This window comes from Monodelphis domestica, chromosome 5 (assembly GCF_027887165.1).
Source record: "Monodelphis domestica isolate mMonDom1 chromosome 5, mMonDom1.pri, whole genome shotgun sequence".
Lineage (NCBI taxonomy): Eukaryota > Metazoa > Chordata > Mammalia > Didelphimorphia > Didelphidae > Monodelphis > Monodelphis domestica.
In genome coordinates this window covers 313,289,783-313,427,282 of record NC_077231.1, presented here as the reverse complement: position 1 = coordinate 313,427,282, position 137,500 = coordinate 313,289,783, and the positions used below count along the sequence as shown (strand labels likewise).

Sequence of the window (137,500 nt, the reverse complement as noted above, 5' to 3'; positions counted from 1 at the left end):
GTCGTGTTTGTCTTTTCTAAAAGCTCGAGCTGCCAAGTGCGCAGGCTTTAACGTGTACAAATCCTTTCTATACATGGTCTCTCCCCTTGCATGCGGTAGCTAGGACAGGTGCTATGTGGGTAACAGCTACCCATGTTACAGAGGAGCAAACTGAGGTTCCGAAACAGCAGTCAAGGATTCCAGGATAAAAAGGCCCCCCGACTCCCTAAGAAGGGGAATGGCAGCAGCCTGACTTCACGCCAGCCGCATCCTGCAGACATAAATAATACATCAGAGATGCTGCCATTTCTGTGGCATCTTGACGTTACGTCGGTGTGTGCTGTGGGGCTGCCAAAGCCAAAGCCTGATTTCTTGGGGCTCTAAGACTTGTGGTCAGGAGAGGGGCAGAGCTCTGCCTCTGTGTCTCCCTCCTCCTCTGGCATCCTCCCTTCTTCTCTCTCTGTGTCTCTCTTTTCCCTCCTGTCTCTTTCTCAGTGTGTGTGTGGCTGGCTCTCTCTTCTCTCTGCCTCTTTTTCTCTCTCTCCTGTCTGTCTGTCTGTCTCTTCTCTCTACACCCCCCACCCCCGCCTCTCTTCTCTCCCCATCCCTCCTCCTTCCTCTTCTCTCTCCCGCTCCCCCACCAACTCTTTGTACAAGGCTGCATTGTGATCAGATGGTCGCCATGGTTGCGAGGCAGCAGGAGCTGCTTGACTAAATTAGGAAAGATCTGAGTGATTCTTCCACGACCCGACCCGGAAGCCCTTCTGAGGAACTTGGGCCGATTCAGCCTCACAGGTTTCTCCAATGGGTCTTGCTTGGCCTTCTCCATGGCCGCTGGACAGGGCGATAAAGCCTTCTTGCCCTGGTTGTACACGCATGTGGGTAGAGCGCAGGGAGGCTCTGTGCACAGCCTCTCTTTAATCCAAGCCCTCCTCACCTCACACCGCTCAGAGGTTGGGCTCGCTGCCTCTCATACCTTCCCTCTAGAATCAATTCTCCACTCCTCAAGCATAGTGGTCCTCCTAAGCACCTTTGAACCCATCCTGTTCCCCCCACCCCCTTTACCTAACCCAAGGGGTCCTTGCTGTTTCAAAGCTGCTGCCTCGCTTTCCCTTAACACACCCCAGTCCAGTCCAACTAGCCTGGCAGCTCTTCCTGTCCACAACGTCCTCTCCCTTGTCCTCGTCTCTGCATGTTACCTCTGCCCGGAAGGCACCTCCACCTCCTGGGACACTCGAAGTCCTTCAAATGCAACTGAGGGGCCACCTCCTTCCTACAGGGGGCCTCTCCTGATCCCCCCAAGCATCACCTCTCCCGGAGCCATTTTGGATTTGTTCGTGTTGACGTACAGAGCACGTGCCTTGGACTTACCCTCTGAATTCTCATTGGTGCTCACAGTAGTTGTGGAAGTAAGAAGCAGGTTCCCTCAGGGTTTCAGAGGTAGCCCCGAGATGGCGGGGTTCAAAGTGCTTTTCCTGTTGTTATAATTCACAAGCCCCCATCAGTGGGCTCCCTCCACCACGATCAGTTGGTGTTAGTCAGGCAGCTTAAAGAGCTGTTAGAAAAGGGACACTTACTTCTGGAGTAGAGTAAGAACAGCTGGCACCGGGGCAGCTAGGTGGCTCAGTGGGTGGAGAACCAGGCCAAAAGACAGGAGGACTCGGGCTCAGATCTGGCCTCAGACCCTTCCTAGCTGGGCAGTGTGGCCCTGGGCAAGCCACTTCACCCCATTGCTTAGCCCTTACCACTCTTCTGCCTTGGAACTGATATTTAGTATGGCTTCTCAAAAGAGAATAAGAGTTCAAAAAGAGGGGCTGGCATGACACCTCTCCCCAAAAGTCTCTGATCTGTTCTCCTGCCAAGGCAGAGTCCAGGGGAAACGGGCTTAAGCTTAGAGAGCTTTCTGGGGTGAAGGGGCAGTGAATGGACTCCCAGCTCCTGCATGTCCTTTTCCTAGAGTGCTCGGGTTCCCCTTAAGAGTGATGCAGCTTTTCTGTTTAGCTCCTTACAGAGACTTAACTATGCCTTTAGTCACCATGTCCAGATGATCCTCACCACCTTGACACCGATTATCCTTCCACCAGCTATGGCTACCCAAAGGGCGCTGGCTAGGACGCCAAGGAAACAGTCCAAATTCTCCATTCCTCTGGAATTTAGCAGATCCTCCTCCAGTCAAGGGCAGGGAGGAGTCTGAGCCCAGTGCCAAGGCCAAATCTCTTTTCCTCTCCCCCAGCCCCAGAGCAATCTGGGCCTGGCTGGAAGGTTTTTAACTAGCTCACCATTCATTGCTTGGATTCAAAGCGGGTCTTGCTATTTTACAGATAATTCATAGGACATGAGCAAGTTTCCCCAATCAGCTAGAACATGTTTCCTGTGCAGCATTCATCCATCCATTGACTCTCTGGACATCTAAACAGATCATGGACTAAACCTAAAGTCTCTGAAGTGTGTTCTCACTTGGTCATGGCATTAAGGAATAGCACCTTATTGCTCCCTTAAGTGGGGTGGAGTAACTGACTCCATGGACATGTCCTGACACTTGCTGGGGGACGCCTTGTGTCCTCCCAAAGAAAGGAAGCTCCGAGAGCAGTGGGACTGTTTCTTTTTGTCTTTATATCCCCCCCCTCCCAAGTGGCACAGAGTAGCTGTTTATAAAATGCTGGTTTTATTGACGCTTCCAAAGGGAAGTCATTTTCTGTGGTTTGGAGGGTGTCTCTCCAGTCCGAAGCTCTACAAGGTCTGCAGGATCCTTCCCTGGAAGCAGCCCATTTCTTTCAGGGGCCTCATTTCTCTCATGTAGGAACATGCCTCCGCTGATTCATGCCAGTGAACAAACAGCATTTTTCATTTGTGATCCGGAGAGCCTGACTTTCAAGGCATTTTTCAATTTGAAAGGCCCAGGTGGTAGTGGCCCAGCAGAGCCAAATTTACATGAAGTGAGGACAAAGCTCTGAAGTCACTAGAATGGGGGGAGGGAGGCAGCAAGAGAAATCGGGAGGGGTGGGCAGCTCTGCTCCCTTTTCATGCCGTTCCATTCCCCAAAGCCCCCTTCCAGAATGAAGTGGGGCTGCTCCCATCCAATGAATCACTGGCCATAGATGGTCAAAGACTGCCTCGTTATCGGGGCTGATGACAAAAAAAATCATTGAGGCCAGCGATAATGCCTGGGAGTGAACAGGGGGCTTTTGCGTTGGAATCTGGCCACATCTTCCTTCTGGGTCCTACTCGTTTTTCTGCAGTCCTGTTGGGCACAACATGAATCTGATCCAGGACGAAAAGGTCAGTTTCAAGGAGCCCACCGGCCCCTTCCCTGGCGATGGACCCCACGTTTTCAGTGTGGAGGCACCATCTTTTTCACCTTCAGTCCTTCCACTGAAACACTGGTGTGCTGAAGGCGAGAAAAGAGGACTTAATAAAAAGAAAAAAGGAAAATGCAGAGGCTGGTTTTCTATTGGGACAGTTTAATGGACTTAAAACCCTGTCAGAGAGCCTGAAAATCTCCCCCGGCCAATTGTGCTCTTTAGGGGAACCAGCTCCATTGGGTATGAACTCCCTTTTGCAAATTCTGTTTTTCAGTAGATTGGAATCCGCCATCTATTCTTCCTTTCTAGGGGTCCATAATCTGATATTAATAGAAATTATGTGTGCACGTCAAGGGAAAAGTTGCCCGAGCAACGCACTTATCCTGAGGAAGAAAAAGCCCCACACAATGGAAGGCAAAGGGCAGGTTTGTCATTTTTCTCCATTATGGCGGGCTGAGCCCCATCCCAGGGCTACCTGGATGGGTGCCTGCTTTTTACTACTCTCATGACATCTACTGGCGGAGCCAGGAATAAACACCTGGAGCCGCCTTTGGAGGCTGGCATTGTCATAAACAGCCCCCCAACACCCCACCCCCCAGCCCTCCACCCCATCCTGGGACATTTGCCCAGGATCTCTACCTTCCACGAAGGGCACTGAATCCATATTGAAGAAAGAAAGACTATCAGAATTCTTGGAGGCAACGAAACGTCGTCCCCAGCAAACACTGGACAAAAGAATAAATCAAAAGCCTGCCTTTGTGCACACCGAGGCAAAAGGCAGACGGTCAAGGAATGTTAAACAGGGACGGGATGCACATGTAGACAGAGCGGATCAGGAGCGGCGAGCGACCAGCCCTGCCCCCTTGAGCCTAGGCAGAAGAGGGGGAGCTGCCCAAAGCCCCAAAGCCCCAAAGCCACTCACTCTCCTGCCCTTTAGTCCATCTCACCCTCCTTTCCCAGGAGACCAGGTCCAGCGCAGGTTGAGAGAATGGCCAGAAATAGTGCCTTACCTAACGGAGGGCCAGCACTCAGCCAGGGAGACTGGATGCAGGCAGTCAAGAATAATGCCCAGGTCCAATAAAAGAAGGGGGCGAATGGACCAGCAAAGAGGACGCTGACTCTTGAATCAGAGGCTTCTGCTACTGGCCACCTGTGTGAACTTCAATCAGGAAGTCACTGAGTCTCCCTGGGACTCAGTTTCCTCATCTGTAAAATGAGGGGTGAGATGCCCATTAGATGACCTCTAAAGCCCCAGCACACCCCCCAATCTAGCCTCCTTTTGTGTACTATCTCCTCCTTTTAGATCATAAGCTCCCTGAAGGCAGAGACTTTCTTTTTCTTATTTGCATCCTCAATGCTTAGCACTGTGCCTGGCACAGGATGAATGTTGATTAAATTGAGTTGAATCTTAATATAGGCTTATCTATATAGCTCAAAACAAAATGAACACTTGCCTGACTAAGTCAGGAAAAGATTCCCATTTTCTGTTATGAGTTTACCAGAGGGAGAATCTATTAGGTGCCAAATTAATTAATTGTCAACTCTCCATTTCATTCCATTTCTGGTACGTAGCCAGAGCAGAAAATACCAACCCCAGCACTGTCAAGGAAGATTATATCTGTCTGGTCCTAGTTTTCTGGGTAATTTAGACCCCTAAATAGTCTTGTTCCTGCCTGAAATGGGCACCATTTGTCAAATGATCAAAATGAAGACAAATGTAATTGTCATTTGTTGCTCCGTGACCAATTGCTTCCTAGCTTTCCATTCTGCTTTATCCCTTCCTTGTTGAATATACTTAAAGAAAGTCACATATGTAGCACTCGTGGATTTTCATAAATAAACAGGTTGAGCAGACAGTCTCAAAGGCTCTGCTCCAAAATCCTCTTCTTATTGAACCTCTTTTGTGCCCCCAATTCCACCACTATTCATCCATAACTTTTAAACTACAAATCACCCTGGTGAGGATTGACAATTAAAGTTGGACTCTCTTCGTAGCACCTATAGTTATTAATTAATAATGATTCATTTCTCTCTGGCCCTCAATTGTCCTTAGCAATGAGCAAGTTTGCACAAGATAATCTCTAAGGTCCCTTTCAGCTCTGAAATTCTCTGACTCTCTAATTCTGTCCCAGAGGGAGAACCAATTCCCTAACATCCAACCTCATCTAATCCAATCCAAGTATCAATTGTGTATCTACTGTGTGGGAGACTCTGTACCAAGTGCTCAAGATACAAAAAAGAAAACAAAGCAAAATATAAACAAACAAACAAAAACCAGCTCCTGCCCTGGGAGAGTTTACAATCTGCCAGAATAGAACCTGTGAGCAGAAAAAAATCTATCCCAGGTAATTTAAAGAGAACAGGGCACTAAGAACTGAAGAATGAGGAAGAGTCTTTTATAGGGAAAAACACATGGCTTGAACTTTGAAGGAAACTCAAAGATTCTATGAGGAAAGGAGAGCAGGGAGGACATTCCAGACCTGGCAGGGAAGGGAGAGGTGGCATGTTCAAACACAACAGCAAGGAGGACAGTTTGGCTAGAATATCAGGTGAGCAGAGGACAGTATACATTAAGCCTGGAAAGGTAACAAGGATGTGAAAGGCTTTAAGAGGAGTTGATACAGGACCCTATAGGCCATAGGATACCAGCATCACCTCTCCAGTAGGAAAGCAACACAGTCAAACTGGTGCTTCAGGAAGATTTTTGTGGCAGTGTTGTGGAATAAGAACTAGTGAGAGATGGGGCAGCTGGGTAGCTCAGTGGTTTGAGAGCCAGGCCTAGAGACAGGAGGTCCTGAGTTCAAATCTGGTCTCAGACACTTCCCAGCTGGGTGACCCCATTGCCTAGCCCTGACCACTCTTCTGCCTTAAAGCCGATACACAGTATTGACTCCAAGACAGAAGGTGAGGGTTAAAAAAAAAAAGAAAAGAAAGAACTAGTGAGAGAGCAGCCAGGTGGATAGTCAGGCTGGGAGTTAAGAGGTCCTGGGTTCAAATCTGGACTCCTTGATGTGTGACCCTGAACACATCACTTAGCCCTAATTGCCTAGCCCTTACTGCTCTTAGGATCAGTTCTAAGACAGAAGGGAAGGGTTTAAAAAAAGAAGAATAAAAAGAATTGGTGAGAGAATGAAAGCCAGGAGCTCAGGTAGGAATTTTTGTGTTGAACTAGTGTGTTAGCTGTGGTAGTAGAGAAAGGGGCATGGATATAAGAAACCATCCAATTTGCCAGGCAGTCGCCAAAGCACCCTGCCCCATCTTAAGGAACAAAGAAAGAGCAGAAACCCAAGCAACCTCTCCTCTCTGCAGGGAATCAGCTTGATGCCTACTCCCGTGCCTACCTTGCCTCGTGGCAGTGAACAGGCATGGGCTCAGATAGCCAGATGCCTCAGAAATAAAGTCTTCAGGAAGATGGGATGAAGTAATACAGTGAATATTGCTCTGGGCTCAGAGTCCAGAAGACCTGGGTTCAAACCCTGCCACCTACTAACCATGGGATCCTGGTCTAGACGTGGAGCCCTTTCTAAGACTCTAAGGTGCAGAGAAAGTGTCACCCCCACCCCAATTCTTCACGGATTCAGTGGATGTCACAGAAAGTGGTGGAGGGGACAGAGGGAGGCAGGGAGAATGGCTTGTTTAACTGAGCTCCAGTGCCAAGGCAGGAGCCCTTGACATTTTTCCTTTCTTTTTCATGGGCTCCTTCCAAAGGGAGGCGCCAAGTGTCCAGACTTGGGGATGTGACTCACCATCCCTCTCCTTAAAGATGCTGCAATGTAATTAGGGAGTAGAACAGGAAAATGGCTCATCTTAAAATGCCAAGCACTAATGAATAGCAATCTTCGCAAACAGCTCTAAAAGGCTGGGAAATGATGGAGTCCAGCTTCACCTCCGCCCCCTCAAAGAGTGGGAAGCAGGCTTTCTGCAGGCAGGAGGCGGCTCTGCCCCCCCTTTCCCCCCCCAAGTGGAGTGACTCAGCACACACTACTGGCTCTCTCTCCGTGTGACCCCTGGCAGCAGCTCCACTTCGGAGATAGGCTGGCACCCAGAATGGGAGCTCAGCTGTCCGCTTCCAGTGACCCCGCAGCGAGTGCTCTCTGGCTTCTCCCAGATCCGTGCCCCCAGGCAGGCCACACAGCATGCCTGATATCCGCATGTGCCATTCCTAATGCCTCCTTCTACCTTTAATACAGGTTCCCCCCAAGGCTGCCAGGCAGAAGCTGGCTTTCTCCCTTGGCTCAGAACCCGGCCGTGCCTACGGGGAGGTACACACAGTTAAGACATCTCTGCCAGCGACAGGATGCAAACGCACAGAACTCAAGGGGGCAGTCAGCACCTGCTTTGGATCGGGCTCAGCTGTCTCAGGGAAAAAGGCTTTGTGGGTGGTTATGGGGAGCTCGATTAAGACAAAGACAAGAAAGTCGCCCGAACACCAGCACATCTTCTGAGTGCCGTATCTAGACATAGTGACTGTCCAGCCATGGGGGGGAAGCCAGAAGCTGCTGCGGCCCGTGATCGAATATTGTTGTGCCGCAGAAATGAATATGAGCGATTCAGACAAAGGATGTGTTTGTGGGCATCGATAGGCATCCAAGGAAGCAGAGGCAGAGGGCCAGGATGCATGGCTACAGCCATGCAAGTGACAACAACATTAAGAGGCAGCTGAACTCACATTAATTGCAAGGACCGATCTTGGCTCCAGAGAACAGATGGGGGAAAGACTTCCCTCCTCGAGCTAGAGAAATGGGGGGCTGTGGGGTGGGGAAGGAATCCTCCATATGCTGTCACACCTGATGGTTTTGTCCATCAGTTTTGCTTAATTAACTGTTGTCAGGCAGTTTTGCTTAATTAACTGTTATCAGTCAGTGTTGTTGTTTAACTGTTTTTCTTTGTTATAAGAGAAGTTGGGGGGTGGGGGGGGGAGGCGATGGCCCATATTTGAAGAGCCAATGGCATCAGGCAAAACTGTTTTCAAGCATAGCTCGGATTCCATAAGCGGAGGGAATCCCCAGCGAAGAAACCACTGAGTCTGCAGCCCACAGTCTTAGAGTGCCTTGGGGAGCTGATGTTGAGTGGCTGGCTCAGGGTCACAGAGCCCAGATCCTGGCTCTGAATCCAGCCTCCTGTTCACTGCACCACACACACGGCCTCTCCTGGGAGGCAACTGGCCCAGGCAGAAAGACTTCCCATCCCTGCTATCAGGTAGAACCAGGCTACCTGAGTGCCAATAGCTTCATCACCACGTTGGCCATGGACAAGGTGCCTTTGCTCACAATAGCTCTTAAAGGCCAGCTCCAGTGTGGTAGAGGTACCACCTTGTAGTTTTATCCACATAGGGAACTCCCAGGGGAGGAAATGCCTTCTGCTGACACAGGTAGTGCTTTCCTTGAAATGTGTAGTCTTAAGGAGTCATCTGGAAATACTGAGAGTTTAATGACTTGTCCAGTAGCATCCAGCCAGTATGGGTCAGGGGCAAAACTTCAATACTATCCCATCGCTCTCCCTGTCATCCCCTTGCAGATGACTCCTGCATCTAAAACTCCAGCTCCAGTCTCTCCTCGGGTGGACACCTCAGACTGGATGTCCCGGGGAAGTCTGGAAGTCAACATATCCCAAACTAGCCTCATTATTGTTCCTCCCCAATTTTCCCTCCTTCCAAACATGGGAGATTTCTGCCCAAGGCATCCTCCCCCTTCCAAACAGCCTGGCTCAGAATCTTGCCATGATCCTCTCCTTCTCACTCTCACTCAGGTCACACAGCCAAACCTCATCGTTTCTTTCACCACAGCTTTCGCCTTCGAACCCTTGCCTGTCCTCACCCAGCTACCACCTCAGTCCAGGAGCTCAGCACCTTTTGCATTTGGACTCCCTGCTCCTGTCTAGTCTACACATGGCTGCCAGTGGGATCTTCCTAAAACATACATCTGACCATGTTGTTCCTCCAGATCTCACCGTGTTCCTCAATCAACTCCAGGGGCTTCCCATTGGCCCTTGGATGAAATTGAAAGGCTTCCATTCAGCATTGAGAGCCCTAAACAATTTTGCTCCTTCCAGCTTATCTTTCCAGACTCTTTGGATGTCATCCCTCTCCTGAACCCTGTGATTCATTTTGTGCTCTTCCCCTCTGCTCCTCAGACTCCATCTTCCCCTTCTCCATATCTTTGGACTGTCCCAGTTGATACAGCTGCCTGGAATGCATTCTGCTCTTCCCCCTGATGCCTCACCTTCTCCAGGAAGCCTTTCCCCATCCCACCAAGTTCTTGAGCCCTTCTTCCCTCACAAGCTGCCATGCATCGAACGGCTCTGTATAGACTAGATGGTTACAAAGTCTTCATACAACCTTAATCGTCTTAGATGTCCACACACTCTAAAGAACTGATAAAAACAGTAATCACCAAGTTTGAAAGCAAGGCAGCCGTTTAAAAATCATCAGCAGAACCATCAACCTTTGTGACACCTCATTAAACTGATTTTCCAGGCTGATCAGTAGTTCTAAGAACTGCATTTGTGAAGAGAAACAAAATTAAAGTCATCCAAAATTGACAATAGCAAATCATGAAGTTAAGAATGCCCCTTTAGTGTTGTTCTGCTAAGTGTGCTGCCACCCCACCAACATCTAAAATGCCTAAAGCTTAAAGTAACTCAGGGACTTTGGAGCCACCCCAGCTTTGTCTTTATTTCCTTCGATTTGCCTTCCCCCTCTGAAAGGGAGTTTTAGATGCTTCCGTGGAATTGGGAATCCTGGAGCTTACATCCAGCCTCAGCTACTTATTAGCATCAGGGACCTCAGTTTCCTCATCTGTAAAATGGAGATAATATTAGCAGCTACCCCCCAGCCTGGGTTGGGGCACACTGTGGGCACTGCAGAAATGCCAGCTATTTTTATTGGCAGATGGTTTTGTTTATTTTCTGTATCCTCCAGAGCCTCCTTAGCACAGCACTCAACACACATGGGCACATAGGTGCTTAATAAATACTTGTGGAACGACTGACCGATCAACGGATCCACTGCATTTCGCTGTCCCTGGTAGGACAAGATCAAAAACAGAGCAGATCCTCCCCTCCCGGAAGGCTCCATGGCCACAAGCATAGCACAAGGGAAACTGCGGAGGGAGAGCACAGCCAGCATCCCTCCCAGATGTACCTTCTGGAGTTTGGGTTCTCACGAATGGTAGATGGATCCAGCAGTTGGCAAACTTAAGGCCACAAGCCGCATTTTGTTTTGTTTTGTTTTTTTTCAAACTGTGAAAACCGTTCTTAGTTTGAATAAAACAGGCAGTGTATAGACACGGCTAAAAATGGGCAATCGGCTGGCCAGCCCCTGACCCACTCCCTTGTTTGTTCTTCCTCGTCCCTACCAGAATGCATTTGGGAGGCAATCTGTGAGCCGGGACATCAGACCTTCGGTGGCGTGAGAACGGCTTGGGACAAAGACAAAGACAACTGAGATAAAACTTTAAACTTTGAACATCTTAATAAAACTTTTAGTATGTCGTGAGCCCTCCTTCTTGCTCCGACCCCCGTCGTGTAAGAAGTATAAAAATCCCTTCTTGAAAAGCACAGTATTAAAAATCTAATAAAAGCGAGCAATAAAGCACGTGGACAGCCCAACATCTTGAACTCCACTGACAGAAAACTCGCTCTAGGTGGGGAAGGCAGCTCGATTCGGTTTCATCTGGTCACAGTCAGACTTCTGAGTCAGCCTAATGTCAGTCGAAGTACAAACACAAGAGAACTGCTGTCACAGAAAGAAATCAGATCAAAAATTATTGCTTGTCCCAAGTAATTGGCAACCCACTGTGGCTGGGGAACTGAGCCAGTGGCCTTTGTTAGCCTCATCAGCCACAGGCTCCTCCAGCCAGCTCAGGCTGATGAGGAGAGGGCCACACGACACGGTTCCTGCCTTTGCCCAGAACCCTTTCTAGCCCTGGGGAATCCGTGGAAGGGCCTCCTTGTAAGATAAAGCAAACCATCAGGCATCAGAGCTGGCCACTCTTCTAGGGACGATTTTCATTGTGGAGCTCTGTCTGCCCGGTCGGGGTATCTGGGCTCCCTGAGCGTCTTGGTTATCTAGTTATCTGTTGGCCTCAAGTGTCAGCGTCTGGGGAGCCCCAAGAGGGGGGATGGCATCTCCCTCTGATTTGAGGAGCAAACTCAGTTCCCTAATGAGTCCAGGAACTGGTTTAAATTCTCAGCTGGAAGAGAGGGCAGAAATCACCCAGACCAACCCACTGATTTTACAAGGAAATTGCTCTGGGTTACACAGGTGGTATGTGGTAGAAGCAGCGTTCAAGCCCATCTCTGAACGGAGGAGGCTTCTTCTCCTACCCAGATAGCAAGTCTTGTTGCTGTATTGGGATTTGGGCTGCTCGAGATAGCCACATCTCCTGTGAGCTTCCTACTCCCAAGGGAGATATTGGATCCAGATGCATCTCAGGAAATGATGCTCCAGGCTTCCACCTGCTCTGGCTGTCCCAGGCTGTGAGGAGGCTGACAGCCTGGGGCTTCCCCAGGGGGGCCCTAGTGGAGTAGGTCAGACACAATTTGTTTTCTTTTGACAACAAAAATTGGGCATCATTTGGATTTGAAGGGCTTTCTTCTCTTGGCCGAGTTACAGCATATCAGTGTGAAGTCACAGCCTGTCCCACCCGCAGATCTTTGAGGCAAATGGCTGATACAAGAGGAGAGAAGTTGAACCTTTCTCTAGTGAAAGTCAAGTGCAGTTACAATTAGGAAACAAAGGAATCCCCATAATATCTTTGGGAACCAGGCGAGAGAGAGAGACAGAGAGAGACAGAGAGACAGAGAGACAGAGACAGAGAGACAGAGAGAGAGAGAGAGACAGACAGACAGACAGACAGACAGAGACAGAGAGAGAGAGAGACAGAGAGAGAGGCAGAGACAGAGGGGGGAGAGAGGGAGAGAGGAAAAAAGGAAGAGAGGGAGAGGGAGACACAGAGAGAGAGACAGAGAGGGGGGAGAGAGGGTGAGAGGAAGAAAGGGAGAGATGGAGAGAGGGAGGGAGGGAGGGAGGGAGGGAGAGAGAGAGAGAGAGAGAGAGAGAGAGAGAGAGAGAGAGAGAGAGAGAGAGAGAGAGGAAGAGAGAGAGAGAGAGGAAGAGAGACACAGAGAGAGAGACAGAGAGAGAGAGACAGAGACAGAGGGGGGAGAGAGGGAGAGAGGAAGAAAGGGAGAGAGGGAGAGGGAGACACAGAGAGAGAGAGAGACAGAGAGGGGGGAGAAAGGGAGAGAGGAAGAAAGGGAGAGATGGAGAGAGGGAGGGAGGGAGGGAGAGAGAGAGAGGAAGAAAGGGAGAGATGGAGAGAGGGAGGGAGGGAGAGAGAGAGAGAGAGGTGGGGGGAGAGAGAGAGAGAGAGAGAGAGAGAGAGAGAGAGAGAGAGAGAGAGAGACCTTGGATTTGGAGACACAAAACCTCACACTAGCTGTCAGAAATGAAAATTGTGACCTTGGACAAGTCACTTGATCCAGAGAGCCATCTCCATCACACGGTTCTAGTGAGACCCAAATAGAATCATATAGGTAGCTTTAGGGGGAAAAAATAGCTATTGTTATCTGTAAAAATGAGGGACTAAGACACAATGTAGTTTTGGAGACAGAGGGCTGATAGGGAGGAACAAAGCTGCCTCTGACTCCAAGTCCCATCTTCTTTTCATCAGAGAATCCTTTTGCTGTGGAAGGGATCCCCAGGGCCATCCGCTCCAAGTATATTTGAACAAGAATGCTTTTCCCTACAACTTTGACAAGTGATTAGAAAGCTTTTCCCCAAAGAACTCCAGGGAGGGAGAACCAGTTCCCTCTCCCTCCCTTCCTACCAAGGCTTCCCAGTCCGGTGTGCATAGGTTTCATTTTTGGTTACTCAAATAGCTCTGGGATATCAGTGACATGGGCACCCCTTCCATTGTTCAACTGGGCACCCTGTGTCTTCCCAGCCCATATGATTTGTAGCCAATCCAATGAAATCGAATCAACCTGTTTAATGCACCCCAGAAGGTTCTGGAGTTCCAAAGACAAAACAAAGTAGTCTCTGCCCTTAAGGAGTCTTCATTCTACTGGGACAGCAGTGATGGGAATGAGCTTTAATAGCTGTGGGTGAGCTAGATTTGGGGTAGCAGAAAGCCCATCAGCTGAACCTAGAAGAAAAAAAGAGTTGCTAAAGCATTAGGTGGGAAATTGCCTGTCGGCTATGGGGGAGGGAGGGGAGGGAAAGAACATGAATCATGTAACCATGGGAAAATATTCTAACTTAATTAAATAAAAATTTTCAATTAAAAAAAAAAGAATTAGTTGAGAAATGCATCCCAGACATGGAGCACAGCCTGGACAAAGGCACCAAGGCAGAGTCTGGGGATCAAGAAGACCATGTTGCCTGGAAAATATGTGTGAAGATGAGTTAATTGTATGTAGTAGGCCCAGAAAGGCAGGCTAAAGGCAGACAAGGAAGAGCTTTAAATGCCAAGGTAAAGAGTTTGTATTTTATTTAAATGGTACTAGGGAGCCACTGAAGATTTTTGAACAGAAGCCTGACAAACTCAGACCTGTGCTTTATAAAAAGATGATTGTAGCAGCGGTGTGGAGCATGGGTTGGGAAGAGAGGAAACTGGAAACTGGGAATCCAACTGGTGATTATTGTAACAGTCCAGGAGAAAGGAAAAGAGGCTCTTTGTGGTAATGGTGGCCATGTAAGTGGAGAGGGCACACAGATTGGAGAGATACTGTGGAGGTAGATGTCAATTCTTGGGAGATCCCTGAGTCTCATCAATCCATCTATATCCTACCGCTGAGGACAGGTCACTTCTCTGAGAATCAAATCTGGTTGTCTGGGCAGATTCTATGCCCAGTTTTATTTTGCGGTGGTGGGGAGGGGGCAACTTTATGTCCTAACCTCATTTCCAGAAGCTCTTACTCAAAGACAACATGGTACAATCACAGGAAGTCAGTGTCAAATCACCATGTAACTTCCTCAGTGAAACCTGCCTAGTTTATCTTCAGCCACAGGCAGGTGAGTCGATCACATTAAAATTAGGATGAAACCTGCTGTGAAGCTCTTTCTTTCAATACTTAGCTTGGTTGTATTATGTATAACACAAGTTCCTTTTGCCCAAAGTCATTTCTTTGATCACAATTCCCATTTCTTTTGGACATTCACATGAAATTGAGTGGAATGCAAACCCCTTGAGGGACCATTTGGTTGTTGTCTTGGTAACTTGGAGGTCCTGTACAGTGAGAGTGCTCACAGTTAGAGTCCTACCCAGTTAGTTAGCTCAATAAATCCTGAGCTGAATTCAGAAAATAGGCTGCCTCTGCAAAGTGGTGGAATCCCCTTCCTTGGAGTCTTCACGCAGATGGAGGATCAGGGATGGTACCGTGAGGCTTTCCTGGCAGTTAGGGATTAACCGAGAGTCCACTGAGATCCCTGCCAACTCTCACATTCTGTGATTCTGGGAATCAAATTGGCCTGCTCTTATATCTATGGAAGCCTAGCTCTTTCTGCCCAAGAACTAAAGCAGCGGTTCTTTCCTTGGGGTCCTCAGATAGATTTCAAGGGGTCCATGGACTTAGATGGGAAAAGGCACATTTTCTTTTCACTGACCCCTAACTGAAATTTAGTATAAAAGCTAACACATATCAAGCTTCGGGTTTTCAAAGCACTTTATATATTTTCTCATCTGATTCTCAGAAAGACCTTTAAGAGATGGGTTCCATTATCATCCCCATATTAAAGGTGAAGGAACTGAAATTTTTTAAAAGGTTAAGAAAAAAGTTAACTGACTTATCCAGGATCACACAGCTAGTAAGTGTCTGAGGGATCATTTGAACTCGAGTATTCTTCATTCTAAGTCCAACACGGTCCTCAAGCCACCGAGATGCTTTGAAGGATCACCACCCCAAGAGCACTGGGCACTATGGACCCAGAAAGAGGAAAGAGAACTATCCTGGCATCCAAGCCCTGGTTAAACAGCCAGTATCGCTGTATCACCTTAAGACTTGCAAAGTGCTTTCTATATGTTAGTTAACTCATTTGATAATTATGGATGGAGCCACAAACCATTGCTCTGGGAAGGGATCCATAGGCTTCCCCGAAGTGCCAGAGAGCTCTGTGACGGCACAAGAGCCATCTTTGTATCCACAGCACCCAGCACAACGCTGTACAACAGCTACATGCTTCAGAGATGCCTGCTGAGCACAAAACAATGGAAAGTGAATGTTCTGAAATGGCCATTATCAAGCCTGGCCCCAAAGAAAAGATCTGAAGTGTCTCCCTCCGCTTCTTTTCAGGAGTGGGTGAGTGCGTGAGCGTACCGAACCCTGCACAGTACTCTCAGATGTTTCCCAAGCAGAGGTTAGTTTTTCTAAACTGCTTTCCCCCTTTCATTCTTTTTTACAAGAGATTTCTCGGGGGGGGGGGTCAAGGGAGAAGAATAAACTGGGCAGGTGGAGGTGACGTCAAAGCAAAAGACATGAGGACCAATGCATTTCCAAAGAAACGCTTGTTGAGCTAAGACAAAGAAGCACTGGGGCACAGAATGTTCCTTTCTCGCCCAAAGCAGAACATTCCATTCATCTTTTATTCCCTCCAACCTAGCACTAGGCTGCCTCACATCCCTTAGACCATGAGAGACTGGCGGATGGACCATCCTTCCCAATCCCACTCCTTTGGATGAGCTTCTTGTTTCTCTTTGCTCCATTCTGCTCCCCTGGAGCATCCTCACCCCTTTCTGGGGCGCCATCGTCCCCAGCTGTCAGAAAACTATTTTGATACAGGACAAAAGGAGTTGGATGTAACACAAGAGTAACTTGAATGGAAGTTAAATGTTTTTCCATAAATATCCCGGGTGCTCAGTGATTTCACTTTCGGGAGTAAAGCCATTTACATGAATCATCTGGGCCTGCTAATGGAAACCAGCGGCACCGTTTGTTCGGCTTTTCCATTTCAGTATCATTTAGGCTGATGGTTAAATAGCTGTCAACATTCCCATTAGACCATTTGTCTTGAAGGAAGCTGCCTGCTCCTTGAAATGATTCCGGAGACTCCTCCGCTTTCCTATCAAGCGCAATTGTATTACTGACGAGCCGAGAGTGGCCACGACTAGGGGTGGAGTCCCACACCTGTATATGGTGTCCTAGGCAATGGCCTCCACGGAGCAGAATGACATGCAAATGACATGCATGTGAAGGGGTCTAAGCAGATTACTGATTTCTCAAGTAGCTCCATCTTATTCCATCCAATGCTTCCAATCAAAAGCCTTAATTAGAAGACAATGGAGATAATGGAGAATCACCATCCAAAGACAGTACTGACGGCACTCATAATTGGGCTTGCAAGTATAATTAAGATGAAGAGATACATTAGGAAAATGTGGGATATGAGATGTTTACGATTTTACACACGGTTTTACTCCTTATTTTGTACATTGGGTTTTTTTTTATTTGTCTTTGTCCTCAGTTAAGTTGATCACAAAGTTGTTGGTTTTTTAAAATAAAAATGCCTTTTAGCATTTTCAGATTTCCTATTTCTCCCTCATGTCTACTCTGAAAAAGAATAAAAAGATGTTAAGATAAAATCCAGTGGAAAGACAGGAAGGATCCTTTAGACAAAGGGGTTCCTCATCTCTTGTGAGTCTGGGACACCTTGGGGAGTCTGTTTGGGGAAGCTCGTGGCTCCCTTTTCCAAGGAAGGTGTTTAAATGCATAAAACAAAACCCATTAAACGGCAAAGGAACTCAGCTATTTGAAATGTGAGTATCCAAATATCCTTGTCAGAATTCTTTGTCGGCTGTTATATTTGTGGACCCCAAGTGAAGAACTCCTTTTCTAAGCACCATTTTCTAGTCCAAACCATCCTCTTCTAGATGAAGAGGGAGAGCCCCAAAGTCATCCAGATAGTCAGTGACTACAATAGGACAAGAATGAGGATCTCAAAGCCCAGTCAGGAACTCTCTTCCCTGACCCCTCTGCCTTCCTTTACAGCTCCATCCCTCCATTTACCAGACAGTCAGTGAATACTAAATGAACTCCTAGTATGGACCAGCCCTGTGTCCAGTCCTAGGGAATAGAAAGCAAGAGATGGTCAAGGAGCTCAGAGGACCAGTGCTTTATACGATGTCAGAGCTGAGGCACGGGTTCAATTCCTAGTGCTTATGGGTGCATTTTGAGATCCTTTTCTCTTGTATATAAAAGTATAGTGTGGTAAGCTGGGAATTCATGTAAATGGCAACCAAAAAGTGGATTGCTCCAAGGCACTTTCCAAAAGGAGTCCGCAGAGACTGGCAGATACAGCCTTGAAACATACTGCATGAGATTTCCAGGAACAAGAAAGGGTTTTGAGGAAGTGGTGATACGGATTGCTGAGATGTCCCATCCAGGTACAAAACGAACATTCGAGTATCTCCTGGCACTGTCTAATGGGATCGAGATACTATGTCAGACCCTGTGCGAGATACCAAGAAGTTTAAAGCTTGGTCCTAGCCTTCAGGGAGTTCTTAATGTTTTACCACTGACTAACTAACTCTACAAAGGAATGCCCCAATAGAGGCAAATGCTAGAAACTATTGTCTAAAATATGTTTGCCTTGTTTACTGCTCTTGAAATGTCAGGAAGAATTATGATCTGATCCTTCTTTCAGAAGACAGGGGGCAAAATGAAGGCATCTGGGAATGAGAAGACCTAGAATTAGGATTCTAGGCAATTCGCTTCTCTCTATTTGTCTCAGTTTCCTCCTCTGTCAAAATGAGCTAGAAAAGGAAATGGCAAACCACTCTGGTATCTCTGCCAAGAAAACTCCAAATGGGGTCACAAAGAGTAAATACGACCAAAACACTTCAACAGCAACAAAGATGGAAGGTCATTTCAGAAGGAAGGTGCTGGCAGCCAAAAAAGAATTAGGAAAGCCTCCTTCAGAAGGTGATCTTTGACTTGGGTCTTGAAGGAAATCATGGATTCCTGACAGAGCTAGAGCTGAGGAGGAAGGTGGGATAAGAACTGAGTCGAGGACAGTCCCAAAGGACTAATGGTGAAAGATGCTCTTCACTCCCAGAGAGGGCTGATGAACTTCAGTGCAGACTGAAGCAGACTTTTTTTACTTTCTTTTTTAAATTTTTTTCTGCCTTTTTTTTTTAACAAAATGGCTAATATGGAAATATGTTTTACATGATTTCATACATATAATTGATATCATATTGCTTGCCCTCTCAATAGGTAGAAGAGGAGCTGGAGAGAGGGAGGAAATTTAGAACTCATATATTTAGAAAATGAATACTAAAAAGAACTAAATTTTTTAAAAAAGAATTGAATGTGGGCAGCTAGATGGCTCAGTGGATTGAGAGCCAGGCCTAAAGATGGAAGTGCTGTGTTCAAATCCGGCTTCAAACATTTCCTAGCTGTGTGACCCTGGACAAGTCATTTAACCCCCACGGCCTAGCCCTTCTTCTACCTTGGAACCAATGCACAGTAGTGGTTCTAAGAAGTAAGGTAAGGAAGAAAAGGAAAGCAAAGCAGAGAGGAGAGAGGAGAGAGGAGAGGAGAGGAGAGGAGAGGAGAGGAGAGGAGAGGAGAGGAGAGGAGAGGAGAGGAGAGGAGAGGAGAGGAGAGGAAGAATGAATTGAGTCAGAGACACCAAATAAAAAGCTGTTTTATCTGTTGAGGTGAGAAGTGATGAGGGCTTGAACTAGGCTTGTGGTGTGGAATAGACAAGGTTCCCAATATGAGAGATCTGTAGAATGAAACCAGAAGATTTTGCAACTGATCAAATATGTGACATGAGTGAGAATCAGGAGTGGAGGATGCCATGGAGGCTGCAGAACCCTCTCCTTCCTCACCACCAGATCCAATGGTCTTGTTTTTAGACCTCCTCTCTAATCATTTCTTTGAGATAATTTCCCATTTACCCAGTCCATATCCTGTATGTACAAAGTTATTTGCATGTCATCTCCCCCATAAAACTGAGCTCCCTGAAGGCAAGGACTGAGTCTTTATCTCTGTATCCTCTGCACTTTGCCCAGTGCCTGGCATACGGTAAGGACTTAATAAATGCCTGTTGAGTTACTGACTCTGTAGCAGTTGACTATCCCTAAGTTTTGGACAATCTCTTCTCTTGACTTTTCGGAGAATTCTCTCTTGTTTCTTTCCCAGATATCCCAGGAAAGAGACTTTACTCTGTCCCTCTTCTCTGGGTGTATAGGTTCTCATAGCTCCTTTGTGCCTTTTGTTTCACATTATAGACATTCTGGAAATATTCCCCCCTTCCCTATTGGGATTCCACTCTCGCTACAGAAAAAAAAAATAAGATGAATAAAAATACCAAATACAGTTAATATGTTGGCAATGGATACAACACCCTGTCGGATCAGTCCCCTTCCTGTCTACTGAGTTGAGAGGCATACTTCATTACTGGTGACCTCTGATGACTTTTCAACCACCCAGATTTGGAATTCCATTCAATGTTCTTCCCATTTACTTGTTGGACTTGGCTTCCAGATTGCTCTCCTGATATTGCTAATTTCCCCCTGCATTCGTTCTTATAGATCTTCTCATACTTCTCTGAATTCTCAATCTCTGTGATTCCTTGGCCCAATGGTATTTTATTGCCTCCTTTTGCCATGGTTTTGTAGTCCATTTTCCAATCATTAAGCACTCACTTCATATTTAGTTACATAGCATTTCTTGAACTGGAAACAAAGTAAATGTGCATTGTTTGGGAAAAGAGGAAATAGCTGTAATCCGTGAAGCTAATGGAAGACTTGTGTGCTGTAAGAAAAGGATCCCTACTCAAAATAAAGAGAAACATGGAAAGATTTCCCATGAATAGATGCAGAGTAAACAAGCAGAACCAAGAAAACAATACCTATGATGACTTCAACAATGGAAATGAGAAAACCAAACCAACACCATGAAATCATCTTGGCTGAGCTTAGCTCTAAAGAAGAGATCCAGAAAGGTACCTCCATAGGAGAGGGAGGGATGCTGCCCTAAAACATCAATCTTTTTGGATGTGATGGTTACTTTTCCTGAGCACATTTTCCCCCTTATTTTGTTTTTTTTACTCTTACTTTTTGTCTTAATAATGACTCTTAAGATAGAAGAACAAGGGCTAGGCAAATGGGGTTAATTGACTTGCTCAGGGTCATACAGCTAGGAAGTGTCTGAGGCTAGATTTGAACCCAGGACCTCCCAACTTCAGGCCTGATTGTCTATCCACTGAGTCACCTGGCTGCCTATTTCCCCTTTTGTTTTTGTTCTTTCTTATGAGGGATGTTTCCCTGGGAAGGGGAGAAAGGAAGGATGCACTGGGAAATATGAGGGATGGGGAAACAAAAGAGATCAATAAAAAATTGTTAAGTTCTGCTATGACTATTTTGATACTTATGGTTCCTTTGCTTCTTTCTATCTTTGGCATTTGTGAGACGTGGCAACAGTGGGATGACTGGATCAAAGAGAAGAAATAGGTTAGTGACTTTTCTAGTTTCCCCTAATGAGGTGGCCACATTTCTGCCTCTGCTAACAGAGGGTAACCATGCCCATCTTCTCAAATCCCACCTCCAACCTTTCCAGTGACTTTTGGTTCCAATCCAAGAAAGAAGGTCTTTTGTAGGTGTCAGCCACCTTTCAGGGGTTCAGTGCCAGCTCTCTAATCCCTATCCTTTGGCATGCCAGGGGGTGCCAACCCTCCATTGACTCTCGCATCAGGCTCTTTGATGAGGATACACTGCCTCAAGAAGAGGAATGAAAAACTTTGTGCCAGCCACTAACTCTCCTGGCAGGTGGTAGTAGCAATTCTCCCGAGCAGCCCAGGGAGAAGTGATGACAACAAGCAACCCACAGACAGTCTCGATCCCACAGGCCGCCCGCTGCCAAACCCTCGAGTCCCATTAACTTTTTTGGCCGGATGTAAAATGCCAAACCAAATCACATAGAATAATATGAGGACTCCCCAAACCAACCGAACCCCCCAAATCAAGACAGAAAAAAATTGGTGTTGAATTCCCAGCCTAAATTGAGAAGATGCGGGTCCTACTAGAGCTGTATTGAAGACATCAGATAAGGAAAGCAGCAAAGATAGCCTGCAGACATCGCCTAGGGGCCTGGAACATGCTGTTCATACAAAAGGAACATGGGACTTGTTTGTTCTTCAAGGAGGTTCATAAATATCATGTAATTGGTTAATTGACTGCTTTGCCTACAGGTCAGGAACTAATTTATGGTTGCTATTGCTTTGCCATTGAAATTCAAAGAGTGAAAATGCATTCTGGGAAAGGAGGACTTGATGCTGACAGAGTAACGAATTAGGGAGTCAAGCCCCAGCTGAGCGCTCAAGTCTGGTCTCCCCTCTCTTTTTAGGGCAGAGTTTGGCCACTGCAGCTCACTTGCTTCTATATCCCGAGTTTGCTTCTACAACAGAGGGTGGCCCTGCAGGTGATCTTGAGCACAGGCTCTGTCTGTCTCTGTCTTTCTGTCTCTCTGCCTCTCTTATGGAATAAACCATTTTAATCCCACGCAGAAAAGGGAATGCGAACCAATGAGGAATCCCATTGTGATGAGGACTGAGTCCAGGCATCACTACAGTTGACCGAGAGGCTAATAGTCAAACCTCGTTGGGACGATGGCAGTTTCCTCTTGAGAGCTGTCAATTAGCCATTTGCCATTTTACTCTTGTCAGCCACAGAGCCCAGTCTGGTCGACACCAAGAGGACTTCTGCTCTCCAGAGCTCTCTCCATGTGTCCATGATTCTCTCCCTTTAGGTCCATCTGCTTCTGCTGCATCTGCTCTCTCCATCACTCTAGTATAGACAGACTAGTCTGCTGTTTGGGGCAGTCGGGCAGTAAACATTTATTAAACTCCTACTGTGTGCCAGGCATTGGGCTGAATGCTGCAGATACAAAGAAAAGGAAACCACAGGTCTGGCCTTGGAGGAGCTCCTCACAGTCTAACAGGGGAGACGCGAAGCAAACTACTCTGCAAACGAGCTATAATCCAGATAGATATATTGGAGAGAATGAACAAAGAGATGGTCCTAACAATAAGTGGGGTGGGGAGAGGATTCCTATAGAAGACAGGGTTTTAGCTGGGGCTTGAAGGAAACCAGGGAAGCTGGGAGGCAGAGATGGGGGGGGGGGACAGCCAATGAAAAGTTCCAGACCTGGGGGATGGAGGGTCTTCTTTGAGGAACAGCCAGTATCAATAGGGGGAGACAGTGTAAAAAGCCTGGAAAGGCAGGGAGAATATTAGGAAGAGCCATTTTGGTCCTGGAGATGATAGGGAGCCACTGGAGTTTATGGAATAAGAGGTGACGTGGTCGGACCTAATCAATAGGGATGGACTGGAATGAGGAGAGACTTGGGGCAGAAAGAACAATGATAAGGCTACTGCGATAGGACAGGTGTGAGGTGATGAGGCCCTGCTCCAGGGTGGTGGCAGTGTCACAGGAGAGAAGAAGGGCTACAGGAGAAACATCACAAAGGTAAAACCGATGGGTCATGGAAACCAGATGGAATATGGAAAGGCGTAGGGATGAGGAAGTCAAGAGTCAAGGATGGCACTAGGGCTGGGAGCCTGGGCCACTGGAAGGATGGGGCTACCATCTTTCTAGCACAATAAAAGTAGAGAAGGTTTGAAGAGAGAATTAGGGGGGCAGGAATGAGTTCAGTTTGGGGCATGTCAAGTTTAAAAGGTCTACAAGATATTCCTGCTGAGACGTCTAAGATACTGCTGAAGATACCAAACTGGAGGTCATTACAGAGGTTAGAGTTGCATAAGTGGACTTGAGAATCATCATCATAGAGACCGAATCCTTAGAAGTTGATAAGATCACCAAAGTGAAATGAGATTGGGGGGGGGGGGAGGGCCCAAGACAGAACCCTGTGGAACACCCATGGGTGATGATCATGTCCTGGGTGAAGATCCAACAAAGAAGATGGAGGAGGAGCGATCAGATAGTTAGGAGGACAGCCAGGAGGGACTAGTGCCATCAAACCCTAGAGAGAAGAGACTGTCAAGGAGAAGGTGATCAACAGTGCCAAAGGCTATGGAATGGTGCAAAAGAATGAGGACTGAGAAAGAGGTCACTCAATTTGGTAATTAAGAAAGTGTTAGTGACTCTTTGAGAGTGGTTTCAGTTGAAAGTTGAGATCAAGGAGGCAGCTGGGTAGCTCAGTAGACTGAGAGCCAGGCCTAGAGATGGGAGATCCTGGGTTCAAATCTAGTCTCAGACACTTCCTAGCAGTGTGACCCTGGGCAAGTCACTTAACTTCCATTGCCTAGCCCTTATTGCTCTTCTTCCTTGGAACCAATATACAGTATTGATTCCAAGATGGAAGATAAGGATTTTAAAAAAGAAAGAATTGAGATCAGAAGTCAAACTAGAGACATAAGAAGAGTTTGGAGGAAGGAAGTGGAGGCACCTGTGGTGGATGGCCTGCTCAAGGAGTTTAGGCCCAAAAGGGAGGAGAGATATGGAACAACAGCTTGGGTAACTGGCCTAGACAGAAGCTTCTAAGACACACCAAAGCAGGCCTATGGTAAAGGAGGAGGCCCCAAACCAGAGGTGGCCATCTCCCAGACAGAAGCCGTGAGCTCTACACTTGTGGTGGGGAGTCCTTGGACTCCCTAAGGTGCCATCCCCAGAGAGCAAGCTTGGCAGCCCAAGTTCTTCCAAGGTTTGAAGCAGGAGCCTAGAGACAAGCTGTGTCAGCTGTGGGAGAGCTAGCCTAGCTGAGCATGGAGAGAGGTTCACTACCAGAAGCGGGCCCCTAGGGGATGATTTTTTAGCTAAAATGGCCCATTAAGCAGTGGCATGGGGACAGGGTATATCTTAACGGGAATCAAATTCTGTCAGATTTGGCTTGGATCTGGCTTGGGTTTTTAAATAGTTTTTTGTCCTTAGGGGAAAAAAGTTAATTCTGTTGCTTTCAACAAATCAACTAATTAATTCATCAAAGCACCTACTAGGTGCCAAGCAGTGTGATTAGAGAGCTCGCCTCAGAGCCAGGAAGATATAAATTCTAGTCCCTCCTCTAAAGGACTGACTGCGTGATCCTGGGCAAGTCTCTTAACCCTTCCGAATGCCAGGCAACTTTCCAAGATAGACGTTGCAGAGAACGTATTGAGCAGCCTCCATGGAGGGAGCCTTCTCACCTGGATGTTCCCAAGATCAGTGAGATCCAAAAGCCATTCCCCGTGGAGATGCCAAACATGATGCTAGGCACGAGGGGCACAGGGACTTAAGGAGCAACAAACCAAACCCGAACCCAGGCCCTCCCTCCATTTTATCAGGCAGAAAGCCTTGTGCAGACATAGCTCTGGCAGCAAAGAAAGCGACAGATCAGAGGGGAGAAGCAGAAGGCAAAAGGCCTGGTACAGAGGAATGATGTTGGCAGAGGGATAAGTAACACGGATCTGTCCTAGGTGGTAGCCATGGCGAAAGAGAGGAGGAGATGGGTGTAAGAGGCACAACAGGAGAATAAATGGACCCCGCAATGGATTGGCTGGGAGCAGTGGAAGGAGAGAGGGATTCAAGAGAAGCCCAGTTCCAACTAACTGGGGCAGAAGGCCAGAACCAGGGAGGCAGAAGAATGGGGGGATTCAGGCCATGGGGAGGGTTATTCTGAGAGATTGCATTTAAGGGCGGGGGAGGCACATCCAGGGATGTCCAGGGGAGAGCCCCGAAGCAGTGGGGGATGAGAACTGAAGCTAAACGTGAGGAGAGGAGCCTCTTCCTTGACATTCATCCATCAAGTCAGTGAGATCACCAACACTCAGGAAGCACTGACTGCTCGGGACCAAGGGCTTCACTGCATGCAAATACATACCAGCTACACACAGAGTTTCTGAAGGTATCTGAAAGGCTGAGAGATGTTACAACAGGCAGAGCCAAGAAAGGCATTCTGCTGCGGGGGAAATTTGAGCAAAGTTTCAAGAGGGGTTAGGGAAACTGAGGCAGAGATCAGTGTGCAGGGGATCAGACATAGGGCGAAGCCAGTGCAAAAGCGGGTGGGAACTGGAATATTTTCATGGGGCACCTGGATTTCTCATTGGACACATAGGAGGAAGGCGCAAGAAAGCTGCAAAGGCAGGAAGAGGACAAGAGAAGAACTGCTTCCCAGGCTAAACAGAGGAGTGGAGATAAGAGGATGCTAATGAGGTCATCAACTGAGAAAAGGGGCCAGGACAGAGCCTGGGGGTTGCTTCATGGCCCCAGTTCTATTAAGAGACACTCTGTGTACAGCTAGAAAAAGCAACACCAGACTCACCTCATCTCTCTCTTTTTTAAACAGGATTACTAACCTGGGAGGTTGGGAAAACGCTAGAGCGCCCATTGCCTTTGATTTGAGTGAGGCCTTTGACAGTATCTCATGCTAATCTTGTGGAAGATGTAGAGATGTGGGCTGGATGAGAGTGTAATTAGATTTGGGACTGGCTGAATGGCTGGACCAAAGAGAAATCATTAATGGGTTATTGTCAGCTTAGAAGGCACTCTCCGGTGGGGTGCCCCGGGGAACGGGGTTTTCTATCAATAACTTGGAGAAAGGCATTGATGGCATGCTTATCGTCCCCTCGGGGACCAAGGAGAACACATCTAATCTCCCCTCCACATGACAGCCCTTGACACGTGTGGGGACATTTTTATTACTAGCTTAGTTATTAGAAGGAAACACCAGTAAGTTTGACTAGCGCTATTACGTGGCATGGAGATACAGAACCAACACGACTGCCTCCGAACAGATGAACACGAGCATCATGGCGGCCATGAGTAGGCTACAAGGTGGACCAGGGTGAGAAACGTCATCAAGCCACTGCCTGACAGGAAGAGCACATGGGTTGGCCATGCAGCACCCATGAGAGAATAAAGTGGGCAATCGGAGAGCTCCACTAGTATTCCTGTGAGGTCAGGAGAAACCAGCATGTTGGGGTGACTCCTGTGACAAGCTTGGGAGACACAGACAGCAGCCCCCACGGAATGGAATGAGCAGGTCTGATCTTGAGCAGCCAGTCCAGAATGCATGAGATCATAGAGCCGTCCAAGTCTTTGACTGGGTGAAGGAAAGGTGCATCTATTCAAATGAATCATCCTTTTCTTTGCATTGAGAAGGAGATGATTTCAGGTTTGTCCTTTCTTATTCAGGAATGAATACATGGATTCACTTATACTCTGTCTAACAAAATGTCACCATCGCTGCATCAAAATCACCAAAAGAGCTATTTAGCTCACTACAAGAAGCAGCATCACATGGAAGACAGAGACTTGCTCTCGGAGTCCTGCCCTTGAAACCTACTTGGCTAGGAGAGAGATCCTGGACAAGTCACTGTCTCGAGCAATTCTTAAAGATGATATATTATAGAATGGTTGTAGAGAAAGTTTCCTAATGAGGAAATCTCTAGGCTGATGAAATCACAGGTCCTAACTAAGTGTGGCATTTATACATACTTCTAAAGAAAGCAATAATGTCAAACAAGTCCCTTGAACTATTCTGGTTTCCTTCTGGCCAATAATAGGCACTAAAGAATAAGGAGGGGGTAGCTGGGTAGCTTAGTGGATGGAGAGCCAGGCCTAGAGATGGGAGGTCCTGGGTTCAAATCTGACCTCAGACACGTCCCAGCTTTGGGAGCCTGGACAAGTCACTTGACCCCCATTGCCTAGCCCTTACTCCTCTTCTGCCTTGGAACCCAATACACAATATTGATTCCAAGATGGAAGGTGAGGGTTTAAAAAAAAAACAACAACATTTATTAACCACTTACTATATGCAGAGTGCTGTACTAGGGACCGCTTGAATACACAGATAAAAAAGAAAACAGTACCTCACCTCAGGAAGTTTATATCCTACTAGAGAAGCATGGCAGATACCTAAAGAATTATAGCCCAACTCCAATCAATGCCCAGCTGGAATGGGGAAGGAGCGGGCAGAGAAGAATCAGGGAAGGAGTCTTGGGATTTTGGTGGCAACTAAGTTGAATTTTGAAGGAAGCCAAAGATACTGAGACACAGAATTGAAGAATGGTTACATTCCATCCAAGGAGAATGACTTAAATAAATGCCAGAGAAGCTAGAAATGGAATACTGATTTCAGAGAATAGCTGATAATCAGGTTTCTTCACTACAGGGAACTTAACTCAGTTTTACTTTGTCTGAATTTAGTTTTTTAAAATTCTGAACTTGTGAAACACCAACAAGAGGACAATTTCCATATTCAACACAAAAAGAGAACTGCTATGAAACTGAATCTACTCCCTGCCATTTGCTTGTTCAAAAAGCTACATAATAAAGCCAGCTCATTACTTTCAAAACTATCATACCTGCTAGTACTTCCTTCTGAATATCTTTTCTTCCTCTCTGTGTATTTTTCCTCTTTTTCCCTTTTTGGCAACAGCACTACCCCAACTCTCCTTCTTACTTTCTCCAATTAAAAACAGGAGAGAAAACTGCTTGTATCTAAATAAGCATAGTCAAGCAAAAGAAATACATATGGTAGCCATGTCAAAAATATGTGTCTCTCTCCTCTTCTTTAACTCTCTCCAGCAGGAGGTGAGTAACATGCCTCATCACAGGTCCTCAAGAGACCAGGTTAGTCATTGCTTTGATTGGAGCTCTTAAGTGACTAAAAGACGATATTTTGTACAAGACTGTTGTCATTATATGAATTATTCTCCTGGTTTTACTCCTGCATCAGTTTATATGTCCCAGGATCCTCTGAAATAATCTTTCTTCATTTCTAAGGGGTAATAATATTCCATTATACTTATATGCTGCAATTTTTTTCAGCCACTCTAATTTATGGGCACATCTTTAGTTTCAAGATCTTTTGTTTTCCAATTCACATTTTTTGAAGGAATTTATAGTAGATGGAAATAAGGGTAGCTCCCTGGAGATTTGCACAAGAGTTGCACCATCCTGTAAGTGTTAAAGCCCAGAACAAGCTGAGGCTGGTGAGAAATGCTAAAAAGAAAAGAAAGGGATTTTGTTATGCTGGTTGGGACAAGAAGAACAAAGAGAAACAATACTGAAGTGTGAGTTTGATAAGATGATGATAAGGAATCCCATTAAGAAGGCAGAACTATTCAACTCCCATCAAGTACAATGATTTTCAGAGCTATAAATCTAGCACAAAAAATGGTTAATAAGCCAAAACCCAAGATAAGTGTAGAAGAGATAAGCATGTTGGCCTGGAATAATTCGAGTTACCAGTCACAAATGAATAGCATCCTAGAGTACTCAAAGAACATACAGAAATGAGAGTTACAAAGCTATTGATGATCCTGGAGAAACCATGGAGAAGAGTTTGAAATAGCTATAGGGCTGTGAAAGGGTTTTTTGGGTGGGTTGTTTTGGTTTTTTGTTGTTGTTGTTTTGAGTCAGGTCCACAGCCACACCCAGTCAGCATATCAAAAGCCTTTAGATCAAATCTGTCTTTTGGACCCCTTTGCTATGGACTAAAAGAGCTGTTATCACTTGGGAGGCTGCATAATAACTGGAATTCTGAGGAAAATCTGCAGATAACACTGGTAGCTTCTAACTCAGGGAAGAAGGTAGCCCACTTAATGGTATCATCAGACCAAGAGATGATGCCAGCAGCCTGTGGGAAAGTAGCAAATAATTTCTGGAGACAAAGAAATGTTTCACCTCGGAAACACTGTAGGAACCTGAGTTGTCCAGGCTACACTTGTTTCTCTCCCATGATCCCTGACTATATGTGCTCCCTATTTTCTCTGGTCACTCGTGGCATGGGAACCTGTGGGAGAGTGTGCTCCCTGTATGTCTAGGGTGATTTTTCTTTTTCTTTCCTTTGCCAGACTATTCAAGTTCGGTGTGTTTTGCTTTGAATTAATGAACCTTAGGGTTTGATCTGGCAAAAACAAAATTTTTGGTCACTCATGGATAGTGATTTTAGGTAGAGGCTACCTCAAACAGGGCTTGAATCTTGCTTTCAGAGGTCTACATGGGTAGGGTACCCACTTACAAGTTGGAATGGGAATATTGGGTTCCATCCAATTTGGCTGCAACACTGAGCAAAAGAACAGAGTAATTAAAAGCCCTTAAATGGTGGCTAAGGAGCTAATTGTCTTGACAAGAGGGTAAATAAACCTATTGCAGAGAATGAGTTTATTTATCAATCTCAGCAGGGTTTAAGCATTTTATAACCTGCTCTTCCTTTTAACAGAGATTGCTTCTTAAAGGGATAATTTTTAAAGTGAAATTTTAAAAGCACATTTAAACAGCAGGATCCCTTTTAAAACAAAGGAAACTGTGGAATAGTGTCCTCCTATTGTTCCTAATTGGACTCATGCGTAAGGAAGGCCAAGGATGTGGGCAGATGTTAGGTATGAGGGCTGGGGAAGGGGTGGTACCTAAAAATACTCAGACACTTCCTGGCTGTGTGACCCTGGCAAAGTCATTTACCCCTAACTGGCTAGCCTTTACAGCTCTATCTTAGAATTAATAATAAGACAGAAGGTAAGAGTTTGTTGGGGTTTTTTTTTAATAAAAAATAAAAATAGATACACCAGCCAGGGGTCATGAATCCAAAGACTAGACATGCAAGCATGTAAAGCTACAAAGAGGATCTAAGTCTGAGAGTTGAGTACAAGAGGCAAGGCAAGTAGGACCCAAGGAGTAGAAGCAAGAGTGTTCTGGTAAACATTTAGCACTCAGATGGATTGTGGGGATGGGGGGAGGCCAGACATAGGTTATCACACACTTTTGAGTTCAGTGTGCAGTGTTAACATTTTCTCCATCACTTTCTGGAGTCGAGATAATCACTGCAACAATAAATCAGACTCCAGGAGGTAGGAAGCATTTTGCTGGCTTCCGTAATGTAATGATCACCCTGAAAATGCCAGCATTAGCCCTCATAGGCCAGTTGGAGCTGGCCAAAGCCCACTCTGGCAGAAGCCAGTAATATTCAATGAGGAGAGCCAACTTTGCCCTAGGAGGGATTATTCTTCCCACTTCATAGAGGAGGAAGATGAAGCTCAGGGAAGTTCATCATTTGCTCAAAGTGTCAGAGGGAGAATCTGAAACCAAATCTCCTCTGCTTCTAAACCCAAGCCTCTTCTCACTAATCAAGGCAGGAGTCAGGAGAGGTCACTGGTAGAGTTCTAAAAACACAGGCAATGGGGGGAGGTCTGGCAGCAAGTACCAGGGATCCAACCTCGAGGGAGGGGGGCAACAGGAGATCAGAGCAGAGGCATTGTTGGTTCCAACAGTCACTGGGGCCACTAAAGTCAAGGAGCAGCAGCGAGACAGGCTAGAGAATTGCTGGATTAGTCCTGGAACATGCCACAAAGAGGAATACGGACAGGTGGCACAACCAGAGGACCCCAGGAGGGAGTGTACCGTGTTCTCTGAGAGGGAGTGTTGGGAGGTGATGGGGGGAGGGGGCTTTGTTGTGAGGCAAGTGGGAAAAGCTGGCAAGAACTTCCAGATATGCTCACAAAGCTTCCCTAGGAGGCATTTCATGGGGCTAGAGTACTTGGCAGGGAATTAGGAAGAACTGAGTTAAAATCTTCCCCTAAACACTTACTGGTTGTGTGGTCTGGGGCAAATCATTTCATATGTCTGAGGCTCAGTTTCCCCTTCTGTAAAATGGAGATAACAGTGGTGAAGCTCAAAGGAGATACCGAGATACTGTATACAAAGGTATTGGCTAACCTTGAAGTGCTTTGCACCCACTATGTGGGTTATTTCTGAGGTTATACTCACTTATGCCTATTTGGCTAAGGCAGGGGCCTTTGCTGCTCTGTGTGCCTCCTCCCATGAGTTTGCCATTGGCAGTGACCCTATGAAACAAAGAACTATAACAAAAGTTGCAATAGTAACCCATATTTCCATTGTACTCCAAGGTTTGCAGACCTCAGAACCACCCTGTGAGTTAGATAATACAGAACAAATATTGTCCCCATTTTACAGATGAGGTGACTGAGGCTCTGAGAGGTATCTTGATCATGGGGTTATCAATGGCTTGCTGGGAGACCTTTAGTCTAGAGGCCACCCAGTCCTAAACTTGATTTCTGCTATTGGTGGAGAATTCAGGAGGAGGAGAAGAAGTGAGTGGGGAAAGGTCCTACTTCCTTCTCCACCCTAGTGGTACAAGATGTCATGATAATGGAGCATCCAACGGTTCTCAGATTCTCAGTGCTGTAAGCATTTCCAAAGCCATCTAGTTCAGTGTGTGTGTGTGTGTGTGTGTGTGTGTGTGTGTGTGTGTGTGTGTGTGTGTGTAATCCCAGTGAATGTGTTGTCCCAACCTCCCTCTGCTTTTAGTTACTCCCCAAGAGGGTCCAGCCCTCTGGCTCAAATTGTTTGGACGTTTGTCCTTATGTCAAAGCTTCACGTGATTACGTGTAACAATTATCAGACAATTATCAGACAAGTTACTAGATGTGTAAAGTGCTTGGTGAACCCATTTCTGAGGACTACTGAGGATAAAATGCGATGATCTTTGGAAACTGTAAAAAATAAGAATATAAAAGATGGCTACTGTTACTGCCCCTATTACTATTCTTATTCCACCTGGCCAGAGGGCTGACTTTAGAATTTGGAGGTTGTGAGTGCAAGTCCTCCCTCTGAAATACCTTGGCTACCGAACCCTGGACAAGTGACCGAACCCCTCCATACCCTAAGAAATGTTCCAAAACTAGAATTACAGCCAGGTGGCTGTTCTAAATTAGTGGAGGGACTTCTTCACAGGACTGAAGTCCCAAATTCCCCTCCGCTAAAAGGAATCAAAGTACCCTCTCCCCCAGCTCCGTTCTGGCCTCTGGAGACCTGGAAAACAAATCTAAGGAGAAGTCCGCTGAATAAAAGAAATACTTGATAAAAGTAATACTAATGAGAGGCAGTGGAGAGAAGGTTAGGCGTGGTGTCAAGAAGACCTCATTGCGGGGCCCTCCTTGTCCAGAAGTATGCCCACTGGGAAGTCCTATGACCTCTCCGTTGCCCCGTCAAGGAGAGGAATTATTGATCCATCCCAATTAATGGTTCTATAATAAGCATTTCCTATGCTGTTGAAATCCCAGGTCCAGCCCTTAGACAAACAGCAATGATATTCAACTCCACCAGTGTGTCGGGGATCTTGTCAATCCAAACATTTCTTAGGATGATGAACATCACTGCGCAGCCAGCCCCACCTGTTCTTTTCCCCTGTTTGCTACAGGGGGCCCCATGGAAGAAGAATGATGATAAAAATAGCAATGCTAACTCCTATCTCCATCATGCTCCAACGTTTATAAACCTCACAGCTACCCTGTGAGTTAGGTAATATAGTACAAATATTGTCTCCATTTTACAGATGAGGAGACTGAGGCTCATGCTCATGGTCACAGGCCAGAGGGTATCACGGGAGATCAATGGCTTGATTTTTAGCCACTTGAGCCAAAGAAAAAAACATTTAAAATTCAATTCTCCTGAGCAAATCTAGGTTGAGCAAGCCGATGTCCAATCCCTGGCTTTTGTGATTAAAAAGCAAAGGAGCCAAGGAAGGTGACCTCATCCCTCCTGCCCGGAAGGCTGAGGTCAACAGATCTCTGGAGTCCGGAGCTCTGAGCTCCACTGGGCTACATCAATCCAGTATTTGCACGAAGAAGGTTGGTGGTAGTGAGGATGGAGGAGGAAGGGAATACCTGTGTACCCAGGTGTGAAAGAGAGGCTCTGCGGATCGCTGGGGGGCAGCCCAGGCCAGGGAAGGTGAATCAGTCTGAAAAGTGGAGGAAAGGCAATAACCGGACTCTGTCCACTGGGAGGACACAGCAGCAGTGGCTACTGCTCCGAGGGAAGAGGGTAGAGACAAAAGATCATTCTACCTGGCTGGGCTCCAGCCAGTCACTGAAGCTCGAGCCCTCTCATCCGCACCACAGAGATGGTTCAGCCAAGACAATTAGACAAAGCATTTTGCAAATGTTAGCATGAGACGGAATCGTTAGTTTGGATCATTATTTTTCTAAGGTCAAACTTAATTAGGCAAACGAGAGCATGTGTGTGGATGCTGCCAGTGCATCAAAGTCAATATCCGCATCTCTGGAGGCTTAGGAACCGATCGGCAAGTTACAGGAACATGGGCGGCTGTCGGCGGCGTGTCGTTCGTGTTCTGTTGGCTTCAGTTGGCATGTGCTCATTTTGCCTTTCTAATGCTCCTGTTCATAGATTTGAAACGCTGTGCTTATCACTGAAGTCAAAATACGGAATGTACAAGCAAGGAGAAGACATTTAAACAGTGTTTGCTGATTGACTGATTGGTAATTCCCTGTAATATACACACAATGCCAAAGTGCCATTTGCAACCCGGCTGCGTTTCCCTGGCTGTTCATCCCAACAAGGGTGGGGAATCAGGCTGTTTAGGCAAAAGGTAAGGTTGGTTTCTGCTCGATTACCAAATGGGATTGGAAGTCAAGCTTCAAGGGCCCGGGACACAAATGGCTAGCCCTAGCCGCTGTTGCTGTGAGAGATAAACCGACCCTTCCTTTCTTGTGCTTTCAATATCATTAGCAAGAAGAAATCCTAACAGGCTCAACAGACAAACAAACACTTGGAGTTCTGTTCCACCTGTACAGCCTCCGAGGGAATTTTCATATCAAATGCCCAAACGTGCAGAGATGGCGGGTCCTGGATACTGACACCACAAGCTCTCTGGTCCAACCCGAGCCCAGCTGGGTCTTTCCAAGGACCTTTCCCCAGCAGGATGCTTAGAAGCGCTTTAGTGACAGCTGTCTCCACTGGGGATCTACAGGCCACCTCGAACAAGAAAACAGCATCGTTGCAGCCCAGAAAGTCGTTGCTGAAGCTACTCCCCACGTTCCCTTATGACACAGGAAATCAAAGGAGGCTGTCACTAAGTAAGAGGAAAACAGGCAAGGGTGCCAATTCCAGCGTCCCCCACTCCCAATCACAGTCCATTAGAGCGCCATAAAATGACAGAGAGGTGGGAGAGGTTTTTATGGACGCATCCCGCCAGGAATAATCTAATGTCCTACATTTAAACTTTCCCAAGATAAAAATAATTTGTCAGTCAAGTCAATTGCCTCTCAAATCAAAGTTGAAGCTCCCCATCACGGTCTAACTGTCAGACCCTCTTCTCCTCCTGGAGTCAATTTATCCTTAAGAGGATTGATCTATACTTTATCCATTTTACTTCTCCGTAAATGGCAGCTAAAGTAAGCTGGGGAGAGATTATTGTCATCTTCAAAACAAATTTAAATTAATTTTAGACAAAAAAGTTCCTATGCTAAAGCCAAGATGCTCTCCCCATCACTGGGACAATCAGTGGGAAATTACAGTCACTTGCAAAGGCTCAGAAAGTGTTCATGCTTGACACGACTACAGGGAAACTTCACGTAACCGGAACCCAACTCCTTTGGAGCTTCAATTAATTGGGTCTTTGAGTCCCTTGGGAGGCCAAGGACAATAAAACATTATCCGTGGTTGAGGGCAGGGCTCTCCTGCCCCCTCCCCACAAGGAACACTCTCTTCTCCCTTTCAAAATGACTTTCTATGGCTTTGCATGCATTTGTATTTACTTACCTGGGAAGCAGGTATAACTTCTGAGAAGAGTGGAAACTCCTGGAGGGAAAGAACTTGATTTTTGTCCCTGTAGTCCGTGGTGCCTAGCACGTAGCAGGCTTTGGAGGAAGATGGAATTGAACTCAAAAAGGCTCCTTCATTTCCATGGGGAGATGCGACCTTCCCAGGAAGGTGCAATAAGAAACCATTTTCCCACTTCAATCGGCTATTTAGCATTCCTAGACAAATGGAAGCCTGATGTCAGGGAAACCGCCTAGCACCAAGAACTGTCCCAGAGTGGGACGGGCTCCCCGAAGATCCAGGGCAGCCGGTGGTCAGATATATTAGAGTCGAAGGCCTTTGGGGTATTAGCTCACTGCAGAGTTCCCATTCAACCCTCCACTTCTGTGATTTAAGACCTTCCCCAGCTGGCTGCTGTTACCCCAACTTCAATCTCATACACTCCCTCCGCCTGTTTTATGTTCCTACCTAGCAGGGAAAGATTGCCCTGATTTTCTCTGTCCCAGACTCAGTCTCTGCCTCTTCCCTTACCCCTGCCCCTGCCCCAAGCCTTTCCCTAGGGAAAATAACATTTGAATTGAATTTTAAAGCAAGAAAAGCCCAAAGGAGGGAACCTTCTAGCTCCTTGGAATCTAAGTGCTCCCTTTGGCTAAAAAGGATCTTTCTGGGAGCTCCCAGAAAGGATCTATTGTTTGCTAATGCAGCAGCCCCATTACCAACCCCTTTAGGGCCGGCATCCTTAGCTCTTCACATCACCAAGCTGGGGGGAGGGGGGCCCTGAGGGGGGGAATAGGGCAAACACCAAACTCTAACCTAGCTCAGACTCAGCTCTGGCCTTTTGAAAATTCAATAACTAGTATTTTTTGCATTTGTCGACTTGAAAAAACACAGAACTACTAAAGTAGTCAGCAAAAGCAAGTCTTTAATCAGGAGACAAGTCCTTGCTTAATAATTGGCTGCCTCACAGAGCCAAGCCCTAAATAGAGTCTAAACTCGGGAGCTCTGGGGATAGTGTCTCTGGGAGAATCACCCCGCTAGATGATTCTCCAGGGAACAACAGAACTTGGGGACTCCTATACCTCTTGAGGAACTAAGGATAGGGAAGTAGGACTGATTGGCATTACCATGGCTACAAGGAAATGAGAAGTTCCAGGCAGGATTATATCTACTAGTCCCACCTACACTGGGATCAGTAAGTACTTTAAGGTCTATTATTCAGTCTAAAACAGTCAGTCTGGGTCTCCCCAAGGGAAAGTGTAAAAAATTAAAAGTAAAAGGGGTATTTTGTAAAAAAACAAAACAAAAAAAACCGGATTACTGCTACAGAAAAGACTTGCAAGCAAGTGCAAGCCATGGAACTTTGAAGATCTGTCAATCGGAAAAATTGCAGAGAAGAATGTGGCCAGGGAGAAGGCAGTTTGAATAAGCTGGCACACAAACTGATTTTACTCACCCCTTCTTCCTTGAGACTCTGAGGAAGAAAGCTGACAGAGAGATTTTCTCTAGTTTCTGGCTATTGGTGTCAACTTGAAGACTTGGGCTTAGTTCTGAAGATCTTTTCAAATTATTAACAATATTCTCTTAAAGACAATTCAACTCTACTTTCTTGATATTAAATTTATAATAGATTAGGGAAACCCAAAATTCCCTCTACCCTTATTCCCCACTCCCTACCCTTTCTTCCTTTAAAATAAATCCTTTTCCAGAAATTAGTCTGTTGAAACCTGCTATAATTTACCAGCTCTGAATAGACCTAGGGATCAAGGGAAGGAAGCAGGAAGTGGGTGGGGGAGGAGAATTGAGAATTCAGTTTCTCCTTGATCTTGTTTCTTAGAGTCATTGTTCCAGATTTTCTCTTTACCTTAAATACCCTAGTAACTGAGCCTCCAATACAATAGGGGCAAACTTGGGGTTTCCAGATATTGAGCTGACACATGAGAGACAAGGACCACGAAGCACCCCTGAGGCAAAGAGCAGGATGCCTGCCCCAAGTTGACTTGCTCTCAGGAATAAGCCAGAAGTGTTTCACAGCCCTGTAGTTTGAAGCCAGGTCTTCTCTCTCATTTAATTCAGCAAGCTACACATAGTAGGGGGATTCATTTTGTAATCAGGAAATCTGGGTTCTGGGACCAGCATCCTTGGACATTTATTATCATGTGATCTTAGAGTTCACTAAGACTTAAAGCACAAAAGAAAAAAAAAATCCAGAGAGTCCCACTGGTGTCCAGGAATGAGACTGGCAGGGAGCATCACCTGACTTTATAAAGGTGCCTAGACTGGAAGGCAAGCAAGTGATATAATCCAGTTGATGTGGGAGAAGTGATTAGGAAAAACCTGGGCCTGAAGGAACACCTTCTACAAGAATGACAAGACTCCAGTAATTGGCTTAAAAATAGAAAAACATTAATAGGTTTAATGCAAGTGAATTATTGGGTTGAATGACCGGGAAGGCAGGAGGCAGTAGAGTACAGCCTTCCAGAGGAGATGGGGTTTGGGATCCTTGTACCCTCTTGAACAACAGGGCCTACATGACTAGAGATGAGATGATGGTGGAGTGATGGAAGGATGTTTTGGGGGCTCTGGGGCTCGAGATGGGTCGTGTGCTTATGTCCTATGTCTCAAAGTCAAAAGGCGGTGAGCTTGTCCAGTTTAGGGGATGGTTAGATATCTGAGCTTAAAATAGATGCTTCACAGAAGCAAACTGGAAGGTGTCTATCTGTGTTCATCAAGAATGAGGGGAGAGGTCAGAGGGGATCCTCCTCTCAGCTCTGTCACCTTCCCTTAGCACTGCAGGAATTCAAGGGAAAATGAATTCTTTATGTACTCTCTGACCTGGGACACCTTTGAGGTTTCAGGGTGTCTGGGGGACACCCGTACTCCCATATCACAGTGGTTGGTATTAATGGCAAGTCTTCATTGTTCTTCCATTTTCTTCTGGCCTCCAGGCTCATGTGTTTCAGTGCCCAACAGTGTCACAAGGAGGTAGCTGACACAGGCCTGATCTCTCCCCTAGATTGGTTCCTTGGGTCTGGTTTTTCTTCTTCAGTCAATGGCACCAAAGTTCAAGTTTTCAGCCTTCTCTGGCTTTTCTCTGGAAATTCCCAAGTTATCGACAAATTCCACCAACTCTACTTTTTAAAAGAATTATCCTCAGTCTAACAATCCTAACAATCTCAACAGAACAAACTAAATACGAAGAAGAAACACGCCCCAATATGCCCATATCATCAGAACTATTGACCTCAAAAACACACTCCACTGGGGGTGTGGGCAGCGTTCAGGAAAGACTAGCACGTCTGCTGGGAGGGCTTGCTGAGCCCTTCTCAGAGCTGCTCCTCCACTTTTGATGCCCACCTGCTACCCAACACTCATGTAAAAATGGAGACTTGAATCTAGGACTTCAATCCCCAGAAGTCCTTGCTCCACTTCCCCAGAATGCTTTGTAATATCACTGAATTCTCTCACCTGGGCTGAGATCAGATGGGGTATTTAACCTGATTGGAAAGGCTTTTGGCTCTTCTCTTCCTGTCTCCACTGGCAAACAGACACGTCTCATGATGTGAGTGAAATTGAATTGGGCCTTTCTGCCCACCTAGCACGTGCCTTTCTTACTTGTATTTTCTTTAAATTCTCCACCTTAAATAAACCTCTAAAAATATAATACTCCTTGCAGAGGGAAACTAATTTCTACCATGCCTCAGTTTCCCTAAATTTTAATCTTTACACTCACCTGTGACTTTGAGAAACCCCATCCTGGTAAAGCCATCTTGGCAAACTGTCAAAACCAAAAGGGAGTTGGAGGGAGTGTCGACTTCAAGCATGTGAAGACTTCTCCAGCAGAACAGGCAGATGGGAACAATCTGTTCCAAGAGGCCAGGAAGGGGGCTGAAGCAGGTGCTGTGGGTGCTCAGAGCTTGAAGATGCCTTGGGGAACGGCTGAACAAGTTGTGATATCTAGTTGTAGTAGAACACTGTGAGGTAATGAGAAATGATGAATAGGACACTCACAAAAACGACCTGGGAAGATGAATATGAAGTGATCAAGGTGAGCAAGACCAGGAGAAAGCTGTCCATAGAGACAGCAATAGTGTATGATGATTAGGCAATGCGAGCATCCAAGATGACTCCAAAGGACTCAAGATGAAAAAGGCTACTCATTATTCTAGAAGGAAGGAAGACTGACAAAGTTGGAATGCAGATGTCATTCTTCACTTTATTTCCTTCATGAGTATTTTTTCTAGTATAAGCGATGTGTCTTCTTTCACAACATAATGAACATAGAAATACATATTACATGATAGCATGTGTATAACATAAATTGATTGCCATCTTGGGGAGGAAGGAAGAGGTGGAAGGGAAGGAGGGAAAATGCACTGTAAAATGTTAGAAAAGGATTATTAAAAATTGTACCTACATATAATCTGGGGGAAAAATGTTTTAAAAGTCACTGAAGGGAGACAGCTGGGTGGCTCAGTGGATTGAGAGTCAGACCTAGAGACAGGAGGTCCTGGGTTCAAATGTGGCTTCAGACACTTCCCAGCTGTGTGACCCTGGGCAAGTCACTTAACCCCCATTGCCTAGCCCTTACCACTCTTCTGCCTTGTAGCCAATACACAGTATTGACACCAAGACGAAAGGTAAGGGTTTAAAAAAAAAAGTCACTGAAGATGGGGATGGACCTGATTGTACAAAAATATTTATAGCTGCACTTTGTGTGGTGGCAAAAAATTGGAAAATGTTGGGGTATCCCTTGATTGGAAGATGGCTGAACAAATCATGGTATATGATGGTTATGGGATGCTATTGTGCTGTAAGGAATGATGAACTGGAGGAATTCCATGGGAACTGGAAAGATCTCCATGAACTGATGTGGAGTGAAGTGAGCAAAACTAGAACATTGAACCCAGAAACTGAAATAATGTGGTACGATCAAATGTAATAGACTTTGCTACTAATAGCAATGCAATGATCCAGGACAATTCTGAGGTATTTATGAGAAAGAAGGCTCTCTACATTCAGAGAAAGAACTGTGAGAGCAGAAACACAGAAGAAAGCATTTGATTTATCACTTCTTTATATGAATATATGATTTGGAGTTTTGATTCTAAAAGATTATTCTATTACAAAAATGAATAATATGAAAGTAGGTTTTGAGTGATAGTACATGTATAACCCAGAGGAATTACACGTCAGCTCTAAGAGAGGGAAGGGAAGAGAGGAGAGTGAGAACCTGAATCATGTAACCATGGAAAAAATAGTTAAAAAATAAAATTACACATATATGGTTTTTTCTTTATTTTATTTTAATAACATATTTCTACATAAGTTTTCCAAAGCTATATGACTCATGTTGTCTCTCTCCCTTCTTCCCCCCCCCCCAGAGTTGACAAGCAATTCAGTCTGGGTTATACATGCATTATCAAGCAAGACAAATTAAAAAATAAAATTATGTTAAAAAATAAAATAAATGTCACTGAAGATGCCAAGTTCATCCACTATATCCTGAACCATCACTAAGCATTTTGACTTTTATCTTGTAGATGGAAATCTTCTGGGTTACATGGCAAGAGGAGGATAGCCCCCAGGAGATCAAAGATGCCTCCATCTTCCATCTCGGGAAAAGGAAATAGGTTGTCCTAGACAAGCATGGGGTGGGGAAAGGAGGGGTATCTCTCTTAGTCATTGCTGGCAAGATTTCTGCTGTAATCCTTCCTGTTTTGTTTTGTGTTTTTGTTTGTTTGTTTTTGTAAACACTTAACTTCCACCTTGGAACCAATACTGTATATTGGTTCCAAGGCAGAAGAGTGGTAAGGGCTAGGCAATGGGGGTCAAGTGACTTACCCAGGGTCACACAGCTAGGAAGTGTCTGAGGCCAAATTTGAACCTAGAACCTCCCGTCTCTGGGCCTGGCTCTCAATCCACTGAACCACCCAACTGCCCCCTATCATCCTTCCTAATAGGCTAATCCTTCATCCAGAAGATGATCACCTACCCAAAAGCCAGTGTGGCTTCTTAAAGGGAAAAGGAATGGTTGACAGTGTTTGCTGCCCAACAATTTCAGGAGAAATGCTTGACAATTAACACTAAGAAAACAAAGGTTCTCCACCAGCCGGCAAAGTACCACCCATACACGGAACCATCAGTTACAGCAAATGGAGAAATTTTGAATGCTGTGGTTGAGTTCACTTACCTTGGCAGTATGCTTTCCAGAGATGTCCACATAGATGATGAAGCTGACACACACATTCCCTAAGCTAGTTCAGTGTTTAGGAGGCTCAGATGGAAAATGGGAAAAATCAGAGGTATTAGGCTGCCTTCCAAACTGGAGGTATACAGAGCTGTTGTGCTGACCTCATTGTTAGATGCCTATAACAGCACCAGGCCAGGAAACTGAATTATTTCCATTTGAATTGTCTTAGGAAGATTCTGAACATCACCTAACAGGATAAGGTATTAGAGGGGCAGCTAGGTGACTCAACAGATAGAGCACAAGATCTAGAATCAAGAGGATCTGGGTTCAAATCTGGACTCTGACATTTCCTGGGCAAGTCACAACATATCTAAGACAGAAGGTAGACATTTAAAAAGAATAAGAAGAGACTTCCAGGTCAAGATGGCTACTGAGTAGAAGCAGAGCTCTTCTCTACACCTATGGAGACAGAGTGTCTCAAAATGACAAAACCAAAGTCAAACGAGTGAAGGAGTTCCACAGTAGGGCACAGCACAGAAGGTAGGCAAAATTAGGGCACTTCCACGCTAAAAGAGGGCAAAATTTCCCCCACCAAGGGACAAGCTCATCCACCTACCCCCCAATTCACCTACTTTTCCAGAATCTGAGCGAGCACATAACAAACTTCTAAGTTCTAGAAGGGAGACGGGCTGAGGCCAACACAGACTTACCCCTAAGAGAAACTAGACTGGGAACACTGGGAGGCTGAGGAAACCATAGGCTGCAGAGCTTGGGGAGAGGGGGTGGCTCATAGCAAAACTCCACAGAGAAGCAAAAAAAGCCCTGGGGCTAAAACCTCTCCAGTGCTCAATACAGAGACTTGCCTATACTTCACACCCAGACCTCTTCCCAGGCAACTTTTAAGTTCTCAGGGGCTGCACCTGCCTGTAAGAACAGCAAGACTAGGGACTCCAGGAGGCTGGGGTGTGGGGTTTTCCTTAATGGACTTCCCTGACCAGCAGGGTCCCCCAAGGGAAGGGGCTCACCTTTGTGATGGGACCCGAGGAGAGATAGGAACCGAGAACCAGGGTGGAGAATGAAAGACAGGGACAAGTCAGTGGTTGGATAGGGCAGGCAACCCCTATGATACTCCCCTTGATAGGAAAGTCTGAGTACAAAGGAACACGAGGTGGATGAGGAGATTAAGATAGGGAATGCAGGCCGAGATGGTTACAGCCTCGGGGAAGGAGAAGGTTAGGAGGAGAGAGAGACAGAGTCATTGCTAGAGAAGATTGAAGATCCAAGAGGAGATATTCAAGGTCGCCACCTCTATATTTATTGCCTTCCTCTGATTAGAGAAGTATTCTCAAGCACATAGTACCCACATCACAAAGTATAGACAATTAAGATTGGGTGGCAAGGTAGAGGGAACACCTTTGGGTGTGTAGATTGCAAACCACACTTTCCCGGGGAAGTGAGTCCGAGCATGTTAATGAGTTTGTCTTAGCCAAGGGCCACATGGCCAGTTCAAGGTTACATTCACAAGCCTCATTAGTATAACCTTATGCTTGGAGACACAGTAATCATACAGTCATTTATATTTCATAAATGTGAATATGCTTGGAATGCTACATGGGGAAACATGGAGATAGGCTTTGGAGCTTGGGGAAAGGGGAGGCTCACAGCAAAACACCATAGAGAACCAAAAAAAAAGCCCATGGGAACTCTCCAGTGCTCAATACAGAGACTTGCCTACACTCCACACCTAGACCTCTTCCCAGGCAATCTGTAAGTTCTTAGGGTCTGGACTTGCCACTAAAAGCAGCTGGACACTGCTGAGGACTGGGAAAAATATCCTCAGGGCAAAAACCTCTCCAGAGCCCAATACAAAGTTCACTCACATTCCTCACTTAGATATCTGAACAGGAAGAAATATGGTACCACCAACTCCCAGGAACTAAAATCCACAAATACCAAAATATCAAAAAAAAAAAAAAGAAAATGTTGACCCTTGATAATTTTTATGCAGAAAAAACCCAAATTAAAGAAGAGAAAGCAGAATATGACAAACAACTAAACACACTCAAACCTTAAAAAAAGTAAATTGGTCACAAGTTCTTGAAGTCTTTAAATCTGAGATTGTCAGAAAAAATGGAAGAGATGTGGCAAGAAAAGTGGGACATAGTTCAAAAATAAAAAGAAAATAACAGTTTAAAAGACAGGATCTCCCACTTGGAAATTGAAGTTCAGAAATCAAATGAAATAATAAGCAAATTGAAGACCACAAATGACTTGCTGGAAGCAATGAAAAGCAGTATAGATCAAACCAAAAAAGGAAAATCAAAAGATCTTAGCTGAAAACCAGTCATTAAAAACTAGAATTGGGCAAGTAGAAGCCAATGATCTCACAAGATAGCAAGTCAAAAGAATGACAGATTAGAAGGCAACACAAAATATCTCATTGAGAGGATGGTTGACCTTGAAAATAGATCTTGGAGAGACAAATTGAGAATCATAGGCCAACCTGAAAATCTGGAAAAAAACAAAAACCTTGACACCATACTACAAGAAATTATCCAAGAAAACTGCCCTGATGTTCTGCAACAAGAGGGCAAATAGACATTGAAAGATTCTGTAGATTACCCGCTACACTAAGTTCTCAAAAGACAACCCCCAGGAATGTAATTGCCAAATTCAAGAGCTTCCAAGCTAAAGGTAAAATATTACAAGAAACCAGAAAGAGACAATTCAGATATCAAGGAGCACCAATCAGGATTACACAGGATCTGGCAGGCTTCACACTAAAAGACCACAAGGCTTGGAATACAATATTCAGAAAGGCAAGAGAATTGGGTCTACAACAAAGGATCACATGCCCATCAAAATTGACTATATACTTCCAGTGGAAAGTATGGTCATTCAACAAAATAGAAGATTTCCAAATATTTGTAAAGAAAAGAACAGAACTAAACAGAAATTTTGACATCAAAATACAAAAACAAAGAGAAACATAAAAAGGTAAATAAGAAAGAGAAGGTTCTTATTTTCTTCTTGTTGTCTTCTTCTTCTTCTTCTTCTTCTTCTTCTTCTTCTTCTTCTTCTTCTTCTTCTTCTTCTTCTTCTTCTTCTTCTTCTTCTTCTTCAAGGGCCCCAATAAGACCAAATTGTTTATATTCTCATATGGAAAAATATCATTTGTAACTGTCAAAAATTGTGTTCACTATTATAGTAGTTAGAAGAATTATCCATAGGTAGAGTTTGGGGTACTAAGTGATTTAAAATCATATATAAAAAAAGAAGAAAGAAAAGGGGAGGGAGAGAAAATGGCACCAAGAGAAACATGAAGGAATAAGAAAATTAGGATAATCTACATTACACAAAAAGACACATAGGGAAGAAAGGGAGAGTGAGGAGGGAAGCAACACAAGTGGAGGGGAGTGTGGGGGTAGCTTAAAAAGACCCCAAAAGAAAAATAAAAGAGGAATAAGAAGGGGTGGGGAGAAATTAAAGTAAAATAAGGTTGGGGATTAGGGGGACTGATTAAAAACAGAACGCTGATGTAGAAGGAAAAAATGAAAGATAAAAGGGCAGGACAAGGAGAGAAAATCAAAATGTTGGGGAATACACAAGTAATAATCATAAGTTTGAATGTGAATGGGATGAACTCACCTGTAAAGTGGAAGCAAATAGCAGAGTGGATTAGAAACCAAAATCCTATCATATGTTGTCTACAAGAAACACACATGAGGAAGGCAAATACAAATAGGGAAAATGTAAGCAGATGGAGCAAAATTTATTGGGCATCAACTGAGAAAAAAAAAGGCAAGAGTCACAGACATGATATGTCACAAAGCCAAAGTAAAAATAGGTCTAGTTAAAAGAGATAGGGAAGATAATTACATCATGATAAAAGCCACTATAGACAATGAGGAAATAGCAGTACTTAACATATATGCACCAAATAGCATAGCATCCAAATTTCTAAAGGAGAAACTAGTGGAGCTCAAGGATGAAATAGATAGAAAGACTATACTACTGGGAGACCTGAACCTTCCTCTATCAGAACTAGATAAGTCGAACAAAAAATAAATAAGAAAGAGGTAAGAGAAGTGAATGAAATCTTAGAAAAATTAGAGTTGGTAGATATATGGAGAAAAATAAAGGGACAAAAAGGAATACACCTTTTTTTCAGCAGCACATGGTACATTCACAAAGACTGACCATGTATTAGGGCATAAAAACATGGCAAACAAGTGCAAAAGAGCAGAAATAATAAATGCAACCTTTTCTGATCACAATGCAATAAAAATAATAAATAATAAAGGTACATGGAGAGGCAAATAAAAAAATTAATAGGAAATTAAATAATACGATTCTCCAAAATTGGTTTGTTAAAGAACAAATCATAGAAACAATTAATAATTTCATTGAAGAAAATGACAATGAAGAGACATCCTTTCAAAATGTATGGGATGCAGCCAAAGCAGTACTTGGGGGTGAAATTAATATCCTTGAGTTCATATATTAACAAATCAGAGAGGGCAGAGGTCAATGAATTGGGCATGCAAATTAAAAAACTAGAAAATGAACATATTAAAAATCCCCAGATGAAAACTAAATTAGAGATCCTAAAAATTAAAGAAGAAATTAATAAAATTGAAAGTAAAAGAACTATTGAATTAATAAATAAGACTAGATGTTGGTACTTTGAAAAAAACAAATAAAATAGACAAAGTACTGTTCAATCTAATAAAAAAAGAAAGAAGAAAACCAAATTGGCAGTATCCAAGATGAAAAGAGAACCCTCACCTCTAATGAAGAGGTAATTAAGGCAATCATTAAAAACTATTTTGCCCAATTATATGGCAACAAATATGGCGATCTAGGTGATATGGATGAATATTTACAAAAACATAAATTGCCTAGATTAACAGAAGAAGAAATAAAATACTTAACCCCGTTTCAGAAAAAGAAATTTAACAAGCCATCAAAGAACTCCCTAAGAAAAAATTCCCAGGGCCTGATGGATTCACAGGTGAATTCTATCAAACATTCAAAGAACAACTAATCCCAATATTATACAAACTATTTGACATAATAAGCAAAGAATTCCTTTTATGATACAAATATGGTGCTGATTCCAAAGACAGGTAGATCAAAAACAGAGAAATAAAACTACAGAACAATCTTAATGAACTAGATACAAAAATCTTAAATAGAATACTAGCAAAAAGACTCCAGCAAGTGATCATGAGGGTTATTCATTATGATCAGGTAGGATTTATACTAGGAATTTAAGGATGATTCAATATCAGGAAAACCATCCACATAATTGACCATATCAACAAGCAAACCAACAAAAATCGCATGATTATCTCAATAGATGCAGGAAAAGCCTTTGTCAAAATACAATACTCATTCCTATTGAAAACATCTAGAAAGCATGGGAATGGATGAACCTTTTCTAAAAATAATAAACAGTATATATTTAAATCCATCAGCAAGCATCATCTGCAATGGGGATAAAATAGAAGCCTTCTCAATAAGATCAGGAGTGAAACAAGGATGCCCATTATCACCTTTATTATTTAACATTGTACTAGAAGCACTGGCAGTAGCAATTAGAGAAGAAAAAGAAATTGAAGGTATTAAAACAGGCAACGAGGAGACTAAGCTATCACTCTTTGCAGATGATATGATGGTCTGCTTAAAGAATCCTAGAGAATCAACTAAAAAGCTTATGGAAATAATCAACAACTTCAGTAAAGTTGCAGGATACAAAATAAATGCACATAAATCATCAGCATTTCTATATACTTCCAACTCATCCCAGTAGCAAGAGTTAGAAAGAGAAATTTCCTTTAAAATAACCATAGACAATATAAAATAGTTAGGAATCTATCTGCCAAGACAAACACAGGAACTATATGAACTCAACTACAAAACCCTCTCCACACAATTAAAACTAGATCTAAATAATTGGAAAAACATTAAGTGGGTAGGATGAGCTAACATAATAAAAATGACAATCCTACCCAAACTAATTTACTTATTTGGTGCCATACCCATTGAACTACCAAAAAACTTTTTTACAGAATTAGAAAAAACAACAAAGTTTATTTGGAAGAACAAAAGATCAATAATATCAAGGGAAATAATGAAAAAAATTCGAAGGAAGGTGGCCTAGCAGTACTAAATCTTAAACTGTAGTATAAAGCAGTGATCATCAAAACCATATAGTACTGGCTAAGAGACAGAAGGGAAGATCTGTGGAATAGACTTGGGGTAAGTGATCTTAGTAAGACAGTCTATGATAAACCCAAAGATCCCAGATTTGGGGACAAAAATCCACTATTTGACAAAAACTGCTGGGAAAATTGGAGAACAGTATGGGATAGATTAGGTTTAGATCAACATCTCACACCCTAAACCAAGATAAACTCAGAGTAGGTGAATGCCCTGAATATAAAGAAGGAAACAATATGTAAACTAGGTGAACACAGAATAGTATATATGTCAGATCTTTGGGAAAGGAAAGATTTTAAGACCAAGCAAGAGTTAGAAAAAATTACAAAATGCAAAATAAATAATTTTGATTACATTAAATTAAAAAGGTTTTGTACAAACAAAACCAATGCAATCAAAATTAGAAGGGAAGCAACAAATTGGGGGGGAAATCTTTATAACAAAAACCTCTGAAAAAGGTCTAATCACTAAAATTTATGAGGAACTAAATCAATTGTACAAAAAATGAAGCCATTCCCCAATGGATAAATGGGCAAGAGACATGAATAAGCAATTTTCAGATAAAGAAATCAAAACTATTAATAAGTACATGAAAAAGTGTTCTAAATCTCTTAAAATCAGAGAGATGCAAATCAAAACAACTCTGAAGTATCACCTCACACCTAGCAGATTGGCTAACATGACAGCAAATGAAAGTAATGAATGCTGGTGGGGATGTGGCATAATTGGGACCTAATACACAGCTGGTGGAGTTGTGGATTTGATCCAATCAGTCTGGAGGGCAATTTGGAACTATGACCAAAGGGCACTAAAAGAATGTCTGCCCTTTGATCCAGCCATAGCATGGCTGGGTTTGAACCTCAAAGAGATCATAAGGAAAAAGACTTGTACAAGAATATTCATAGCTGCGCTCTTTGTGGTGGCAAAATCTGGGAAATGAGGGGATGCCCTTCAATTGGGGAATGGCTGAACAAATTGTGGTATATGCTGGTGATGGAATACTATTGTGCTGAAAGGAATAATGAACTGGAGGGATTCCATGTGAGCTGGAACAACCTTCAGGAAGTGATGCAGAGCGAAAGCAGCAGAACCAGGAGAACATTGTACACAAAGACTGAAAACCTATGGTAAAATCGAATGTAATAGACTTCTCTACTAGCAGTAATGCAATAATCCAGAACTATGCAGAGGGACATATGAGAAAGAATGGTATCCTTATTCAGAGGAAGAACTGTGGGAAAAGAAACACAGAAGAAAACAACTGCTTGATCACATGGTTCAATGGAGATATGATTGGGGATGTAGACTCTAAATGATCACCCTAGTGCAAATATTAATAATGTGGAAATAGGTCTTGATCAATGACACATCTTAAACCCAGTGGAATTGTGCATCAGATATGGGAAAAGGGTAGAGAGGGGAGGGAAAACATGAATCTTGTAACCATGGAAAAATATTCTAAATCACCTAATTAAAGAAAATTAAAAAATAAAAATAAAAAATAAATCCAATCTAAAAAAAAAAAAGAGGCACTAGACACTGAAGTCCTTTCTTGGGCTAAACTGTCAATCATTCAAACTCTACTGCAGAAGAGAGCAATTCCACTGAGCTGGCCACATTGCTTAAGTGCCAAGTGAAATGAGGACACTTTAAAGGTCTTTCTGGAGAATTTTGGTATTGATGGTGAGTCTTGGGAGAGAGACATTGGTACAAGACCATCTAGCATGACATGCTCACATCAAAGAAGGCCACAGCAGAATTATGGTAGTTCAAAAGAAACATGAGGTGCCTAAATTTAGACAAATCTCCAATTCAAATGTTCATATGGGGTATTTGAGCCCAACTGTGTTACAGCCTTCTGAGCTCCTATTGGTCTGATCAACCATAGTGAACACATGGTACACTGACCTAGACCTCATGATGCCATTTTGGTCAATAGCCAACCAATACTTCACCGATATCAAAATGTAGTCATCCCATCTCCTTCTGATGTTTCTCTCTGTCTATTTACATGTAATTTTTGTTATTGTTCATGCGTTTCAGTCATGCCTAACTCTTTGTGACCCCATTCAGAGTTTTCTTGACAAAAATACTGGACTGGTTTGCCATTTCCTTCTCCAGCTCATTTTTGCTATACAAATGCTATTGTTTTTTCCCTATCATCTTCCTAGTCCTCATTTTTGATGGTGTAGTAACATTCCATCCCATCCTTATGTGACAGTTTGTTCTCCCATTCATCAGTCAATTCAATGAAACAAATATTTATTAAGCATTTACTCTGTGCAGAACCCTGTGCTAATCATTAGTAATCTTAAATCAAAAATGATCCCCTGACTTCAACGAGTTTACCATCTACTGAGTGTATACAATGTGTACACAGATAATGCAAGATATGGAAAATCTAAATGTAAAGTAATAAAAATTCATCAACCAATAAATGAGCATCTATTATGTTCCTCCTGAATGTCAGACACTCTTCTAGAGACACAAGACCAAAGAATGAAATCATCCCTCCTCTGGAAGAGCTTTCATCATCTCAAACATCTGAGAATGCTACAAACTGGGAAGGGCAGGTGAGATCTCTCAGAAGAAGCACCCAAGCTGTGCTTTGAAAGAATAACTGAATGAAAAAAAAATTAGTAAATACATGCTATGTGGAAAGTACCAGGGATACAAATAGCAAAGTCAAACAATCCATGCTCTCAAGGATCTGACGTGTCAGAGGCTTTGGCTTCAAGTCCACTGGAAATGTCCAATGATTGCTATGGTTCAGTGGCAAAGCAAGGAGTAACGTATCTCCTTCAACCATATTTCCATTGACAAAACCATATGCATTTCTTTTTTAAAATTTATTTATTTTATTTAGAATATTTTCCCATGGTTCCATGATTCATGTTCTTTCCCTTCCCCCTTCTATCCCCTCCCATAGCCAATGAGCAATTCCACTGGGTTTTATATGTATTATTGATTAAGACCCATTTCCATGTTATTCATATTTGCAATAGAGTGATCATTTAGAGTCTACATCCCCAATCATATCCCCATCAAACCATATGATCAAATAAATGTTTTACTTCCATGTTTCTATTCCCACAATTCTTTCTTTGGATTTGTTTAGGGTTCTTTCTCATAAGCCCCTCAGAATTGTCCTGGATCATTACATTGCTGCTAGTGGAGAAGTCCATTACATTCAATTGTACCACAGTGTTGTAACAGTTAAAATTTAGGCATATGGGGAGACTGAGGCAGGTAGAAATTAATTTCTCTCTGCAAGGAGTATTATATTTTTTAGAGGTTTATTAAGGATTAAGGATTAAAGAATATACAAGTAAGAAAAAACACGTGCCTAGGCCAGAGGCCTAGACAAGACCTCACCTACATTATGGAAAGAGCCACGTCTTCCCCAAAATGGAAGTCCAAAAGAGAGAGCTCAAAAGCCCTTGCAAATCAGCTTAAATACCTTCTGGATCTCGCCCACTTCAGAATTCCGTGAGATTACAAAGCATTTTGGGGAAGTGGAGCAAGGACTTGTGGGGATTGAAGTCCAGAGTTCAAATCTCAATTTTACAGTGTATCCATCTCTGTGTACAATGTTCTCCTGGTTCTGCTCCTCTCACTCTGCATCAATTCCTGGAGGTCATTCCAGTTCACATGGAATCCCTCCAGTTCATTACTCCTTTCAGCACAATAGTATTCCATCACCAACATATACCACAATTTGTCCAGTTTTTTGCCACCACAAAGAGTGCAGCTATGAATATTCTGATACAAGTCTTTTTCCTTATGATCTCTTTGGGGTACAAACCTAGCAGTGCTATGGCTGGGTCAAAGGGCAGACAGTCTTTTAGCGCCCTTTGGGCATAGTTCCAAATTGCCTTCCAGAATGGTTGGATCAAATTCACAGCTCCACCAGCTGTGTATTAGGTCCCAATTCCGCCACATTCCCTCCAACATTTATAACTGTCCTTTGCTGTCATATTAGACAACCTGCTAGGTGTGAGGTGGCACCTCAGAGTTGTTTTGATTTGCATTTCTCTGGTTATAAGAGATTTAGAACACTTTTTTCATGTGCTTATTAATAGTTTTGATTTCTTTATCTGAAAATTGTCTATTCATGTCCCTTGCCCATTTATCAATTGGAGAATGGCTTGATTTTTTTTTTTTTTGGTACAATTGACTTAGCTACTTATAAAGTTGAGTAATTAGACCTTTGTCAGAGGTGTTTGTTGTATTTCCCCTCCCAATTTGTTGCTTCCCTTCTAATTTTGGTTGCATTGGTTTTGTTTGTACAAAAAACTCCTTTTTAATTTAATGTAATCAAAATCATTCATTTTACAACTTGTAATATTCTCTATCTCTTGCTTGGTCTCAAATCCCTTCCTTTCCCATACATCTGACAGATATACTAGTCTATGTTCACTTACTTTACTTATAGTCCTTCTTTATATTTACATCATTTACTGTTTCTTTTTTTTAGCATGAGTATTTTTATAGCTCTAACCATTGCACACATTATAGATACAATGTAATACATATATACATGTATAGATAATATTAGATACATCCACATACATTTTTTAATTGAAACATTTTATTTAATTATTAAGAATAGTTTTCCATGGTTACATGAATCATGTTCTTTCCCGCCCCTTCCCCCAATCCTCTCCCATAGCCAATGTGCAATTCCACTGGGTTTTACTTGTGTCATGGATCTAGACCTATTTTCATATTATTGATATTTGCACCAGGGTGATCATTTAGAGTCTATGTCCCCAATCATATCCCCATTGACCCATGTGATCAAGCAGTTGTTTTTCTTCTGTGTTTCTGCTCCCACGGTTCTTTCTCTGACATCCACATCCATTTTTTGAGATTGAACCATTCCATGGTGTCAAGGATTCTTGTTGCAAGATTGGACAGAGAAACAGCAATAAGGAGGTAGGGCATTCCAGACAGGATGGCACGCCATACCTCCATTTGTCTGAACTCATGGTTTGGTTTGGTTTGGTTTGCTTTTCTGGGTTCACAGGGGGGAACTTGGCAGGGAAAAATAACCAGCTAACCCTGCTAATTAGGAGTAAATCCTTCTCTACCTGGGCAATTATTTTATTTTGGAGGGATGGTGGGAGCAAGTCAGCAGCCAGGCTAAGAAAGAAAAAGCCCAAATACAAAACCTGTGTACCCTAATGAGATTTACTAAAGGATTCTTTTGACCTGATTGAGATGTCAGGAGAGCTGTAGTACTCCATGATGCAAACTCTTCATAGCTGGCTCTTAAGCTGGTCCTCCACTATAAAACTGGCTCCTGGGATAGCTAGATGGTACGATGGATAGAGTGCTGGGTCTGGAGGCAGGAAGATTTGAGTTCAAATATGGACTCAGAAACTTACTGGTTGTATGACCCTGACCAAGTCACCTAACCCTGTTTGCCTCTATTCCCTTATCTGTCAAATGAGCTGGAAAAGGAAATGGCAAATCATTTCTGGATCTGCCAGGAAAACTTCAAATGGGGTCACAAAGAGTCAGACATCACTGAAGTAACTGAGAACTGTATTGAGTGGACAAGACTGGGGGGAGGGGGGGGGGCTGAATACTAGCCATGATAAATTCAGGCCAGTTCTGCCCTGATTTGGCTACACTGCCATAAACTGATTGCAAAAATGCCCCCAAAGCACTTCTACTAATGTCATAAGGATAGCATTTGGGAGTAGATAGGTGGCCCACTGGACAGAACCCCAGGCCTAGTCTGTATGTCCTGGGTTCAAATCCTAGCTGTGTGACCCTGGACAAGTCACTTAACCCTATTGCCTCTCTGGCCTAGAGATGTCACTAGCCCAGAAAGTAAGGACTCTAAAAAATAAAAAAGGGAGAGAGCGGAGATCCCAGATCCTCAGAGTATCTCAATGGAAGTTTTCTAGTATCTCCTCTAGTGAACCCGAAGGGCTCCACACCCCCTCCAGGTCACTTGTATCCCTGCATTGTTAGTGTATACACTGTAGCAGTGAAGCAATGTAGCACTGGCTTCCATTTCAGCAAAGGAGAGGTTTCCTCACAGTACTGGTAAGAGGGAGGGCTCTGCTCTGTGGAATCTGCCGCCTGCGCCTCTGGGCGCTTCCCCAGGAAGCCCTCCACCAGCCCATTCCCGATGGCTCTTCCCTGTCTTCCCCCAGTTCCTCCCAGTCCTGCCCTCAGAGGCCAAGCCCATAGGACATCCTCAGCAACCTTTAAGCCAGCCTTGGGGGCCTCCAAACCTCAGAACCCGAAGGGCCCTCAGGGGCCTCCTCCCCGGCCAACCTGGACTGATCCCCGCTATTCTGTCCCCAGCAAGTGGTTCTCCAACTCCCGGAGTCAACTTCCTTCAAGGCAGTCCGTTCTGCTTTGGGAAAGTTGGGGTTGTTGGAGATGAATCAGGAGCCAGAAAAGCCCTCCAAGACCCCCTCCCCCCTCCATTTTGCAGAAGAGTATATTAAGACTGGGGAGGTGGGGCACAAGGATCAGAAACAGTATTTGAACCCAGATCCTCCATTCCAAACCAGTGCTCCTGGCCCTCCCTTTACTTGCCCCCGACATTGTACAAGTCATTCACACCAACATTCACAAGGGCTGGGAATGCTACTCCTGGTTCCAACCAGACTAGCTCAGTGATTGATAGTCTACTGGCAAGTTGTTAGTTCTAGGGAAAAGCGCCCCGGGCAGATGTGGTTCTGGTCCCACCTCCACCAGGTTTCCCTAAATTTGAGTGGCTGCCATTAGAAGCCGGGGCCGGCCCGCCTGCCTTGGCCCGGCCCAGTAATTCCGAATTCTTCCAACTAGAAGCTGCCGTTTCCCTGAGATGGAAACGCCCTGGATTTGTCTTCAGCTCAGAGGATTTATATTCCCCTTCCTGGGTGTCTACTCTGACTCTCCATTCAGAACCTTGGGCAAATCCCTTCTCCTTTGGGGGTCAGTTTCCCCCATCTATAAACGAGGGGTGGGTCGGCGGGGATGCCATTCCCGGGCCCTTTCAACTCTGTGTGAGTGTTCCGGAGTAGGTTCCTGGCCCTCGGCCTCAGTTTCCCCGCAAAGTGGGCCTGCAGGTCCCCGGGGATGGCCCAGGTGTGGGGCGCGGCCCGGGCAGCAGGCGCGGAGCCTGCGCTCGGCGGTGACGTGGGCTGGCGGCGGGCCCCGCGGGAGCCCCTGTGCGCAGGCTCGGCGGCCGGGCTAGCGTTCCGCGGGCCCAGGCCTAGACCCAGGCTCAGGGCCGGCCCAGTCTCGACAGAGCGGGGCGGCGGCGTTCCAAGGGGCGGGGGCAGGGTAGGGGCGGGGCGGGGGCGGGAAGGGGGCCCGGGACGTTCCATCCGCGGCTCTTGGGGAGGTGAGGGTGAGTGTGTGCGTGCGTGTGCGCGTGCGCGCGGGGTCGTGCCGCGCGTGTGCCCGGGAGGATGGCAGCGTCCGGCGCGGAAAAAAGCAATAAGAAGAAAACCGAGAAGAAGCTCGCGGCCCGGGAGGAGGCCAAGCTTCTGGCGAGCTTCATGGGCGTCATGAATAACATGCGGAAGCAGGTACCGCCCCCGGGGGGGAGGGGGAAGGGATGGGGAGGGGGCCCCGCGGCCCTGCCTGCGGCGCCCGCCCCTTAACTCTCTCGGCGCTGCGCCCCCTTCTTCTCCTGCCTTGAGCACCCCAAGGTGTTCGGCGTGGCCGCCCCTCTTTAGGGAGAGAAGGGACCTTGACTTGCCCAAGGTCACCCCGGGAGCGAGAGCCCCGACTAGAATTCGAACCCAGGCCTTGCGACTCCAGTCTAGCCCTCCGTTTCAAACACTTTTCTGGTGGTTAAAAAAGACCCTCTGAGTGGAGACCGAAGGGAAACAGATTCGGCCCTGGGGGGCTTACCTTCCCCTGGGGGAGGGGAGAGGGAGCACTTGGTCTGGAGCTGTTGCCCCGGGGGCTGGCCTGGGATTCGTGCTCTTCCCCTCCCCACACATCCCAAAGGGGCCTGGAAAAGTCATCAGAAGACCCGAATGTGAATCCTCCCTCCACCTCTCTCCTAGTTGGGTGACCCTAGACCAGTCACTTCAGGGCTACGTTGTTTGGGGCCCCATTGTCCAGCCGTGGGTCCGGCCACCCGTACACACCCTCAGCCCGGGAGGGAGCAATGTGAACAGGGGCCAAAGACCAACCCTTCTGTTTCTGTTTATTCAGAAAGGAAACGGGCCTCCTGGATTCAGGCTTGTTTCCCAGGTAGCCTTTGTACTATCTTTTCTCCCTGGGACGGTGGAGAAAGGAGATAAGTTCTGGTGATGGCATGACTTAGGGCACTACAGATCCTGTCAGGCTTGACCCTGGCATTCAAGGCCCTTCCTTTAACTGCCTGGCTGTCCCGACAGAGACCTCAAGCAGCTTTCCAGGACAGAAGCTGCCCCCAGCCACACTGGACTGTCACAGGCCTGGAAGGGGTCACTCCTTCCGACTCTTTCCCAAACCTAGAAGCTGTAACCTTTCTCCTCAAGGACCACCTCCTCCCAGAAGCCTTCCCTGAACCCCAGAGCAGAAATCAGGCGGCTTCCCCAGCTCCCTCAGCATGTGGCCTGTATAAGCCACTTGCTTGGATAGGAGAGTTCAGAAGTATGAAGTCTAAGCCCTGTGGGGAGAGCAGTTTGAGGAGTTTATGGTCTTTGCTGCCCCGCACAGAGGGATTGGAGGGGGAAGAGAATGGAGGTTCTGTGGACCCTGTCCAGCCCTTTGGGTGGGGGCCTTTGGTTGGCTGGTTGGCCCTGTGGGACTCGCTGATGTCTTCTGCTTAGACCCCTTCCAGCCCTGCTCAGGAGAGGGCACCTATGGGGGGAAGGAGGGAATCCCGGGGGTGGGGGTGGCATCCCTCCTGTGGCTGAAGGGCCTTCACGTGGAAGGGTAACTTGATTTGCTTGGTTGGATCCCAAGAACAATGGGGAGAAGCGTGCTGGGGGTCAGGAAAAGTGGCCTGGCCTCTGAGCTTCCTGGGTGGGGGCTGGACTCCAGCTCTCCATCCCTTGGCCTTGCAGGTGGCCCACTGAGTAGGGTGGAGGGTCTGGATGCTGAGGCTCCTGGGACTTGTCTTGTCTGGTGCTGTGCGTGGCCTGTGCGGGGGCCATATCTCATGTGACTACCAAGGCGGACTGACTGCCCTCCCGCTTTATGCCATGTACAGGGAAATCAGTTGCTGCTCCCAAGGAGGCTGTTGGGGAAATGGGGGACTGGCCCTTTAGCAGCCCTAGAAAGCAGGGAGGTGCCTCGGGGCTCCTGGCAGAGTTGGGGGCTGGCAGGGCAGGGTCCCAGGGAGAATCTTGACCCACAGAAGATGCCGGTGCCATTGGCCCTGGGCATAGGCACAGAACCTTGCTGTGGCACAACTAACTCCAGCTTGGCCATCGCTTTGGAATTTGAACAGAGTTCACGATTTTTACCCAGTAGCGACACCAAGCACAGGAAGGAACAAAATCCCCCATAACCGCCCAGTCCCAGGTTTACAGCTGAATAAAGGACAGACGCTGGACCACAACCTTGTTTGTTCTTCCTTCTCTTATTGGCCGAGGCTGCTTTCTAGGACGTCTGGGGGGGGTTCTCTGTGAGGTCAGAGCCGGCCCCATGCAGGGCAGCCCCAGAGCTGCCTGGGTGCCCGCATCTCCCTTCCCTCGCTCGTAGAGGGAATTCCAGTTTTACACCATTACACACGGAACCAGTCCAGAACTTTGGGTACAGTTTGGCCGGCTTCTTGGCAGCCTCCTGGGTTCCAGGGGGCTTGGTAGCCAGTGGGGAGGGGGTAGCGTTCCATCCCCAACAAGAGATGGCTGAGCTGGAGAGCACAGGCTTAGAGGATGGACCATTTCCAAACTGTATCTGGAGGTTTTCGGACTTGGAGAAACAAGGCTGAGATGAGGCGGCATGCTCCCAGTTAGGGCAGAGGAGAGAAGGACCCCCTTGGCTGGCTTTCCCCCGTTCTTGTTGCTTTGGCTTTATTTTGGAGGCATAAAGAAATAGAAACACTGTTGTTTCTGTCTGCCCTGGCCCACTGTGGTCCGCTCAGGATCTCTGGAGGGGTCTCTTGTGTGCCTCGAGAGGAATCCTGGTCTCTGCTTCCCTGCTTCCAGACCCTGTGTGTCCTTGAGCAAGTCGCCTCCCCTCCTCTACCTCCTCTGAAATAAGCCTCCAGCCCCCACCCTGGACCCTCTCCGCCCCCGTCCACTCTGAGGGCTTCTTAGCCGTCTGGGGCCCTGGCCCCCCGGGGGCAAGCTTCCCCAAATCATATAAAGTGATCGAAGGAAGGAAATGCTGCATTTCTGTTTGAGATCAGGGAAATAAAGATGGAGCCCCTGGAAGGACCTCGCACAGGTGGAGAACAGATGAAAGATTCAGAGGCCGGGGATGAGCCCAGGAGCCCAAAGGGACAAAAGCAGGAAGGGAGGGGGGTAAGTAAGCCTCCAGCGAGCGCTGCTTTCCAGAGGCTCTCGCTGGGTAGTCCCCCGGATCTTGGTCCTGCGCAGGTTGTGCCGTGGGTGCCAGCAGAGTCTGGGGTGGACGGGGCCCAGGGCGTCACCCACCTGCCCCCCACCACACACACTGTGTGTCTCTCTAGCAATGCTACCCACACACTAGAGAGTGATCCCCTATTCCTCCACGTTTGGGTCAGTTTCCTCCGTAGCTGCTCTCCAGGAGCCTCGTCTTTGAGGCTTTTCACGAAGCGGGCAGGGAAGGCCACCTTGATGCTCCCTTCCTTCTGCCACCTCCCACAGGTCAAGAATACCTTCCTGGAGGGAAACATCCAGGGTAGGGGGGGGGCATTATTTCCTGCTTTCTCATAAGAGGCAAAAGTTTGATTTCTTGGACTGTTCGGGAAGAAATGGGCGCCCCCTTACTTGACTGGAAGCCCAGTAGTTTGAGGCTCATGGAGTGGCCGTCATGGTCAGAGCCCCTGCCTGGTGCTGCCCGCTAGCAGGGTGACCTCGAGGTCAAGAGAGCCTAACTGGCATCTTGGGCGCTTTCCTCAGCTACAAACAAGGGATTCAGACTGGAAACGCCAAGGTCCGAGGGATTTTGTGGTGGTTAGTGGGTCCTCTTGGCCAAGCCCCTTGTTTCTTGGGTGACGAGTCAGACGCACCCAGCCTTGACCTCAGGAAGGGGCATCCACAACGCCTTGCAGAACTTGCCCTCTGAGGCATCAGACTTCAAAGTGGACTATTGAAATGCAGGAACTGGAGCTAACCAAGCCCTCCGGGGTCCTCTCCAGGAGCCCCAGCCAGGGGGCGGACTTGAAGGCTGCTTTTCCAAGCCTGGGCTCATCCTGAGTTAGCAGCATGGCTCTGGGCCATCCAGAGGTTTGGCCCTTGTTGGCATCCGAGGCCTGAGGGGCAAGAATATGGCCCGGTGAGGACCTGCGTTGTTTAAAGAAGAAGATGCTCTGCTGACGTTCTATTCAGGTGGCCCTTTGTCGTCTTCCTGTTCAGGCAGCCAGGAGCTGAGGGAGATTTCCCATTGATGATGATGATAATGATGATGATGATGATGATGATGATGATGATGTCGATGTCGTCGTCATCATCATCATCATATTCATCGTCGTCGTTGTCGTCGTCGTCGTCGTCGTCATCGTCGTCGCCATCTTCTAAAAAATAGCCTCTACCTTCCGTCTTAGAATAATACTGTGTATTGGTTCCAAGGCAGAGGAGCAATAAGGATGACGTGACTTGCCCAGGATCGCACAGCTAGGAAGTGCCAGAGGCCAGATTTGAACTCTCCACTTTGCTGCCCTCCTGCCCCCCAAGTCATCCTCTTTTCCCTTCTGTTGGCAGAGTGGCGAGACGGAGGAATGTTGTGAAGTTCAAACCAGCCACAGAGAGCTGAATTCAGAAAGGAGCTTCTCAATGATGGATGGTTGTGGAGAAAGTCCCATTAGCTCTTCCCAGAGGGAGGGGTTTGTGCATGATCTTTTATTGATATTCTTTATTTTTAAGCATCCTCCCTAGAAGAGGACCGCAAAGGGCCTTTAAACAGAACAGACCGGCACATCGACCCGAGCCAGAGGGGCCTCTGGGCACTCCCAGGTGGCCCGCCCTGGGGAGTCACATTGAGCTGCCGTGAGCTCCGCTGCTCAGCCGACTCATCGATGGGAGAGCGCAGGCTTCGCTGCTTTCCCCTGCGTGGTGATCTTGTCTGAACTGTTCTCCAGGCTCTTGTTGCACCGGTGTTGGCCCTGGGGCAGGCAGGGTGGCTCACACAGGTGTCGGCAGGCTGAGGCTGGCCCGCTGGCCTCCCCTCTAAACCCCCAAAGCCCGTCAAGTGCCTGCTGGGTACGAAGACTGTGGTCAGCATCAGGGATACAAAGTGGATTCCTCAGTGACTTTTCTTGGACTGTTTCCATCGGGACTTCACAGCAGCCACTGACGGGGCATTGACTCCCCTTCTGTGGGCTGCTGAGATACTAAGTTACCCTCCCCTGTGCTGGGCCTGGTGTTTCCTGTGCTGCTAGTTCCAGCCCTCTTTCCTCCTGCATCTCCCCTGACACTGTCTTGCATTTAGACCTGCCCCTTCAGTGTACTTCTCATGGTATTCAAATTCTATGGGATAAAACAGATTTCCTCAGATTTCTATGATCATCTGATGCCAACCGATCTCTCTTTTTCTATTTCCTCTCTCTCTCTCTCTCTGTCTCTCTGTCTCTCTCTCTCCCCCTCTCTCCCCTCTTTGTCTCTCTCCTCTCTCTCTGTCTCTGTCTCTCTCTCTTTCTCTGTCTCTCTCTCTCCCCCCTCTCCCCTCTGTCTGTCTCTGTCCTCTCTCTCCCCCCTCTCCCCTCTGTCTGTCTCTGTCCTCTCTCTCTCTCCCCCTCTCTCCCCTCTGTGTCTGTCTCTCTCCTCTCTCTCTCTCTCTCTCTCCCCTCTTTGTCTCTCTCCTCTCTCTCTCTCTCTCTCTCTCTCTCTCTCTCTCCTCTCTCTCTCTCTCTCTCTCTCTCTCTCTCTCTCTCCCCCTCTCTCCCCTCTGTCTGTCTCTCTCCTCTCTCTCTCTTTCTCCCCCCTCTCTTTCTCTGTCTCTCTCTCCCCCTCTTTCCCCTCTGTCTCTCTCCTCTCTCTCTTTCTCCTCCCCCTCTCTCTTTCTCTCTCTCTCCCCTCTGTGTCTGTCTGTCTGTCTCTTTCTCCTTCTCCCCCCCTCTCTCTCCCCCTCTCTTTCTCTCTGTCTCTGTCTCTCTCCCCCCCTCTCCTCTGTGTCTGTCTATCTCTCCCTCTCTCTCTCTTTCTCTCTCCCCCTCTCTTTCTCTCTGTCTCTCTCTTTCTCTCTCTCTCCCCTCTGTCTGTTTCTCCTCTCTCTCTCTCTCTCTCTCTCTCTCTCTCTCTCTCTCTCTCTCTCTCTCTCTCTCTCTTTCTTTGTCTTTCTCTCCCCCTCTCTCCCCTCTGTCTGTCTCTCTCCTCTCTCTCTCTCTTTCTCCCCCTCTCTCCCCTCTGTCTGTCCTCTCTCTCTCTCCCCCTCTCTCCCCTCTCTGTCTGTCTGTCTGTCTGTCTGTCTGTCTCTCTTTCTCTGTCTCTCTCTCCCCCTCTCCCCTCTGTCTCTCTCCTCTCTCTCTCTCTTTCTCCCCCCCCTCTTTCTCCCCCTCTCTCTCTCCCCTCTGTGTCTGTCTGTCTGTCTGTCTCTCTCCTTCTCCCCCCTCTCTCTCCCTCTCTCTTTCTCTCTGTCTCTGTCTCTCTCCCCCCTCTCTCCCCTCTGTGTCTGTCTGTCTCTCCCTCTCTCTCTCTCCCCCTCTCTTTCTCTCTGTCTCTGTCTCTCTCTCTCCCCTCTGTGTCTGTTTCTCTCCTCTCTCTCTGTCTCTCTTTCTCTCTCTCTGTCTCTCTTTCTCTCTCTCTCCCTCCCCCCTCTCTCTCCCTCCTTCCCTCCTCCTCCTTTCTCTCCCCCTCTCTCCTTCTTTCTCCTCTCTTTCTCCTCTTATTTCCTAGCTCTTTCCTGATTTTCTCTCCTTTTGGGAATATTTTAAATGATTATTATTTCTGTTTTTTTGCATAGCACCTTCATTTTCAATTTTATTTTTGCTTTTTCCCTACTCATCTTTTGCATCTAAGATGGAGAGAAAGAGAGGGGGGGGGGAAGGATTAAAAAAAAAAGTGTTTGCTATGTGCCAGGCCCTATTAAATGATTGACAAATATTTCATTTGATCCCCACAACCACCTTATAAAGTAGTTGTTATTATTATTATCTTCATTTTACAGTTGAGGAAACTTAGGCATGCAGAAGTTAAGGGACTTGTCCAGGGTCACACATCTAATATGTATCAAGGACTGGGTTTGAACTAGGGTCTTCCTGATGCCAAGCCCACTGTCCACTATGCCACCTAGCTGCCTTTTATTTATTCATCTATTTTGCTCACTTGATTCTGCTTTGCTTCATATAAATTCTCCCAGGTTTCTGTAAAATCATCTCCTCCATCCTTTTTTATGGCATAGTAGTTATTATTTTGTCACATTCATAGACCATAACTTGTCTATCCCTTCCCCAATTGATGCCAGCCCTCTGCAACCCTCTCCCTCCCCACCAGTTTCCAATTCTTTGCCACTACACAAAGAACTGCTAGAAATATTTTTGTACCTGCTGGCCCCTTTCCTCTTTTTTTTCTATCTTCTTGGGCTATAGACGTAATACCAATATTTGGGGGTCATAGGCTGTGCACAGTTTTATAACTTTTGAGGCATGTTCCATGTTGCTTTCCCAAATGGGAAAACCCATTCACAGCTCCACCAACAGTTCATTAATCTACCTGTTTTCCCACAGCCTCTCCAGCATTTGTCATTTTCCTTTTTTTTTTTGGCCAGGCACCACCCAGTCTCCCTTTCTTGAAGCTAGAGACAAAAACCTACCCAGTGACAGTTCTGGAATCTTTGGCTCCTCTCCTCTCTCCACCCCTAATTCTCACCTGAGACTGGGTCCTTATTTATTACCTTTTACCTTCTTGGAATGTACAGTTGTCTCCTAACTTATCTCCCTGCCAGCGGTTTGACAGCCCCCACCCCAGTCTCATGAATTTAGAGCCAGATCCGGAGACGGGAGGTCTTGGGTTAAAATATGGCTTCAGACACTTCCTAGCTGTTTGTTTGACCCTGGACAAGTCACTTAGCCCTCATTGCCTGGCCCTTACCACTCTTCTGCCTTGGAATCAAAGTATAGTATTAATTCTAAGGCAGAAAGTATATTTTTAAAAAATAAAAATTGTGAAGAAATAGAGAGCATTTACTAAATGCTTCTTATGTGCAAGGCACTATTATTTGTATTGAGGCAATAAAGCCAAAAGGCTGGCTCTGCTCTCTGGGAGCCCCCATTCTGCTGAGGGAACCCAAACTCCTCCCTGAGGCCCCGGCCACATCCAGACCTTTGTATTAGATCCAGCCAGTCAGTCAGCAACAAGCCCTGGGGATAGAAAGACAAGTGAAGTCGACCTCCAGGAGCTTATATTTGAATGAGGGAAAAGCCACACTAGAAATGGAACATGCCCCCATGCAGGTGGATGGGGGTGGCACAAGCAGTTGGGGATGAGGCAAGAGAGGTAGAGGAAGAGTATTCAGTCTGCTTTGATCTGCATCTGACTCCCACAGTTCTGTCTCTGGGGGCAGAAAGCATTCTTAGTCCTAAGTCCTCAGAATTGTCCTGGATCATTGCATTGCTGCTATTAGGAGCAGAGTCTATCACACTGGATCATCCCACGATGTTTCACTTTCTGTGTATAGCTTTCTCCTGGTTCTGCTTATTTCACTCTGCCTCAGTTCATGGGGATCTTGCCAGCTCTTTCTCATAGCATCCTGTTCATCATTCTCACACCATAGTATTCCATTACCATCACATAACACAATTTAGCCAGACATTTCCCAATAGATGAAGACCCCTCAATTTCCAATTTTTTGCCACCACAAAAAGAGCAGCTAGAAATATTTTTGTACAAGTAGGTTCTTTCCCCTGTAGGGATACAGACCTAGTGTTATAGATCAAAGGATAGGCACAGTTTATAGCTCTTTGGGCATAATTCCAAACTGACCTCCAGAATGGTTGGATCAGTTGACAACTCCACCAACAATGTACTAGTGTCCCAATTTTCCTACATCTTCAAAATTTATCACTTTCCTTTATTGTCATATTGGCCAATCTACTAGGCATAAGGTGGTACTTCAGAATTGTTTTAATTTGCATTTCTCTAATCAGGAGGGATTTTTTCATATGATTTGATTTATAGCTTTGATTTCTTCTAAAAACAGCTTATTCATATCCTTTGAGTATTTGTTAATTGGGGAATGACTTGAATTCTTATAAATTTGATTTAGTTCTCTATGTATTTGAGAAATGAGACTTTCGTCAGAGAAATTTGCTACACAAAATTTTTCCCAGTTGTTTCCCTTCCAGTTTTGGTTACATTGCTTTTGTTTGTACAAAACCTTTCTAATTTAACATGATCAAAATGATTCATTCTACAATGGTGACCTTAGAGAGAGCAACTGATTCCCTTAAATGATAAGGTCAGAAGCCAATTGCAGTTAGTTTAGAAGAGATTGTAGACAGCTTTTCCAAGGAGTTTAACCAAGAAAGGGAGGAGAGATTTAAGATGGTAGCAGGTGAACCTAGTGAAATCTAGTGAGGTTTTTTTTTTCCCCTTAATGATGGAAGAGGCTTAGAAATTTTTGTGAGCAACAGGGAAGGAATTAATAGAAAGGAGACTGAATGACAGAGGAAGGAAGGAATGATTGTAGTGATGATATGGGATGGGATGGGAGCAAGGGCATGTGTAGGGTCTTTGGCTTTAGCAAACAGAATGACTTCATCATCAGAGCCTGGAGTGGGCCTAATAGAGAATGATGGCCCAAACAGGGCTACAGTGGGAAAAGGAGAGAACTGACCACTCTTAGTATTCATCTCAGTTTTTTTATTGAAGCTTGAGCTGATGTCTTCCGCCAAGAGGTTGGGGAAGAGAGTGGAATGGAAAGGTTGTCTGTCTTTCTGCCTATATGTGTATTCCCAACACTTTTAGCACAATGCCTGGCAAATAGTAGACTTAATAAATAGATTCTTGTTGGCTATTGAGAAAGGATAAGGTTTCAAAGAAGGTTTGCTGCGGTGGGGAAGGGGAACATAGATAATTAATCTGGAAAGAGGCATAGGGATGCCTTGCTGCTCTATTGAGATGAACATTTATTCATAGTAGACTGTTGGCTGTTGTTCAGGCATATATATCATGTCTGACTCTTTGTGACCTCATTTGAGGTTTTCTTGGCCAAGATACTGGGCTGGTTTGCCATTTCCTTCTTCAGCTCTTTTTCAGATGAGGAAATTGAGGCAAACTGGGTGAAATGACTTGCCAAGGGTTACAAGGAGTAAGTGTCTGAGGTCAGATTTCAACTCAGGAAAATGAGTCTTCTTGACTCTAGATCCAAATACTCTTCACCACCTAGCTGCCCCAAGGAGTGCAATATTGTTATTCCTCGGCTTCTGTTCAGCATCATGTGATCAGGAGTGAAGGGGCTGGATAGCAGGAGAAATCCAGGATTGGGACTTAGTAAGAGATGATCAGTGATGTGACAAGAGAACAAGAAATTCAGCATGCTAGGAAGTCAGAATTCTTAAACATAGAAAAGGAGGACTTGCATTTGATGCCAAGATCAAGGGTAAAATCTTTCTTGTGTGGAGCTCAGCTAGCATGAAAGAAATGAGTCATGGGAGTGCTGTAGGCTGGGAACGTAGAGCACTGGAGAGAATGTCCATCCATCTAGATGTTGAGTTCCCAGGAATGAGGGCAGATATAAAGAGAGATGGCGAGATTTCTTCAGGGTAGCTAAGGAGAAGGCTGAGGAGGGCCCAACTGGCTGGTCCTCTCTCGGGATCTGTGTGTTCCCAAATGCTCACCACATCACTTCTTTGCTAAGAGGCCTCCCATCATCTGTATGCTGGGTCTTCTTGTGTGTGCGCCAGCTCTTTGGCAATGTCACTCCACTGAGAATTTCCTTTATGTCTCTTGGAGAACATATGTCTGTGTCTCTTCAGTCTCTCTCTTCTGTAATGACTGTACACATGCTCAGGGATCTTCTAGTTCTGAAAACACCAACTCCCAAACACTAACAAACCTTTCTTTGTCTCTGCCTTTCCTTTAGTTGTCTCACAATTCTCCTAACCTTTGATTCTAAACTTGGGGGGATCACATTGGCTACTCCTCTGTCCTCAGTAGACCCTTCCTTTTCAGAGATTCTTTAAAATATGTTTTATTGCTACATTTTCACCCCTTAGATGACCCATCAAACACCCACAAAATCCCTTGGACCTTGGCATTTACCTGGTCTAATTTTTAAGCCAAGCTTGTTCTTGGTAACTTTACAACATTCATTTAAGTTTCTTTCCATTCATATTGGAATTATTTTATGTGTTTTCTTGACTCTGCATCAGTTCATGGATCTCTGTCCAGGCTACTTCTCTGTCTTTACCACATTTATTCTGTTGTAGCACAGTAACCATTCCATTCCATTCCATGGACCGCACTGTGTTTAGCCATTCCCCAAATGATGGGAATCTGGCTTTTTCTAGTTCTTTGCTCTCACAAAAAGTGCTGCAATGAATATTTTGGTATACACGGGGATTTTCTTTTTGTCAGTGGCCTTCTTGGAGTATAAGCCTAGGAATAGAACCTCCAGGTGAAAGGCTATAGATATTTTAGTCCCTTTAGTCACATAATTCCAAAATGGTTGTGCCAAATTGCAGTACTACCAACAATGCACAATTAGTGTGCCTGTTTTACCACAACTCTTCCAATTGACCATTTGCAGCTTGGTCATTTTGCAAGGTCAGAGGTGAGAGCTCAGTGTCATGATGATTGGAGCATACTTTGGTATGGTAGAGAAGACAGGTTACATACAAGTTAAATATATGATATATCTATATCTATCACTAAGCACCTTGAGGGGTCCCCTCTCTTCAGGCTTTGGGGATCCAGGAAATCTTCCCGGAGGCATGGCCTCTCATTGGACTTAACAGTCAAATGATGTTTCAGTCAGCAGGGATTTGGGAAATTGGGAAGAGGAGGAGGAAACCACTAGGATGGGGATGGTGAAGACAATATGCTTTCGTGGGTAGCTAGCTGGCCAGGGGCCACCTGCTCATAGCCCAAACCTGTCAGCAGTATAAGCATTTCAGGAGAGGTGATTTCAGGGTCTTATGGGCTCAAATGTCCTTCTTTACCACGTTGATTACCTCCTGCTCTTCAAGCACAGGAAGCCACATGGTGGTACTTTTGTTGTTATTCTTTGGAAGCAACACAGCGTAGGAAAAAGGTGGTGGGATCTCAGTTGGGTTCTGAATTTGAGTTCCACTTGCCACCTGTGTGATGCTGGAAACCTTTCTTAACCTCTCCAGGCTTCTTTTTTCTCATCTTTAAAAGGAGAGGACCAGACCCAATGACCTCAGAGAGCCCTTTCAGCTCAGAGAGGCTGTGACTTAGTAATAATAAAGTGTTAGAGATGGCCGGTGAGTGGATTTCTTGGAGAAGATAAATATTGAGCCTAAGAGATTTCTGTGATCATGATCAGTCAATGGAAGGGGTGTGTCTATCTGGGTTGGGGGAGAATAAAGAAAGGAGAAGAGCTGGACTTGAGAAGAACTTGGCAACCTCCAGGCATGCAAATAAAATCCATTGCCTCTTCTAAGCAGGTGTTGTGTTAGGTTCTGTGGGGTATATAAAGAAGCATAAGGGGGGCAGCTAGGTGGATCATTGGATAGAGATCCAGGCCTAGAGATGGGAGGTTCTAGGTTCAAATCGGGCCTCAGAAACTGTGACCCTAGGCTTCACTTCACCCCTATTGCCTACGCCTTATCATTCTACCACCTTGGAATCAATACTTCAAATTGATTCCAAGACAGAAGGTAGGGGCTTAAAAAAAAGAAGCAGCAGCTTATAATTTCAACCCTCAAGAAGGCTACAGTCTTGTTTTGTAGGTGACTTAGGCACTAACTCTCAAACAGTTCAAAATGAGTTGTAATGGTGGGAGCAAGGACAGGCAGTGGTTGCGGAGGTGACCTTTGAGCTATACCCAATACAAAAGCCTTGGGTGAAATCAGAATCGGGAAGGATCAGCATCACCTTCACAAGTGTAGGATGGTGAAGACCCGGAGAGAGAACCCTGGCCTTTTCATGGACTGCAACTGAAAAAGGGAAGGAAGGAAGGGAGGGAGGAAGTGCTTACTACAAGTAACTGTGCTAAGTGCCAGAGCACAAATAGGCAACTGAGCCAGCCCCTCCTGAGAGCTCCAAGAAGGAGCTCTCATCCCAATGGGAGAGACAACCCATGGGAAGGGCTTGTGGTCCTTAGTGTGTGGCAGCAAAGTGGAACATAATGCCTTTTCTTTAATGCCATTTTCATGGATAAAATCCTCAGTCTCTGGTGTTGACCCATTTTTGAAGGGGAGAACTTCCTTTCTGAGTCTTTAGTAGCTGTAGCCCTTGGGGAGCAGTTGTCAGGCTACATCTTCACAGAGGCTGTTTCCCAGGCTCAGGGTCCCCATCACGGGCTGAGGGGAGATGGGTGGCCAAGGTGTGGGCAGGGGCAGCATGGCTGATTTGACCCATAGCCTGAATTAGGAGGGTTGTAGAGGTCACCGATAAACTGAAGAGGGTCCAGAGGACAGGATGGAAAAAGGCCTTCGTTAGGACAGATGGAAGGAATTAGACTTATCCTGAAGAAGTGAAGACTCAGGGAGGACGTAATAGCTGTCTTTGAGTATTTGAAGGACGTTCATGTGAGAGAATAATTGGTCTTGTTCTATTCAGAAGCAGGAGCCTTGTGGGAAAAGTTGCAGAGGGAGGTTCCAGCTTCAGGTCAGGAAATTTCCTAACAATGAGAGGTTTCCTCCCAAAGAAGAATGGCATGCCTCAAGAGGTTAGGGGTTCCTCCTCTTTGGAGCTCTCCAGGAACAGGTTGGACAACCACTTGTTGGGTATGTTCTCATGAGAATTCCTTTGGCTGATTGCTTGGGCCTCTGATGTCCCCTGCAATTGTCAGATTCTGAGATTTTGTGAAATGGGCAAAAAAAGGGGCATTCCGAGGAGATGAATGGCTTGAGGTGTGCGGAGACAGGGTGTCAAGGTGTGTTTGGTAGGAGAGCGAGCACTGCCTAGTCAGAATGAAGTGTTTGAACCTAAAAGCCCCTAAGGAAGAACTTTGGGCTTGGTTTTCTTGGAAGCGTGGTGCCATTGATGGTTTTTGAAAGAGGCAGTGGCCATCTTGGAGAGATTAGTCCAGCTTGGTGGACAGGCCAGTTGAAATAGCCTAGATATCAGATAGGGTGATGGTAGGGTTAGAAAGGAAGGCAAAGATGTGAGAACCCTGAAGAAAGAATCAGCCAGGACTTGGTAAATGACTGATTTTGGGGAAGGAGGATGTAGACCCCTCAAATCCTATGGGATGATATCTGGAGATTACCTTCAGGATAGGAATTTATCTTTTAAAATTCATTGTTAAAGAAAATTATAAATATGTCCTTTGTTTCATGGGTTCAATTCAATTCAACAAGGATTTATTAAGCTTCTATTGTGTTCCAGACAACTGTGTTATATATATGCACTGGCAAAAGAAAGACCAAAATGACAGTTCCAGCTTTCAGGGACCTTACCTTCCACTGGGGAGAAATTTAAATTTATTTTTTTTAATGTTTTTCCATAGTTACATGATTCTTTTTGTCTCCCTCCTCTCTGCCCCCCCCCCCCCAGAGTTGACAAGCAGTTCCACTGGATCATACATATATATTATCCCTCAAACCCTATTTCCATATTATTCATTAAAAAATTTTTTAAACCCTTACTTTCTGTCTTAGAATCAATACTTTGTATTGGCTCTAAGGCAGAAGAGCAGTAAGGGCCAGGCAATGGGGGTTAAGTGATTTGTCCAGGGTCACACAACTAGGAAGTATCTGAGGTCAGATTTGAACCTAGGACCTCCAATCTCTAGGCCTGGTTCTCAATCCACTGAGCTACCCAGCTGCCCCTGCCCCCCATATTATTCATTTTTGTAAAAGAGCAATCTTTTAAAACAAAACCTCAAATCTTATACCCATATACATAAGTGATAAATCATTTTTTTTTCTGGATTTCTACTCCCACAGTTCTTTCTCTAGCTGTGGATAGCATCTTTCATATAAGTCCCTCAGAAATGTCCAGGATCACTGCATTGCTATTAGTAGCAAAGTCAATCACATTTGATCATCCCACAATGTATCAGTCTCTGTGTACATTGCTCTCCTGGTTCTGCTTCTTTCACTCTGCATCAATTCCTGGAGGTCGTTCCAGTTCACATGGAATCCCTCCAGTTCATCATTCCTTTCAGCACAATAGTATTCCATCACCAACAGATGCCACAATTTGTTAAGCCAGTCCCCAATGGAGAGACACCCCCTCATTTTCCAGATACTTCCTGACTGGGTGACCCTGGACAAGTTACTTCACCCCCATTGCCTTGCCCATATTGCTCTTCTGCCTTGGAAGCAATATACAGTATTGATACTAAGACAGAATTAAAAAAATTTTTTTTGATGAATAATATGGAATGTGAGCTGAGCCTTGAAGAGATTAAGGGGGATTCCTAGCTAAATGATAAGAGTGAGGAGGGAATATATTCCAGTTGTGGAAGACAGCCTGTGCAAAGGCTGGGAGAGGAGAGATTAAAGTTTTGTAAAGGAAATAGCAAGTAACCCAATTTATCTGACAGATAGAACATAGGAGAGGGAATGTTGTATTACCAGTCTGGATAGATATTAGGGCCCAAGTGTGAGTATTTCTAAATGTCACAGACATTCCTATTTTATCCTAGAGGCAATAGTGAGCCATTGAAACTTCTTGGACAGGGAGGCAACATGATGAATGGGAACCCCTCCCTGGTCTATGTAAGGGCTCTGTGAATTCTTTTCCCAAGAGAATGTAATTATTTATATGTGTCATCTGGATCATGAAGTATGGCATAAACTTCTGTTTACATGCTTTGCACAGCCAGGTGCTCTGAGTCTTCTGTTCCAATTGCAGAAGACCTATAATGGTCTTCTCCAGACAGAAAGGTGAGGGGCTCCAGGTGCAGAAAGAGACAGTCCACATTTGTGGACTGCTCCACGATGATATTTGTGACAAGTGTTTCACTTCTCTTTTTCCTTTCATTTGCAGGGAATGGGGATATTAGAACAGAGAGGAAATTAGTGATAGGAGAGCCTAAAAGGAAAAAAGAGTCATTGAATCTTTTTTTAAACACACAGAAGATCCCAATAGAAAGAATCCCAGATAAGCAGGATTTTGCATCCTTGAATTAAATTTGTTATCTAAATAACAGCTAGCTGGGCATAATAGATATGCATAGTTTCACGTAGTTCTTTTCTATTCTATTCTGTGTCTGGAAATATTTGTTTTATTGGGGATTTAAATTCAGAATAAATAAATTTAAAAATAAAAGTGTCAATATCATCTTTCTCTTTAACTAGAAAACTCTGTGTGATGTGATTCTCATGGTCCAGGAGAGAAAAATCCCTGCTCACCGAGTTGTTCTTGCTGCAGCCAGTCATTTTTTTAACTTAATGTTTACAAGTAAGTATCTGAAGTAAAAAATATACCATTTTCCTGACCCCTTTTTTATAAAGGGCACTCGGAAATAAAGGTGATGATTAGGGAGACACTCAGGGGATGGAGTCTTGGCCTTGGTGGTGATTCATCATGGAATCCATAGCTGTCGTGATGGTGGGCCAGATACCCTTATTGTTATTAAGAAAGCTTTGCCAGTGGAGCCAGTCATACCCTTGGACTCTGGGCCCCTGCTTGGGGCTCTCCCGAGATTGTTCTTTGGAGCTCTAGTGGAGAAGGGAAAAATCAGAGCTCTGCCACTCTGACCTGAGCACTGCCTTAAACCGAGAATTAAATTTGTAGAAGTTCAGAGCATTCCAAACTCATGTGTCCTGTTGCAATTCCAGAGGGTGATGCTCAAAGTTATTTTTAGGAATGAGAGAAGCCAGCTGAAGCCGCCTTAGAGGTGCTCGTTACTCTCTTTTAAAGGTCTGGGTAAGTCTATGGTGCACGCTTGGCAGCTATGTCTTAAGTCCAGAGCTTTCTTACCTAGAGACGCCAGCGTGATCATATGCAGAAAGAGCTTTGCAGGCCTTAAAGCAGGAGAGAAACGCTGGCTCTCGCCGTCCCTCTCGTTACTGTTTTGGCTGCTGTCTTTTTGGGGTCTGAGTAGGTTGCTTTCTCCTACATGAAGTGCACAGGGCTTGTGAGACGGGGGGATCACTGGGCATGCTTGTCCCTTCTCTTTTTAGCCAACATGCTGGAATCAAAGTCTTTTGAAGTCGAGCTCAAAGATGCTGAGCCAGACATCATTGAGCAGCTGGTGGAGTTTGCTTACACTGCCCGGTAGGTGAAGAAAGAACGTGTTCCCCTTGCACGACAACCAGACGGCCTAGACCCCGGGCTATGGCTGAGCTCCTCACTAGATTTCTTTGTGAGATGGCTCAGGGGGCAAGCACTGAAAGGACCTGCCCTCCAGGTAGAGGGGCTCAAGGAGGGGAGGGCAGAATGACTTTTTGCTCCAGAAAAACTGACCTGAGCTTGGTGTCAGGGAAGCAACAGGAGGACAGAGAGAATGCTTCGGCACCTCCAGTGTCGTAGGGCCCAAATAAAGCAATGCTCAGTGTTCACAAATTCAAATGTTGGATTGAATTGAAGCCTCCCTGGGGAAGGCCCTTAAATGGTGCAAGTGGCTTACAGAAAACCAGTGGTAACTTGGGGTGTTGTGTCTGCAGGATCTCCGTGAATAGTAATAATGTTCAGTCTCTGTTGGATGCTGCCAACCAGTATCAGATTGAACCTGTGAAGAAGATGTGTGTGGATTTTTTAAAAGAACAGGTTGATGCTTCCAACTGTCTTGGTAAGGAAATGGGACCCTGTTAGGAGTCAGCACCTTTTCGGGACAGTTTGAATTTGGCCCTTGTCCCCTAGAATTGATTTTTACGTAGTGAAGGGGAAAGACTGAATTTATAGGTAGGTAGGGGACCTGGATTCAAAAACATCTACAACTTGCTAGTTGTAGACTCTGGACAAGCCATTCCATGTCTCTAGGCCTTCCTCAGTTTCTTCATTTGTCAAATAAGAGGTTTGGACCAAGTGGCTTCCAAGTTCCCTTTTTACTCTAAATCTTCACTCAAGGACATGTTTTTAATGGGCTGTACAAAACCCAAGACATCCTGTGAGCATGTGAGCCTATTTAATGCAGGGCATCAGATCATTCACTTCACTGCTGCGCTCTTGTCACTAAATCACCATTTCTGTCAACCTGTTACGAACAGGTTTTCCCTGGGCTTTCTAATGAAGGGGACATTCCAGGGGGTCTGGCACAGGATTCTGTATCTTGTGGCTCCTCGTGTATCCTTTTGTAACGGGCAGTGCCAGACTGATAGTGGGAGGGAGAAAACCGTGAGGGATAGCAGAATAATCCCAGTTCACGTCCTCTAGCCCTTGTTCTTTCTCTGTGCCCTCACTACAACCTGGAAGGCATAAAGGCCACACCAGTGTTCCGATCTCTGTTTGCAAGACAGAGAAGAGGCGCTGTATGAAGGCTGAGAAGTTCTTGTCTTTTGCTGGCACCCCTGTGAGTAATGAGCTACAGGACTTGGAATGTTACTTTCTCCTGGCCTTCATTGCCTCATCTAAAAGATCATTGTAACATTCTGAGATTCAATTTAGCAAACATTTATTAAGTGGCTACTATATTTAAGATGCCAGAGATACAAAAACAAACATGAAACCATTTGTATACTCTAGGAGCTCTTTTCTAATGAGAGGAGCAACATGAGCACAAGAAAAGAAATTCAAAATATATAGAGGATTGGTTGATTTAGAGGAAAATATCTGTGGAAAGGAAAAAATATTCCTGATCTCTGATGTCATCTCCATGTGAATTAGGGTCCAAAGTCCTCCACCTTCATTTGTTGGTGATCACCTCTCCTTCCTCTCTCATCACTATACTATACAGTTTTATACTATAGAGACTATACAGTTTATTAACAGTGTAGCAAACAATACAACAAAGACAAATAAGTATTTACAAAGTATCATCTGTGAGAAAGGTCACAGCCAATCACTGTTAGCCATTATTGCAACTGCTGACTTCTCAATTCTGGAAGCACAGTCCCACCTTTTAGGTCTCCCATGTTACCAGTTAAAGGTTTTTCCCAAGTATTTTCTTCATTTTCTTTCCAAGATGAACGTTAATAGTTCTCTCAGGAAAGAGGCTCTCTCTGTACCTTGCTCAGTCTCTCTCCAGCCAAGACAGTCACAGCGGAAACAAAAAAGCTAACCATAAAGAATGACAAGATTCGGCTGCCTCCTAAAGATACAGTAATTCTCAGTCTGTAATGCTATTGAAGGTGGTGTTACTGTCATGTAAAGTAATTTCAAAATGGAGAGAGAGCGAATAGTTGTGAGTATTGGCCAAGAAAGACCTTGTAGAAGAGGCAGTTACAGATCTGGGCTTTTGAGGGATTATCCCCCAGAATGAGGAGAACAGAATCTGTGAAAGTGAAAGAGAGCAGCTACATGGGAAGGACTTGACATGGTAGCCTGAGAAATCTTAGATGGATGATGATTTTCTTCTCATACAAATAGTCTGAAAAATCTTATGAGCTCAAATCATTTAAAGAGACCATCGCCCAGGGTCCTTTGTAGTTCACTCCTAAAATATTAGCGGAAAGTTAGAAGGCCACTACACGGCATGTAAATTGTATTGAGAAGGGGATAGTATATCGTTTTCTGTTTTAATCCTTCCTCAGTTTTCAGTAGGTAGCAAGGGGTTACAAGAATGGCATGGATACATTAAATCCGTTTTATTTCAACTAAAGTCCTCTCTGTTAGAATGCAAGCTCTTTGAGGGCAGGGATCGTTTTGGTGTTTTTTTGATGTCCTCAGGACATAGCACAGTACCTAGAACATGGCATGTTCTTGTTGGTAGATTAATAAATGCTTTTTTTATTTGAAAATAATCTTTAAAAATAGAGGGTTTTTTCTTTTATTGAATCTTTTCTTAGAAATATTAATAAATAACAAAGGGAATTAAAGGGAATCTATATGTTCTCATCCCATCTCTGCATGTATGTCCCTTGTAGGATTAAACCTAGGATTTATTATCTGTCTAATTAAATCTAAGTTGTTTTTTAGTATGAGCTTAAAGCATCTTAAAAAAAAATTTCTCCCCTTTTGTTTGGAAAAATGGAAATTTTCATTTAATTTTCCTTAAGCTACTGTCTCTCTGTTTCTGAATGTAGTTCATCGGCTATTCTTTTCTTTTTAATTTTCCTGCTAATGTATAGGTATAAGTGTTCTAGCTGAGTGCCTTGACTGCCCTGAACTGAAGGCCACAGCAGATGACTTTATTCATCAGCATTTCACTGAAGTTTACAAAACGGATGAATTCCTACAACTTGACGTTAAACGTGTAACTCACCTCCTGAACCAGGACACACTGACTGTGAGAGCAGAGGATCAGGTGAGGCTGATCTAAGAATCACCTCATTTGTGGAGGGGAGGAAGGGTCCTGGGCAATGACTTGGGGGGCCTTTTCCACCAAATCCCCCACCAAAACAGGCATCAGATTTTGAAATCTGAATAAGATGAGCCTGTGGAAAAGAAGAGATTGAGGAGATTGGTGCTGTTGCAGTGGTCTCACAGGGAAGGTAGTCCAAAGGCATGGAAGTGGGGAAGAAATAAGTGGGGAAAGACTAAGGTTGACTAGAAGGCCTGATTAGTGAGACCATCTGGTACAGACTTACAAAAGAATCTGTTCTTTTCCCAGTGCCGTTTGTCTGCATGGTTGATAGAATAATGAACTTAAGAGTCAGTAAAACTTGAATTCAAATCTTGCCTCAGACCTTTAATGACCTGGTTGTGATCCTGACTTCACCATTTGCATCTTCCATTGACTCTTCTGTAAAACTGGGAGAATAGTAGCTTCTGTGGCCCAGGCTTGTGGTGAGGATCAAAAGAGAGAACCTACGTCCAGTGCTTTGTCCACCTTGAGAAGCTCTGCAGGGACTCAGATTAGACCCAGAAACTTGAAGGTTTACCGAGCACTTTCCTCATAGCCACCTGAGGTGAAAAGGTGACAGTGCCCGTTCCACAAGACCCCGAGAGAGGGTCACAGGGCTGGAATGTGTCCGTGCCAGGAGCCAGGGAGAGTCCCTAGCGGGAAGCTCACTTCTGGGCAGGAGATAGCGCAGCCACAGCTGAACACTGACTCGGCTTCATCCTTGCTCTTTTGGGTTTCAGGTGTACGACGCTGCAGTCAGGTGGCTGAAATATGATGAACCCAACCGGCAGTCGTTCATGGTTGACATTCTTGCTAAAGTCAGATTTCCTCTCATATCAAAGAATTTCTTAAGTAAAACAGTACAAGCTGAACCACTCATTCAGGATAACCCCGAGTGCCTTAAAATGGTGATAAGTAAGTAAGTTGCCTTCATATCCATCTATAAGCGAAGCCATTTAACCAGATTGTTCTTCTCTGCATTCAACAAATATTGATTAAAGGTCAACCCAAAGCTGGCCCGCAAGGAGCTTACTGTCTAACGGAGAGGAATGGCTTGTACATATTCATAACAAGTATAGATCACAGTGGGAGGGGAAAGTGCTTGGTGAGGTCCAAGGACAGGAAGATTGCTCTTGGCTAGTGGGGGCCAGGGCATGTCGTTGGGGGAAGTGGAATCTGAGAAAGATCTTGGAGGATGGGCCAAAAATTAGATTGGCTGTTGGGAAGACTGTCACAGATAGAGGGGAGAGAGTGATCAAAGGCCTGGAGATTGGGGAAGTATGGGTGGAAAATGGCCCAATTGGGCTGGAAGGTAGATTACTGTGTGAAGAGAATGAGTAAAGGCTGGGGCCAGGAGGGCCTTGATCCCAGATGAAGGAAATGAGACTTCCTCCTTCATAGCAGCAGCCCCTGAAGGTCTTTGTACAATGGAGTGTTCTGATCAGAGTTCCTTTTTAGGCATATCTATTATGGCTCTAAAATTCTCCAGCTGCCAAGTAAAACAGTTGTTCTCGGCAGAGCTCCAAGCCAAAGGGTCTTGTTCCCCTCCAACAAATAGGATCCCAGACCTAGAACCCCTACCTTCTCCAAAGTACAGCTTTTAGAATTGGAAGGACCTCCATGAACTGATTCGGAGTGAAATCAGCAGAACCAGGAGAACATGGGACACAGGAACTGAAATATTGTGGGCGATCCAATGTAATCGACTTTGCTAATAGCAATGCAATGACCCAGGACTACTCTGAGGGACTTATGAGAAAGAATGATGTCCCCAGCTAGAGAAAGAACTGTGGGAGGAGAAATGCAGAAGAAAACATGCAGTTTATCACTTGTTTATATGGGTATAGGATTGGGGGTTTGGGTTTTTAAAAATGACTCTATTACAAAAATGAAAAATATGGAAATGGGTTCTGAGGGATAATACATGTATAACCCAGTGCAATTGCTTGTCAGCTCTGGGAGTGGGGAGGGAAGAGGGGAGAGAGACAACAAGAATCATGTAACCATGGAAAAAAAATAAAATAAAAAATAAAACAACAAAGTACAGCTTTTATACCCTTCATTGACTAGCCCTGTCCTCATATGCCTGGTCAATCCAAGTATCAGTGCATTGTCTCATTGGTGCATTCCAGACTCTTGGTATGCCCCTTGGTCTCATTGCACCAACCAGCCCATCTATACCCAATCCTCAAGATATCCACTAGGCATCCTAGCAATGGGCTCTAAACTGATGCGGTTGGATGTTAGGCCAAGCTTCTTGTCCGGGTATGCCTGGCATGGGTCATGAGGAGGAATACAGAGCAGAGGGGCTCTTAATAAATCTTAGGTCGTTCCACCGAAGCTTGTGACCCCTAGGTGGAGGCCTCCTTCAAGCTATGCTGACAAGTTAAAAAGATTAACATTAGAGAAAAACTCTCACTGAAGGAAAGAATCTACTCAACTATAATTACTTGCTTTTGATTTGTCCCTATTCATATCAAATAAGAACTCTCCCTATGGAATCATTTTAAACTAGATAATATTGATGAGAACTAATCGTAGGGATAAAATTAGTTATTTAAGATGGGCAGGGGTCTATTAAAATAGGGTAGGGGTCACCTGATTTCTTATACTGTCTAGTACAGAGTGGATAGGACAGACAGAAGGATGAAAAGATGATTGGTGGGGAGAACATTTAAGTGGCAGTGGGAGTCTGAGCTAAGCTGTGAGCAGTGTGAGTGGAGAGAAGAAAACAAAGAAAAGGAGGAAGGAGAGACTACCTTGAGGCTTCGATTCTCAGCCCAGAGTATGGGACATAGAGTTGCCCAACTAAAGAAGTCAGGAGGAAGAACTGAGCCATCTCTATTCTGGACATGCTGTGTTTGAAGAGGAGAGCCCTCACGTGATGCTAATCTGTACCTTCATTTGGGGAATCGTTTGCAGGAAAGTGGTAGTGGGAGAGGGAGAAAGAGAAGAAAGTTAATAAATGGACCTATGGGCATGTCTGCATTTAGGGAGGGAAGTAAGGTGAAGAAGCAAGAAGAAGATAAAGAAGATGTGATAAAATGGAAAGAAACCAGAGTGGTGACATATGATAGACACCAAAGCAAGTTGTTAAGGGTAAATTTTAGGGTTGAGACTGAATACATTTTTTAGTTGGTCACCAGAGATTTAAATTATAAGTCCCAATGAAATACTCAAGTCAGAATGGAATTTTATTGTGGTTTATTTACAATAGAAGGAAGAAATTAAGAATGAGGGAGAGAGAGAGAGAGAAAGGGAAGAAGATCTGCTCCAGCCTGATCTGAGCCAGGGGGAGTTCAGAGGCCTCAGCCAACGGGCCTTGCCAGAAAATTAAATCTAGCTCCACTTCCAGCCTGTAATATTTAAGGGACTGAAGGGGTACAAGGATAAAGGAAGGTTTTGTAACAAGTAATGGAGGGGTTGAAGGGAGAGAGGGAATATGACTGCTGGTGAGGTAAAAGGAGGAAGATGCCACCTGCTGAGAGGCGATTGATGAAAAATGGGGTTCCCAAGAAATGGGCCAACTAAGATAGCCTGAGGGATGGCTTCTCTATTGATTGATGTGGAAGATATCCTAGAGCAGATAAGCACAAACCCTCCTGAAGGACAAGCCTTCCCCAGACCAAGGTCTCCTGGCAGGGGTCCAATAAGGACCGTTTATGGTTGAATGGCTGTCCATAGATTCAGCTCCCTCTATATTCCCCTGAAATGATAGTCCTCTTATCTGACAGTGGTTATTTAAATAAAGATGAATTTAATAACAAGTTTGGATTGGGAGTTATCAGGGAAGAGGGAATCAGGATTTCCCTAGATTGGGTTTGAGTCTCTCTCAGCTTCTGAGCTGAGGCCAGGCCTCACAGTCTGGTGGAGGGTTTCTTTTATTCCTGTCTATGCTATATCTATGCTGGCTTTCTTAAGTTCAAAGTCTTTAGCAGTAGACAGCAAGAGGAAGAAATGGTTCTGACCTTCAGAGCCCCTAAAGACCAGTCTTACAATTCAAACTGCTCCCCTTCAATACTTTTGTTCGATGACACAATCACAGGAATCCAGGTAGAGCTCACAGTTGGAGAGACCCAGGAATAGAGGGACTTCTATCCAGAGATAGGGAGAGAGGTTCCTTCCAGTCTGAGGGCCAGGAGAGAGAGCCATGAGACCAACTGTCACTCCCAGAAGCCCTTCTCCCCACCAATTATCATTCTTGCCAGTATCTTCTCTCTAACATTCCAATTGCTGTTTGTTTCACCTGAGTGGCAGAAAGTCCAAAACTTGCTTTAGTTTTCCTTTCCACAAGCCACGAGGTCTCCTCCAAGATGAGGGGCCTCCTTGGAGGCTAGTGCCTCCAGAAAGAGCCAAGGAAAAGGAGAGTCAGCCTTAACACTCACCACGTGGTCATCTAGGGGAAGCAGTCTGAGGTCCCATGCTCCTCCAAGTCCAGTTCCACCGATAAAGTCCCTCTCACAGGAAGTCACGCAAAATATAATGGCAGTTCTTTACATCACTTCCTGCGTCTCAAATGTACCAATGGTGGCTTAAATTTGGCTTTGGACAGCCCAGGGGGTCAGTCAGTTGTTTCTGATTTGTCACTTGCTAGCACACATGGGTCATAGACCTGCCTCCCTCACAGTTAATCCTTAAGTGGAGTGTCTGCACTCCTGGTTGCTAAAAGTCTAAAGATTAAGCAGGGTGGAATAAATCTAAAAATTTACAATCCCCCCGATGATGATTGGGAGATTAGTATCCCCAATTGATCACTAAACATAATCATCTTGTACCTCTCAATCTTCTAACTACAGGTGCATACAAAATTTTACCTTCTAAGAGGAAACCACAATAGTTAGAGATAAGAGGGAAATAGAAGGGAAAGAGACAGCGTTTTGCTGGGTGCATTGACAAAAACCAATTAGGGGGAAGTCCCCTTTTGGCATACAAGTACACATTCAAAATAAATGTTCAGTCAACCTTCAGTTCAATCAACCACACCCAAAGTTCATTCTGGATCTTCTTGATGTGTAGTGTAGGTTTTTCAGGCATCTTTCTGCAAACAGTTCATCCTCTGGATTTTAGGAGTTAGCAAGCTTCTTTCCTTGAAGATCTTTCTTAAACAAAAATTTTCAATCTTGGATTTTATTAAAATACAAAGTATAGTAATTAAAAGTGGGTTTGACAAATATAAGAATTAAAAAAAATTTTTGTTGTCACCGTTTATAAAAAATAACTAACTTCTTAAGTCAAAATGAATGTTCGCTTTTATTTATAGCAAGGTAGAGATATTAAAGTGAGAAATATAGGAAAGAGGTAGGAAAAAATTGCCTAGTTACAAATACCCTAAGTCATAATCCTAGTGCCTTGTGAACTGTCTTATTTAGTAACTTACTAAATGTTAAGGAGGAGTACTTTTAGTTCTTGATTAATCAACTCAAAATAGACAAAGGGAAAAAAATAACATCCTTTCACAACAGAGTATCAAGCTTCTGAAGGATATGGGAAATAATTTCTAGTGCTAATTAGAAACTAAGAAGAATGAGAAAACTCCATTAGATAGGCTGACTTGAAGGTCTCTTTAGGTCATTTCAGAGTTGTTACAGGTGTGCACAGAATTCAGAAGACCGTATTGAAAGGAGGAATGCTGAGTCATCTAATGGTCCACTCTGGGGGCACTGTGGATGAAAAGAGAGTATACCCAGGCCTTTTTAGAATAAAGGAGTCATTAGTATTTTAACAGTCAAAGGGGAAGGAGCCTGTGGAGAGGGAGTGATTAAAGACACACAATAAAAGGGGACAGCTGATGGAGTGAAGAGGGTGCAGTAAAACTGGTAAAAGATGACATCTCCTCTAAGCGGGAAAAGTTGACCATTGGAGATGTAGAGATAAATAAGTCAAAAACTCACAGAGGAACTTTCTTATCTCCTAATAGAGTGGGAGCAGAGGCTTTCTGCAGAGATTGAGAATATGGGAGTGGAGCTGAGGGATGTGAGGAGAGTGAGAGAAATTTTGGCTCACAATTCATCTCAACATAAAATAGAGTCTGAAGATGTTTAAAGGAGCCTTCATTTCTCAGGGTCATAATGTCCTCAAGTGGCAGTCCAACTCCTGGGAGCAGGAGCAGAGAAAGTAGAAAGCTAGACTAGAAAGAAGCCCTGGATACCAGCCCAGAGGAACAAATCAATGTGAGCCTCTAGCAAGAAGTACCAGAGTCAGGCTTAGAGAGGTTCAAATCTGGCCTCAGACACTTCCTAACTGTGTGACCCTGGGCAAGTCACTTAACCCCCATTGCCTAGCCCTTATTGCTCTTCTGCCTTGGAACCAATACATAGTATTGACTCCAAGATGGAAGGTAAGGGTTTTTAATTTGTTCACTTTCTAATTTTTTAATTTGCAAGCCCAATTCATTGACCTCTTCCCTCTCTAATTTATTAATATGTGAACTTAAGGATATAAATTTCCCCCTAAGTACTGCTTTAGCTGTATCCTATAGATTTTGAAAGGATGTCTCCTCATTGTCATTTTTTTTCAATGAAATTATTGTTTCTATGATTTGTTCTTTAACTGATTTTGGAGAATTGTATTATTTAATTTCCAATTAATTTTTGATTTGCTTCTCCAGGGGTTAAAAATAAAAAAAGAAGTACCAGACTATAGGGTCAGAAACTCAAGCCCTTATAGCCTATTTTTTCCCATTTGAAGAAGAAAACACTACCACTGGTAGCAATAATATAGGCTCATTTCTGGCTTCTGGACTTTGAAAAGTACATTAGAATGTGGAATGAAGTGATAAAATTACTATGGAATTATGCTGTTCATTACTACAGCTGTGTTCCCACTCTGGATCTTGTTTCTTTGCAGGATCCCTCAGAACTTACCTCCAGTTCATGTATAGCAAGGTTTTGTGGTGAAAACAGCTTCCATTGCATGATTGTGATATTTTTTGGTAAAAATGTATGGTCTTCCTGCTTTCTTGCTCAGCCTCCAAATAGTAGGGATACTAAAAGAGCTAATTTTTGTAATAGGTCAAATATCTAATTCATGAAGCTGACTTCAAGGAGAAGTCTTCATTTTTTTTTGATTGTGAAAAGATTATACCTAAATTTGCTCTTAGAATTTATTAGTCTCTCTCTGGGAATGAAGAGCATTTTTCATTATGACTTCCTTGGATTTTCCTTATATCATTATATCAATCAGAATATCTAACTCTTTTATAGTAGATCATAATCATAATATTGTTGTTCCTGTGTACAATGGTTCTGCTCACTTCACTCTGCATCATTTCATATAGTTCTTCCTAGATTTTTCTGAAACCCTCACCCTTGTCATTTCTTATAGCACAATAGTAGGCCATTTTAATTTTATACCATAATCTGTTCAGTAGTTCTCCAGTTGGTGGGGATCTCCTCAATTTCTAATTCTTTTCCATGGCAAAAATAGCTGCTATAAATATTTTTGTACAGATAGGTCTTTTTTGTCAACCTCTTTGGGATACCGAAGGAGTAGTGGCATTGGGATGTCAAAGAATATGCCCAGTTTTGTAATCCTTTGGGGATAGTTCCAAATTTTTCTCCAGATTTCTCTAGAGCAGTTGGAAAAGTTCAAACACACTAGTGTCTCTGCTTTTCCACATCCTCTTTAGCATTTGTCATTTTCCTTTTTCTCTCATCTTAGCCAATTTGATATTTATGAGGTGGTACCTCAGAGTTGTTTTAATTTGTATTTCTCTAATCAGTAGTGATGTAGATAGAGCATTTTTTCCCCACAGGATTATAGATAGCTTTGATTTCTTCTTCTGAAAACTGCCTGTTTATATCCTTTGATCATTTATCAAGTGGAGAATGGCTCTTAATTTTATAAATTTGACTCAGTTTCTTTAATTTGAGAAGTGAGAACTTTATCAGAGAAACTGCCTATAAAATTTTTGATATTATTTCATTGTCTATGGTACCTTTTAGCAAAATGTAATTTTTCTGATTACCTTAAGGAAAAAAAAAAAAACCTTTCCTTCTTCCTGTGTCAAGGAAGCTCATCCCCTCCCCCTCCTGAGAGTAACTTTACCCGTCTATCAAACATTCCTGAGATACCACAGTTGTACCAGGGTTGCATCGGTGTACGTTCCCTGTGCATCAATAAAAGTGAAGGTTTGGAGGAGAATCGGGAGAGTACCATGTGGGAACCATGAAGAGAAGAGAGAGAGCAGGCTAGGCACCACGCGGTCAGGTTACTTATAGGAACGTTGTCTAACTCTTCCAATAAACTTTATAAAATATATATCTGGGTAGAATTATTAGTTTAAGACACTAAAAGTATGAGTTCCAAGGTAGAACAGCAAGGGCTAGGCAATTTAGACTAAGTGGTTTGCCTAGAATTACATGGCTAGGAAGTGCCTGAGGCCAAATTTCAACCTAAAACCTCTCATCTCCAGGCCTAACTCTATCCACTGAGCCACCCAGCTGCTCCCCTGATTATCTCTTTTAATTAGGTCTATTTTTTCTTATGCTTTGTCTGAGATCATGATAGCCACCTCTGATGCCTTTTTTTTCCTTAAATTAAAAAAAAATTTTTTTCCCTCTACCATCCTTACTTCAGCTGAAGCCTAATAGATTCTGCTCTAACCCCTTATTTCAAAACTATGTCTTTCTATTTCAAGCGTGTCTTTTGTAAACAGCATATTATTGCATTCTGGTTTCTAATCTATTCTGCTATTTGTTTCTATTTTATGGGTGAGTTCATTCCATTCACAGCTATGATTACTGTGTATTTCCTTTCATCCTGTTTTCTTCTCTGTATTTTTCCCTTTTCCCCCTGTCCCTCTTCAAAAGATTTTTGTTTCTTACCACTGCCTCTCTTAATCCACTCTCCTTTTTTTTTTATCACATCCACTCCCCTCCACATGCACACTTTCCATTATCCCATTCCCCTCTTCCCTCCTTGATGGGTAAGATAGACTTCTGTACCCAACAGATGTGTGGGTGTGAGATTCAAGCTTTGCCTGCCACCTCCTCCCATACTCCTCTCTACTGTAAACATTTTTCCTTGTGCTCCTCTTTTATGTGAGATAATTTCCCCCAGTATTCCTAAGGAGAAATCTTTTCATTGCATAGACCCCAAATTTTTGTATCTGCCAATAAATAAGCTAGATAATGAATAGCCTAATTAGGCCATTGTCTAGGATTCTTCAATAGATGTTTCACCCTTACAGTCTTTATAGTACTCAATTTTTGCCAGCCCTCTAAGGAAATGAGCAAACTGCGAGCTCATTGTTGGCTTCAGAAAATTTGAAGTTTGCCTCCTGATATAGTCACTAGTATGCATTTATTAAGTACCTACTTTATGTCAGAGACTGTGCTAGATGCTGAAGATACAGATACAAAAAGTACAACTATCTCCACTTTCAAAAAACTTCTTTTCTGATAGATGGAGTAATACATTTACATGTAATTAAGCTATTCATTTAACACAAATTGTGGTCTGAAGGATTTTTTTGCCTCTGTAACCTTCCAATCAGGAGACTTTTCTTTCTGGTTAGCATTTAAGAGATTAGCTTTTTTGTTTTTCTTTTGCTTCAAATACTTCTTGATGAAGTAACATGTGTCAGTTCCATCAACAGATGTATATTATGAACTTACTATGGCCAGTAAATACTTGAGGTCATCTTTGTTTTTTCCTTAAATGAGTATTATGAGTCAGTCCTGTACCATTTGGTCTGAGTGCCCACAAGATGCTTTGTACATCATCATTAGATATGCCATCATGTTTTTAAGGGCTTCTAGGCTTTAAGAAGCATTGTGTAGCATTTCTTGGCACTCTCATCGGGCCATTACAATTTTCTTGAGGTTGGCTCATTTAGAAGAAAGAGCATTACTTAATTGCTCAAATTAAATGATGCTCATTTGCAGAAGGATGTGGACCTTTTCAGAGGATGCTTTCTCAGCTCTTTGGATGATTGTTCTCTTCATCAATGTATTTGAAACTTTGATTACAAGAAGATGTTCATCTTAAAGGATAAAGATCAAGAGTTGGGGCCATCATATTCAATAGCTTTAAATACACTGTATCAGTAAGTTGTTTTTGTTGTTTTTTATATGGATAGTTTTCAAATTCTTTCTCCTGGAAGGCACCATAATATGGTAGCAGGCAGATTTGAAATCATCAGAAGACATGGGTCCAAGTCCCAACTTAGTGCTTTGTGACTTTGCTAGTTGCTTTATCTCATCAAATGAAGAGGTTGGACTAGATGAATTCTGGAGTCCCTTCCATCTTGAAACCTGATATCAACTTGCTTTTTTTCACTCCTTACTATTATTTTGAGAGATGCAGGAGAAATATTTTGCCCAAACAATCTCTTCTCCCATTCCAAAGCTGCCAACAAGTGTCTTTAAAGTGCAGTATTTGCCAAAGGGTTGAATTAGAGGAGCTGCTATTTCCCACTGCCTGGAGCAGCGTGGTAAGAGGAATGAGTCAACAGCCTTCTGTTTCTGCCCTCTTGCTTATCCCTCTGCCTCCTCCTTTATCTGCCTTTCCCCATACCCCACCGGCTAGGGGTACAGCAAGACTACACCCTTATCAAAGCCAAAGCAGATTGACAACAAGTACACCAAGCAAGGAGTATGGCAAGGAGGCCACTCTGGCCCCATCAGTAGTGTCACTGAAACTGGACAAGATGGGACCCATGACTAGCTAGCTGATGGCTCTGAAAGGCCATACCTTCTTCCACTAGAGGAGCAGATGAGAGGGAAATGTGGAGGCACATTGCATATGAAGATGTGCTCCTGGGAGAAAACCAGGTGAAAGCATTTGGGTGAAGATCAACAGAGGTTGAAATGGAGAGGATATCCACATCAGAATAAGCTGCTCCAAGCCTGAAAGCTCACTCGTCCCCACCAACCCCAGCCAAGGTTTCTGTCATTTCTACCCCCAGAAGCAAGTGCCTTTTGGTTGCTTTGGAGCAGATGCCAGAGTTGGTTCCTCTGCTGGCAAGTACTCTCCTTTAGGTTGAGATCAAGCTTCAGTACATGTCACACGGCTGCACTGGAGGCTGCTGAAGGGTAGAAATGATGGAAGCTTTTGGGAGAAGTGAACGTTCAGTTTGGGATTTGTTACAGAGAAGGTTAAAACCAGGAAGAGTGTGATATGTTCCCAAGATATCAGATATAGCTTAGGAGGGATCCCATAGACTGAAACACTGGGGAACTCTGCCCAGGAAAGAATATGAAACAATTAGGAATGGAATCAGGATGACACAAAGAAACAATTCTGATTTTAAAAGGGGTGGGGGGGTGGGTAGGACGAGCCAATATAATAAAAAGGGGTGGTGGTGTCTAAAGAAGCTAATGTGGACAGGAATTGGAGGCAACAGCATGTCATAGGATGAACTAAAAAAAGTCCACAAGATGTACTTTGGTCAAAATAGTTTTACAGATGTCAAAAGTCAGAATGATCTGAGATCACTGAGGAAAGCTAAGGGCCATAATCATGAGGGAGCCCTTGGGATTTCTTAGGAAAAAAGTCAAAGAAGGAATAAGATTGTGGTTCAGAGTAGATGGTTGAGGCCAGCAGGCATGGAAAGCAGATGGAGGTGCTTACATCTTGCTTTGCATCTCTTTGCCCAAGAATCATGGCTGATAGAAAATTAATACCTGAAATGAGCAGTAGATACTAGGAATATCTTGCCATCTCTTCTTTGCTCACCAGACCTGACCACTTCCCAAGATTCTCAAAGAACTGACCTAGGATTACTTAGTCACTTTTTGCAGTCTTTGGAAGATTGTGGGAAACAAATGAAGAGGTCATGTTCTATGAGGATCAGTTAAAGGAATGGTGCTTGTTGGGCCTAGAGAAGATTTGGGGGGATGTGATTTGAAGGACTGTCATGTAAAAGGCAAGATAGGGTAGAAGCTTCAGTGAGGCAAGTTCAGATTTTATGAATGAAAAAACTTCCTGACAATCAGAGCTATTCATAAGTGGCATGGGCTGTTGGCTTGGGATGTCACAGGCGACCACCGTACATGCACCCCATTCAGCCCTCATAGATATTTCAATCCAAGGGTTGGATGCGTGCTTTGTGGTGATACAGGCAGTCTTAATCTTATTCCAGGTTGGACTAGAAGGCTCCTGAGGGATCTCCCAACTTAGTCTGGGGTTCAGAGAAAGGAAAATTCCCAAGGCTATTGGCAGCAGATCATAATCCCCCACATTCCTTTGGTTTTAGAGGAAAACTATTTAGAAGTTAATGCAAGGAAATAGAATGTTCTAGGTGTGGATTTGGGTTTTCAAAGGGATCAAATATCTGATATTATTAGAAATAATTTGCTCTCTCCCTATAGGTGGAATGAGATACCATCTACTTTCCCCAGAGGACAGAGAAGAATTGGTAGAAGGCACACGGCCTCGAAGGAAAAAACATGAGTATCGGATTGCCCTGTTTGGAGGATCCCAGCCCCAGTCCTGTAGATATTTCAATCCAAAGGTAACAGAATTTTCTTCCCTTTCATCCAGAGCCTCGGTGCAAAGCAGATAACTGTAGGCATCTGAGTGAATGAATGAGTTAATTTCTCCAAATCTTTATTCTTTTTTTTCATTGATGTTTTCATCTGTACTTACAGCTGTGTTTGCCCCAAATAAAGAATAAGAGATTGACTGGGTGTGGGGGAGACCATTGGCTCCCCCTTTTGCAGTCTCTTGATGGGAGCATTAGCTAGAGTCTGTCCTTCCAGAGTATTTCTCTCGGGTTGCAGTCACAGTGTCTGGCCCCATCTACAGCCAATAAAACTGATTGGGAATTATTGCCAAATAGTAAACCAGACTTTTTTTCTCCCCCACCCTCCCCCCAACTCTACTCTCCTGTAGAGATCAGTTGATAGGCAGGATTTCGGAATTATTCTCTCTCCATGACCTCCAGCACGAGTAGCAAAGTCGGTTTCTTCTAGTAGTGACATGCGAGGTACCTTCAGCGCTAAGCAGTCCATCTCCCTCAGGCCCTGAGAAGTTGACCCTGTGACACCTGGCCTCCCCCACCCCTTCTCCCAGAGCACAACCGGCAGGCTCCAGCCAGTTATATTTGCAGTGCCTCTCCACACTCTCAAAGCCTTCGGAAAGGACTGTTTGGGGACGTTACCGTGCAGGAAAATGATACATGAGATTTGGAGGGGTTTTTAGTGATGATGAGGGGTTTGGAGAAAAAATAAAGCTGCCTACAGCCCACTGGTTTTGTTTTTCTATTTCATCAGACCACTAATATCCACTGTCCCAATTCCAATGTGAATAAACCTGCTGGAAATAATTACATCCCTGTAGGATTAGAGGACCTATCGGTGAAGCTTCTCTTTATTAACAACCAAAAGGCCAAGGACCCTGCTGACATCTCATTTCAGGTAGAAAGAACATTTATGAATCAAGTAAAAATCATAAAAGGCTAGTACTGGAAGGGACGCTAGAAAGGCTCCTTTTTGCAGACGAGAGAAGTTCTGTCTTTGCTCAAGTTATCCACCAGTTCACTGGCATGAAGAACCCCAATCTGGCTCCACCTCGGGACAGAATGCTGCTTAGCATGAGGCTATCCCGCCGGGGAGCGAGGAGGACAGGGGATGTGGAGTTGTGCAAGGCGAATAAAACTGAAAATGTTAGATGGGATGAGATTTGAATTGTCTAGTGTTCACTAATTCCTTTGTTCAATTGGAAAGAAATAGCCATCATCCACAGTCCTGGCTTTGTGAGGGAACATCTTCAAGGCTTCCCGAGACAGTGTTTTCCTTGGCAACTTATAAGAAGAATATCTTTCTACTCCCCCACATGCCATTAGGCTCAAGTACTCTCTATCCTTGGAAGAAAGAAACTCATCATTGAGCCTCCGATCACTGACAAAGAACCCACAAACTCTCAGCCTTAGTCCTGCTTCCCTTGAATCACAGAGGACTAGAATCCCTTTGTGCTTGTCCAAAGCAGCCACTTTTCTTGCATCATTTTTTGAATACTCACATCCTGAATAGTTTTTATTTTTATCATCTTTTGTTAGTTGAGTGTGATTTCTTGAAATGTCAGTGGTTAAATTTATCCAGGTTCCTCTCTTCAGTAATGAAAAAGTTCATTTCACAACAGATCACTAAAAAGAATGTTCCAAAGCACAAGGTACAGAAGAGAGCGCTCTAAAGCCCGAAAGGATCTCAGAGTATTTCATTTTATAGGTGAGGAAACTGAGGCTCGGTGAGGTGAAACCTGGCCCAGGGCCACAAGGGGTGTCAATATCTGAGGCGAGATTTGATGCTTGTTCTCTAACTGGCTTTATTTTACAAGATGTCTCTTAAGGAGGCTGCTCAGCTAGATCTATGCTCTAATAAATAGAAGAGTTGGTCAGGTTGTCACACACTGCTGTTTTCTGTTTGTAGAAGTACCAGGATGACTTTATTCACCACAGAAACCTTCTGGATTCACTGTGATGCCAGCCTTCTTAAGAAAATCTGCGCCCTTCTAGCCAAGGGTGGGGGTGACTATTTCCAGTCTAAGAAATGATAGGGAGCATTTACTTAATTGAATGATCAGGAATTACGCTGATAATCCATAAATCCAGACATTTATTTTTAAAAAGAAGCCAGAAACGGTTCCTTGTCCATCAGCAGTGACAGGAGGGAAGGAATTGGATTTTAATGACTCTGCGGAAGGCGGTGGGGCAGTAGTGTCTACTGAGAGAACTGATCTGTACTGAGTTGAAATGCTTCCTTTGTTCAGATGGTAGTGATGTTTCCGAAGCCCGCTAGATCTTCCCCTTGGAATTATACATTCACCCTATATCGAGTGTCAGTGGTCTGCTCCCTCCCCCGTGGCTGCATTGCCCTTGAAGTCTGGAAATCTCCAGGCAGGGCTGTATCCAGTTTGGCTGAATCCTAACGGATGTGAATGGCCGAGACAAAGACAGATCTTGGAGCCCCCGAGTCTCTCAGGAGCGGGGAAAGAAAAGGGAGCTTCAGCTCGGTTTGCTTAAGCCCAAGCCTGTTGACGATCCTAAGAAAATGAGTTTTTGCCCTCCTCCTTTCTTTCCCCCAACCCCAACAGGCTCAGGGTGTGAGGGGGCAGCCTGAAATGGAAGGCAGCAAATATCCTGCCCACTTATGTCTTTTATTGGGGGCCCCATCACCAACAAACATAAAAATTGAATATGGCAAGAGCAAGAAAGGATGATAGAAGAAGCCATGGACTGCTGTTATTGAAAAGAAAATTGGCATAACTTGAATGAGGTTGTTTATGCCTCTCACGTTTGCTTTTTGTTTCTTTCAATTAAAAAAATGATCAAAGCTTTTTAAGAAAATAGGTTTATTACTACGGCCTCCCTTGGGATAGCTCTATATTCAGGCAAAGCAAATGAGAGGGGAGAGAGGAGACAACCACTACATGGTGCTCTACAACGATCATTTTATTTGATCCTTACTATAACCCTGGGAGATGGGTCCTATTTTTATACCTACTTTAAAGCTGAGGAAACTGAAGCAGACAGAGATTCAGTCACTTATCCTGACTCGCACAACTAGTAAGTAACTGAGACTGTATTTGAATTTAACTCTTCTTCAATCCAGGCCCCACACACTCTCCTCTGATCCACCTTGCTGCCTTAGAACACCTTGTAGCCATACAAGGGGTTTCTAGGAAATCATTGTTGTTGTTGAGTCATTTCGTTGGCCTTGGTCTCTTCATGACCCGTCCTTGGAGTTTTCTCGGCAGAGATACTGGAGTGGTTTGCCATTTCCTTCCCTAGTTCGTTTGACAGATGAGGAAACTGAGGCAAACAGGGTTAAATGATTTGCCCAAGGTCTCCCAGCTAGTGAGTGCCTGAGGTCACCTTAGAACTCACAAAGATAACTCTTCCTGATGCTCTCCTCATTGTACCACTTAGCTACCCGGGTTATATGAAGTTACAAGACCTCATCTCAGATCTATTGATTAGGAACCGTGGTAGACCCTTCAGGGTCACTTAATGTGAAGCTCAGTGTGACCCGTCATTGACTGAGGGATTGTATTACACACAGTCTTCCCTGGGATCTTAACCATCTGTGATTTGGTCCTTCAGACACCCCAGTAAAGTCACCAGGGCTTTCTCGAGTCTTCAAGAAGCCTTTCCTTTTCTAGAATATGTGGAAAATTGGAGGGCTCTCGGGAATCACACTTGATCACATACAAAAGGCTCATGCCTTTTTTAAGGAATGAATTTTTATTTCTCTTTTGTTTTTATATTCCTTACATTTCCCATTGTTCTGCCTACTCCCCTTCTCCCAATGAGCCTTCCCTTAGAGCAGAAAGGAGAGAAAAAGAAAGAGCAGGTCTGCCAAATGAACCAACGTAGCAACAAAGTCCAACACGATGGAGGCAGTGTTCCCTGCCTGTGATCCCACCTCTGCAGAGAAGCAAGGGGAAATGAATGTATGAACCCTTCAGAGTGCCCCTTGGGGATGATCTCTGCCACGGAGCTTCCTGGAAATGCTGGCTGCTGTTGTTCCCTTCCCCTAGAAGAGATTTCCCCCTCCCATCCTCTCTGAGAGGCTGCATTGCCAAGGGGATGGAGATCTGGACTTGGAGGCAGGGGGACAATCTCCCGGGGCTCAGATTATAAGTCATAAAGAATGGATGGATTTCCACTGGTAAAGGGAGGATTTTTACTTGATTATACATGAATAACACATACAAACATACAATATACATGTCTGTATAATTTTTATATACGTGGCTGTTTTCCCTCCCTACCTCCCCCAAAGGCAACGAAACCCTGGCGTCCCCAACCCTGACTACAGCTCTATCAGAAGTTTTAAACTGGAATCAATCAGCTAATTGGAAGATTTTCTTTCTCTCTCTCTCTCTCTCTCTCTCTCTCTCTCTCTTCCTTCCTTCCTTCCTTCCTTTCCTTCCTTTCTTCCTTCCTTCCTTCCTTTCTTTCTTTCTTCCTTTCTTTCTTCCTTTCTTCCTTCCTTCCTTCCTTCTTTCTCTCTCTCTCTCTCTCTTTCTTCTTTCTTTCTTTCTTTCTTTCTTTCTTTCTTTCTTTCTTTCTTTCTTTCTTTCTTTCTTTCTTTCTTTCTTTCTTTCTTTCTTTCTTTCTTTCTTCTTTCTCTCTCTCTCTCTTTCTCTCTTCCTTCCTTCTTTCTTTCTTTCTTTCTCTTTCTTTCTTTCTTTCTTTCTTTCTTTCTTTCTTTCTTTCTTTCTTTCTTTCTTTCTTTCTTTCTTTCTTTCTTTCTTTCTTTCTTTCTTTCTTCCTTTCTTTCTTTCTCTCTCTCTCTCTCTCTCTTTCTTTCTTTCTTTCTTTCTTTCTTCTTTCTCTCTCTCTCTTTCTCCTTTCTTTCTTTCTTTCTTTCTTTCTTTCTTTCTCTCTCTCTCTCTCTCTCTTTCTTTCTTTCTTTCTTCCTTTCTTTCTCTCTCTCTTTCTTTCTTTCTTTCTTTCTTTCTTTCTTTCTTTCTTTCTTTCTTTCTTTCTTTCTTTCTTTCTTTCTTTCTTTCTTTCTTCCTTTCTTTCTTTCTCTCTCTCTCTCTCTCTTCTTTCTTTCTTTCTTTCTTCTTTCTCTCTCTCTCTTTCTCCTTTCTTTCTTTCTTTCTTTCTTTCTTTTTTTCTTTCTTTCTTTCTTTCTTTCTCTCTCTCTCTCTCTCTCTTTCTTTCTTTCTTTCTTTCTTCCTTTCTTTCTCTCTCTCTTTCTTTCTTTCTTTCTTTCTTTCTTTCTTTCTTTCTTTCTTTCTTTCTTTCTTTCTTTCTTTCTTTCTTTCTTTCTTTCTTTCTCTCTCTATCTTTCTTTATTTTTTAATATTGGGAAATCAGATCTGATGTCTAGTCTTTAATACTATAAAGAGTTCCGTGATTTCCAGCTGTCTAGATTTTTATTCATACACCAAGCTGCCTGATAATGAGAGAGAGGAAAAAATACTCAAGTTAATTTAATTAAAAGTCTCCATTAAAGGCATGAATGCTGAAAAGCGAAAGCATCATCTGCCAAAGACCAGCTAGCCTGGGCACACGGAGCCAGCCGTTGGTGGGTCAGCCATTGTTGAAAGCTTCGGTAACTGTGAGAGGATTCATGGAGTCAAGATAATTGCTCGAAGCTAATAGGTCATGATGCCTCTCACTGATCCAAAGGCAAATTTAAAAATCATCTCCTAGGGATGCCCTATGGTAGATACATAGCAGGATGAGGAGGGAAATGCGCTTCCCTATCTAGTCATTGTTGAGGTATTCACTGCTCAGAAAAAAGCCTGGCAAAACCCAGAGCCTGATGCCCCCTGACATGATGCTCCAAGATGTGGCTTCCAGGGATGGCACTTAAAATGGAATCCTTTCAGAGGTGGGGCAAGGGAAGAGCCCCTTATGATTTATGACTTCGCTGTGATTCTTAATTAGTAATTACCTGGAGCTAGTCCCTGGTGTCCCCTTTGACCCTTTGCTATTTTAGCTGATCTTCAACTACTGGGAAATGGCCCATTTGCAGGCTGTTGTTAATTAAGCGTAATTTTATCAGACCACCTCCAGCCTCTGAAAGTCTAGGGGCCTCTTGTCATTGACCCAAGACTCCGGCTTAGTTGGAAGACTCGAATCCCGAAATGGGAAGATCCTTCCTCCAGGGTTGCTCATTAACCCTTTCCTCCATGGGCTCGTGGAGACGAGTAAATGGAGGTGGCTCCCACCTGCAGGCTCTGTGGCCTTGCTGGAAACATTTGGAATTGGTCCCCAGACTGCTCAGACACAGAATGCTCATTCCTGCCCTCAAAGGTAATACTTTCCTTCATTACAAAATCATGCATGATGGTTTGTTTCTAAAGTAACCCTAAAACTGGAAGCTCCGGTATAGAATTAGGTGCCACCATCCCTGGGGTCATTCCCCACTCGGCAGGCATCCTCTTTCGGGTCTTTGCTGCCGTAACCACATCGATGCACACGAGACCTCAGATCATCCTTTCACTAGGATCTCTGGTGCTGCTGGTGTAGACATTTTAGCCTTTTTTTTTGCATCATTTCAAGCTGATTTTTAGTTCCAGCAGTCATGCATTCGCTTACCAGTCTTTGCACAGCCCCACTATCGCTGGCTCTAACAAATCAGAAAGAAGCAGCCCATTAATGGTGGTTTAAGTGCTGCATTTGCCATCTCTGGCCTATATCTGGGTGGGGAGGGAAGCAGGATTGTTTGGTATTCCTCGTTCATGGTGATCTGGAGCAATCTTTCTGTGGTGTTCAGAGGTTTGCAGTTCTTCAGAGAACTCTTTTCTTATCCTCTAGTCCACGGAAGAGTGGCTTTTGGTGGTACATGGTAGCTCTGTATATCTTAGATACGAACTGCTCTTGAATACTCCAGGTCGTACCCTTTTTTCCAAGGCCAAGCCAAGATCCACCTCCTCCAGGATGTCTTTCCTGACTCACCCCAGGCCTCAAGTAGTTTTCACTTTTCTGAATTTCCACAGTAGGTCGTGGGTCCCTTGATGATAGAGTCCTCTGTGTTATTTCATCGCCTCCCGTACCGTATGAACCCTTAACACAAATTCAAAGAGATGTGGACAGTTGGGCAATGGGAGTGGGGAGGGTGGCAGGGAAGGATTTACCCTTCTTTTCTTTCTTCTTCCTCCCCCCTCCCCCATCATTTCTGCCTCCTCACTGCTTTTTCTCTTACCCTGGGGATTTCCTAAATTTCCATTTTGAATGATTTTGCATTCTGGTGCCTTTTTCTGCAAAGAATCATTTCCAGTCTTTCTTTATTGGAGAAATAATCCATTCAGCAGCAACATTTCATTTCACTTGGCTTATGTCAAATTAGTGAGCTCCCAGCATATGGTCTTTAGCTGTGACCCATGTCCTGAGGATTATGCACTTGGGGGTCTCTAAACAGAGGAGAGCTGCTGGAGACCAGGCTGGGGGAGAGAAGTGTTTGCCTTTCTCCTGATTATATTTTTATAATTTTCCTGAGCTTCAGTTTGTTAGCACAGCATATCAGTTTACATTCCGCAAATAACTGTTCATTCTCTACTTTGATCACAGGGAATTACTTTACCTCAAATGCAAACTCTATTGTGAATGATTTATCTCTTTGGTCCCGAATAATAATAATAATAATAATATCTTGTATTTGCATAACCCTTGACATTTCTCCAAGGACCTCCATAACCATTATCTCATTTGATCAGGCTAAATGCAACCAAAGGCTTTATTGGCAAAGAAAAACTTTTGCCAGCTCCTAAATCCTGGCAATGACATTTAATTGGAAAGTAGGTCTTCTGAGTAACCTTACAAAGCGCAAGTTTCCTGACCCCCATCGGCAGGGTGGGGGAGCCCTGGAACAGAAGGACTTGTCTTGAGACTTTCATTAGTTGAGTCTAAAAAACAGTGTTAGCTCTCCCAGGATGCTCTAGCAAGAAATCAATGCCTTAAATCAGTTGAATGGAAGAGTGCCTTGTCAACAGCATGCCCTCCTTGTGAAATTGGTTTTGCTGTATTTTTCTCCTGGTTATTGTAGCCAAACTAGAATAGATCAAATTTAAGGAGTACATGAGAGTCCACTCCTAGCCCTCTTTTTTTGCTCTTATTCCTTCAAATGGATGCCGACATCATCATCATCATCATCATCATCATGATAGCCAGTATCTGCATAGCACCTGCTCTGTGCCAGGCACCGTGCTCAGGGCTTTATAAATATGATTTCACTTGATACAACACCCTGGGAGTTGGGGCTATGCTTGACCCCCTTCTTTCCAGCTGAAGTTGAAACAGAAGTGTCTTGCCCAAGGTCGCACAGCTTTTAATTGTCTGAGGCTAGATTTGAACTCAGGTCTTCCTGACCGCAGACCCAATGCTCTTTCCACTGTATGACCTGTTTTATTAGCCGATTCTGGGCTTCTGGGCAAGGCAAAGAGAGGGGTAGCATCCGTTCCAGAAATCCCAGACTTGCCATTGGAGCTACCAGTCACATATCATTTAGAAGGATGCTAGAGGATCACAGCATTTGTTTTTCTGCTGATGCATGATGAGTTGTGGGTCCCCAGCATGCTGAGTCCTAGGTAGAGGCACCATAAACACTTCTGTGTGTCGCCTTGGATGGGGAAGCCTTGTGAGCCGTCATGGCCAGCCTGGCCCAGATTGTTGGCCTGCGCTTGGAGTGAGCTTAAGAAAGAAGGGCTTGGATGTTGTATTCATTGAGTAGGGGAGTGACAATGTCAGCCCAGACTTTTCACCTTTGCTACAGGCAGATGCGCCAGCAGGGTCTCTCTTGATGAAGGAAAGGGAAGCTCATCAGTGCAATCTTGCTTCTTTTGACAGTTTTAATTCCACTATCCAATGCTATTCCAAGAGCGTTTGTTCACTGAGGAGGGGAAGAGAAGGTTAAAAAAAAAAACCAGATACAGGAGTGAATTTATATTAGAAAACTGAATTTGTTTTCACCATCAAAACTATTTGTTTGGAGGGTTGTTAGATAGGAGGAGGAGTGATACAGCCAAGATTTTTCACCAAATCTCCTTCACGCTTGGAAGTAGGGCCCCAACTATCCCTCGAATGAACAGCCATCCAAGCAATCAGTGCAGTTTAAATTGGATTTGGGCAAGACGTTACTTGGGTTTTCCATCTGACATCATGGAGGTTCCTTTATAAACTTGGACACTGTTCACTGACCCTCATCGGACTCATTCTTTTCTTCCCTTTTGGATGGCATTTTCTTCTGTTGCAGGATTATAGCTGGACAGACATCCGTTGCCCCTTTGAGAAGCGCCGAGATGCCGCCTGTGTCTTCTGGGACAATGTCGTTTACATTTTGGGAGGTTCACAGCTCTTCCCTATAAAAAGGATGGACTGCTATAACGTGGTCAAGGACAGCTGGTATTCCAAACTGGGGCCTCCAGCACCTCGAGACAGCCTGGCAGCCTGTGCTGCGGAAGGCAAAATCTATACGTCTGGAGGCTCTGAAGTGGGTAAGGACAAAGCTTGGGCTTATAGTTTTCTGGTGTTTGCAGTGCTTTCATGGGCGTGCTTTATGTTTTGTCTTGGTCATTGTTTAGAGCCAGTTGAGTTCATAAGCCAGGTTTTGACAGTCCACTCTTAGAAAGGGCCATAGCTTCCTGAAGCCGGTGAGCTGCCCACAGTTATTCTCTGGAGCCATTCTGTAAACACCATCTGGAGACACAGTACCGCATTGGTAGCAGTTGTGCTCAGTGATATACGCACACTGTCTGTTTGCTAAGGTGCTTTTTATTCCCTTTATTATAACTATCTAGCCTCGTCCATAAGAATGGCTTGGCATAAGCCAACCCTAACCTTGTAGCATTGGTTGGTTTCGCGTAGGAGAGTTTTCAACCATCTATTGTCTGATCTCGGTTAGAATGATTGTAGATGCTTCCACCATGGGTCCTCCATGGCCCATGGGGGGGTGGGGGGGTGACAGCACAGAGCTGCCCTCTAGTGTTGCACGTCTCACTTCTTTATGAGGTCCTTCTGCACCCACCGAGCCACATCATCTGTTGGCTTCAGTTTCTTATTTCAACACCAGCTGTTTGGAAAATCTTCCACATCCTTTAGATTTTCCCCAAGAGTTAGGGAGATGAAGCTACCATATTACCAGTGAAGAAGAGAAGAGAGAGCCTTGACAATCAGTAGAGGGGAAAAACCATTAGAGATACCGAGAGCAAAGTCCTCAGGCCACTTCTTGAAAACCCATCTGTTAACGCCTTTTCTGTAGAACTGTTTTTGCAGCTGTTTTCCTCATTGAATGTTTGGAGCATCGACTCCTTTTCTGGTCTTGGTATTTGCAGTATTCCTGGGAAGTAATTAGGACTCAACCGAATTCAAGAGAGATCTGTTTAAATGTCTACTACACTGTGCTCGGTTGTGGGGAGACAAAGATGGAACAAAATGACAAGAGACAAGACATTCTCCTGGGCTTTACGAAGCCGCCATCTTAGAGTTCCAAGTTCTAAGATGGCATAAACAAAAGCAGTGATTCACAGTAATAACATTGTCAGAAATGCACAGAGCTCCTACAGAACGTGAAGTCGCAGAGGGAAATGTAGAGGTCTTGTCCCCAGAGATTTGTAGTTCTAATGCAGAGTAGGGGGAGGTAAACTAGCTTCTAATACATAGCCTACACAAGCAAGATAGATCAATAATGACTGTGGTTGTCAGGCAAACACAGTGAGTCACTTAAGGTGGGACCATGGGAGGATGTGGCATCATATACTTAAGGAATGACTGTTATGTGATCAAGAATTTTAAATGATAGGATTTAGAATCGCACTGAATGTTTGTTTTTTCTGTTTTTCTAATTTTTTTAGGCATGGGTTTGCCATCTGGGCTCAGTTGGACTAGTCTTCCTCCATTTGTACAAGCACTGCTAGTTTAGGTGGTTTCCTTTATGGACCACTAGCTTGGAGGCATATTTAACCTTTCTTTTAAAATTAAACAGAGGAATTCTTCTGAGGCTCAGCCACCCATGAAACAGTCTTCCTGATGGATTCTTCTGTCTGTATTTTCCAAAGTCTATATGTATAACTATGGCTAGTCACTCTAAAAACAATGTGTGATGTAGGAACAATTTTATTTTCATTATACTGAAATACATGCCATTTTTGTGGCTTAGGAATAGTCTAGTCCCAAACCTTAAATTTTTCCCTCCTGCCACTAATGATTTGGCTTGCTAAGCTCTGAATTCATGCATGATATGTAAACTAAGTGAAATAAACACTGATGGGGCCTTTTTCTCCTAAAGGAAATTCTGCTTTATACTTGTTTGAATGCTATGATACCAGGACAGAAAGCTGGCACACAAAGCCAAGCATGCTGACTCAACGCTGCAGCCATGGGATGGTGGAAGCCAATGGTCTCATCTATGTTTGTGGTGGAAGTTTAGGGAACAATGTTTCTGGAAGAGTCCTGAATTCCTGTGAAGTTTATGATCCTGCCACAGAGACGTATGTACTGACCAACACCTTTTTTTTTTCTAATTAACAAGCATTTCTTTTCTTTCTATTCTATCTTGTTTCCCCATTAAAAAAGAAAGCAAAGTAAAGCAAAGCTTTCTGCCAAATGGACACATACACACTTGAGCAAGACAAACTCCCACATTGGCCATACTCAGAAATGTTTGTTTCTGTCCCTTCAGTCCATCCCCCTTTGTCGGCACAGGGGGTGGGGGGGGGGGGGGGTCAACAAGCTTACAGGCTTCATCACTGACTCTTTGAAATTGTACTTGGTTGTGGCACTGGTCAGAATTCTTAGATTTTCAGAGTAGTCTTTCATTACAATGTTGTTGTTAGCATAAATAGCATCTGGCTCTGCTCACTTCCATCTGCATCAGTTCATATAAATCTTCCCTGGTTTCTCTGACACTGTTCTTTTGCCATTTCTTATAGCACAGCTTCCATTATATCTATCAGGCATACATTGTTCAGTGATTCCCCAATTAATGGCCACTCTTTTAGTTCCCAATTCTTTGCTACTACAAAAAATGCTGCTATAAATATTTCCCAGCATATGGGCCCTTTTCTTCTTTCTCTTTGGAGATTATAGCCATAGGATTACTGGATTGAAATACACACAGTTTAATGACTTTATGAGCACAGAGCCAACTAACTTTCTAGAATGACTAGACCAGTTAATAATTCCATTAGTACATTATTGTGACTTTTTTCACAATCCCTCCCTACCCCCATCCCAATGTCATTTTTCTTTTTTCAACTTGGCCAATCTTATGTGTATGTGTGATGGTGCCTAAGGATTGTTTTAATTTTCCTTTTTCTAATTATTAGTAATTTGGAGCATTTTTCATATGGCTCTTGATAGCTTTAATTTCTTCCTTCCTGTTCGTTGCTTTCGACCATTTTATTTATTGGGAAATAGTTCTTGTTCTTATAAATTTGAGTCACTTCCTTTATGTACCTTTGATATAAAATCTTTATTAAAGAAATGATGCAAAGATTATTTTCTGCAAGTTACTTATTTGAGGGGCATGCAGGATAACATGGGCCAAGGTGTCAAGAGAAGGTGGAATGTCATGCATAAAGAACTACAGAAAGGCCTCTTTGGTTTGTCTCTAGAGGGACTAAAGAAAAGGGAAGCTGAAAATAGTTTATGAAGAACTTATAATGCAAACCAAGGAGTTTGTATTTATCCTAACATTAATAGAGAGTCAATCAACTAGCACTTATCAGGTGATGGCATGGGAGCAAGCCCTCTGCTAACCACTGGGTATACAAGGAAAACTCCTGCCCTCAATGAGCTTACATGAGAATGGAGGAGGGCTTTCTCAGGACATAAAAACCTCACAAACGAATGCAAAAATGCAGATATAGTAAATTCATCTTTTTCAGATCATAATGCAATAAAAATTACATGGAAAGATTAAAAACTAATTAGAGACCAAATAATCTAAGGCCAAAGAATAAGTAAGTCAGAGAACAAAACAGAGAAACAACCATTGAAGACACTGACAACAGTGAGACAACAACCAAAATCTATGGGATACAGCCAGAGCAATACTTAGGGAGAAATTTATATCTCTAAATACTTAGTAAATCAGAGAAAGAATAGATGCATGAAATGGGAATGCACCTAATAAAGTTAAAAAACAGAACAAATTTTAAATCCCCAATTAAAGACCAAATTGGAGATCTTAAAAATCAAAGGTGACATTAAGGAAATTGACAATAAGAAAACCATTGAACTAATGAATAAACCAAAAAGTTGGTTTTATAAGAAACCAGTAAAATAAATAAGTCATTGGTTAATTTAAAAAAGAGCTTGAGCTGATTCTCTAACAAAGCCAAGAATCAGAGGCTGGGAAGGAGAACATTCCAAGCACAGGGGATAGCCAAGAAAAAGGCAGAGCTGAAAACAGCAAGAAGACCAGTGTGGCTGGATCTTAGAGCTCATGGAAGGAAGGAATTGTCAGAAGACTGGAAAGTTAGAAAGGGACAGATTGTGATCCTGGAGGTAACAGAGCTGCTGGAAATGATCAACTAGGGGAATGGCATGACCAGATGTGTCCTTTTAGGCCAGGTGTGAGGTAACAAGGAACCAGGGCGGCAGCTATTGAGGTAGACAGAAGGGGACAAAGATGAAATATATCATGAAGGTAGAAATGATTAGAATTGGGAAGAGACTGGATGTGTGAGAAAAGGAGAGGAATCAAGAATAATCCTGAGGATATGAATCTGGATTACTGCCTAAACAAAAGGAGGGAAGTTGGGAAGAGGACAAGGCTTAAAGGAGGTGTTGAATTTGAAATCTCTAGGAGGCATTCAGTTTGAGATGTCCAGAAGGCATTGGATAATGTAAGATTGGAACTCCAGAGAGATGCTGGTGTCAGATATAGTGAGAGGTCAACATAGAGAGCATTCTGGGCATGGAGGACAACCAAGGTGGGGAAATGGAGTTGAGAAGGCCTCAGAGAGAGGCCAGAGCTGAATTGTGAGGATGATCTGAGGGTCATATGTAGGAAGAGGAAAACTGAACCATTGAGAATTGGTGTTGGAGAGATAGAAGGACTCAGGAGAGGAGCATGTCATGGAAACCCAAAGAGGAGAGCCTCCAGGAGAAGAGGGTGAGCAGACATTTCAGATGCTGCAAGAAGAAACAGGATTGAAAAGCCCTTAGACTTGGTGATTAAGGGATCATCACTGTGTGACTTGGGAGAGAGCAGTTTCAATTGAATGACTAGGAAGCGCCCTGGTCAGACCTGTGCATTGGGGGAATTACCGAGACTGTAGAGAGTTCAGAATGGATTCTAGACTAATAGAGGTGCCTTCACCACCTGGCCCTCTTTCTTTCTGCACATTTAGTTTAAACCAAGCTACTGTAGTTCACTTCTGAGGAGAAGAGCTGTGAAGATCTGTATCCCTAATGGTTTTGCTTTTATTTTTAAATACGTTTTCCTGGTGCCTTTTGTTTAGACATCCATCATTTTTAGAACCTTGCCCCTTTCTCTGGCCTAGCACTGAATGAACCCTTTCTTATAACAGGGAAAACTAGTTAAGCAGAATTCCCCGGTATAGTTATGGCATCCTGCCCTGAAGGGCCCTGGCCGTCCAAGGGGAGGAGGACGCCTTCCTGAGCCCTTTTCCAAGGCCATTCATGGTTTTCCAATCACTCACATTATGGAGCCTTCTGAGGTTTGGAACCCAATTGCATTCACTCATTCTGGGGAAAACTCCGACAGACGCTCGTCACTGCTGTTCTGCCATTTCAGAAGTGTGTGGAAACAGAATTCGGTGCTTTTTAAGAGTATGTAGATTTTCACAACGACAACACTGCCGGAACACATGATCTGATCCCGTTCTCTGAAGGAGAAACATCGTCTGCGGCCCTCATTTCGGTGCTAAAACGCAATGCACACATTCGCGGGCCTTTTGGGTGAAGATTCTCTACCTTTTTTGACATATTCCTGAACAGTTTTGAAAGGAGCGTTTTAAAGATTTTAATCCTAAACCGGGGAACTCAGCGAATTGGCTTCTGTCAGCTTCTGAGAGCCAGATTAGCTGTGGGCCAGAAGAGGGCCAGGGCCAGGCCCGCCGAGCGTGCCGAGGAGGAAGAGGTGGCGTCGCTGGGAATTCCTGATCTTGGTGTCTACAGCCAGACCTGCAGTCCCACACAGCCGCGCACACAGTGGGGCACATCCATGGCGTTCCTCTCGGAGCTCTGCTCCGCCTTGCACCCCGCGGCCTCCCGGCTTACAGACGCCTACTCTACCGCCCCCTTCTGGCAGGTGAACAAGCTTTGGCAGCCTCCCAGGCCGGCGCGGATCTTGCGGGAAGAATGCCGCGCGCCTGGCCCAGCCTCTCCCCCATATGGGCCGCCTTACCGGGATCTCATTTTCTTATCCAGAAAAGAAGTTTGCCCCAAGATCTCAGTCCTGCAGACCCCGTGGAATGCCTCATTCTAGAAGCCGGGGGCTTTAGGAGGCGGGCCAGGCCCTCCTAGAGACGCGGCCTCCAGGCAGCCCCATGCTGAAGGCTCAGGAGCCATGGCTGAGGTGGCTCGTCCGGCTTGGAGGGCTTGGAGAAACCGCCAGAGGCTTCTCTGGAGCAGGAAGGTCTTCCTTAGTCATCCAGGGTCCTCAGCAGCATTTTTGTTTGCTCTGCGTGGGGGGCTCCCAGGGGAGGGACCCCAAAGCCCGAGGCCGCGCCTGAGGCACTAGAGGGAAGGACCTCCTTTGAATGAAGCCTCTCAGATGGGGAGAGGATTCAGGCCAGTAGTGTGCGTGTGCGCGCGCGCGTGCACGCAGTTTTATACCATCACCAGCAGGCGTGGATGAGCTCTTGTAGATAGACGCTGGGCACTAAGTGCCTCTTTTCTTGCAGAGGAGATCAAAGGGCCTTTTTTCTTCCTCTGATCCAAACACTCACCGCCTTCCTTTGCTTTTCTCAGGTGGACGGAGCTGTGTCCCATGATCGAAGCCAGGAAGAACCACGGGCTGGTGTTCGTCAAAGACAAGATCTTTGCTGTGGGCGGCCAGAACAGCTTAGGTAGTTCCGGTCCGGGCTCGGGCTGCCCCGGAAGAGCAGTTATACCCCCCCCCTTACCCTCCCCCTCCCCCCGCCCCTGAGTATTAAAGAGTGGCTGAGCTGAAACCCGGAAGCTCGCTGGGGTCCTTCCTGAGCGGGAGACGTAGCAGGCTGCCGAGTGACCTGTGAAAACAGGGTAAAATATCGGCTCTGGAAAAGCTCGCCGCAGATGGGCGGAGCAGCCTGGAAGGCCCCAACTTGGGCGAATGGAGGAGAGGCTTCTCGGGAGATGTGGGCAGGGAAGGCCTGCTTTGGCGGATCTCCTTCCTCCCGCGGTAGCCTCAGCCTCCAGAGCGGGACCCTGGCGTGCCTCAGCACCGGCACCTTCGGGTATGCTGGTGGTGCACCGCCCTCCCAGCCTCCCTTAGAGTCCACCAGGATGCCGGGCTGCTCCTTTGGCCACACGTGTTGTCCCCAGATGGCCCTGCACCTCTCTGGTCCTGTCATGGAGCTGCCCTGGGGAGCTTTCCCGGGCAGGGCTCGCCATCTCTAATAGAATGAATACGGTCCAGGTCCTGGAGATTGGCCAGACTCATCTGGCACCTCCTCCTCCCAAACAGGCTGCCATTTAACCAAAACTCACCTCCTCTCTTAGAACGGATACTAAGGCTCCATTGGGAGGCGGAAGAGGGACAAAGTCTGGGTCACTGGGCGGAGTGACTTGGCCAGAGTCACAGAGCTTAGGAAGCGTCTGAGGTCCCACTGGAACCCAGGACCGTTGTCTCTAGGCCTGGCGCTCCATCTGTGCTCTGAGCCTCTTCACTGCCCCAGGCCACCATTTTTTAACAGAATGTTTAAACATTAATTTTTTCCTTTTTTTCTCCTTGCTTCTGAGTTTACTTTTCTGTTTAAAAGTTTAACGAAAGTAAACCTGTTATTTTACCTTTAAAAATGGTAGACAGGAAGAAGGTGGAGAAGTGAATCTCTTGAGAATCAGGACATTTCCGTCTAGCTTGCAACTTTAACCTGTTTACCAAACTTGACCCATGAAGCAGCTTCCCCCTCCCTTCTCCTGCCTTCTGATGGATAGATCCATCAGTAGAACAAATGGCCGAAGGACAGGCAGGAGGAAGATACAATACATAAGAAGCCCTGAATACTTGTCATCAAGATTTAGATGAAAATAAAATTCCACTGATTATTTTTCTTCAAACATCTATGCGGTTCTGCATAAGAGGCCATCTGTCTCTTCATTTTAAAAAGCATCAGGAAGTGCTGGAATGATTCTAACCCAAGAAAAGTTCCATAAATTGAACTGTCTTTATCAATACAATTGGTGTTGAAAGGCCTTGGAAGAAATATTTACGAAATTGGAGTTATTCATTCTGATCAGATCTCCTAAATTCTTGTTTCTGTCTTTTCAAGGTGGTCTGGACAACGTGGAATATTATGACATTAAGCTGAATGAATGGAAGATGGTGTCACCCATGCCTTGGAAGGGTGTCACCGTGAAATGTGCAGCAGTGGGTGCCGTTGTGTACGTGTTGGCCGGTTTCCAGGGGGTGGGTCGGTTGGGACACATCCTCGAATATAATACTGAAACAGACAAGTGGGTCGCCAACTCCAAAGTCCGAGCCTTTCCCGTAACGAGCTGTTTAATTTGCGTTGTGGATACCTGTGGAGCAAACGAAGAAACCCTTGAAACATGAAGCATTCCCACAGAACGATGGCCTCCTGGGCTTCCGTCTGACTTTTTGGTTACCTTTTTTTAAACTAAACTTTGTAATTGAAGTAAAATCTCTATGAAATGCTTGTTTTATGTGGGTTTTCTTCCTTCAGTTCAGCTGGCCACAATCTAGTAAGAATAAACCTGCAAAATTGCAAGTACTCAATGAACATATAATTGACCAAGGAAGTGTGTTTGTCTTACAGCTTTTACAGGCCCGGATGGGAGCATAGGACGGTGAGGTTGGATCCCTAGTCAAATGCAGGTCCCTCCACTCGTTTTTCTATTTGAGTACATCATTGAAGGCACTGTGCCGCCTGGTATAGGATTTACAGTGTCTGCTTCAGATCACAGCAGCAGTTCTGAGTCAAAGCCAAGATGCTTTGATGGAACAATGTGGTTTTCCCTTAGACTGGGATACGAGCTGAAATAGTAAGGAAATGCTATTTGTCTGTGTGTCGGTGCTGAATGTACTCCATCTTAAAAACTGGCAAGTACATTTAGTCCCAACTTAAGGATGGGGCAGGGGCAAGCACACCCTCACACACGTCTCAAAAAGAAATCCAAATGATGTTTGTTCCCCTCTATGCAATCAGTTTAATTCCCTTTCTATGACCATGCTGGGATGGAAACTTGAATTCTGAAGCTTAGGTTCTTTGCTTTATCGCTAAAATATCTCCTGCAGCGCTCCTCCGTTAAAAGACGTCTCTGCCTTGCCCGCTTCCACTTTCCGTATCATATTTCATTAAGCACCAGGGTGAGGCATCGCCAAGGATAACATTAATAATTGTACCATGTGCATCCCTTGTTAAGCTTTGCACTTCATTAAACTATTATTGATCTCTTCATAGAGGACAGAGTTCACCTAAGATGTGCTCTACCCAATATCTCTGAAACTGTTTGTAAAATGTCAGCCTTCAAGACTTAATGGCTTTTCCATATTTCAGCTTTCAAGACTTGATATCTTTTCCATATCTGCCACTACATAGCCAATAAAATCTTTAAGAAACCTTTCCATGAAGCTCTTCCAGGAACAATTAGTTACTGATATTTTACCTTTAGGGAGGCATGTAGGCCATCAATCATTAGTATTCATAGCTGATATAATTACTATCCTTGTTCAGTAAGGTAGACTGGGCTTAATTTTGCCTTTTCTAGGTTGTAAAGATTGTGTTGAATTAGCATCTGTTTCTAAAGTTTGTAAAATATATTTCTATTTTAATTTTCATTGTATTCAATGATGTTGATACTATTCTAAATTGCTAATTTCAGAAATTAAAAAAAATGAAAAAAGAGCAATAGTATAGTCATTGAGCATATCCATACTGTAAAATTTTTCATTGTACATTCTCAAAACCAATTTCTTTTTCATTAGGCATTTATTTGCAGGGTCCTAACCATGCAATGCAAAGTGATCTGGTAGAAACCCATTTTTAAAAAATTGTATTTAATTCGATGATTTAGAATAATTTTCCATGGTTATAAGACTCATGTTCCTTCCCTCCCATATCTGGTGTGCAATTCCACTGGGTTAGAAACTCATTTTTAAAACATATTAATTGTATTTTTAAATTCAGTTCATTGTTAGGGTTTTGTTTGCAATGAATGTCTAGGGGAAGCATAAAGGAAAATGTTATTCCTCTTTGTGTGTGTGTGTGTGTGTGTCCCAATCACAAGTATGGAAGTGGTTCTGAACTGGTCCATTCCCTTCCTGTAGTGCACTGGGCTCTGGGACTCTTCCAGGAACTTGTTAATGACTAAAATGGTGGCTCCACCTGCACAGGCTCCCAAGCCAGGGCCTTGCCTTTTTCTTTACGCCCTGGTTCCTGAAGTTGGGTACTTTTTTGAGGTCTTTTTTTTTAAGGAGACTTTTGCTATTTCATATTAAATGTTTTGGTGACCGGCACCATTCAGGGCTCTATCTCTAAGATGTCATAGCACCCAGACACCACAGTAGCCATTACTGCCACCCAAAAGACAAGGATCACTAACATAACTGCCACCAACCCAACTTGAAACAACTTAGTGAAACACATTTGGGCCATAAAATCATTATGATCAGTGAACGTTGGTTTTCATGGTTGTTCCTAATTTGGGGTATTAGAATATTCCCATAATATACTATTTGGTGGCGCCGGTAGGGGCCTCATTGGAGACGGGAGATCCTGGGTTCCAATCTAGCCCCCAGGACTCAGCCCTACTGGCCAGCCTTACTGCTGGGGAACCCAAACAAGTATGGATTCTAAGACAGAAGGTTGGGGTTAAAAATAGTCACAGGAGTTAATTGGTCAGAACGTGTTCAGTTTTCTCTTTGGAATTGGGGCGTCCTGCTTTTAGCCAGTCAAACCCCTGTGCCTAGGCAGCCAGGGAAGAGGAGCCATTGTGCATTCCGCCTCCCCAGCCCTCCTGGCCAGCTTTTCAAGAGAATTCCCCGGGTTTTTGGAACAGCGTTTGCCATCTCCCAAAGGCCCGTCTCCATCCTCTGGCAGAGCCGCCCCGGCTTGTGGCTACCCAGTGGGGGTCAGGGCTGGTAGCCTCTAAGGGGTGTCTGGGGGGAAGAAGGGGGGGCTCACTGTAACCCGGGAGGCCTAGGAGCCCACTCTCGGGTCCCCGACCGTCCATTCTCCGCGTGGAAATGGGGGATCCTGACATCTCCCGGGCCTTGGGAACAATCATGACCCCTCTGCTGCCATCTTGCAAATTATTTAAGGAAAAGAGCCCTTCCCCCCAAAGGTCAGAGGTCACCCTCTGGCCCTGAACAGCGTTCCTCATTGTAACGGGGCGTTTTATACGAACTAGACTATCTGAATCCCAAGGGAGGGACAGGGAACTTGTCCTTCCCGAGCCCCAGTTTCCCCTTCTGCTTGGCTTCAGAGCGTCCGAGGGCCGCCTGCTACTAGGCAGTAGCGGGGGGAGGGGAAAGAGCAGCCACTATCGAAGTAGCAGGAATGAAAGGGTTGTTAACTGAGCATGCGCCTCCCGACCGCGCGAGGCCGTTAGCTGCGCATGCGTACACAGCCAAAGGGCCTTGGAGCCTTTTGCGCCGTTAACGGTCTAAATCAAGAGCCCGGCATAGAGGTTCGGCGACGTCCTAGCCTAGGGCTCGCTCCCTGATTGGGCGTGCGGATCAAGGACCCGCCCCCCAAAGCGAGCGCGGGCACCGGAAGATGACGCAGTCAGGGGCGGGGCTTCTCGCCTCGGTGGAGGCGGGGGTCAAGCAGCAGGAACCGTGAGAGGCCGTTGCGGGCGTACGTCTGGTCTCGCTCGGGCCTCGCCGCCGCCATGACCATCTGCCACTTCTTCCTGCAGGGCCGCTGCCGCTTCGGGGAGCGCTGCTGGAACGAGCACCCACGCGGGGGCGGCGGCAGCGGCGGCGGCGGGGGCGGCGGTGGGGGGCGGTCTCCTGCGCAGCCGCAATACGCGGCGGCCCCCTCCGGTACGGTGACCCCTTCACGCATTAAGTCCTTGCTTTATACCCGGGTCTAGGCTAGGCCCAGGGAGCAGGAGTCGAAGGGCACGAGGCTGACCCCATCCCGGCACACTGCAAGACCCCAGCCGTCCCCGTAGCGTAGCGTAGTGAGAGACGCAGCCCCGCACGTGGGGCCTCAGTCTGCCCATCCGCCGAATGGGAGCTAGCCCCCTTCCAGGACTAAACCTGGCTTGGGAAATTGGTGCCGTGATTCGGCCCGTTTCACGGATGGGAAAACTGAACCCAGAAGCGACTAGCTCACGATCCCAAGGCCAGCCCAGTGCACGGTAGGACTGGGAGCTCGAAGGAGACGGAGGAGGACAGACTAAATAGAGCTAGGCGGAGAAAGGGCAGAAAGGCCTGTTGGGGCAAAACGGACTAGGGAAGGTTGGCTTGTGCCCCTGGGGGGCAGAGAGGGGGTTCAGGTACCACTAAACCCCCTAACTTCTGGACTTCTCTGGTATCTGCCCATGCCCAAGCCTCACCTCACACCAAGGGTAGCCCTGTCTCAAACTAAGGGGTCTCCCCCCCAGTCAGTTTGGGGGGAACCCTCCCTGAAGCCAGCCCAGCAATGTCTTCTCTAGATCACAGAGGCACAGCTTGATTGAATTATATTGTACCCTGGGGTGGGGGGTGGATTGTAACAAGGGGAACTCGTACTTCCAGGTGCCCCTCTAGTAGGACCCTTGAACAGAGGTGTTTACGTTCATAAAGATTTGTTGAATGAGGCCATGAGAAATCTCTTTGGGCAAAAGATACCAAGCTGTTTGGTCCCTGTCCCTAATCAGGGTGAGAGCTCTAAAAAATGAAGATGTTAGGTTTAATAATGATTGAAGCTAAGAATAGTGTATAAAGCATGGAGAAAGCATCCTCTTTCTTCAGATATCATTATCCACATCATGAGAGAAACCCTTTTAGAGGCTTTTTGCCATCCCAGAGGATTTGAAGGAGAAAAATAAAAATTTCCTTTTAACCCTATATTGGGAGATGCCTTCCAACAACCCCTTTTCCTTTTCTCTTTAATAAGTTGTTTAGAATGAAGATATGAAATTCACTGGTTGAGGTTTTCCACCATCACTTCATTTCTCAAACTAATCTCAAGGAATTCAGTCAGGGAGAAAGAAAAATTACTCTCACTTCAGATTCTTCACCCTCAACTGGGGAATTTTTATATAAATGATATGAGGGAACTAATGAGAAGAAAAAGAACTCTCTGTGGACAGTACCAAGGAAAAATTGCAATCCACTCATTGTGATCATCTATCTTGTCTCTGAGAGTAAACCATTGGTTTATAGTAACTCTACCTCAACATTAACTAAAAATTGCTGATATTGGGAAGATTTGAAGTATCGCACTAACATGTAATTTACACCCATAATCTCTGCAAACCAGCAGGGGTAACCGTCATTGTCCCTATATTAAAAATTAGAAGACTCAAGCACATCACAATTAGTGGCAAAGGCATCCCCTGCCTAGGACACTAATTTAAGAAACCAGAGGTTACCTCCCTGTGCTTTTTAGCTTTAGCTCTGGACTATGCATGCTGCACTGGGGAACAGTTTTTAAATTCTTATGCTTATGTCAGCCCGGTCTTAGTGTACTATTTTGCTGTGAGATTATAGCCCTTTCAATTCTGTTTAATAAAAATGGGAGTTTTGCTATTATTTGCTTCATTGCTAATACACTTAAATCAATTGTACCATCTTCGATTTTGCAAGTGATCAAATTTACCAATGTTATTTTAAAAAACTAGAAATGCAATCTTTGTTTAATTCCTTCTTATTCTCTAGTGCTCTTAAAGATACAATTAGATGAAATATAATGCATAGTTCTATTTCTGTAAGGCATGTGAAGATTTTTTAATAAAAAGGAATGACCAATAGAATAATATTCAGGTTTTATTTTTTATTTTAGGTTGTAGCAGAGGGGGATGGAGCAACAGTTCTCAGAGATATACTAATGTCATCCAACCATCTAATTTCTCCAAATCTGCAACTTGGGGGGGCAGCAGAGATCCAGGGAAGACATTTTTTGGGTCCTTTGATTCAGGGGCATCGAGTAGTGGAAGCAGGAATTTGGGGTTTTCTCAGACTAGATTCTCTGCATTGAACCCTAACCAAGTGGATGGGCAGAAAGATGACGACGATAAACTGATGTAAGTGGTTTTGGAGAGAATTATTACTAGTAGTGAAAATCCTTTCTTGTCATTTGTACACCATTAGCTAGTTTCTGTTGTGCTTTACCTTTGTGTGCAACTCTTACCTGGATTATCTCACTTGACCTCTGTTATAGCCAATTCTGTATGCCTTTTTAGAGATAAGACATCCTGGTGATATGGTACAGTTTACCTAAGGCCACAGCAAAACCAAGGTATTTGGACTTCTTCTGAGCATTTTGACTCAGGACTCTCCATGGCCCCACAGTGCTTTTTTTAAAGCATCATGGAAGCTCAAAACTTTGGATGTTGTTGCTCAATTGTGTCTAACTCTGTGTGGCCCCATTTTGGGGCTTTTTCTTGGCAAAGGTAGTGGAGTGGTTTACCATTTCTTTCTCCAGCTCATTTGACAGATGAAACAGGCAAACAGGGTTAAGTGACTTATCCAGAGTTACAGCTACTAAGAGTCTGAGGCTGGATTTAAATTCAGGTCCTCCTGACTCAGGCTATTCTTTCCACTGTGTGACCTAGCTGCTGCATGCTGAAAACTAATTGTATTTATTTTTTTTCTATTTATATAAATAATGTATTTATTTTTATAGATGCCGAAATTCATAACTACTTGCTTAAATGCTTTAATGTGTTGCAAATCTGAAAAGTACTATTTAAAATATCTGAATCTGTGATCATTTGTTTTGTTACTTGTTTTTTTAAACCCATATCTCTGTCTTGGATTTGATTCTAAGTATTAGATTTCAAGGCAGAAGAATGGTAAGAGCAAGGCAAAGGAGGTTAAGTGACTTGCCCAGGATCACTTAGCTAGGAAGTATCTGGAGTAATATTAGAACTCAGGACCTTCCATTTCCAGGCCTGGCTCTATCCAGTGAGCCATCTAGCTTGTTTTTCTGTTCCGTTCAAAGTAATAGAAGGCACAACTTGCTTCATTCTTATATAATAGATTGAAGACTTTTTGAAAAGTACAGTTTTATATAATCAGTGACGAAAATGGCTTCAAAGTTGGTCACTGACACTAGGATTTGGGAATTGATGGTTGACTTCCTTCAGACTAGTATCCCACCCTAATGAGGGACTTAAATAAGCCAGCTATTTTCTTACAGGCTCTTTTCCTTTCTAAAACTATCCCAGAAAGGCTAGGGAGCAGTAGCTCAATAGTAGGCATTATGAGCCCAGTCTGTAATTGAAAAATAACAGCTTTTCATAGTTTGGTAAGGGTGATAAAATCCCAAATTCAGTATGATAACTTGTTACCCAGCTTTATTTGTTGTTGTTTTTTCCATTTCTATGAACTACTGCGTTACCATTTTCCCAGTATAATAATGTTCTTGACAGTAACTGAGGCACAGCAGCTAAATCAGCAGGGAAAGAGAAATTCAAGATTGTTTATTTTGTTACATTCTCATTCTTTGGAAATATATGTCATCAGTATATGGTAACTAAGGGTATTCTGATTAGCCCAAACACTTCATTCCCTGCCTGCTGAATAAGAATTTCCTGTTGTTTGAAATCGGAAGGAGGATGTGCTCTCCATTGTTGATAACAATGGCTATGAGGCCTGAGCACTGCCAGAACTAGAGACAAGCAAGGGAGGCAGCTGTGACTATAGAGGACAGAGTGGAGGAGGCGTGTTATTATTTTTGTAAACTCTCATGTTCTTAATGTCAGAAAATTCCTCTCCAAGGGCCCTAGATGGTTCTTTTATGCTATAGCAGGTTGCATGTTTTACTCTGAAGGCTGAATGTTTACATAGATCCTAATAGATGGGCAAAATCTGCAAATCTTTCCAGTGTTGCCATGACATTTCTTTGCATTTTAAAGAATAGTATTCAGATTAAAGAGCAAGTTAAGTCTAAATATATGTGTGTGTCTGTGTATGTGTATATATATACATATATACGTATATATAAAGAGAGTCTATTTTAAATGTATTGGTATTTTTCTGTGTTATTTAAGTTGTTAAAATAGACTTCTTATTCTCAAAGTAGTTTTTTTTTTTTAATGTAGCATTCTGAAGTGTGTTTTATTGCTTTTTTTCCCCCATCAGTGAAGGAATAGTAAAAGACATGGAGGTTTGGGAATCTTCAGGGCAATGGATGTTCTCTGTTTACTCACCAATGAAAGAAAAGCCAAATATATCAGGTAATACAGGAATTATAAGTTTATATATTTGTGGTTCATAACTTCTAGCTGTTTTCCTATTAGCTGCAGAGAAGGTGCTTAACCTACAGTGGTAGAAGGAGTTTCCTCATCTGGGAGTTCCCTCTGCTAACTATTTATTGTACATATAAGGGTGTAGATGAAATCTCTGCCCCCCACATGTCCTTTTTCAGAGTGAGAGCAAGAAACTGTATGGACTGCAGCTCCCTGTGGCAGGCTTCAGTCTCCTATGCTGCCTTGATTTGCCTTTGGTGCATCTGTTGAGGAACTAGGGAGCTAAGCTTGAGGAAAGGGGATTCTTTGAGAAATCATGGTGGTAGCTGCTAGGGGAGACTTTTGTCCCGTACCGCCTCGGCTGTTGCTATCCCTTCTCTGGGATGCCAAAATGTAGATGATCAGAAACTTCCAGATGTGAGAGAATTAGGAGCGATTGGGCCCCATCCAAAGCCCTGAAGACCTAGTTATCCTCCATACTTTCACCTTACCGGTGGTCCTTGGGGGCTGGGCCTCCCTTGGTGCACACCAGCCCTCTGGCCCCAGTCAGACAAAGGGTAGCCACTGGCGGCTGTCCCACTCCACAGGGTAGACTACCTGTTTGGCCCCTCAGCCCCAGTGGGGTTATCAGAAGCAGCAGTCCTGACGTTCATGCCAAGGCAGTACACAGGCTTGGGCAGGTAAGAGCAGTAGTAGGACAAGTATGGAGGTGGGGTAGCAAAGTAGAATCGAGAGCAAAACGCCCGGGGCTCTGCGGGAACGAGAGATTGCCAGGTTCTGTGCGTGTCCCGGCGGCGAGGCCCCTTTCTCAGGGGCAGACCTGTCAGCACCTCCATTCTGCTCATCCCCTGCTGCCAGCCAAGAGTTGGAAGGGCCCCGTTCTGCCCCCCATTTCACAACCTCTGTGGCACCCAAGGTCAGGGGTAACCTGCGGCAGCCTCAGCCTCTCCTTCAGAGGTTCGGCTTCCTAGCATGTTGATCCAATTATCTCTCTTTGGGACTGGTTAATGGCTAAAGTCTCCCTAGTACTAATCTCTCCCCCAGCCTATCTCCTAACCTTCTGCTTTTATCCTCGTTATCCACAGTAATAACGTTGGGCAAAACCTCTCGTCTCCCCTCATCTCTGTTCGGCTTGGCCATCCCTTTTATCAGGTCCGTCCTGCCCATTTGGCCTCCTGATATCCTCTGCTTTCCGTACAAGTTCTCAGAAACCTTGCGCCAATTAGATGATTAAAGCTGGCCTTTTCCCTCCGGCAGACTCGCAGGACCAGGAAGCCCCTTACTCTCCTTGCTTCCCATTAGTTGTCTACATCTTCACCCCATGAAGTGAAGGGGGGCCCCCTGGCCCCCGAGCAATGTGGGGAAACCTGTAGACCTCCTCTCACAATCCCATCTTTGAGTGCATAAAATGTGGGATTCTGGATGAACCACTTATTGAAATGCAGCTGATACCCCAATATTATTTTCTAAAAGAAATTCACAGACTACAGCTTAGGAAGCCTTGTCCTCCTGTCCGTGGGTCAATAAGGGAAAAGGGAACAAGCCTAAAGTGCCTGCACTGCCCGGCGCTTCACACGTATTATCTCCTTTGATGCTCACAGCCCCGGGAGGGACAGAACATGCCTTCCCTCTTCTGAATTCCGTGCCATCCCCCAAGAGCGCCCTCTTCCCATCCTTGACTCCAGGATCCACCCAGGCCTTGTGCCCTCCCTAGCCCGTGTTCAGTCCAGATGGTCGGGGTACCGGGCCCCCTCCTCACTGAGGTTCTTCTCCCCCATGCTGTCTCCCAAGGGCTGTTTGACGTGTCCTGTCCTGGGAAATGGCATGGAGGAGAGAAGAAACCTTTATGAAGCACCGGATGTGTCCAGTGTGTTGGCATTCCTGCCAGTGCCGCTTTGTAGCATCTCGTCTGGCCTCGCAGCCCTTCTCTCCTGAGGCTCCTCCTCCCTTGGGTCTGCCCATGGCTCCTCGCCTCCTCCCTCACGCAGTCAGCTCCAGGGACTGCCCTCCCTGTCTGGCCTGGCCTTCCTCCTCTGCCCTCTGGATCCGGGAGCAAGACCCGCCCTCAGGTGTGGCTCTCCCTGGTGTGTCCTGTGTCTGTTTTGGTCGTCTCTGATGCTGAGCCCATGAGTGAGGCCTCGGTATCCCCACTGCTGAATGCATGTTAGCCCATCCCTGCCCTCTGATAGCGCAGAACCAGGGGCATGATGGTCCGGGGAAAGGACACATCTCTGCTCTGCACACACTTGGGGGTTCCCTAGGAGAGCTGTAGTATCAGGAGAAAAATGGTTGAAAGAAGACCAGCCGGAGAAGGGTCTTTCTCGACTGGGTGTGGGCAGAGGGCAGGGCCAGAGACCCAGAAGGATGAGGCAGAGATGAGAGGGTGACTTGGGGTCAGAGGACCTGGGTTCAAATCCTGCTTGGATGACTTTGGGTGAGGAACGCAGCCCCTCAGAGCTCTGTTGTCCTCATGTGTAAAACTGAAGAGGTTGGACACGATGGTCCTGAAGGTCCTTTCCAGCCCTCTGTCTGAGAGCCCGTCGTGGCAGAGTGGGTTTGCTATTGCCATCAGCAATAAATAATACTGTCGGGGCAGGCAGGAGTAGGCCAGACTCAAGGGACAAGGCCTGGGTCAAAGGGTCACATGGGTAAAAGGAACCACGAACTGGGCTCAGCTCCCTAAAGCCAGTTTGGAGAACCAGGATTTCGCCCTTTGATTTGCCATTGGAATCTCCTGCCGGGCTTTGTGAGGTTATGAACTGCCTTTGGGGCCCAGCGCTGGGAGAGGAGGGAAGGGGCCACAGAGACAAGAATGGAGATGGGAAACCAGCCAGAGGGGCCAGAGAGGAAGGCGAGTCTGTGCCGCCCGGCCCTCTTCCCATCCTCTCAGCAATGGGGGATACGTGACCTGCCCAGGGTCACACAGCCAGGAAGTGTCCAAGACCTCTTGTCTAGTTTGGCTCTGCATCCCCCAAGCCATCTGTTAGTGACCTTCAGTGTAATGCCATTCAGGCCATTCACAAGCGTGACTGGACCTGAAGCTCGCCGTCACTCAGAGCTGGAGCATGTCTGAGATCGGAGGCTTCGCCCTGCTCATCTCTGACCACCTCCTCCCCCTCCTGTTTGCCTTATTCCTCCTGAACTTGGCCTGTGTCTGGCTCGCCTCACCTCCCACAGCTCAGATCCTGGGCAGAGATTTCAGGGATGTTCTACTGAGGCAGGTCGTGACTGGCTCCTTGCCTCCGGGCTGCTCAGTGCACCGAGCACCAGGCCTGGTGGAGTCGGGAGGACCTGCGTTCTGGTCTGGCCTCAGACACTCCCATTGGGTCGCCTTTGCTGCCTTTCTGCCTTAGAACTGATGCGAAGTGTGTCCCAATACCCGTAGTATAGAAAGGCAGGCAGCCCTGCGGCCAAGGCTCCCCAGTGTGAAGAAAATGGGATGTTTGGGTGGAGTGATCGGGCAGGTCCTTGTAGCTCTAAAGAGGCTCTTTTCATTTTACTGATTGAAAACTGTCCCCTGACACGAGTGAGGGCTGGCGGCAAAGCCAAGTGTCAGAGCCGGGACGAAACTGCGTTTCCCAACGCTTGCCCCGGCCCTCGCGCCTCCTGCCCAGGCGGCAGGATTTCCTCCAGGGTGGCGCCTATCCAGCCTCTTTTCTAATGGAAGCTCCTTGAGGCCAGGGACTGGTTCTGCTTGACCTTCAGTCAGCCCCCATCTGCCACGTACCAAATAAAAGCTGTCCACCTTTCTACCCCTTTGTTCAAGTTGTTGAATAAGGGGGAGCAGTAACTTGGGGCTACTTTGTGTCAGTTGTCTGCTGTTCTGCTCAGATTCTCTCCCTGCTGAGATTCCTGCTCATTTGTCTTTGCAGGCTTTACAGATATTTCACCAGAAGAGTTGAGACTTGAATATTCTAACCATATAACCAGCAAAAACTTGCAAAGCTATGTAAGTCGACTTCCTGTTCATTTTACATTTGAACAGCAAGACTAGGCTTCTATTTCCTCTTCGTTTCTGCTTGTTTGCAAGGTTGTTGAATTTTAGTTAATTTTTTCTCCTTGGGGATAGGTTGGTTTATTTATTAACTTTTACTTAAGAAAGGATTTTTCTTTAGATGACCCAGTCAGTCATCTAAGATGTAGCAACTATGGCTATTAGTTTGGAACATCATTAGATTACTTAGAAACCCACTGATCACTCAGGCTTGAAGCTCTTTGTATATGTTAGACAGATAAACCCTCCTGTTCAAGACCTCGGAGAAATAAGCCTTGGCTTTGAGAGCTTTAGTAACCTTAAAAATGTTACCACCTTCTCTATCTTCTTTGGCCTCTCAACACGGGGAGACGAGGAGGATAGGTACATCTGTGCAGGGTCAGTGCCCATTTGTGGGTGGGCTACAAATGCTTTTTATAGCCCCTTTCAGAATAGCAGCAGCAGCAGATCCAATTTTGTTTGGCTTTGTAACTGGAGAAAGTCATACCTAATGGCATTGACGTGAATAGTTCTTTAAATAACAGTTTTGCCTTTGTTCATGTTTAGCATTTATAATATTCCTGACAAGTTTGTTTATCCATTATGTTCATTTCAGCTAAATTCTATCCAGCAATTGGTAAACCTGTGGAAAAACAGGCTACTTGAGCTGAGGAACATAAATACAGCAACCAAAGGAGCCGTGGTGAGGACTGGGGGGTGGGGTGCTGTTATCCTGCCCTTTGAAAAGGAAGAGGTTTTTTTCTCAGTGCCTACTGGAAATATTTGGCTTGCTCCAAATTATCACACGAATGTGGTCCAGGAAAGGGTTTTATTTTGGTTTTGAGAAAGGTTCTCAGAGGTGAAAGTTGGGAGTCAGGACCTCCCACCTTCAACAATGATCACATTTGCCTTCTCTTCTATATTTCTGTCTTCACTGTTTGGCATGCTATTAGACATATTGTGCGTGCTTAACAAATAGCCTGTTTTCTTTTCTTTTCTCTTCTTTTTTTCCCCTTCCTCCCTCCCTTCCTATCCTTCCTTCCTTCCTCTCCTCCCTCCCTCCCTCCCTCCCTCCCTCCCTCCCTCCCTTCCTATCCTTCCTTCCTCCCTCCCTCCCTCCCTCCCTCCCTCCCTCCCTCCCTCCCTCCCTCCCTCCCTCCCTCCCTCCCTCCCTTCCTTCCTTCCTTCCTTCCTTCCTTCCTTCCTTCCTTCCTTCCTTCCTTCCTTCCTTCCTTCCTTCCTTCCTTCCTTCCTTCCTTCTTTCCTTCCTTCCTTCCTTCCTTCCTTCCTTCCTTCCTTCCTTCCTTCCTTCCTTCCTTCCTTCCTTCCTTCCTTCCTTCCTTCCTTCCTTCCTTCCTTCCTTCCTTCCTTCCTTCCTTCCTTCCTTCCTTCCTTCCTTTCTCTCTCTCTCTTCTTTTTTTCTTTCTCTTCATTTGTTTCTTCTTTCTTAAGAATTCTTAGGAAACTTAAGTTTTCAGTTTTAATGATAGTTAAACTTTTTGAGAATAGGAACAACTTAGATTAATTCTAAGCATTTCAAATTTAGTACTTCAAAAGTTATAGAGATTGGTTTTTAAAATGGTTAGTTATAAGTACCTATTCATTGTAATGGCAGTCGTCTTTTATAACTGAACGCACTTGAGAATGCATGTATTCTTGGTCATTTATCAAAATCAAGAAAAAATGATTCTGATTAGTAGAAGAGTGTTCCAAATTGACCCATTTGTCTCTAATAACACTTAGATAGACTGTATAGGACATAGCAGCCTGTCATTCAAATTATTTTTTTAAATCATCTTAATAGAAAAGAAATTATGTAGTCGAATAAATTATGGTATATTAATGTAATGATGCCATAAAAAAAATAGTAAGAAGCATACTGAGAAATATGGAAAAACCCATTCAAGGAGCAAAGCCAGAGCCACAGGACTAGAATAAAACTTTATAACAAAAGAAGGGAAAAAAGGAAAAAACCCATCCCAACAAACCAAAGACAGCAGGTCTCAGGCTGACTGACTTGCCCAACAGTCCCATAGCCACTTACTGTCCAAAGCATGCTGAGCCCAGGCCTTCTTGATACAAAGGCCGGCTCTTTGTCCATTATGCCAGACTGCCTCTCGTGAATCTAATTAGTTTGTTTTGTTTCTTTAATTAAATGGATTTTAATCAGGACTCAGAGTTTTATAATGTAGTACCAGAATTTCTTGGTTTGTATCTACATTTGTAGTCAATTCTAAAGTAAACTTAATTTTTTTCTTTCTTTTCTACTTGTATTTAATTAAAGTGAAGTATTTGGGGGTAGTTGTTGTATAGAAAAAGTCCTTCTTGAAATTATTCTTCAAGAATTATATTTGTATTTGTTCTTTAAGCTTTCTAAACTGAAGAATGAAGGGAATCAAGTGGTACCTACATTTGGATTTCATAATCAGCAAACTTCAACATTTGGTTCATCGGGTAAGTTAGAGCGGGCTTCGGGCTTGCTCGACCTCCAAGCTACCTTTTACAGGTTTGTAAGAGCTCTCGGAGGGGGAGGAGAAGGGGGGAGCTCCCCCCCCCCCACCTGTCCTTCGTAGACAAGGCACGAATGCCTTCCTCTGCAGCACCATAAACGAGCGCTAACGGCCTCTCTCCAGGACAGAAGTTGGACATTTTAGGATCAACATTTCAAAGCAGGCTTGGAACGCCCCCCCTTTACCGCCTAGCCCTCTCCTCCTCCTGAAAGAGCCTTTCTAGGCTTGGCCGGGGCTCCGGCCTCACCAACAAGCCGAGGCTGGTGCTGCCATGGCTCTGAGGACCGACTGCAGCCGCAGCCTGGGGAAAGCCAAAGTGCTGCGTGGGGCCGCATTCGCCACCTCTCCTATCTAGTTTTGAGGGAGGGGAGGGCCACCCCAGGAAGAGGACCAGATGTGCCCCCTAGAAGGAGAACAGAAGGGCCGGGGTGCCAGCAGGTGACAGGCTCCGTGCGCAGGGTCGCCAGGTGAAGAGAGCCTCAGGGAGCCAGTTGTTAGAAGGGTGCTCGCTGATGACCCCAGCAGGTGTGCTGGGGCTTATTTACCCCAGCCAGAGAAGGGGAAGGGGCTGCGGCAGAGGCTGCTTAATTGTTTACGGGCCTTGGGAGTTTTCTTGTTTGTTTTGTTCTTGGACTGATTAAATGTGAGACCAGTGGAGGTTGAGAGGCCCTGCCCCCGGCCCGGCCTCATCTTTGGGGCCCTTGGGTGTGTCTCCCCACCCCCGGCCTGGAGCCAGGGGCCCAGGGAGGCGAGGTGTGCTCAGACGGCGGCCTTTGCTTCCTTCCCTAGAGAAGATGCCCAGCAGTGGCGCTGGACATAATGAACAGTTTAGAGGGACTTTGTTCTCTCTCCCCTCCCGGCCCTTTGTCTGCGCCTTCCCTTCCTCCTAATTACTCCCACTGCTGTGGGGCTTTAGGATTCCCAGAGCACTCTCCCCATGGCGGTGCTGGGAGGAGGCAGCGCGAGGCCCCTCGGCCCAGTGTTCTCTCTGAGAAAGCCCAGGCTGGAGTCGTTGAAGTGGCTCCCCCACCGTGACCCAGCCGGCAAGGGCTGGCCTCCTCTAGCAGGCTCTTCCCACCCTGCAAAGGCTGGCCCCCAAAGAGCCCCGAATGGGAGCGGGGCTCAAAGGGGAAGCGCTGAGGAGGCGGGGGGCTTCTCCGCACTTAGCAAGGGTCTTTTCTTTTTCCTGCCACTACAGGTTTCCCCGTGAACACGAGCACCAGTAGCGGTGCTCAGAATTTTAGTTTTAAGCCAACTTCGGGATTTAGTGCTGCCCCATCTGGCAGCAGCACCTCGGTCTTTGGGGCTCAGGGGATGCCGGCTGCTCCAGCCCTGACGGGTGCGTCTTCTAATTCCACCATCACCACCTCTGCTCCCACTTCCTTTGGATTTGGAGAATCGGCAGCTGTCTCTGCAGCATCTTTTTCATTTAAAAGCCCCGAAGTTTTTAGCTTTGGCTCAGCTGGGTTTTCAGGATTTCCTGCTCCCCCCCCACTAGCCCCAGCAGGTGCCACAGCCAACCCTGCCTTCGGGGGAGGTAGCAGTGCTGCTGGAGGCAGTGCCTTTCCCCCCTCCAGCTCAAGCTCCGGTGCCACCTTATCTGGACTGCCCGCCAGTACCTTTGGGTCTGGTGGCCCCTCAGCCTCTCTCCCAGCCTCTGGTGGCAATAACGCAAGCGAGCATTTATTCACACCCAAAAATGAACTGACGGCCGAAGAGCTGAAACAGTTTATGGCCAAGAAGTTCACCTTAGGAAAGGTTCCTCTCAAGCCCCCGCCCGAAGGGCTCTTGAGTGTTTAAATCCAGGAGAGTAGGCTTTTTCAATGGTCATTTGCACGCATGATGACGACTTGTTTACATCTAGGCTCTGCTTAGGGTTTTTTTGGCATTGAAATATTTTCTTTCCCTTGGTTTGTAACTTCACGTCCTTGGCAAGGCCATTCAAGTAAAGTGGAACCACAGCAAGTAACCGTCAGTAGCTGGGGCTCCTCTTCACGAGCCAGGTGTGGCTGGTACAGCGGGCGGCTTTGTCCGGGCCCCCCCACATGCCACGCGAGTTCCCCTGCTGCCTCTTTCACCTCAGCACCCTGACTTTCCGAGAAGGCGCTGTCTTCTGGAACCGAAAGAGAAATGATAGGACAGAATTCAGCGGAGAAGATAGCCAGCTTACACAATGAATAGAAGAGACGTAGAGCTCTCCTTGATGGGAAAGGGAAGGAGAGTTAAGTGGGTGTTTAAATAGAACCTGAGAAGTTTTTATTCCTAGGCAATAATAGGCATTTTTTCCTTCCCAAAAGTTTGTATCCATTTTGCAAAAGAAAAAAGTTTGAATCGTCTGGCTGCTAGTTGAATTATTTTCTGCATTGCTATGATGCCGACCATTTTGATAGCAGAGTGAATGATTGCTGTCATCGTGATCGTCCTCAGTGTCTCATGGGGAAGAGCATCCCCATCTAAGAGATGAATAGTGAGAGACGGAAGGTGTGACCTGCCCCATGAGCTTATGCTGAGTGGATAATGGACCCAGCCTTCCTCGAATTCTGCTTGGGAGCCTTGTGCTGAGAACTGTCGAACACACTGAAGTCTTCTCTTTGTCCTGAGCCTGGGAGGAGTGGGCTATTGTACCGTTTGTCTCCTGTGAAGGACTTAAGGCAAAGACCTGCAATTACCACTTGACAAAATACATTCTAAGTTCTACAGTGTGGGGGTCTCCCACGCCTGCTTTTTTAGACCTGGAGAGCTCCACTGCCAGCACTGGGAGAGGGCATTGCTGCATAGGTTGCTGTCTTTATTGAGCTGTTTTTTTTTTAATGAAAATAAAAACTTTGCCTAGCAACTGTGGTCCGTTTTATATGAATGTAGTCCTAAGAGGGATGGTATTACCAGCCAAGAGCAACAAAGTTTGGCATCCTTTCTGAGTGCCACAGAGGGACTGACTACCTGCCAGGTCCAGGGCTGGACCTCTGTGCCATTCTAGCCAGAATTTGAATTGAACCCAGAGCTGCCCCAAAGAGGTCTGTCTTGTGTCCCAGATGAGAACTGTCTAAAACTCCTGGAATGGAAGGTGGGCCGTCCCAGGATGACAGTCTCATGGTGACTTCCCAATCCCTGAGAGCAGCCCAAGATGGCCCCCACTGAAGTTCCTGCTCCTACCCAGATCCTAAGCTGGACCTCCAGGCAACCTGTGAGCAGGATGTGTTCAGGTTCTTGGAGCCCATTGCCCTCGTTGGCAGAGGAGCTCGTCAGAGCTGACCCCCCAGATGAGAGCTTTTCCTCCCCAATGCAGCTCTGTAGGATGGGCAGCTTTTCCCCAGAAGTCAGTCTGTGGGCCAGTCCTGCCGGGTAAGCCGGCACTCAGGATGACTTCTCACTCATTTGGGGGTTTGGTTTTTACTCCCTCGCTCGGACCACCCGGATGACCCTGTCTCCACGCTCGCTGTTGGCTCTTCCCTGCTCATGAATTCCCAACAATTCCATGCAGCAGTGAGTCGCGTTCAGATTCCCTTCCGTGGCCTTTGAGACCCTCCACAATGGAGGACCGAGACCGTCCCACTCCCCGGCTCCCCCCAGGCTTTGGCCAAAGGTCACCCAAACAGCCCGAGCTCCCTGTGACCGCTGCCCGCCCGCTCGCCTTCCCTTTTCCCTCAGTCAGGAAGGGCTTCCCCTTTCTCGGACTTCCCGGCATGCCTCCCCCACCCTCCCTGATGGACTAATCCGAGTAGGGAACATCCGGGTCTTCTCCCCGGACCCTGCCTTCTGCCGGCTCCCGTGGGGGATGGCGGCCTCGCCCGGCCGCTGGGCCCAGGGCACCCCTGGGTCTAGTGCTAAGAGAGAAGGGTAGGCGGCCTCCGCACACAGTAGGCCTCCTCCGGGCCGGGGATGAATATGAATGAGCGTCCCTTCGTCCCACCTGCCTTATTTGAATATCGCCATTAAGTTGGCATCGGCTCCAATGTGGCTTTGAATGACCAATTTACTCTAATTGCCGCTCCGAGCGTGGAGCGCCACACTGGGCTGCATTGCTGAACCGAGATGGGGTGTCCCTTTTCCACCCGGGACCAGATGAATACGGCAATTTTACCCCCATGCGGCCCCCTCCCCTCCGCCCCCGAGAATGGCAGCGAGGGCCAGCCTGGAGGCCTGCAGCAGCCCCCTCGCGGCCCTGCCGGCTCCCCGCTTCCTCGTCTTTCCCGCTTCATAGACCTCTGCTGGGCTGAATGAAATCATCCCGCCTTAAAGAAGGCCGCTGGAATTTGTGTCCAGAATCCTAATGAAAGCCCTGAAGGAGCCTTGAGGGAACAAGGATGGGGAAGAAAGGCCTGCTTTCCCGGGCTCCAGAAGCCCAAGTGGCTCCCTGTGGCCTCTGGAGTCAAACACAGCCTCCTTTCTTCGGCTGAAAAGCCTCCCCGGCTCTGCCCCTCACGCCCTCCACATTCCAGCCAAATTGGGCCCTGCACAAAGGCCCGGACGCGCCCCCTCCTCCGCCTCCCCTCGGAATCCCACCCAGAGGACGCCTCTCCCCAGCCCGCGTCCGGCCGTCAGGAGGGCCCCCTCTGTCTAAACGACTTCGTGTTTGCTTTGTCTCGTCTCTCCAAGAGAAGGGAGACCCTCGAGTGCAGAAAACCCCCTTTTCATCTCGGCCTAGCCAAGGGCCTGCCACGGAGGAGGCTGAATGGAGGCGGAGCGAGCCGAATTCCTCGTCCGGCGTCCAAGACTTTGATTGTCATTTTGTGACAACTGGCCGAGGCGCAGTCAAGCTCCCCCCCCCCACCACCCCCCCCCCCCCCACTGCCGTCCTCTGGGCAACCCAGAAAGAAACATAGCCGCGGCCGCCCCAAATAAGGAAGTGGGGGTAAAGCCTCTGCACACCGGGAGAGACCCACACCAGACCCCGAGAGCCCGAGCGCAGCGAACCCGGCCAAATTCTCCCCGAAGGCTCGGCCTTATTTTCTTGTGCCCTCCGCCCTTCCCCTCTTCTTCCCTTTAAAGAAAAGATCAGCCGACCTTCCCCGCCCAAACACAGGCTAAAGAGAGCCGCCCAGACCAGGGGGCTGGAAATCATCAGCCACATATTCTCTTTGCAGAAGATTCCCACAGGAAGCCGCATCTCTGAGAGTCGCCTTCCTTGTCCGCTCTACACTAGGACTGAGAATCCAGGGCCAAAGTAACCCTTCTGTCCCGGCCGAGTTATTTACAGATTAGTGCAATGTAGAATTACATTGAAACAGACAAGTTATTCTCTATCCTATGTAGCCTTGTAGATTACATACAGTTATATGTAACATAGAACCATATATAATCTGTACATAACTGAATGTTATATATAGAACTCTGTATATATCATCTACAAAATTATTATATAAACATAGCTATATGTCATATATAAAATTATTATGTATAATATAGAACTCTATTATCTATAAAATTATTATATAAACATAGCTATATGTATTATAAAATTATTATACATAATATAGAACTCTATATTATCTATAAAATTATTATATACATAACTATATGTTATATATAAAATTATTCTATATAATATAGAATTCTATATATCATCTATGAAATTATATAAATGTAACTATATGTCATATATAAAATTATTATACATAATATAGAACTCTATATTATCTATATAATTATTATATAAATAACTATATGTTATATATAAAATTATTCTATATAATATAGAATTCTATATATCATCTATGAAATTATATAAATGTGACTATATGTCATATATAAAATTATTATACATAATATAGAACTCTATATTATCTATAAAATTATTATATAAACATAGCTATATGTCATATATAAAATTATTATACATAATATAGAACTCTATATTATCTATAAAATTATTATATAAACACAGCTATATGTCATATATAAAATTATTATACATAATATAGAACTCTATATTATCTATAAAATTATTATATTCATAACTATATGTTATATATAAAATTATTCTATATAATATAGAATTCTATATATCATCTATGAAATTATTGTATAAATGTAACTATAGAATTATATAAAAATTGTTCTAGAAATATAACTATATAATCTATAGGTTTATGATATACAATATATGCATATATTATCCATAAAATTATCCTATAAACATAACTATGTTATATATGTAATCACTACATATAATATAGAACTCTGTATATTGTATATAAATTTATTATTTATAATATGTTGCTATATATTATCTATAAAATTATATAAACATAACTATGTTATATATAAATTGTTCTATAAATATAACTATATAATTTATAAATTTATGATATATGTATATATTATCCATAAAATTATCCTATAAACATAATTGTATATTAGATATACAAGTTATTATATAATCTAGAACTCTGTATATTATATATACCATTATTATATATAATATATTGATGTATATATTATCTATTGAATTATTCTATAAACATAACTATATATTATATATAAATTATTCTATAAAATAACTATTTATCCATAAATTTATGATATATGTATATATTATCCATAAAATTATCCTATAAAATAACTATATGTTATATATAAAATTATTATATATAATATAGAACTCCGTATATTATATATAATATATTGCTATATATATTATCCATAAAATTATTCTAGAAACATAACTATATGTTATATGTAAAATTATTACATATAATATGTAACTATATATTGTACATAAAATTATTATATAAATATGTTATGTATAAAATTGTTCTATAAATATAACTTTATATAATCTATAAAATTATAATTTTATAGATTATATAAGATATACAGTCTAACATTATTATATACAATTTGATTTTATGTAATATAAAATGAATAAAATTATTATGTATACAATGTAATTTATACTATATAATTATATATTAATATATAATATGTGATTTTACTTTTATAAAATTATCATGCAATATATAATTTAGGACATGAAGGAAGGAATATATATTATCTATGAAATTATTATATAAATATAACTATATGTTATCTATAACTATTAACAATATAGCTGCATATAACAATGTAACTATAAACTAGACATAGGTAACTATATGTAGATATATAGAGTCCTGATCAACACCTCCTGAATTCCTGAGGTGGCCATAATGAATCCTGTAAGTTTGTCGAACTTTAGCCACGCGCTGGCTTAGGCGCACGACGGCAGTAAGGCCGTCCCTCAGCATCCGTGCAGATGTGGTGCCGGTCTTTAAAGTACCGGCCAGTGACTAGAGGGGAGGACTGGGGCTAAATGAAAAGGAAGCGTCACTCCTTTCACTTTTGCAAAGTCGTGGCTAGGTTGCGGTCCAGCCAATTATGGCCGACGAGAAAGGTAATTTACAATCAATACACTAAGCTGTTGCCTTGAGGCCTTTTTTCCTAGCACATCTGATCTAGCAGCTGGAAGTCTCCTCTTATTTCCTCAGCCATTTATAATTTAAATAGCATTGAGGGCTGTCAGCATTGGAGCAGAGAAATACACTCGCGTTGGGAACATTGAAAACTTCCCGGCTACTTCCAAGCTCTGCACCAAAACAAACACACACACAAAGAAGGCAGAACGGGCTCGTTTATCCTTTTGGTGGTGTTCAAAAGACTTCCAAATTCAAAGGCATTTACATGGTTTTGTATTTAAAAATGTGTTTAGGGGCAGTGAGGTGGTTCCGTGGATAGGAATCAGGGGGTCCTGGGTTCAAATCTAGCCTGACACTTCCTGGGCAAATCACTTCACCCTGAATCCTTAGCTCTTACTGCTCTTCTGTCGTAGAATTGTTCCTGAAACAGCCAGTAAAGGTTTAAAATTTCTTCCAGTTTTGTTTTTTTTTTCTCCCACCTCCACAGTAATGCCCAGGCGGTCCTCAGTGGTGAGCTCCTCCGCTTGGGGGCAGGGACTGTTTTCTGCCTGTCTTGCCGGATCCCTGGCTCTTAAGCATGGTGGGAGTCTGTTCTTCACACACCCTGGTTGCCTCGACTCAGCCAAGTGCTTTCCCCTGAAGCTCACAACCTCCCCTGGAGAGAACTGGTCCAGGTCTTTCTCTCCCTGTTTTACAATGAGGGAGGATTCACGCCTCAGTTTCCCGCAGTCCAATCCCCAGGCTTCTCCATCACGCTACCTCTACCCCATTGCCTTTGCAAATATTGAAAGTAAATAGTTTTGAGACTCAAGACAAGTTCTTAAGGAAAATAAAGGAAATGTTTCCCCAACAAGCTCCCCGTCCCAAATGCTGGGTAGAACACAGGGCTGGGAACCTCAAAGTAGGACTAAATCAGTAGCAAAACTATAGACTTAGTCTGAGAAGTCTTCCTGGAGGAGGTGAATGGCGTACAGTAAATGTCTAATGGGTGTTTGTTCAATTGCATTTTTTTTTTAAGTTTAAATACAGGATACAGGAAATGATCTGATGTTGAGAAGGTGAACATTTGGGCAAAAGTAGGGACTTTGGAGCTAGACCTGTGATTTCACTGATTGATACAGGGAACTCCCCCAAAACGAAACTCCCTTCTCCTCTGCGTCTTGGTTTGAGCATTTCAAAGTTTAATGACTTGACCAGAGTCATACAGTCAGTATAGGTCAGAAACCCACTCAATGAAGCAGACCCAGGTCTTCCCTACTCCAAGCCTAGCTTTCCCCACTAAATCACAGCAAGAAATGACTTGGGAGCAGAGCTGCTGTGCTTTGACTGTCCTGGGATCCCATTGCACTAAGCTTAGAATTTGAAAAGCTTCATCATCTGTAGTTTTTACAAAGGGGAAAGGGAACCACTCCCTCCCCCAAACATTTGTCCATCACATGTTTATTGAAGTCACGGTTTCAAGGGGGGAGGAAGGGAAGGGGAAAAGCAAGACAATCCTATTTTTAGAGAAGAGAGGTCTTCAGATGTTTTATGATCCCATGTCCTACACATGGTACTGGTTTAGAGGAAACACCCAGCCAGGGAAGCGCTGAAATGAGGCTGAAAGATGAGCAGAAAGGGCGCTTTCTTCATTGGAACTCTTCCACAATGGTACCAGCTGCCTCCTGAGAGGGCTGGGCAGGCGGCTCCTTCCAAAAGCATCTCACAAAGTGAACGGCTTCTCTTTATGGTTAATCCCAGTTTTGGACAAAGCTCTGAAACCCTCCTTCCCAGATCCTGTGTTGGGGGATGGGGGGCTCCAGTGCCCTTCGGGGAAGGAGGTGACCAGCTAAGAGCCTTCCATCCGGAGGTCTTTCCGACTCTGGCTGGATCTCTTCTATCCTCCAGTGGAGAGAAGGACTTTTTACCCCAGATGCTCTTGCTCTGGAGAGACGAGTTACACATTAGGGTATCCACACTCGGGATCCCCAAGGCCTGAAGGTCTTAGGGGGAACTTTCTGCCTAGGCCAGCTGGCTTCCCATTGCAGGGAAGACCAAAGCACCATTTCTGTTGGCTTTCTTTAGAGGGGGGCAGGCTCACTGCCTGCCACTTTCAATCATAGCAAGAGCTCACGTTTTTGGTAGCCTTTTAAGGTTTGCAAAGAGTTTCCCTGAAGTGGGGACGCCCATATTATGGGGTGAGCAAACAAGTTGAGAGTGAGAAAATGACTTGCCCTAGGTCACACAACTATTAAATTAGACTGGAGGTACAAAGTCCGGGCTCCTGACCGCTGCAGGGTCTAACGAGCTTTCCCTTCTGTCACACCCCCATCGTCCCCGTCCAGGCCCTCCCCCGGGTCCTTCCTAGTCCGCTGTAGTTTGGAAGAACCCATTAAAAGCACATTTGGTAGAATGGGGGGGGGGGGGGGAGAGAAAAGACTTTCTTGAGGTGTTCTCTATGAGAATTTCAAAATGAATCGTTAGCTCCACATTATCAGTCTTTCAATACAAGTTTATTAAGCGAGGCACAGGGGTCCTGGCGAGTGGAGGCTCCGCGTTTGACTTGAGATCGAGCAGGGGCGTCTCTGAGCAGCCAAGCCAGCCGTTCCTGCAACATCTTGTTGGTCAGAAGCCCCATTATCTGAGGCTTCTAATCGTGCGGGCTGTGTGTGCGGGTGAAATCCACGAGGCCAGGAAAGGGGGCCAGGAGAGGCCTCGCTGCCCTGGAGAGTGGCTGAAATCGGTGCCGAAGACATCGGGAAATGGGCTTCCTACAGGGAGGAGTCCGGGCAGCCGAGCAAAGGGAAGGGCGCGCTCAGAACCCGGGAGACGAGGCAGGAGCGATTGGAGAAGGCGGACAGCCACCTGCTAGAGAGCCTCTCGCCGCCGGTTTCTCTCAGCCCTCCGAGTCCCGGCCGCAGGGGCTATTCTCAGCCCAGCCAGCAGGGAAGTGGAGAGACTTCAGGCTCGTTTCTGACCCGTGTCAGAGATGGCTGCCTTCTTCCCCCACTACCAGGAGGGCTCAGAAGGGTAGCCCCGGGGGCCTGAAGGGGGAGAAGACAGAGGGAGCCGGGGATGCGGACTTCCCCCTTTGGGGCACAGGCAACCCTCCCTTTTCAACAACGATCTGTTGTGGTTTTGCCTTGCTGGGCTTGCCGGCCGGCCGCTCGGCCACTGCTGCCTGCGGTTTGGGGGTTGCTTATTCTCCCACGTGGCCTCTTTGTTGTCTGGGATGGGCTCGCATTCCCAGGGGATTGCTCATTGTTTCCAGAGGGGAATGTGCAAAGGCTCTGGGGGCAAAGTCACTTTTCGGGTGGTCTCAGAGGGCCAACAAGGAGTTAATAGAAGGTCTCGCGCGCGCGCGCGTCCCCCTCCCCGCAGCTTTGGCATGGAGACGGGCGCGAGGACCAGGCTGCTCTGGGAACATCGAAGCGAATTTGAGTTTATTTTCAATTCTCTGATTAGCATGTTCAGAACTTCCCCGAAGCCCCTTTAGAGTGATGTGAATAGGTCATTTTTGAAACGGGAGGGAACAGAGCCTTTATATTTAAAGAATGAATCACGGCTTAGAGGTCCTTGAGCAATAATGGTTCTCCTTGGTTAAGAGATGGCTATTAGACCCAAAGACAAAAGCCTTCATCACCCAAGAAGTGCCGTTATCACAGGCCATCATGATCCCGCGAATATGTAATTCTTCATCAAAGAGGAGAAAATTAATGAGTCCAAGTAGCTCCATTTGACATGCTCCTCGCCTAATGAGTTGGGAACGGGGGGAATTAGAATATAGGATGGGACCTTTCATTACAGAATCTATATCAAACTGTGAGCACTTGGAGAAGGCCCGGACTGTCAGGCGGATGACTGACAAGCTCTTTCAGTGCTCAGCACCGCCAGACCCAAAGACGACTCCCGCGACAATGAGTTAAAGATGCATATTACCCTCCTTGAATTCAGCCATAATTAAGCTATTCAATGTATCTCTCCTTTGACATAATTAATCACAGGCACACGGAGGCATCCTCCCAACCTCGGGCAAACAGGCGAGCCCATCCTTGTGATCTTGCTTTCCGGAGACCTCACACAGGAAGGCGCTTAGGGGAACTCCCATGGCCTTACCCCAAGGGCACAGAAAGGGATTGGGAGCCAGGGCAGGGGTCCTGTGGCCAGCAGCGCCTGAGAGGCCGGGTCTGCCCCAGGATTCTCTCCCCCCGCCCCCCAGCCATCTGCAGGCTCGGAGCTTCAGAGGCCCTGCATCCAAGCCCATCGATTTACAAACTCAGTGACATGCTAAAGGGCACGCGGAAAGTCCGTGAGAGAGACAGGATTGGGACCCAGGTTCTCTGATAAACCCAGGCAACTGAGAGACGGAGTCTTGGGGCCGGGGGCCGTGAGGACCCTTTAAGTCCGAAGGAGCCGGCTGACTGATCCATCCGAGATGCATGGACCCCTGGGTGCCCCCAGCCTTTGGAGACAGAAGTCAGGGCTTCCCTCCAAATGCCCACATGTGTGGAATTGATATAAAATATGCCCCATTAGGTATAGGTGGGGGTTTGGGTCTTAAACGATGACTGGATTTGAGTGATAATCCATGTACAAGCCAGTGAAATTGCCTGTCAGCTTCAGGAGGGGGGAGAAGAGGGGAGGGAGACAACAAGAATCATGGAACATGGAAAAAATGAAATAAAAAATATATACCCCATTAGCTGGCACATGCAGATTAAGGGGAAATGCCAAATTTTAATTATACCACATATGAGGGGGAAGCTCAGGGTTGGGGGTGGGGGTGGGGGTTCCCAGCTGCTACTGTCTCTAATGGAAGCACTGCTGGATTTGAAGTCAGATCCCAATCTCTGATTCAACCTCAGAGACATCTCAGACCGGAGGATTCAGAGAACAGAAAAGGGTCTGAGAGATCTCCTAGTTTAGCATCATCATTTTACAGATAAGAAAACTGACATTTTCAGCAAGAAGTAGCCCACCCAAGGGGCAGAACAGAGGCAAACTGCTGGATTTCTCAATTGGGGTAGGGGAGGGACAGAATTTGGAACTCAACATTGGAAAAAGCATTTTTGCATGTCACTGAAGAAAAACTAAAATCTACAAATTTCCCCCCAAAATGTGAAGATAGCAGAGTAGAGAGACAGAAAGTAGAGAAACAGGAACCACTCTGAGAATTCTCTCAAGCCAACCTTAAAATAACATTTCAAAATGAATACTGGAGGGACAGAACCAACAAGGGGACAAGGTGAAGCAACTTCCTGCAGAAAACAACTTGGAAGTTAGGCAGTGATGGTCTGGTTCACTAGGGTAAGAGGGAGAGTGACCCCACAGCAAGGCTTCGCCAAGGAGTACCAGTGCAAGCTGACAGCAAGACCTCCATCTCACATCTACTGCTCCAGGTTCTGAACCTGGGCCAAGGACAACTTTAAGACCCCCAGACCCTGCTTAAGCCAAGCGCAAAGCACCCCAGGCCCATTCCTTGAAGTTCTAAGCCTTAGCACAAACCTACAATGAGGCCCTAAGCTCTAGAGCAAGGCAGTCAACAGTGTACCTGACTGGTGCAAGACCCAGAAAAGGCCCATAACCCCTGCTCCAGAGCCCATGCCCAAGCTTGAGGGAAGACCCCAGTGCAAGGTATCTTACAGTGCTCTAAGCCTTGCAAGCTATCATCAATCTTTGGAAGAGACTGAATTAGCAATGGAAAGTGACTTTCAGAGCTCCCAGACCACATACTACCATGGAAGAACTAAAACTTGCAGAAACCCAAAACTAGAGAGAAGGGTAGCAAGCAAGGAAAAACCTGAAATTTAAGAGAGTGTTCCTCTATGTTGAGAACAGAATGCACCTTTAAGATAAAAGTAATAGTTGAGAAAAAGTCTGGGAAATGAGCAAAAATAAATGAAAACAAAACCCTAATCATTGCAGCTATATGCAAAACTTAAGGGGAAAAAAAGGGAATGGGTCTCAGGCTCTAGCAGTGCTCAGAAAAAAATTCAAAAGTCAAATAAGAGACAAGATAAAAATGGGGAAAAGATATGAAAACAATGCAAGAAGAAAATAATCCCTCAAAAGCAGAATTGGTTAAACAGAAAAAGAGGTACAAAATCCAATGGAGTAAAGAGTTTCTTAAAAAGTTGAATTAGCCAAATGGAGATTCAGAAGCTCAAAGAAGAAAATAATGCATTAAAAATTAGAACTGGGCAGGTAGAAGGAAATGACATTCTGAGGTATCAATAAAAAATAAAACAAAATCAAAAGAATGAAAAAAAAAGAAAATATGAAATATTTCATTGGAAAAACAACTAATCTAGAAAATGGATCCAGGAGAGACAATTTAAGAATTATTGGACTACCTGAAAGCCATGATAAAAATTTAAAAGTCTAGACATCATATTACAAGAAATTATCAATATATATGCCATGATATTCTTTTTTTTTTTTTTAAAATCCTTACCTTCTGTATTGGAATCAATACTGTGTATTTGGTTCCAAGGCAGAAGAGTAGTAAGGGCTAGGCAATGGGGGTCAAGTGACTTGCCCAGGGTCACACAGCTAGGAAATGTCTGAGGCTAGATTTGAACCTAGGACCTCCCATCTCTAGGCCTGGTTCTCAATCCACTGAGCCACTCAGCTGCCCCTGTCCTGATATTCTTGAACAAGAAGGTAGAAGAAGTTAAAAGAATACACCAATCACATCCTGAAATAAATCCCAAATGACAATTCCCAGGAATACTATAATTAATTCAAGAGTTCCCGGTCCAAGGAGGAAATACTGCAAACAGCCAGAGAGAAACCATTCAAATATCATGGAGCCACAGTCAGGATTACACAGCACTTAGCAGATTCTATATTAAAGTGTCAGAGGGCTTTGAATAAGATATAACAGAAAGCAAAGGAATTAGATTTACAATCAAGGATCACCTGTCTTGTAAAACTGAGTATATTCTTTCAGGGGGAAAATAGTCATTTAATAAAATAGAAGGTTTCCAAGTATTCCTGTTGAAAAGACCATACCTAAACAGAAAGTCTGATGTCCAGATGCAAGACTCAAGAGAAGTATAAAGAGGTAAACAAGAAAGAGAAAATTTAAGGGATTTAATAAGATCAAACTTATGCTTGTTCCTACATGGAAATAATATGTTCCTACATGGAAAGCTGATATTTGTAACTCTTAAAATTTTTATCAGTATTAGAACAGTTAGAAGGAATATACATAGTCATAGGGTAAAGGAATAAGTTGATTAGGATCACATGATATGCAGAAGAAAATCAAGGGGTGGAAAAGAGGATTGCATGTGGAGAAAATGGAAGGGAGAAGGAGAATAAAGTAAATTACCACACCTAAGAAGGCATGAAAAAACAATTATAATGGAGAGGAAGATGAGGCTAGTGATGGGCATTGCTTAAACCTTACTCTCACTGGAATTGGCTCAAAGAGGTAGTCACAACCATACTGAATTGGGCATAGAATCCTATCATCCTATAGAGAAGTAGGAGGGGAATAAGACAAAGGGGGATAATAGAAGGAAAGGGGGAAGTGGGAGGGGTGATTAAAAGGAAGACTTTTGTGAGAAGGGACAGAAAGGAGAGAGAGGATGACCAAAAAGGAAAAATAAGATGAATGGGAATACATAGTTGGTAATCATAACTATGAATGTGAACAGATCAGCTCATCCATAAAATGGAAGAGCAGATAGTGGAGTGGATTAAAAACCAGAATCCTACAATATTTTGTTTCCAAGAAATACATCTGAGATTGGGAGACACATGCAGAGTAAAGGTAAAGGGCTGGAGCAGAACTTATTGTGCTTCATAGCAGGAGTAGCAAACATGACCTCAGACAAAGCTAAAGCAAAAATAGGTCTAATTAAAAGAGATAATGAAAGGAAATTGTATCTTGATAAAAGGTACTAGACAATGAAATAATACTAAACCAAAAAAAAAAAAACCCCAAACATATATGCACCAAACAGTATAGCCTCCAAATTTTTAAAGGAGAAGTTTGATGAGCTTCAAGAGTTAATAAACAATAAAACTATACCAGTGAGGGGTCCTCAATATCCCCCTCACAGAACTAGATAAATCTAACAACAAAAAAACCCAAACAAGAAATAAGTGAAAGAAGTAAATGAAATTTTAGAAAAGTAAGATTTAATAAATATCTAGGGGAAATTGAATGGGAATGAAATGGAATATACCTTCTATTTAGCAATATATAAACATGTACACAAAAAATTACCATGTCACAAAAACTTCATAACAAAATGCAAAAAAAGAAATAATAAATATCAACTTTTCAGAGTATAATGCAGTAAAAATTATAATCAATAAGAATCTATGGACAGACAAATTAAAAATTAATTAGAAAGTAAATAATCTCATTCTAAGAAAGAAGTGGGTCAAAGAAGAAGTTATAGAAATAATCAATTTCATTTGAGACAATATATTAAAAATTCATGGGTTACAGCATAAGCAGTATTTAGGGGAAGTTTTATATCTCTAAACACATCAATAATATAGAGAAAAGGCAAAATCAATGAATTGGAAAAAAACTAGAGAAAGAACAAATTTTAAAATACCTAATTAAAGATTAAATTGAAAATTCTAAAAATCAATGGAGACATTAATAAAATTGAAAGCAAGAAAACCATTGAACTAATAAATAAGAGTAGGAGTTGGTTTTATGACAAAACACATAAAATAAATAGATTAAATTGATTTAAAAAAGGAAAGAAGAAAATCAAATAACCAGTATCAAAAATGAAAAGGGTGAATTTACCACCAATGAAGAGGAAATTAGAGCAATTATTAGAAGCTATTTTGACCAGTTATATGCCAATAAATCTGATAATCTAAGTGAAATGGATGAATATTTACAAAAATATAAATTGATAAATGGCCCAGATTAACAAAAGAGGAACTAGAATACTTACTCCCATCTCACAAAAAGAAATTGAATAAACCATCCAACTCCTTAAGAAAAAATCTCCAGGGCCAGATGGATTCACAAGTGAATTCTATCAAACATTTAAAGAACAATTAACCCCAAACTTATACAAACTTCTTGGGAAAACAGGCAAAGAAAGTCCTGCCAAATTCCTTTTATGACAGAAATATGGTGCTTGATATCTAAGCCAGGAAGAGCAAAAACAGAAAGAAAATCATAGGTCAATTTCCTTAATGAATATCAATGCAAACATTTAAAATAAAATGCTAGCAAGAAGACTATAGTAATATATCATAAGGATTATTCACTATGACCAGGTGGGATTTATACCAGGAATGCAGGGCTGGTATGATATTAGGAAAACTACCAGAAAAATTAACTATCTATTACATACTAACAGAAATCAACTGATTATCTCAATAGATCCAGAAAAAGCCTTTGACAAAATACAATAGCCATTCCTATTAAAAAACATTAGAAAGCATATGAAGAAATAAGACTTTCCTTAAAATGATAAATAGTATCTAAAGCCATTAGCAAGTATCATCTGCAATGGGATAAGTTAGAGCCTTCCCCAAAAGATCAGGGGTGAAGCAAGGATGCCCATCATCACCACTACTATTTAATATAGTACAGAAATGCTAGGAGTAGCAATTAGAGAAGAAAAAGAAATTGAAGGAGTTCAAGTAGACAACGAGGAAACTAAACTATCACCCTGTGCAGCTAATATGACAGTATACTTAGAGACTCCTAGAAAATCCACTAAAAAAGTTAGTTGGAATAATTAATAACATTATCAGAGTTGCAGTATGTAATATAAACCCACATATATCATCAGCAATTCTGTATATTTCCAACAAAGTCCAGCAGCAAGAGATGGAGGAATTCCACTTAAAGTAACACTAGACAATATAAGATATTTGGGAATCTACTTGCCAAGACAAAGACAGGAATTATATGAACACAACTATAAAGCACTCTTCATACAAATAAAGTCAGATCTAAATAATTGGAAAATATTAATTGTTCTTGGGTAGATTGATGTATTAAAAATGACAATTCTACCCTAAAGTAATTTACTTATTTAGTGCCTTACGAATCAAACTTCCAAAAATTGTTTTATAGAACTAGAAAAAATAACAAAATTCATGAGGAAGAACAAAAGATCAAGAATATCAAGGGGATTAATGAAAACAAAATACAGAAGAAGGTGGCCTAGCAGTACCAGATCTCTAACTATACTATAAAGCAGGAATCATCAACGGAATAGATTAGATACGCAATATATAGGAATAAATGACCTTAGACATAAAGGGTAATACCATAAGCAAATTAGGGAAACATAGAATAGTTTACCTGGCAAATATGGAGAAAGGGAAAAAATTATGACCAAAGAAGAAATAGAGAACATTACAAGATATAAAATGTATAATTTTAGTTATACTAAATTTAAAAGATTTTGTACAAACAAAAGTAATATAACCAAGAATAGATGGGAAACAACAAACTGGAGTGTGTGTGTGCAGGGGTGGGTGGTTTATAGCAAATCTCTTTAATAAAGGTCTCATTTCTTAAGTCTATAGAGAACTGAGCCAAATGTATAAGAATAAAAGTCATTCCTCAGTTGACAAATGGTGAAAGGAAATAAACAAGCAGTTTTCAGATGAAGAAATTGAAGCTATAAATAATAATAATATGGAAAAATGTTTAAAATCTCTCTTGATTAGAGAAATACAAATTAAAACATCTTTGAGATGCCATTTCATATCATTCAGATTGGCCAATATGACAATATAGGAAAATAATCAATGTTGGAGGGGATGTGTCAAAATTGGGACACTATAGCTTTGTTGGTGGAATTGTGAACTGATCATTCTGGAGGGCAATTTGAACAACCATAAAAAAGAGCTATAAAACAATATGTGATTCAGTAAAACCATTAATAGTTCTGTATCCCACAGATCCAAAAAAAGGGGGAAGGACC

At 44.5% G+C, this 137,500-nt stretch overlaps 2 protein-coding genes and 1 long non-coding RNA gene across 5 annotated transcripts; 2 read left to right on the top strand and 1 right to left on the bottom strand.

Annotated features, from left to right (window-relative positions):
* The first annotated feature begins 54,505 nt into the window (after nucleotides 1-54,505).
* Nucleotides 54,506-105,005, top strand: KLHL7 (kelch like family member 7). 2 transcript variants are annotated; one of them, XM_007505378.3, is made up of 12 exons: nucleotides 54,510-54,757; nucleotides 57,518-57,637; nucleotides 70,687-70,789; nucleotides 71,515-71,608; nucleotides 71,998-72,122; nucleotides 74,560-74,735; nucleotides 75,515-75,689; nucleotides 87,089-87,231; nucleotides 96,431-96,671; nucleotides 98,462-98,663; nucleotides 103,117-103,214; nucleotides 104,619-105,005. In XM_007505378.3, the coding sequence occupies exons 1-12, from the start codon at nucleotides 54,638-54,640 to the stop codon at nucleotides 104,900-104,902; spliced, it is 1,881 nt and encodes a 626-aa protein (XP_007505440.1). In that variant the 5' UTR covers nucleotides 54,510-54,637; the 3' UTR covers nucleotides 104,903-105,005. The 2 variants fall into 2 exon arrangements, with proteins under 2 accessions (XP_001363495.1, XP_007505440.1); XM_001363458.3 differs by lacking the exon at nucleotides 57,518-57,637 and having other exon boundaries at nucleotides 54,506-54,757.
* On the bottom strand, nucleotides 104,495-107,959 carry LOC130454682 (uncharacterized). The gene is made up of 2 exons (XR_008912529.1): nucleotides 107,716-107,959; nucleotides 104,495-105,063 (listed from the first exon to the last, which is right to left on the bottom strand). It is a non-coding gene; the product is annotated as an uncharacterized LOC130454682 (long non-coding RNA).
* Nucleotides 107,960-108,066: 107 nt separating this feature from the next.
* Nucleotides 108,067-122,032, top strand: NUP42 (nucleoporin 42). 2 transcript variants are annotated; one of them, XM_001369896.4, is made up of 7 exons: nucleotides 108,067-108,355; nucleotides 110,304-110,544; nucleotides 112,607-112,701; nucleotides 116,586-116,662; nucleotides 117,303-117,389; nucleotides 119,056-119,140; nucleotides 120,395-122,032. In XM_001369896.4, exons 1-7 carry the CDS (start codon nucleotides 108,202-108,204, stop codon nucleotides 120,994-120,996), a joined length of 1,341 nt encoding a protein of 446 aa, XP_001369933.2. In that variant the 5' UTR covers nucleotides 108,067-108,201; the 3' UTR covers nucleotides 120,997-122,032. The 2 variants fall into 2 exon arrangements, with proteins under 2 accessions (XP_001369933.2, XP_056656477.1); XM_056800499.1 differs by lacking the exon at nucleotides 108,067-108,355 and adding an exon at nucleotides 108,431-108,675.
* The last annotated feature ends 15,468 nt before the right edge of the window (nucleotides 122,033-137,500 follow it).

Coding starts and splice junctions, on each gene's coding strand:
- KLHL7 (XM_007505378.3), top strand. CDS start 54,638: ATGGCAGCGTCCGGCGCGGAAAAAAGCAATAAGAAGAAAACCGAGAAG. Junction 70,790..71,514: donor TTTTAACTTAATGTTTACAA/GTAAGTATCTGA, acceptor TTCTCTTTTTAG/CCAACATGCTGGAATCAAAG. Junction 87,232..96,430: donor GTAGATATTTCAATCCAAAG/GTAACAGAATTT, acceptor CTTCTGTTGCAG/GATTATAGCTGGACAGACAT.
- NUP42 (XM_001369896.4), top strand. CDS start 108,202: ATGACCATCTGCCACTTCTTCCTGCAGGGCCGCTGCCGCTTCGGGGAG. Junction 112,702..116,585: donor AGAAAAGCCAAATATATCAG/GTAATACAGGAA, acceptor TTGTCTTTGCAG/GCTTTACAGATATTTCACCA. Junction 119,141..120,394: donor TTCAACATTTGGTTCATCGG/GTAAGTTAGAGC, acceptor CTGCCACTACAG/GTTTCCCCGTGAACACGAGC.